Genomic DNA, 144,179 nt, shown 5'->3' on the forward strand with positions numbered 1-144,179 from the left:
CTCCAAAGTGCCCTCTCTGGAATGCAGGTGACTCTATCAGAAGTCTGTTGGAATTGCCTTGAATCACCTCATTGCTGAAGAGTTAAGGACAAACTTCTTAATGAAGAATATTGGTGTTAAAGAGATGAGCTTTTGTGACAGGCAAAAAGTAGTTTTCCAAATGAAATCAGCTCAATCTCCATGTATTCTTAATTCTAGGTCTAATTCACTATCTGCATTGCTGGTCTAAGGTACCAATGGACAAACTCAATAGGCTGTTCAAATATGTCAAAGTCTGGATAATGTGTATTTTTCATTGACTTTGTTTCTCCAATATAGATGACCAGACTAGTTTGTTTTATTGTTGTTGTTGTTGTTATTGCTGTTTTTGCTTTGCAATGTATTTCATTGAAAGATTTTATACTTCTGGGGCTTAGTATAAGTAATATATTAATTAGTCATCTGAAAATGGTAGCATTTGGGAAATCTTGCCATCAAGAAGCGCTATTTGTTTTCTCTGACACATGAAATGCAGCCCAAGAGCTTGTTTGGAGAGCTGGCTTCTGAATGGGACAGACATGTCTTCAAGTCCCACCTGTGATAAGTTCTGACAGTGAGACCTTACACAAGTCATTTAAATTCTCAGGACTTTAATCAGATCTCTAATATTATAATAAGTTGCAGGAAAGGCGCTAGTAGGAAGTGTCCCCTCTCCCCAGATTTTCCTCTAGAAGATGTTAAGTCCAAGTTTTATTCTTATCTATCTTCCATGACAATGACAAATGCTTTCAATGTACATGTTACATCTTCTTACATCCTTGTGAATCACTAAAGTTATCTCCTTTGTCATATGTACCATAAACATCATAATTTTGAAAAAACAAATTTTATTGATATCTTTTGTTTTTATCTTGTTTTGATTTCCCCCTGTATCTCTTTCTCTCTCTTTCTAAGGTAACCATCTCTTATAACAATTTTTTTGGAAAGTAAGGTGTTGTTTTTTTTTTTTTCAATAAAACTAAAAAACACATTAAAAAAGAACATACTCAATGTGGAACCTCTATTTCTTCAAAGGAGCAGAAAAAAGTATCTTCTCTCTTATTTGAGACTAAGCTTGATACTTTTGCAACATTTTTCAACTGTTTCATAGTGACTGTTCTTTCATTAAGAACATTGCAATCATTGCCTATATTGTTTTTTTTTTAATAACTCTGCTTGCTTCACTTTGTATCAGTTCATGAAAGTTTCTTCATGCTTCTCTGCTCAGCATTTTTTACAGCACAGTAATATGCTCGTATGTTCATGTATACAAGATTTTTTTTTTAGCCATTCCCCAATTTGCTCTCCCACAGCTCTTTGATATCACAGAAAACGTAACAAACACTTGGAAGTCAATGATACTTGAGTTCTCATCCTGACTCAGGCTCACAATTAATTGCATAAACCTGAATAAATCACCTAACCTTTATCAATCTGAAGTTTATTCAACTACAAAATGGGATCAGTACCTATAAATACCACATAATAGTTTTGAAATTTATACAAATGCTCTGCAAACTTTAAAACTCTAAATGCATGTCAGTTGTTTAATAAATATTGATTAGGATGGAAAGAACATCATTTGGCCTTATTTTTTACTTGTTTTATCTATTTTATGAACTGACATGCTTGGGTTTAGACTTGTCCCCTGATAATTTACCTAGGTGATGGAGTAGATAAAGCATCAGAAAGACTAGACTCATCTTCCCCAGTTCAAATGTGACACACTAATTGTGTGACCCCAGGCAAGTCACTTAATCCTGTTTGCCTCAGTTACCTTATCTGTAAAATGAGTTGGAGAAGAAAATGGCAAGCCACTCTAGTATCCTTGCCACGAAAACCACAGAGAATCAGACATGACTGAAAATGACTGAATGCTAACAGAAGTTTACAGTTGATATTCAAATAAAATAAAGCTCATAGGTCAGTCAACAATTCTCAAAGGAGATTTCTTCAGTCATAGCAGGAGGATATTCAGCAAGTCTAGGGATTGAGAACATCTTGAATTGATTTGCTGAGTAAAGCTCCCTTGGCCCAGTTGACAATCATGACATACTGATAAGCATTTGAGCTTGTCTGGAGATTATGGCAGAGTTCACGGTAGCTCTTTGATTCCCTGGAGACGAGGCAATGATGTAAACAACCCTTTGGTTCCTTGGGCCAACCAATGACTTTTATGGAAAAATTATCCTGATTTGCATTGGCTAGGGGTTAGAATATTGCTCCTACCATACCCTGACTAAAAGAAAAGTTCTTCATTACTTAGTCAAAAGCCTATTCGTATGTATAAATATGTTTACATATATTGGATTTAACATATTTTAACATGTGTAACATATATTGGGTTGCTTGCCATCTGGGCAGGGGGTGGAGGGAAGGAGGGGAAATCTGAAACACAAGGCTACGCAAGGGTCAATGTTGAAAAATTATCCATGCATATGTTTTGAAAATAAAGCTTAAAAAAAAAAGCCTATTCATAGTTAGCTAGATTGGTCCAAAGACAAAAGACATCATCACCGTTGGTAGTAGTTAGGAGCCAGCAAGCCCTAGAATCAAATTTCACTAGTTGGAATGTTCATGATTTTGGTTTATAAGTTTTCTCTGACAATGCTTTTCTTCCTCTTTCTTCAAATGAGCCACCTTCTAGCTTGGTAGAGTAGACCAAAGTTTGTGTTTCCCTGGTACAGATTTCTAGAACTCAGTATCCATGGAAGGAAGCAAGGATGATGTGTGAGCCCTGCAAGATTTAGAGGGGATGGAAATGGGGGAATTGCGGGAGTTTTCTCTCCCTGACTAAAATCAACCCTTGAACAATTAAAAGTAGAGCTTACCAACATGCCACTGGTTAGTTAGTCCTCAGTCAGCTACTTCTTTGGAAATTTAAGACTTTGGCTAGATCAATAAGTGCTGTTTGATTCCATATCCCTAAAGCATTCACATTCATAAAGCACAAAGACCTGGTGAACATATAACACATATCATTTAAAACATTTTGCTGAGTAGAGCAACATGATCACTAAAGCCAATGTAAATCCCTCAGAAATGAACGTTTTAAAAAATGATTGCCTTCCACTTAGCCAAAATGAGATAAATTATTTTAAATACAATGAGAGCTGCTAGGTAGCGCCATCTTGCATGGAGTATTTGATCCAGATCAGGAAGATTCACTCCCTTAGTTCAAATCTGACCTCAGATACTTACTAGTTGGTGCCTCTGGGTGACAATTCTAATATGGTATTTCTCACCCCCCCCTTTTTTTTTTATTTTGGCCTCAAATGGGAAATACTTACCTTTATTTGTTTAGTTGAAAAGAAATAACATTAATGTGGATGCAAAAGTTGCATCATATTGACAGACTGCATAATAGGAAATCCTTCCATACTAGAAGAAGATGCTGAGACTAATTGGAACTTGGAAATATATAAGAATGCTACTTCACAATTTACATCTGGCCATTTAGCCCCCAAATTGCCCTGTGATTTTGACATAGTCCTAGAGTAGTTGCTTCTTACTATTTTTCAGGTTAATCTGGTTCTTAATGCTATCAAAATTACAAAAGCAAAATCCCAACATATGCCTTCCTACCCATTTGTAGCCAGAAAACACCAGAGTTTATGTCACCTGGAGGTAGATAGTCCCAAGGATAATCACTCTTAATTATGGAAATGTTTAGGGAAAGGATGTGTTAGAATACCTCCAGAGATGGAGGAGCTACAGACTTTTTGAAAGTCCCTTTCCCTTTACTAGGCAATGTTTAAGACAATTAAAGCCTTCCCTGGAGCTCTTTAAATCCCCTTCTCCCCATTTTACTTCCTCCACTTTCCCTTTTAATTTGCATTATACCTGTAGGCAAAATTTTGGTCTTTTGTCATGTAAATTTTCTTACATCCTTTTCCAGTGATGTTCCTATATCCCAGAAATATTATTTCTATGCATAATTCTAGGAGAAATGAAATATCCTACTGGGGGCAACAAATATATCAGAAGTTCCTTAGATAGCAACTAATATGCTTTGCAAGCCTTAAAGCAATGTTGATTATTATTACTACTACTACCACCACCATTACTACTACTACTGAAAGCTAGGTGATGCAGTAGATGGTATGCCAGCCTGTAGTCCAGAAGCCTGACTTCAAATGCACATTGGGCACTTGGTATCTATGTGACCCTGAGCAAGTCACTTAACTGCCTCATTTTCCTCATCTATAAAATCACGCTGGAGTGTATTTGCCAAGATAACCCTAAGTGCAATCACAAAAAGTCAGATAGGATTGAAACTAAATACTACTACTACTACTACTAGAAGTACTACTCCCCATACAACTCACTAGTAAATAGTTGCTTTTCTTTTTTTTAATACTACTGCTATTATTACTGCTGCTGTCTACTACTCCTCTGCACACATGGATCATATTAATACTGTCCACGGCTTGACTACTAAGAGTAGTGTATTCTGACTACCTCTATTTCTGCTCATAGTATTTTTTGGTCTTTTGAAATCTGGATTCTTGTAGTACCATTCTACTGAAACAACTCTTTAGTCATTAATATTATTGGACTTGTGGCTGATTTAGAAATTAGGAGTAGTAGAAGGCACCAAGCATTTTCAAACCCAGACTTCCTAACATCCACAAATAATAACAATTTTGAACTATAGCAAAAGCAGTATCATCAATAATAATAAATTCTATTTTTCCCTAAGATTGGCTTATCAAATATTTTTCTTTTTTACTATAATCATTGCTTGACATACATAGCATATACATGAACCCTTTCTTGTAGCAAATAAAAACAGATTGAAAAAAAAAAGATTGGCTTATCAAAATTTTTTAAATTTGGTCTAATGTTTAAAAAAAACTTTAAAAAAAGAGATGACCTTTAAGACTAAAATGACAGGAAAAAATAATAATAAATATTGGAGTAGAAGTGGAAAAACTGGGACACTAATGCATTGTTGGTGGAATTGTGAATGGATGTAACCAACCATTCTGGACAGTAATTTGAAACTATGCCCAAAGGGCTATCAAACTGGGTCTGTATCCCAAAGAAATCATAAAAAAAGGAAAAGGAAGCCACATGTGCAAAAATGTTTGTAGTAGCCCTTTTTGTGGTGGCAAGAAAGTAGATGCCCATCAATTGGGGGATGGCTGCATAAGTATGGTATATGAAAGTAATATTATTGTTCTATAAGAAATGATTTCAGACTGATTTCAGAAACGTCTGGAACTGATTCTGAATAAGGTAAGCAGAACCAAGAGAACATTGTACACAATACCAGCAAAATTATGTGCTGATCAATTCTGAGAGACTTCACTCTTCTCAGAAAGGCAATGAGCCAACACAATTTCAATAAACTTTGGAATGAAAATGCCATCTGCATCCAGAGAGAGAACTATAGAGATTAAATGCAGATCAAAAGGCAGGATCACTTTTTTTTCTTTCTCGTGTTTTTCTCTTTTGCTCTGACTTTTCTCTTCCAAAGTAACTCATATAGAAATATATTAAAAATGAATGTACAATAAATATTTTTTAAAAAAGATGATCTTTAAAATCCCACCCAGCTTTAAATCTATGAGAATTTTATAATCCTATGATTGTTAATGCATATGATATCCCTGATTCTATCTTAGTAAATGAATCCATGTCCCCTAAAGTGCTCAAGACAGAAAAAAAGACGAGTTCAAAGAATCCACCTTCTACTTCTCCCCTTCCCAAATTCATCCTTGCCCCTTTCTTTTCTGAAGGAGCAAGTCAAGAATTCGGATCATTTAAGCAACTAAGAAGGAATGAATGAATTGTTTTCATATTACACTTAGCCAGAAGGGGGAATCTCCTTGACCAGGAACATTTGCAACATTACAGTATCCACTCTGGGTCATAGGATCCATGATTTTGAGCCCCCCTCCCCCCCCAAACCTCATAGATCATGTAGTTCCATTCCATTACTTAATGGATGAGGAACTTAATACATACTTGTTGTACTGAAAGGAATTATGTCTGGGATGTACTCCAGATTCACCTTAAATAGCTCCCTTTATGGCTCAGCTCAACTAAGGCTCCATCCCCATAGATATACAGATAGCCTCAACCATAACCCTAGTTTCTTCTCTCATGACCTGTGATTAGATTTTTTTTTCAGTCATGTTTGATTTTTCTTGACCCTTTTTGAGATTTTCTTGGCAAAGTTACTAGAATGGTTCACCATTTCCATCTCTAGTTCATTTTTCAGATGAGGAAACTGAGGGAGAGTTAAGGGAGTTGCCCGAGTTCACACAGTTGGCAAGTGTCTAAGGCCATATTTGAACTCAGATCTTCCTTATTTCAAATTGGCCACTCTATTCACTGAGCCATCTAGCTGCCTCTTAATTGTAAATGTATGTTAGTATAAGCTCTTTAAAATCAATCACTGACTGTTTAAAAGAAAAAGATTTCTTTATGTGACTCCTTTAAACCTGCTATTTTGGTTTATATTGGTTTATACTTAATTAAAAAAAAATATTGAATTGATTCTGCCAAATGAGAAGTCAACATAGTGGATGCATTACTCAAATCCAAATTTGAAGAGCTGAATTCTAGCCTCAGCTCTAGTACTTATAATACTGTTAATTATGCAAGTTAATTAATTTTTCTACACCTCAAGTTTCCTTTTCTGTCTAATAAGGACATCGATCTCTGCCTTCTATATTTTCAGGACTGCTGTAAGCTTTACAAGTGCTCTCTAAAATTAAATAAAAAGGTGAGGATATGTAAGAAAAGACAAATAGGAAGTAGTAGGTGTCCTCCTTTTCAAATAGTGGCAAATGTTCCAGGCCTAAGGGGTAAAGATGGAGACCAGAGACAGGACTCCAAAGGGTGAAGCTTTTCTGGCGCGATTGTATCTTGCTACATCCGATTCAGACCTAATTTGTTCCTTTCCGGAATAAGGCTTTGAATTTCTGACTTGCATATGAAAAAGTCTATGGCCATAGACTTTTTCATATGCAAGTCAGAAATCCCAAGATCTACATCTTGGAAATTCAGATCATCTTATGATGAAGTGTCTCACCTGAGGGAAACCAGAAGTAAACTGGGGAGAGGAATCAAAGGAAATTTCATTTCCCGCCTACCCCAAAGAGATAACAAGGTTAGGGAACCTGGGGAGGAAGGCTTTAAAGCATTTACTTAGGGCATGCTAAACACAAGGTACTTTATAAGTATAGCCTTTGATCGTCAAAACAACCCTGGGAGGTTATTATCCCCATTTTATAGCTGAAGAAACTAAGGCAAAGAGAGGTCTTGCCCTGGGTGACACAGCTAGGAATTATCTGAGGTTTTCCTCTAGGTTCAGTGTTCTATCCATTAAACACACTATCATCTAGCTGATTAAGAGGGTTCTTACTTTTCTCTAAAGATCTCAACTCTTTTTGAAAGAGCATAGGGAGCAGTGAGATGGTACAGTGGATAGAGCGCTGGTTCTGGAGTCAGGAGGACCAGAGTTCAAATGTGAACTCAGACTTTTACCAGCTGTGTGACCTTGGGCAAGTCACAACCTCAATTGCCCTGTCTTCCTAATACCCTCTTTCTCAAATCATATGGAAGCCAGATATCGAACCTTTGTATGTGGCTCCTTTTTTCCCCATTTTGGGGCTCTCTCTGACTGTTTTCTATAGACTTTCAGGACTCTATTCTAGCCCATTAGACCACTAATTTCCTTTATCCTCATTAACTTTGAATGTCCCACTTGACTCGGCTCTGAATGCTTTTCTGCTTTCCCTTGGGTAACCCATTAGCTCCCATGGATTCAATTATTCTCTCTATAGTGATGTATCTCAGATCTCCTATCCAGCCCTAACCTCTTCTGACTTGATATCCTGGAACCATCTTACACTCAAAATGTACAAAGCTGAATTAATTTTTTTTCTCCCCAAACTCTCTGTTCCATCCAGCTTTCAAACTTCCCTATTACTGTTGAGGCAATAGCATTCTCTCAGTTCCCTAAACTCACAATATGTCTTGACTCTTTTTTTTTTTTTCTTTTTTTACTGAGGCTATTGGGCTTAAGTGACTTGCCCAGGGTCACACGGCTAGGAAGTGTTAGGTGTCTGAGGTCAAATTTGAACTCAGGTCCTCCTGATTTGAGGGCTGGTACTCTATCCATTGCGCCACCTAGTTGCCCTTATGTCTTTACTCTTTACTATCTCTCATCCACCATCCCCAAATCAAACCTATTGTCCAAGTCTACTGATTTCACCTTTACAATGTCTCTTGAATGACTCATTCCTTTCTCTTCTCTGATACTGCCATCACTCCAATTCAGACCCCAGTCTATACTTGGACTATTGCAGTAGTCAACTGATATGTCTGCCTGACGCAAATCTCTTTCCACTCCAGACCATCCTCCATTCTACAACCAAAGTCATTGTCCTAAAAAGCAAATCCAGACCAAGTCACCTTCCTATTCAATGAATTCCAGTGGCTCCCTATCACCTTCAGGATCAAATACAAAATCCTTTGGCATTCAAAGCCTTTCATAACCTAGTCCTCCTCCAACCTCTTCCCTTGCGGTCTTTATACACCTTACATCCCACTAGAGAATTCTCTCCAGTGCAGATGGCCCCTTTGCTCTTGCTGAAAAAAGACACTTGCCTCTAAGATCTGGCCATTTTCTCTGGCTGTCCCCTATGCTTGAAATGTTCTCTCTCCTCATTTCTGTCTTTTTTTTTTTTTACTTCACCTGAAGCATAGTAGATTCTGCTCCAGCCTATTACCTTTATTCTGTATGTACCGCCCTGCTTCAGTGTGTTTCCTGTAAATAACATATTTATTGTAGGATTCTGGCTTTTAATCCAGTCTGCTAACCGCTTCCTCTTTATGGGGGAGTTTACCCCATTCACATTTATGGTTAAAATGACCAATTCTGTATTACTTGCCATTTTGTTAACCCCTGTTTATGCTTGTCTCCTTTCCTTCCCCCTTACTCCCCTCCCCAGTATTAAACTTATGAGTACCACTTGCTCATTTCTACCTTTTTTCAAGTCTCAACTAAAATCCCATCCTCTAGAAGAAGCCTTTCCCAAATCTCTTAATTATAGTGCTTTCTCTTTGTTGATTATTTACTATTTTCAGTATCTATATATACTATACTATATAAGCATATATAGATTTTGTATATATATACATATATGTTGTATTATATGTATGTATACATATATACAATATATGTATATTGTATATATATGTATTGTACACTATATATATTATACTGTATATATAAAAACATATATGCTATTTTTCAATATCTATAAACAATTATAGATTGTACTTAGCTGTTTTCGTATTGTCTCTCCCATTAGATTTCAACTCAAGGAAGCTCCCACGCTCAAAATATCTTTTGCCATTCTTTGTATGCCCAGTGCTTACTACAGTATCTGGCAAGTAGTAGGCTTTTTAAAAATACTACTTGATTGACTGAACATTCACAACTCCACCAACAATTTAGTAATGTTATATTTTTCTGAAATCTGTTCTAGATCTGTCAAATTCCTTGTTTGTCATCTTTATCGATCTGATCAGTGGAAGGCAGAATCCTGTATATGTGATTTATTGTATATTTCTCTAATTATTAAAGATTTGGAATGCTCCCCTCCTTCCCTACTATGAGGATATAGTAGTTGATCATTTGGATTTCTTTCTCTGAAAACTGCCTGTTCACATCCTTTGACAATTTATCTATTCAGGGTTAACTCTTCTTTCTTACTACTAGAATGAGATCCTTAGGAATCTTGGAATACAACTTTTATCAGAATTTTCACTCCCTAGTTAGTTTAAATCAATTTAATTCAATTCAAAAGTGGTCTCCTATATACAAAGGATTGTGCTAGTTTCTAGGAATACAAAGGTACAAAACTGTCCCTGCCCATGAGGAGATTATATTTTACTGTGAAGTTTAACATTTAAATAGAAGTAAAACACAAGATCGTTTGAAAAAGGTGTGGGCGTGAACAATTCTAGATATTGAATGATATGACAACAGCGTCAGGACCAAGTGAGGACAAATATACAGAATGAGACATTTTTGGATAAGGGTGCTAGGGGAATTTGTTTTTGCTTGATTGTACTTAGTGAAAGATCTGTTTGATCATTGAAAATATATAATTGAGAAATAAAACACTTGGAAAAATCCCTCCAGAAGTGAAAACCAATATGATCATGGTTGGATTCAATTAGGGTTGGAAATGTAGGTATTAAATGAATGTATTCATTTAAAATTTTGAAGTCTTGTAAATGTGAAATCATGTGATTTCAATTCTAAAGATCAGGGGGAAATTATTTTTGTGCAGGCTCAATTTTAGATATCCTTACCCATAAAAATGAGTGAAATTCTTAATTATATTGTCATATTACAAAGGAAAATAATCAACATTTATTTAATAGAAAACTTTTTGTTGTTTACAGAATCAGCAGCATCTGAAGGCCAAATACTGAGAGATTTCTTTAAGTGGATTTTTCTAGGAGTAGTATTTTCCTTTATTAGATTTTCCAAAGTTCTAGGAGAATAGAATTGAACTAGTCAAGTCCACACACACACACACACACACACACACACACACACACACACATTTAAAGGAAGGAATGAAAGACTTTGTTTGGCTACTTTGGAAAATCCTCTTTTCTGATTAAATACAGTTAAGGTTAAAAGAAATTGTAGAAAAATAGGTATAGGAATTCCTGTTGATAAAACTGTGAATTGGTCCCACCATTCTGTGAAAATAATTTGCAATTATAATAAGAAAGTGACTAAGATTCTGAGATTCCACTGTTCTCTTTAAGGAGATCAAAGATAAAAAGGGGCCTATATATGTAAAAAATATTTGTAGTAGCACTTTCTGTAGTAGCCAAGAATTGTAAACAAAGTAGTTGCCCATAAATTGGGGCCAATTATGGCAGATCAGTGTAATGGAATATTACTGTGATGTGAGAAACAGTGTATATGATGGATAGACAGAGGCATGGAAAGAATTTCTATAAATTGAAACAAAATAAAGAAAGTAAAAGCAAGAAACAATGATTAAAGCAATGTAAATGGGAAGAACAACCACAAAATAATGAAAAGAATGTTGAAAAATAACAAAGAACAAGCCTGCCCCAAAGAAGAGGCATAAGAAGAAACTTCTTTTTACTCCTCTGCAGAAGTCTGGAGCTATGGCTATGCAATATTGCATATGTTGTCAGATTTGTTCCAATAGAATAATGGTTTTGCTGATTTTCTTCTTCCTTCCTTCTTTTCTTTTCTTTCTTTTTTCTTCCTTCCCTCCATCCTTCTTCCTTCCTTCCTTTCTTCCTTTCTTTTTCTTTCTTCCCTCCCTCTCTCCTTCCTTCCTTGATTTTTCTTTCCTCCCTTCTTTCTTTTCTTCTTTCCTTTTTTCTTTCTTCCTTTCTTTGTTTTTCTTCCTTTTTTTCCTTCCTTCTCTCCTTTCTTTTTCTTTCTTTCTCTCCCTTCTTTTTTCCTTCCTTCTCTCCCTTCCTTCCTTCCTTCCTTCCTTCCTTCCTTTCTTTCTTTCCTTTCTCCCTCCTTCCTTCCTTCCTTTTCCTTTCCTCTCTTCTTCCCTTCTTTCCTCCCTCCTTCCTTGCTTCTTTTTCCTTCTCCTCTTCTCCCTCCTCCTCTTTCTTTTTAAGAAATTCTTTGTTATGAAAGATTACTCTTGGTTGGAGTCAGGTAGGTATACAAGAGGAAATTTATGGGATGTAAAAGTAAAGCTCTCAATAAAATTTTATTGTTTAAAAAAAATTGGACAAAAAGTAGATGCCCATAAATTGGGGGAGACAAGTTATGGTTCATTAATGTAATGGAATATTATTATGCTATGAGAGAAGATGAATATCAGAATATAGAGAAACACAGGGAGACATGTGGATGGAAAGTGAAGCAAGAAAAATGAAGAAAATTATATATATACTGATTATAGCAACATAAGTAGAAAAAAAGAAAACAAAACCATCAAAACTATACTGGGAAATTACAATGATTGAGCTTGTCCCCCAAAAGAGATATGAAAAGAGAACTCCTGACCTTCTTTGCAGAGATGAAAGAGGGAGGGAAGTTCCATGGGCTGGAATACTGTATATAAAAGCTTTTTCAATACGTTGCTTGATTTTGTTGAACTGTTTTTTTTTATTTCTTCTTTTTTTTATTATTTGTTATGTGATGCCTAGAAAGGAAAGGGAGGAAAGATATACCGGAATATGAAAAAGTGTTATATAACCAAAAAATAGAAAAACTTCATATTTCTTAAAGGAAAAAGAAAGAAAGAAATTTCAGAATGTGCATGATATGATATTGATACCTTTTCAGGCCTCAAGCCAAGCCAATGTGAGCTTTACTTAAGTTTTTATCATCTGTATTGCTGCTTTGCAGGCCTTCTTGGGAGCTTGACTGAACCCCAAGACTAACCTGACAATTCACTTCTGCTCTACGCCGTGTGAAGAATGAATGAAGATGGAACTGGACATTTGTGGGCAACCATCCTGAATCCCTTAAGAGATGCTACAACTCAACTCCACGACTTAGTTGGCCCTTATGTTTTGAATTGAAGATGATTCAAGACTGGGTAAGCCCTTTCATGGTTTGCCCTTGGCTGAAAGAGACTGATTCCACCCCAAATCTGAGTCAAGTTGACATGGAACTAGAGTAGCAGAAGGAAAGAAGGAAGAGAGCAGGCTGACTTAGTCTGGGAGCCAGTTCACTTAGACCAATCGGGCTTCATGCACAAATAGCCTTTTAGTGGACTTAAATTCTGTGCTGGAGTCGAGAGCCCTCTAGTGGTCTCCACATCACTAAAGTGCATTTTGTGTTGGATCTAAGTAGACAAACTATTTCCCCAGGATCCACCATTTGCTTTCTAATCTATACTGTGAAATGAATTTGTAAATAAACAAGTGGACAGAATGTATAAACAAGAGAGAACCAGATTAGAAAGATCGTGAAGGATGGGGTGCCTTTTGTTCTTTAATCTGGATTCCAAAATATAATCATCATCATAATGCTCAGTATTTGTTTCTCTTTAGTAAATGCTTATTGGCTGACAGATGATTGAAAATATTTCTGATCATTAGCAAATAGCCTCATGATTTCGAGATGCATCCACCAGTTGAGTCCAAGGTGCTACTAAATCCTACTCTCTCTAAAGGATATTATTTCTCCTCCCCTCCCCCCACTCCCATTATGGATCCAGAGACAGCAGAACTGAATATTTCTTGGGAGGCAAAAGGTTTTCTTGATCCCCAACTTTCCTAAGATATCCTGAAGCTATTTCTTTATTGTGATTGGACATTTGCCTGGCGTTAGGTGTGTTAAATCATCTAACCAGTTAGTAGTCCAATATTAGATGCTATTAATCTCTTTCAAATATAATAAACACCAGAAATTTTTGTGGGAAATGGATGCCGTGATCATTGTTATTAATATTAATATCACTCTATCAAGGCAGTCTGGTGGTAATGAGTCTAGATGATGCAATGGATAGAGTGCCAGACGCGGAGTCAAGAAGACTCATCTTCCTGAGTTCAAATCCAGCTTCAGACACTTACAGATTGGGCAAGTCACTTCACCCTGTTTGCCTCAATTTCCTTATCTGTAAAGTGAACTGGAGAAGGAAATGGCAAACCATTCCAGTTTCTTTTTCAGGAAAATCCCAATTCGGTCACAAAGAGTAGGGAAGGATTGAACAAAAAGAAGTTGATAATAGTTGGTATCTGAAAGATCCAGCTTTTGACATTGTGTGACCCTGGGCATATCACTTAATCTTTATACATTTACAACTCCTTAGAATTTATCTACTAATCCTAGAATTGTGACCATTTGCATAGGTGGAGGGAGCCCTACTCTGAGGAAATCAGAGTTCACTCGCCTTTTATCTTGTCAGTTTTTTTTTTTTTTTTTTTTTTCTGGGCTAACAATAGGATTTAGTCTTTGCCCCTCAAAAACACGTCATCCTAGCAGTTAAATGCTGAGTAAAGTTCTTTTGCAGGCTGCCCGAGTGGTTGGCTGAGGGAGACCTAAAGGGAGCTATAGGAATCTCTGACTTAATCTTTTAAAGACCTAAGTGAATCAAGCAGGAATCACTTTTTCCTTGTCACTTGAAGTTGCATTACCACATTGTTGGCTGGGGAAAAGCTCGCCTCCATCCATAGACTAATTTACAAAGAATAGTCAATTTGATTTTAACTGTCTCAAAATTTACATAGAAATCTTTTCACCTTGGGGAAGAGAAGTGGGATAGGGCAGAAGAGAAATTACAATAAACTGGAGGATTTATAGTTTGGAAAAGAGAGGAAAGAACCTTCTTTTAAAATATTAAAAACCCAAATTACAGCATAAAATCTTAATGCTCTAGTGGATGGCAAAGGAAGAGGCCAAATTTAAAAGATGGAAAATAGCCCAGTATAATAGTGTAATAATGAGTGAAATAAAAGGACCTGGAGAGATTGGGGAAGACAAGTAACAGTTAACTTCTTTTGTCTTCTGCAAATCTTTTCCTCCTCTAGGCAAAGCCAAATTAAATCGAACATGCAGAATGACTGAACCTGGAGCTATTAAAAAAAGGAAAAAAAAAAAAGACAGAAAAATATAGAGACAAAAATCTCTTAGAGGGAGGGGCATGATGATCCAAGGATGAGCCAATCTTAGGATGCTTAGAGACTATCCAGCTGCTCTCTACCCAGCTTTTCTCTGGACAATTCTAATTTTCTGGGGTGGATTGTTGTGTTTGTAGTTTTGAGAATATAAATACCAAACTCCACTTCAGTCTCTAGCATAGGAGTTCTTTTAAAATATAAAAATAGCTTTTTCATTTTCAAAATACATGCAATGATAGTTTTCAGCATTCATCCTTGCAAAACCTTGTGTTCCAATTTTTTCTCCCTCCCTCTCCCTTCCTCCAGCAAGTAACCCAATAGAGGTTAAACATGTGCAGTTCTTCTAAACATATTTCCACATTGATCATGCTGCACAAGAAAACTCAGAACAAAAAGCGAAAAAATGAGAAAGAAAAAAACAGGCAAGCAACAACAATAACAAAGATGAAATTACTATAGCATAGGGGTTCTTAACCTCAGGGCAGGGACTTAATATTTTTATAATTGCATTTCACTAAAGTGAGTTTCCTTTACAATCCTATGTATTTTACTGTGTGTATTTCAAAGCATTTTTTTTTCTGAAAAAAAAAGGTTAATATTGTTTGATGTTAGGTGTGTTAACGCATCTGCCAGTTATTAGTCCTATATTAGATGATATTAATCTCTTTTAAATATGGTAAATAACAGAAATATTTGCAGGAGTATATTTTCAATATTAAAAAAAAAGATATCAGTGATACAAAGGTTAGGAATGGAACCTTAAGTTTAGGAGATGATGGGGGACGAGGGGTAGAATGATGGGCATCCACCCTTGCCAAGGGCTTCTTTGGTCTGCCACTATTCTTGATTTGGAATTTAATCTTAATTCAGTGAATCAATATTTACTGGAGCATTTAGTAAGCCCCCACATATACCAGGTACTGTGCTAGGTTTGAAGATTCATAGACAAAATTGAAAGTTTCTGTCCTGGAGAAGCTTATATTTAATTGGAATGAAACAAAGATATGATGGGGCAGCAATTCTCAAGGTGTTAGGGCTCAGAACTCCTTTATACTCTTAAAAATTACTCAGACCTCCTTTTGTTTTGTTTAAAGAGTTTTGTTTATGTAAATATCTATCGATGTTTACCATATTTGAAATTAAAAAGTTTTAGTCTTCTTATGAACATAGTTTTGACTTTATGGACCCCTGCAGGATCTCAAGAATCTCCAGACCACACTTCGAGAACCTTTGTGATAGAGGTTAAAGACTTGGCCTGTGATTCCATCATCATTGGAAGCCCCTGGGTAACCCCTGTCTGGTATATAGGTATATGAATACAAAATACATTTTCAGGGAGGAGAGCAATGATTGCTGGTTCAGTAAAGGTCTCTTCTAAGAAGTGGCAGCAGATAGAATACCAGCCCTAGAGTCAGGAGCATCTGAGTTACCATCCTTGGACACTTACCACTTACTAGCTGTGTGACTCTGAGCAAGTCACTCAACCTCAATTGCCTCAGACAAAAAGAAAAAAGTGGCATTTAAAGTGAACCCTTCTAGGATTCAGAAATGGAAAGAGAGAGACAGATTCAGACAAAGACAGAGAAAAAGAGAGACAGAGAGATAGAGGGAGACAGAAACAGAGTGGGGGAGGAAAAAAGGGAAGGAGAGAGAGAGAGAAGGGGAAAGAGGGGGAAAGAAAAAGACAGAGCTCTGGAGACACAGAGACAAAGAAGAAAAAGACAGAGATGATGAATGAATGAATAAATAAGATATTTATAAGTGCTCCCCAGTAACCTTTAACCCTTCAAGCCCATTGTTTCTGCCTGTCTTCTTGAAAAGGATTGAAATTTGGTGACAGAGACAGAGACACACGGAGACAGAGATTTGCAATTGATTACAAATAAAGGATGAAAGGGAAAAGACTTGAGGATATCTCCAAAGCTCTGAAAGTGACTGAAAAGATGGTGATGTTCTTGACAGTGTTGGAAGAAGAGAGGAGGGAAGAGAAGATAACGAATTACATGCTGAATATGTTGAGTCTGAGATGCCAGTAATCTATTTAGGAGAAAGTATCCAGCAGTTATTTGGTGATGGAGTTCAGAAGGGACATGAAGACTGGGTTTTGTAGATTTAGGAGTCACCAGGATACTAAGTGAACCCCCCATGAGAGTTTAGTGAGAAGAAGGTCCTGAAAAGAGCTCTGGGTTTCACTTTGGTATGGGAGGAAGAACATGGGTGATGATGTAGCAAAGGAGACAATGAAGTGATCAGAATGACAAAATCCCAAAGTGGAGGGAATATCCCAAATACTTCACCAAACTACCTCTCGATAATTAAAAAATTCATTCTACATGCTTTTGTTTTCTTCCTCAGTAGAGTGCAAGGTCTTTGAGAACAGAAAAACTGTATTTTGTTTTGTTTTGGATCTTTTTATCTCTGATACCTAGCATAGAGTCTGGTATAGAAAAGGTGCTAAATAAATGCTTGTTGATTGATTGGTGTGAAGAAGGTATACAGTGACCAATATGGTCAACAGGTCAAGAAAGATGAAGCCTGAGAAACAGTTATTGGGTTTAGCAATTCAGGCTTCCTCAGAAAGCTTAGAGAGCAAAGTTTCAGAGAAGAGGTGTTGTTAGTAGCTAGATTTCAGTTTTCAAGGGCAAATGAACTGGTGTAAGGAGAACAATAAAAGCTCTACATGTCTTCTTTGTGGATAGACTCCATTTCTTTCTGCACTAACCCACCATTGCCAGTTGTACAGTAACTACTGGTGCTAGGGTTTTAGATACTATTTTCATTACCCCATATGAAAAGAAACACAGCTATACTGTATCTAACTAGATATTGGGAAGCTCAAACAAGAACATGTATATAAGGAATCAGCAAACCGTACATGATATTTATTATTACTAATAACAACAATAATACTTATTTGGGAATGGGAAGAAGGTCTTGCTTAGAATTAGGAAGGCCTGGGTTCAAGTTTCAGTTCTGACATATGGGTTTCTCATCTGAGGAGGAGGTAACAATGGATTAATTCACTCAAATTCTGTGCCCTTCTAAGACTAGAAATCACAGCAGAGTTTCAATCTATATATTATCCTTTTTTTTTTTTTTTTTACACTTGACATTGATGAAATTGTAGGTCCAAATATACTTCCCCTTTAGGCCTAGGTCTTAAGACCTAGTCTCTGATTATAAACTCCTTGAGGGTAGATAGAATTTCCTTAAATTTTTATATGATTTCACAGGATCATGAATTTAAGACTAGTAGTGATTTTTGAGGTCAACTAATCATTTCCTCAATTCACAGGTAAGGGAAGCTGAGTTTCAAGGAGGTAGTGATTTGCTCCAGGGTTTTCCAATTAGTAAATGTCTCAGGTCTTTAGGATTCTAAATCCAGCATCCTATATAGCACAATATGCTTCCTCTCTACCCTGCTTGCTGCTGCATACCTAGCATAGTGCTGGAATTCATTCAGCATAGTTCTCTTCTGCCCATAGGGGATATTCCAAGTGTATATAATTCAGTAAATTTGGGGGTGTTCTTTATGAACTTTGATTCTCCCTACGAACTAAGATAATGTCTTTTTCTTTTTAAAATCATGATTTAATTGCTTTTTATTTTTTCAAAATACATGCAAAGATAGTTTTCAACATTCACCCTTGCAAAACTTGTGTTCCTAATTTTTCTCCCTCCCTCTCCACTCCCTTCCTTCCCTAGACAGCAAGTAATCCAATATAGGTTAAACATGTGCAATTCTTCTAAGCATATTTTCACATTTATTATATTGTGCAAGAAAAATCAGTTCAAAAAGGGGAGAAAATTAGAAAGAAAAAAATTGAGAATAAACAACAATCAAAAAAGTGAAAAATACTATGCTGTGATCCACATTCAATCTCCAGTCTTCTGTCTAGATGCAGATGGCTCTTTCCATGCCAAGTCTATGGGAATTGCCTTGAATCACCTTGTTGAAAGGAGCCAAGTTCATCACAATTGATCATCATATAATCTTGTTGCTGTGTACAATGTTCTCTTGGTTTTGCTTACTTCGCTTACTCTCAGTTCATGAAAGCTTTCCAGACTTTTCTAAATTTCATCATGATAATGCCTTATTTAATGTCTAATGTTTGATACTGGGCACTGTAAATATTGGAAAAAAATTCTTTACAATTCTTCTCATTGAGTTATAGATTCAATGGATAGATACACTGCTCCTGCTCCAGGCGCTTAAAACACATTTGTATCAAGTCAAGATATATAAGGATACATATGCAAATCAGATAATGTAGCTTCCTTGAGTTCCAGCTCATTCTTGCCCAAGGATACTTCATTGCTCACAACCAGATCTGCTTAAGACTACAGACTGGCTGTAAGTGACCCAACCCATATATATTATTACATCTCTATTCCTTTTTCTTCTAGACTAAACACAGCTGGGGCAGCTAGGTGGTGCAGTGGATAAAGCACCAGCCCTAAAGTCAGAAGGATCTGAATTCAAATTTGACCTCAGACCACTTGACACTTTCTAGCTGTGTGACCCTAGCCAAGTCACTTAACCCCAATTGCCTCAGGAGAAAAAAGACTAAACAGTCTCTGAGTGGGCTTAACAAAAACAAAATCTAGAGAAAGAAAAGTGTAGCTGTTTATAATTAGACCAATTTTAACTGAGATTAAATTATAAATCGATTTGAGCAGCTATAATTTCTCTAGTTCCTATTGATTGTAGCTTATGAATCCACCAGTTACTCCATATGCTTTTATTATGTACATTGCCTCCTATGGAGGGTTGAGAGGGAGACTAAGTTTGCTCAGGCAGCATCAATAGCTCACTATGTTCTCTGGATTTAGCCATCATGACTCAGCAGCTTCCAAGAATCTCCATTATAGAGAAGGGAACAGATCAACTGTCCCTTATTCTCTAACTTAGTCATCATACTCCCCCTTACCTCCTATTTTCCTCCTCCCCCTTTACTTTTCAGCTCCTTTTTTATGTGTTGTTTTCCTCCATTCAAGTGTAAACTATTCAAGGGCACCGTCTTTCTGTATGAATTTGTATTTTCAGGGCTTAGTGCTCTGCCTGGCACATAGCAAGTACTTAATAAATGGGTTTTTTTGATTGTTGATTGACTAAAGGGGCAACCCGGTATAGGGAAATAAGGTTTAATTTGGAGTTGGGACACTCCCAAGAGTGCAAATCAAATTAAAATGTAATCGAGATATTTAACAGAATAAAAAGACAATAAAACATAGATAACATTACATTTTAAAACTAAATCAATCTTGGCCCACAGGGATCTTTGTGTCCAGATAAGTGGCCCTGGTTGCTATTCGAGTCTGATGGCTCGAAATTAGGAGACATTGGGGTTTGAACTTGAGACTGGCCAAATCAACCTATCTGGGCATCAACTTCCTATCTGTAGAATGAGTGAGGCTAGCATAACCTTTTATGGCTGTGAGAATCAAATAAAATAATGTATGTTTAAATACAATACAGTATACCTATATAAATACAGTATGCCTATATAAATATTTGTTATTTTATTAACGATAAAGTTGATGGGAGACTCTAGTAATTAAAGGAACAATAAAAGGTCTTTGTTTTGTTTTTGTTTTGGGGGGGAAGGAAGGAGTTAAGCTGAAAGTGTGGTGTGCAGGGAAATCTTTCCCCAGTTACTTCCTGTTCACAATTCCTTTAAACTTTAGTATCTCTTTATCACTACTAAGCTATGTAAATATCTTTCTTGACCAAGTTTCAAACTGGCTGTTTTCTTTACACTTTCTTAGCGACTCTGCATTGGGTGGAATCAGGCATAATTTCTGATGTAAAGGTACCGTCTCAGGCATTTCACTTTCTCCTACCTCTGCCACTTACTTCCAGTGTGACCTCTCTGGGTCTCAGTTATTTCGTTTGGGAAAAGATGGACTTGAACTAGAAGGCTTCTGAGATCACTTCCAATTCTAATTCAGTTTATGTAGTTCTCCTTGCACAAGGTTTTGTTAGGACTCTGGCAGATGGGTGGGCAAACAGCTGGGTAAATAAGGGGGGGTCCCCCTTCTTTTAGTTGTTTTTGTTTGGTGTGGTTTTAATTATAAACTTAGCAACCATCAACAAGCTCAAACACTAAGAGGCGCAACTCAAAACAAAACCCAAAACATATTGTACATGAAAGTGTGGGCTCTGATGAGCAGTGTTTATGATCTGAATTTGATTTGCATGAACTCAAGAGAATATGAAGTGGAAACTACCTGCTTAACCAAAGGGAAGCCCATTGTTAGAAATACATATGATAGTCTCTGCCTGAGAAAGGGAAAAAAAAAAAAAAAAAAAAAAAAAAAGGATGAAAAAGTTCTTTTTCTGCCTGAGCCCTCCTCCACCATGGGACCTTCCAGAGACTAAGGCCCTTCCTGTCCTCTCCACTCCACCAGACCCTGCTCTCCTCCCAAGTCACTGCTGGGAGTCTGAAAGCTGAGTCCACTGTAATAAAGAGCAGGCCTCCTAAACCCATCGGCCTTTCCCCCCACCCCACCTCCCCTTCCAGAGGTTTTCAAATTAAAAGCAGTTCATGGAGTGGGAAAGAACAAGACCCAGGATTTTCTCTGGGTTTAGGGTTGGCTATACCTGACAGAAAGGGAATACCAAATATTCCCCAGTCCACTGGTCGTTTCTATGCAGGAGATCTGAAGCCAGTTCTGAACCACAACAGCAGTCTTCGGCTATTTATTATTTAAGCTGCTGGCTCATTAATAAAATACTCTATGCCCCAAATCGCAAGCTCGAAGCCAGATTAATCATGGTGTCTTTGACCTTCGTGGGGCACATGGAACAAATCGCCTCCCTGCCCGCCCCGAGATGCATCCCGGAGGCTCGGGAGGTGGACTTGTACCTCCCGAGTCCCCAAGCTTCCTTCCCCTTGGAGCGGGAGGCGCAAGGAGGGGTCCCTAAGGAAGTCTCTGCAGATATCTCGGAGGGGTGACTTTTGGCCCCTCGCTAGCCAAAGTCAGTCTCTCCAGAAACGCATTTGTCTTGAGCTTTCCCCTCTCTTGAGCACGGGCTTCAAGCGCAGGGTGACCCATGCAGCTCAAAGCTTTGGGAGCCTCGGGCTCCCAGGGCCCGACGGCTTGAGGCAGGGGCGGATCCTCGTGCACCCCCTCCTCTCGGCCCCACTTCTCTCCCCCAGAGCTGAGAACAGCACATCTGTGCGCCACATCCGCACAGCCTCCGAAGAGTTTTCCCAGCAAAAGCTCCCCTCCCCACCCCCGACTCTCCTCCCCCATCCCAGCCCTGCAGGGAAACAACTGGGTTGCGCTGCGTGCAGAAGGGGGCCTGGTTTGGTTGGGAGTGGGAGAAGGGGGCGGGGGGAGAGGGCTGGAGTGACATTTCATTTGTAATCTCACCAAACGGTTTTTTGGTTTTCGAAACCTGAACCAACAAAGGAAAAGTGTTCTCCCTACAAATCCCTTCTCCTCACCTCCATCCCAACCCCCAACGATCGGCCCGATCGAGCTTTTAAATTATTGGCATTTGTTCGGATGATTCCGTAGCCATCGTTCGGGCTTTTTCTCGGTCATTTGCTCAAGGAACTTTGTGGATGTCACAGACGAAGCTCCCTTTGGTGGGACTGAGGAGTGAGCAGAAGAGAAAGAATGAAGGGAAAGGGGAAAGGAAGAAGGGGGGGGGACCTCAAATAGTCATCTCTCGATCAGAACTGAAAAGTTCTAAGCAGTGTGGGGCTCTGCTTTTAATTCTTTGTTGTAAAATCAAACTTGGGCTGGAGTAGTTTATGGGGATGATGAATGAACGACTTCTCCCCTCCCCCTCCGTCTTTACCTCCCTCCCTCTCTCCGTCTCTCTCTTTCTTCCCGCTTCTCCCTCCCTTCCCCCTCTCTGTCTCTGTTTCTCTTCCCTCAGTCTCTCTCCTCTCCCTCCCTCCCCCCTCTCTCTTCTTCTCTCCTTCTCTCTTTCCCTCTCTGTCTCCCCCCTCCCTCTCTGGCTGTCTCTCCCTCCCTTTCTGACTCTCTGTCTCTCCCTCCCTCTCTGTCTCCCTTCCCCCTCTTTCTTTTTTCCCCCTTCCACTTTCCATTTATTTATCTAATTTGCTTCCTCACTTCACTAGCCGCAGAAGCTCTGAAGGTCTGGCCCGCGAGTTCAGCACTCTTGCACTCTCCTGGAGCATCGGAGAGATGTAGCACACACTTTATCAGACCCCCCCCCCCAAGTCCCTCAGTCGAAAAACCTCATTCTTAACCCCTTACCCTATACCGCCCACCCTTCTCAAAAAAGTAAGGGGGAAAAAAAACCAAGCTAAGACGGGCGGGGGTGGGACCTTCACAGGCACCCGGGCCTAGAAAGGGCAGTAGGGACGGGACCTGGCCAGGGCAGGTCACTCTCCCTCGGGGCACATATGGCGAGTGCGTGGCACGTCGGGGGTTTCGATCGGCCAGGTCCCCATTTAAGAAACAAATAAACAGCAGCCAGCCTCGTCCAGGAGGAGGCTCGTCGCCTCGCTCCCGGGCCGCAGCGGACCACACAGGCCACCGGGCCACGTCGAGGGAGCAATCTCGGAGAATCTTAGAACAACACTGGGGGAAAGGGCCAGCCTGGCCCTCTCCAGCCCGCGGCGAGCCACCCAAGCTGATTGACAGGCGTAGCCCGAGGTCGCCCCTGAAATCTAATCTGGGGACCGCAGGGGGGCGAGAGAAGCCGAAGCTTGGGATCCCAAGCCGTGGAAAATGGCCGTCTCTCGGGCAGGCCTCCTTCCAGGCTGGAGCAGAGGGCCCGGCCGCCAGGTCTTCGCGCGTTCGTTATATTTTACTCCGGGAGCGAAGGGAAGGGCATCGCGGACGTCCTCCCGTCTTCTGCCAGCCTCCCTCTGCAAGCGGCCGTCCTGGAAACAAGCGCCCTTCCATTTGCTCTGTCCCCTTCCTCCTGACCCCCTACCTTAGCGTTATCGCCAGCCAACCTTCTGAGAATGTCACACATGGAAACCTTTAGCAAACGTTTGTTAATGATCATAACAAAGACATCATTCAAATTAGGCAGGTAATTACAAACAGAAGGACAACTGGGTGCTGGCTCGCTCATCCATTTTCCTTTTTCTTGAAAGGGAGGCTCCCGCCGGACCCTGCCGCCTGGGTCTCCATTTACTGGAATAAAACCAGGGCTCAATAAAGCGACTCTGAAATGAACTGTGAAGTTACCATTTGTGGGCGGGCGGCGTTGGGGCCCTCAACTCGAGAGGAAGGAGCGACTGTTTGGCTGAGGCAGAGCAGAGCCCCGACCCCTGATTGATTGGGCTCTCGCTCCTTTTCCTGATTTTCAACCTTGTTTATAGACAAAAAGTACAAATGGCACCACCTAGCATCGTGGATTGGGGTTTGTTTGTGTTTTTTTTCCCCTTTAATGGTCCCTGTCTTTTGGAGGATGGAGTGGAGAAGGTCAGAGTCTCTCTGGTTCTTCATCTCCAAGCATTACGGTATCCTGTTAGCATTTCGAACAAGGGACTGTTCATCTATTTGCCTCCAATGATTTCCTGAAGGAACATGTGGAAGCAATAGTGGGCTTGTGCAGTCCCCCAAGCTGAAGATGCGGGAGAAGGGAATATGCAGAAAGGACTCGAGGCTCAGCCCAAGGGTGGTCCCCCTCCTCTCATCTCTGGGGGGGGGGGGCTCCCCGCAACCCCCTAAACTTCGCACGCCAAGCTGAACTTCGAACGGCAGCTCTCCCCCCTACTCCCCATTAAAAAAAAAAAGCAAGCTGCGATGAATCTATTCCCCTTCTCCCTACGCTTCAGCAGGGAGATGGGGGAAGGGAAAGTGGCCAATCTCTTGCTTTGGGTTGGGGGAGAAAAGAGCCCGTATGAGACGCCCCTCGAACAACACTCTCTGGAAAGAGGGAGTGCAACATTGTTCGAAATACATTCGCGACACCTTCCCCTCCCCCAGCGCAGGGTGTACATACACACACTCACTCGCACACTCACTCCACGCTCCGGGTCCCGAGAGAGGGAGGCCTGTTTTCTAGAGCGGCAGTGCCCCCTGGCTCCCAGAAACAGGATGACACCTCTGCAGGGACCCTCGTGCGGAGCTCGCTTCTCTAGAGAAGGCTGCAGATGGCCCTCAGCTTTCCTCCCTGGAGCCCGAGGTGGGGAAATAGGAAAGATGCCCTCCCCCCAATCTGTTCTTGCAGAAGGGAGCGCGGGGGGAGGGGGAAAGGGCTCCTTCCCTCATGCCCCTTTTCAAAATGCTCTCCCACCTCCATCCAAATCTCAGCCGTCTTGTAGGAGCCAGAAGCCCGCATCAGTCTCTCTCCCAGATCACCCTCAAAGACAAAGATGCCTGATGTAAAGACTCCTACATTTCCTCCCTAGTCGTTCTGTTCCCCGCACACCCATCAGCCTGGCCCTGTAAACAGCCATGGCTGCAGAGAGCACCAAAAACACTTTGTACGTTGGTTCTCCCGAAGACTCGGGGTCAAAATCTCCCAGCCACTGTGCGCACCCCATCTTTACCACCCCCCACCCCGCTAAAAGTTCCTCCCAAACGTGTTTTCTTTTCTGTGGAGGCTCTAGCCACAAAGGAACGTTTTAAAAACTTCTCCCTCCCCTAAAAAATACATTTGAGAAAAGTTCCAAAAGTGTGCCGAGCTCATTCATGAAATTGGGAGCAGTTTGGGTTTTAAGGAAACTTTTCTCCCCGCAGAGCAAGACTATCAAAATACATTCCCCACACCCTGCACCCCATATGGCCAACTCGTCCCTCCCCCCGACCCCCAGTTGTTGATAAAGACTGGAGGCTGGAGGTGGACCCCCTGTCTGAGTAAAAGCGACAGGGAACACCCAAAGCTGGAAGGCAGAGCGCCTCCAAAGTCCTAATGTGCGAGGGAGACTCTTATTTTGAAGAGGGTTGGAGGGGGGCTTCATTCCTGTCAGCTATTTACTTAAAGCAGATGATTAGTTTTAGGATAGACTTTAACATTGACTCGATTACAAAAAGCGGGTTTTGAGCGCCTGACGGTTTCAGCTAAGAGAGAAAGAAACGAGAGGAGGAGACGGGAGGGGGAAAGTTCCTCGAGATAGGGACATAGATGTATACATATATCTGACTGTGTATGACTTTCTTTGCGGAGTCACGTAGAGATAAGGTAAGGGGAGGACAAGTTTGTGAATTTCCACTTTGTTTTCCTTTCGGGGGAAGTCAGGGCTCGAGGCTGGAAGAAATGCGGTAATTTTACAAACCTTGGCGACGGGGGAAAAGGCTGCATTCAGAGAGTAATTTATCCTAAGTAAACCTGAACAAGTCGGGAAGCAAAATAACTTGGGAGCAAGAGAAAGACGGAGGATTTTTTTTTTTTTAATTAGTTTTTTTTTTTTTTCTGGGCTCCTTTTCTGCACTCTCTGCCCCTTAAAAATCTGAAGTTATTAAAACTACATTTTGAAAAGGGGAGAGGACATCATTTAAGAAAGCGGAAAGCACTGAAGAGCTTTAAGCTGCTATTTTGCGCTTTTGTGTATGTGGGGGGGTGGGGGTGGGGGGGAGGTAGATTGGGAAGGAATATAGCGCTTTTTGCCTTGCTCCTAGTGACCATTACCGGGAAATGGCAAGGTTATAATGGGGCTTTTAAGTCTTTTCGGGGGGTTGGTGGACCCAGGCTGCCCGCTCTGTCGAGGAGGTCCGGAGTAGTTGTGGGAGAGTCGGAGAAGGGGGTGATCTGGGGAGAAGGGCGATAAAGGGAGTGGCGTGACTGGGTGAGAAAGGCTTTGCTGGAGAGATCCTGGGACCTCGGATATTCGGAGGACGGGGGACGCCAGGGATGCGTTCGTAATTACTGGACGGCGCTCAACAAGGCTACGAGGGATTAAGACCTGGGGGAAAAGCGGCGGCCGCCAGGCGCTTCGGGGCCGTCTGCGGAGGGCCGGGTGGGGGGGGGGGGGTGGAGTTGGGGGCGGGGGGGCGCTCCGCCGCCTGGTAGCGGGGGACTCTCCCGAGGCGTCAAAGCAAAAGGTCCCAGCTCGGCGGTGCTACAGGGCTCTCGGCTCCGAGGACTGGTGGGATGGCCGACGGATCTGGTGTGGAAGAGGCGGCATTGGCCGGCCGGCCGACTGGCGGGGGGAAGGAGTTCTGGCATTAATGACAAACACATTTGGAAGGGCGAGCAGAAGCCGTCGGCGCACGGCATTCCACAGACCTAGGACTGGAGGAATTTCGAGCCGCGTCCCGGCTCCCGTCCAGAGTCAGCGTTATTATTATTATCATTGTGAGTGGATTTGGAAAAACATTTGCTCCTGGAATATTGCCGCTCTCTCGGATCCTCTGGCAAACCGCGGCAACAGGAAGGAAAGTAGGAAAATCGCCAGAAAAGTGCCGGATCGCCTCTCCAAGCAACACATGTGGGGAGTTGAGGGGAGGACTGAGAGCTGAGAAACTTTTTGCGCAAGGTAAGCGATGGGCGGTGGGCCTCTGCCTGCGCTCTCCACAACCCCTTCAAAAGCCCAACCTAACGGGGCCCCGGGCCCCGGGCCTGGGCCCCCGCGCGCGCCTCTGCTCTCCTCGGACTCGTGGCAGCCTCTGCCCGAGCGTCCCCGGCCTACCCCGCTCCTTTCCTTTCCCCTCCCGCCGGCGTCCATCCCCGGGCTCCCCGGAGCCCCGCTTTTGGCTACTCCGCCGGCGCGCTTCCTTTTTCCTCGTAGTCGATCCCCATGTAAATCGGCTTTTACACGTGAGTTGAAGTTCTTGCGGAGCGCCGGGGCGCGGGCGCGGCTTTCGGCTTTCGGAAACGATTGGCTTCAGCTTTTCCTTTGGAGAGCCTCGTAGGCAGCGCCCGGGGAGGGACGAGGGGACGGCAATAAACCTGTGGATCTGTGGGCGCCCCGCACTGAGGGGGCCAAGTTTCTGGGCTGGTCAGGCTCTGGTCTCCGGGAGCCTTGTCTACGTGACCACTCGAAAACCTCTCATTCCCTCTGTTTTGGGGAGAACTAGGAAAATTCCCCGAAACATCCGTAAGGAGAGCTTGGCAGCCTCGCATTTTGGAGTTATGGGGGAAAGGAGGAGGGCAGAAGGGGGTGGGAGTCGGGATTCCGACCCCCCTCTTTGGGACCAAAGCATCCCCGGGGTGGAGCAAAACGGAGCCCCCACTGTTGAGGTGGAGGCCTGGGAAATGGGACTTTGGGCCCTTCGGCCAGTGGATTGCTCAATTTTTTTGGACCGAATAGCCTCTGGTCCGTGATGACCCCAGACTAGAATTCAGCAGCAATTTGGACCGAGCGGAAAGGGATACGAGGAATAACGGAGAGGTTTCAGTCCCCAGTTTTTCGCTACCCAAGTCCCTCCCTGTGCCTCAGGGAAGGAGTAACGGGGAGTCTTGAAGTAGGGGGGAGGTTCTGGGGTGATCACAAACATCAGCGGCCTTATTTCCCCCTCCCCCCGTCCTAGTAACTGGCTGCCTTATATTCAGACCTCTGAAATGCTAGATTCCCCCCAGGCTTCCCTCCACCCCACCCGCTGTCCCACATTCAAATGCAGCCTCCTTCCAGATTGCCGCGATATTCCTTTTCCTCCTTCAGTGCCTTCAAAAGTCGAGGTAGCCTAACCTCCGCTCTGCCTCTGTGTCCAGACCCAGCTTCCTGCTGGCTCTTGCTTCTAAAACACTGTTTAATTTGGACTCTGAGAATAGTGAAGGGAAAAAAGGGACAATTTGAACGTCTGATTCTCCCCCCTCCCCCCCCCGCCCCCCAGGTCAGGACCCTTCTGGCCTTGGAAGGACTAGACTCAGTTTCTTTGCTGAGCGGATCAAAACCCCGGGCCTCCCCCCGCCCAACGCCCAAACCACTGAGGCTCTGAGCCGCGTCCAGCTGTGGGACCCGAGGCAGGGAGGGGAAGGGAGGAGTAAGGAATTGAGTTTCTAGTTTGGGAACGCCACTGGCGCCGAATGGGGTGGAGAAGTGCGCCCCCTGGGGCCCACCGGCTGGTAGGGCCGTGGCCAGAGCGGGGTCCTTTCTTTCCAGACCCAGCATAAAGAAGCCTCCTTTCTGTCCTCTGTATTTGTTGGTGATGGGCAATCACGGGCTTTGAGGAAAGAAAATCTAACACCCCAGGGTGAGACTGGCTCTGGCCCGGCCGGAGCACAGGAGGCAGCGGCTGGAGGAGGCTTTGGTCCTGTGCACTGGGCCAGCAGAGCATCTAAGCAGGCAACGTCGGGGTCCCACAGGCTTTCTTCTCCGCCCCTCTCCTCGGACGCGGGGGCAGGGGGAGGGGCGCCCCGTTTCTTCTTAAACTTTCTTGACTCTTACTCTTTAAAGTCTTGAAGCTCTGGGTCTGCCCTATTCCTAGAGGCTACTTAGAACCGGATGGTGATTAAATTTAATTGAATCTCCCCCTTTTGTCTCAAGTTAATCAATGACCCCGCTGGGTCTCTAAGGAAGGGGGGCTGGAGGTTTGGAAGTGTGAATGCTAAACGGTTCCCTTTGGCCAAAATACGCCAGACTAGCCGCGTGAAACCCGAAAATGTGCGCCGTGGGGGATGGACGGGCGGGCAACTAACGTTAAGAGCCTTCTGTGTGCCAGGCTCTGTGCTAAATATTGGGGATACAAAGAGGGGCGAGCAACACCAAACGATCCCCCCTCTCCGTTTGGGGTGGGAGGGGTCCAGGGGGGAGAGGACACAGAGCAGGAGCTTAATGGATGCTTGTTGGATGGATGGAGGGTACTTGGAAGAGAAAACGGACTTCTCACGGAGAGATCCGTCTTGTCTTTCTTCTAGGCTTAACTCGGCGCTCCCCCGGGGTCTCCAACGGGATTTCTCTCGCAGGCCCCCTCACCCCCATTCCTATTGCTGTAAGGTCTACAGGAGGCGCTTGTGTACCGAGGTGTAACCCTAAACTCGACCGCCCCCCTCCGCCGTCCAATCTCCTTTCTCCGAGGTCTCGGCATAAGACAATGCGCGCTGCACACATCCTGCCTGAGGCGCGGCGGCAGAAGCGCTGAGACGGCTGCTCCGAGCCGGGGGCCTGGCTGTGCAGGAGGCGGCCCGGGGGGCTGTGCGGGGGTGACCGTGGAGCCAGCCTAATTGAGCCCCACCGCAGGAGGCAAGAGGGCGGCGCGGGGGGGTCGGGGGGGAGAGGGCAGGCCTGGGAGGGGGCGCTTTGGAGAAATGCGGCGGGGCTGGGGGCGGGGGCGGGACCGCGGCTGGTGCCCGGCTGATGTGGCGCGGCCGGACGGTGCCAGCGTGTGATTTCCCCTGGGAAGGGCAGCCCGCGGACTTGGTGGCCAGTCCCTCGCTGTCGAGGACTGGCCAGCTCCCCAGCGAGCCTGGGTTGGGGTCCGCGGTCTCGCGGCGCCCTCTAGCGTTGGTCCGGCGAGTACTCGTTTCTTTGGGAGAAGGCAGTCCCCTGGTCCCAGATTTGGGTCTGAGACGCTCGTTTTCCGCTCTTGGTGAAGTGGACTGGATTGAATAAAAAGTCAGAACTGGGGTTTCCCTGCTTCCCCTCGTCTGCGAGACCCAGAATCCGGTTCCTGGAGCCAGGTGTGCTGGTTTGAGCCGGGATGGAGCGAAGGCAAGGGGTGGGGGGCGCAGAGGAAAAGGCGGGGGTGGGGGACTGTCGGGGTGGTGCTGGCAATGCTGGGAGGGGAAGGGGTAAAGGAGGTCCTGGGTTTGGGACGCCGGCGACCACCATCTTTTTCTTTTCCACTATTGTTTTCAAATCCCTTCCAATTCTTCCCCTCTCCGTCCGCCTGTTCCTTTTTAACGAGCCTACATTATTGTGCAACGGGAACAGTCGTTTCCAATCAGCCAGCGGTTTTTGGAGTCGGCCAGCGCGGCCTGTCCCGTCTCCCGCCGCGCAGTTTTATTACGGTTTACAATGGTGTGTAAACCAGATTGGGTAACTCCCGGGCTCCGGGGAAGCGGCGGCTCGCAGTTGTTTTGTTGCAACAACAACAACAACAACAACACATCCCCGGCCCCCAGACTTTCCCAGTCGGGGCCCCTTGCGATCCCCCAGCTGAGTGGGAATATGCAAGCGTTCCCCTTCCTTTGCTCTTTCAAGCTGCTGAGGCGGAACCAAGGTGTGTAGGTGAGGGTTAAAACGGAACTAGATCCCCCCCAATTAAATATCAGGTGGTTTTTTCTGGGGGGGGGAGATGGGGCGCGCGGAGGGGCGGAGGGAGCCCCTTCTGTTCTGGGGCTTAGACGAGGATGCTATTGGAGTGGGAGGGACGGGATGGCAGTCAGTGGTTTCCAATGAAGGAAGAACGCTTCGACGCGACTAGCTCTCAGTCTGGGGGTGCTTTCCCCTTCCCTGTCCCTCCACCGACGACGGTCCGAGAGGAGTTCTCCCGAGTCACCGGGGATCCCAGAATCCCCAGGGAGTCCACGCTCGCTGCGTTCATGGAGAGCCCGGGACCGTCTGGCCAGCTTCGGAACGGCCTGTGGGCCCCTCCCTTAGGGTAACCCCCTGTAACCCCCCCCGCGCATTGTCTACAAAAAGGCGAACTGGAGAAAACCACGCAATTAACATTCCTTTCGCCTCTACCTGGAGTTGCGACAACGCCTTCCTGCGCTGGCCCCCCATCTGCGGCCCGATTCGTGATTCAATACTGCCATCAGGTGGTCGTTTGCGCGAACGGCCGGAGAACCGTTTCGGGGGAGAAATGACCAGCTCAGAAAAACAATTTGACCTTGAATGATGAGGGGAGTTTCATTTTACTTGATCCTAGAGGGAAAAAAAGGCATTACGTCTTCTCCGTTATATAGACTGACCCCGAGGGGTTAATTATCCCCCTAAGTTGCTAATAACCAATTTTTCTGTGGGGGTTCAGAGTTGATTCAGTCCAAAAGAAGCACTCTAGTTTCTTAGTCCGAAATGCTTGGAGTGACAGCACAGAGGATTCAAGCTTTGAGATTTCCCCCAAACTGCTTCAGCATAAAAAATACAGGACCCACCCCACCCCTGCCCATCACTGGAATGTCTAACGAGCTCGGTGAGAGCAAAACAAAACAAAAACCAAAAAACATGCCAGGAGATGAATGTGGACGGCTGACCTAAGTAGAGCTAAAAGCTTGGCTAGGAAAAAAGAAAGATCAGAGAGAGCAGCTAATCTAGGCTGCTGCCTGGTGTGCGTTTTCTCAAACTGCCTCAGATTGAGCAGACCACTTGGATGGAAAACCCAACAAAAACAGAACAAAACAGCCCCCCTATAATTTTCACATTTAGAATTAGCTCAGGAGAACTGAAATTAGAGGAACCTTTGGGAATCTGGATCTCGATGAAGTCATTGTTTAAAGAAATCATAGTTTCACTTGGAATTTAATGGCCCTTGTCAGGAGTGATGAGGTTGGGGGTGGGGGTGCTGAAAGTCAATATTCCTTAGTCCCTGTATTCTTACTGTTTAGTTAGTTATTGATTTGGAATTATACAAAGCGCAGTCTCTATCTTTCCCGACAATACAATTCTTATAAGCTATGTCTCTTAATTGCTTTTTTTTGTGGTTTGAGATTTTGGTTGTGCTTTTAGCTGGATTTTTTCTGGAGTTTGTTTATTTGTTTTGGGGGAAGGTGATTGACTACCTTGACAAGTTAGAGAGCTTAATGGCAGAGAAGTGTCAAGCACATTTGTTTCCATGTCTGTTTTCCATTGAGGGTCTGTGAAAGGCTCACCTTTTTTGTTCTTGTTGTTGAGTCCTTTTAAGTCATGTCTAACTCTATATGATTCCATTTTGGGGTTTCCTTGGCAAAAATACTGGCTTGCTTTGCCATTTCTTTCTCCAGCTCATTTTACAGATGAGGAAATTGAGGGAAACAAGGTTAAGTAACTTGCCCAAGATTACATAGCTACCAAATGTCTGAAGTCAGACTGGAACCCATGAAGATGAGTTTTCCTCATTTTAATCCCAGTGCATCTATCCACTTCATTAGTTGTATTCTTTTATTGCTCATTTCAGGCCTGGACATGACAATGTTTATGATTGTGTACATCTGTATAGCCCTGAAAACTATAAGCATCACATTTGATCCTCACCTCAGCCTAGTCAGAGCTGGTTTCATGATTTGGATTTTACAAATATCATTAAGAGGAGTTTTAGTACCCTGCCAGGAGCCCCTCAGCAGACAACTGGGAGGGCTGGGTGAGAGCTCTTCTGATGTCTAGTCCAAGCTCCTTTCTCTGAGGAAGAAAGTGAGAAGGAAGAGAGAAATGGGGATGGGGGAGGGGGGAAGACAAAGACCAAGGAGCTTAATGATGACAGAAATCTAACTCTCTTCCCAGATGTTGTTACCTCTTAGTCACTGACACCTCAAGAAGGAATCTTCTGACTTTTCTATAGCATATCTTGCAGGGAGTCCAGCATGTGGCCGACACTAGAGAAACTATCGAACTTTTTAAAACGAAATTCCCATGGTGATTCTGCTTTCTGAGACAGGATTTTACATGCCAGACAAATCTGTAGAATTTACTCTTCTGCCTTTATGATTGCTTGTATTTTATGCATCTTCCTTTTGAGTGAGCAACGTAATAGAAGCATTTATAAAGGAAGATTCAGGGCAGCTCTATAGAATAATCGAACATTGTCTTATCCTCATCTCAGAAAGTATCTAATTCTCCAGAGAGTTCTATTATCAACTGGTCCGTGGTTTAATTTAATGTCTCAGCTATTGATTTTCATTGGCCTTGGGGAAAACCAGGAGTGTGTTCTAGTAATGTTTACCTCTGAGGCACACATCTGGGAATGCGAGGTATTTATAATGTGCTTAGAATTCTATGGTGGCTATCAGTTCTATGGGAGAAACAAGTTTTAACTAAACGTATGTTGTTGTTAAGCATTCAGAACATTATCTTCCCCCCCCCCCTTCAATAGGGTCTGTTTCTTTGCTTCATTTTCAGTGTTTTTGTATAACATACTCAGGGCACCAGAATTTCTCAATCTGAAAAAAGCAGAAGGAAATCTGGCAGAGTCTGGAAGAGTAAATCTATCTTCAGAACAGAGCCCCGTGAGCAATCAGTTGCTGCTTTAAATCTGGGAATGCTTTAAAGATGCATAGTGGCTAAGTCTATCTAAAGAAATACGGGATCCAAATGTGATAAAACCAAGAAAGGAGGCTGGTTCTGGAGGAGCTCTTTGAAGTTCCCTAAGTCTATTATCAGTGGGAGGTTGATATATAAACACATAGGCCATTACTGCTAATTGTAGTAAATAAGACTAGCCAGGCTCAGCTTGGCTGGCATGCTGTGCTGGCCATGGTGTGGAAGCCCCATTGCTCAGAGGATTGTCAGCATCCCAGTGCATTGCCAGCCAGCCAACACTGTGTGACTGCATTGTGTTTTGTCCCCCTGTTGTGAAGGGAAGAGAGAGAGAGGATCACAATTTATATTAGGAAATAGGGTGGGCTATTGCTGAAATATGTAGATGATCGTTCACACATTTTCTGCTCGAAATAAACAAGAGGACCCTTCTATTTTATACTTAGGAACCATTCTCCCCTAACCCACCCCCTAGCTCCCAATATGAGCAGAAAGACCTTTTTTTTTTTTTTTTTTTTTTTTTCCTTAATGGAAATCAGCCAATTAGAAATCTGGCTTCAACAACTATATGGCTATAATGGGAGGGGGAGGAAGGTGATCAGGCTTCAGCAGGGATATATTAAAGCTATTATCTGCTTGATATATCAAATGGCTAACTCAATAGAAAAAACCAGTTCAAAATCTGTTGAGCACTATGGGGTCTATGTAGTATTTATGAATTGTCTAAAATAATCCAATTATATCACAGTTTATCCATGTTTGGGAGTTGGGTGACAGTAGATAGAATAATAAGCTTAGAGTCAGGAAAACTCATCTTCCTGACTTCCAGTCAGCCCTCGGATACTTACTTAGTAGGTATGTGACCTTGGGCAGGTCACTTAACCCCGTTTGCCTCAGTTTTCTCATCTGTAAAATGAACTGGAGAAGGAAATGGCAAACCACTCCAGTATCTTTGCCAAGAAAACCCCAAATGGATCATGAAGAGTAGGCAGGACTGAAATGACTCAAGAACAAAAACAACATAGCCATTATTGTTGCTAATTTTCTGTGTCTTCTTAGCTAGATGTAAGATACTGCATTTGAAGATGCTATAAATCTGTGAAGGGATACAGTTAATCCTCACTTGATAAATTCTTCCATTACCCCAGCACCTTGGACTATGCCCAGTAATTTACAGCCATTTAAATAAATGTTGAATTGGATTAAGTTGAATTTCCCATTCTTGTATGAAAAATGAGCCATGGACATCACAGGGATACTGGGTAGTATTGGAGCCAGATGGTCTGGGTTTAAATCCTCTGTATATTCACTCTCTGTGTGACTTTGGACAAATCATTTTATCTCTCCGGAATACTGTTTCCTCGTCTGTAATAGGTGATGGACTAGTTGGCCCCTAAGGTCCCTTCTATGATTCTAGAATTCAGAAAAGTCTTCTTTTCAGAGTTAATTTCTCCAAAGTCAGGTACACACTGGGCTCCATGTAGGCTAGAATACCAACATATCTCAACATCAGGACCAATGGTTGACTTTTTGTCAGAACTTTAAAACTCAAAGATCTCCTTATTTTGCTTTTTATTGCTTTTATGCGTTGAATTAAGAATTCAGCACAGAAGGAAAGAGGTGGAAGTCAGTGAAATGAAAAGAGAAGGATCACAAAATTAAAGGGGAAAATGAAGGGTTAGAGATTTTATAGAGTTCCTAAGAATAGGGGTAAAAAAGCTATAGTGACTCTCTCTCATTACCATTTGGCCACTCCATTCATTTTTCTTTCTTTGTCTCTCTCCCTCTTCTGTTCTACCGGCTTCCTCTGCTGCTTTTCTGTCTTCTGCCTTAGGGTATAATCCAAACTGCCTCCTTGGCTTCCTGTGGCAAAAGTCGTATTCATTTATTGTTTAGGACTCAGGATATAGAGTTCCTGGCTAAAATGTTGACAGAATGTGCTAGAAGTTCTCCTCTGAGGTCCTAAATGTACCTGGAACATATAAGAACATTTTGTGTCCCAGTAGTCTTTAAGGAGCACTTACTTGCTTAGGGCTTTCCTGATTTATGTGTTTGTGAAATTTTCAACAAATCTGGACACTGGCAGCAAAACTTTTGGTTAATTCCAAGAAAACTTTCCCAATGTTACTAAGAAATAGATTCCCCCTTTTAAGTGACACTCCCAAAGCAAATTTAGAATATTGAAAAAAAGTCTTCATTAAAGCATGTCAAGAAATCCCACATTGCACATTTGGATGTAATCTATGACAACAGACATGGAAATTTTTAGTCCCCAAATTTGGAGATTTAGAAATCTATGAGCAACAAAAACTGAGATTGTTAAGAAAACTTAAAACAAAATTCAATTGTAGTGTTTTTCACCCCACCCCCCCATCACATATCAGAAGGCTGCCAGATTAAATTTATACCTAATTCTGATCATGTTCCTTCTACTGAGAATGTTTCACTAGCTTCCCTTTGCATTCTAAAATTTGCACCCACCTAGTATTATTGCATACATCTTTTGAATACAGAATGTCCCAAAAAGTGTTAGTGCAGTTTTATGCTTTAATAGTTTCAAGATGTTTGGAACACCCTATATTCTATCTACCCTACAGTTAAATTGGAGTCTACGCCATTTTACATAGTATCTGCTTTTGTTTCAATGTCTTTCCTGGTGCTGTTTCCTAGGATTAGAAGACCTTCCCCACAATTCCTACTAGTTGAGATTATGGCTGATCTTTTAGATTCAGCTCAGATGTCTCGAGGTCTTTGACCAGGTCTCTTGTGATTCCTCACCCCCAGTTCAGACCTCATTTGTATATTGATTTTGTATTGATATCTATTATCATGTGCTGTATCTTTCTCCTATCACTTCCCTGGAAAGCAGGGACAGTGAAGGAACTTGTTTTTATTACAATTTGTATCCCTACTAGTGTGTGCTCTAGAGGTACTTAATAAATTTTTTAAGTTAACTTGGTTGTTTATGCTCTTTATGTACATTCTTCATGAACCTGTACATCTTAATGTTTCCATAGCCACCTATGGGCTAAAAAAGTATTCACATTTATTTGGATTAAAATCTAAAAGTGTAAAGTGTAGAAACAAATCATTTCCATCTGTTTTCCTATTATGGTGCCAGGGAATTCAGGTTTTTTAAAAATAGATTTTGATGAATAACTAGTGTTTTGACATCACCTAGATTTTTCTCATAGTCTTTCTATCCCCTCCCAGAAAATAATTCCTTATAACAAAATAATTTTTAAAAAGAAAAGGGAAGAGAAAAAAGATCATTAAAATCCACTAACAAATTGGAAAAGCTTGACATTACATGCAGTATTCTGTACTTTATGGACCCCAAACTCTGCAGAGGAGTGGAGGGGAGAAAATGGCCTCTTAGCTCTTCTTTGGGGTGCTGATAATTTCACAAAACTTAGTCTCAGTTACTTCATACTGATTTTTTCCATTCCATTGTTGTCATTGGCTTGTTGTATATATGACTTTTCTTGCTCCACTTACTTCATATTGCACTTTTAGGAAGAATTTGGAATGGTCAAGGAACTTAGTGTTTAATAGAATACACTACATGCAATGGGCAAATTAAACATCTTACTTAGTTGCTGAAGATTAAAACTTGAAAACCAGAACATTATGTAGTTTTAGTTTTCGAGGAGACCAAATCATTTGAGTTAGTCATCAGCATATCAAGATTCTAATAAGTTTGTTGGGAGTCAGTGTGGTGCTGCGGGATGAACCCAGGACATGTAGTCTAGTCAGGGGGGAACATGGGATTGAATTTCCTGATGCTCAATAGTTATGTAATCTCAAAGAAGCCATTCGATCTTGAGACTCAGTATTTTTTTGGTGTGTAAAATGGGAATGATGATACCTGGATATAGATATTTATTATAATTAAAAATATAAAAAGACTTCAGTGCAGTACTTTTATTCGTAGAATATAAGATTCAGCTTTAGACATATTCAGTTTTGTTCTTCCTTCTAGCTTGATTAAATATCAAGAAAGCTAATTTCCCTGGACAAAAGAAATGGTGGGATGGGAAAGAATCTCTTGAATTTTTCCTGGGTTCACCTCTTTTAGAGGTCTTTATCAGAGTTCTAGCATCCTTCCAGATAACAGAACTAGGGGAAAACCATTGAACAAAAGGTTTATGGACATCACTCTGGGTTCTAAAAATTAACTGTATTTTTGCTTGGTCTTTTGTTATTTCAGTTTTCCATAACTATGGGTGCTTCCCCATGGGCGTTCCTGGGCTTGGGATGTCTCCTCACAGGTAAGGATGCCAATTTTATCTTGTCTAAGTGTTTTATTGTGAGGCTTGGCTGAGACTGAGGCTTTTCAGATATTTTCATTTTTTCATATAGGCAAAAATAAAACACAGATTTAAATGCTGATCCAGGGATTGCAGGGAAATATGAATAGGATAGTCTAAAACTCAGTCTTTTAGCCTCCATTTCTCCTTACATATGAACTTTTTCCCCTTCCTGAATTTTCTAGGTAATTATTTCTGATATTTAATTCATTTTGCTTGTTATGATAGAGATGTATCTTCTAATTTCTATTTCAAAGGCCATCAAAATGCAGTTTTATTAAATGTATGACCAGAACATTTTAAGTTCAAATGAGATTTAATAGTCCAACTTCTAATTGTTCCCGTCCTTTCTTTGCATCAGATCTGTTAAAGGCAGCTCATGAGGCTTGCTAGGATACCCATGGTAGATAGATGATGAAAAAAATTTAGTTCAAAAATCATCATCATCATCATCATCATCTCTGGCAATTATATCTTAACTTTTTGTAAAAGGAAGATTCTTAAAACTGCTTCAGAATCCCTGATTTTCACCAATACCTTCATGATAAATTGGTGGAGGAAAATGAGGGACTTGCAGAGGAATGCCATTTCGACTAAACGTCTGGATAATTGACATTTTCCCCCCTACCCAGATGTTTGCTCTTTGTGAATGTAATGGCCACAGCATTGAACGTTCCGTTTTCCCCGGAGCCTGAAAGAATTAGAGCCCCTAGCTTCTCTCTGGTGGACGACGCCTTGGGCCTTGTCCATAAGGTAGAATTGAGTAGGAGAAAGATTGAGTAGCTGTGGTTTATTGCACCTCATCAGCTGTGCTTGCCTGAGTTTGGGGCTGCTTGTAAACATACTCTTACAGTCACTTACAGCAATCACCAAATCCTTCATTGGGGTGTAATTCCATCTGCAGACTTCAGGGAGACAGACAAAACCAATTCGGGTTTTAAAAACGCTTCTTCATATCAGTTCTGTAGTTAGGACAAGAGAGACTAGAAGCAGAGACAGAAAATTGGATTTGAGAATAGAACCCAGGTGTTTTAGGCTCCCCTTCAGACGAATAGTAGGACCACACAATTGAAGGACCTATCACCCGGCACTATTTTCTTGAATTAATTGGAGCGGGGCAGGCTTGCCAAAGTTAGTTGTAACGAGTATAATGTGTGTAATCTGCGAACACAAATGAAGCTTGTTCAGTTGGTGTCCATCAGGTCCAATTCTCTTCCCATGTGACCCTGGGATTCTCTTTAACAGCATTCCATCATAATGAGCCCATAAATTCTTGATCCTATTATTTTATCGGTCATTCCTCAATAGCATAACACACTATTAAAAATCAAATGCTAACATTTAATTTATACAAATGTGCACAGAAAATTTGGAGGGGGCCTGAATCTGGGAAGTTTCGTGGGAATTGGAAGGAGGGGAATCTCTGCGACATTTTAATGAGCCCTTCTTGCAGATGCTGTGACTGCTATAGTTCGATTCTGTGTAGGGTTCCATGTTAACGAACTTTACATAGAAGGGGTCCCTGTCGGGATAAGCTGCTCCTTTTGCTTCCCACAGTCTCCCTCAGTGAGACCGTCCTTTCTTGAAGCATCCCATTCAGAAAGGGTTTCCTTTCACAGGGCCGTGGCTCACATTTTGCCAGCTTCCATTACCCACTGTCTTTCCGAATGAGGATGAAAAGGTTGTGCAGCTGCATTCATCTTTTACCCTAAGATGCTCTGGGGACAGTGAAGTGAGCTGGCAGTACCCCATGAAGGATGAAGAGGACCAAAAAATAGAAGTCAGAAACGAGGAGAACAACAGTGGCCTTTTTGTGACGGTCCTGGAAGTGGTCAATGCCTCAGCTGTACACACAGGACTGTACACTTGTTATTACAACCACACTCAGACAGAGGAGACTGAGATCGAAGGCAGAGACATCTACATCTATGTGCCAGGTGAGTGCTCGGCATCTGACCACTTTTAGTGTTTCCCTGTCTCATAGGTTGACTCAAGTTGAATTACAGGAAGCACATTGACACGGGGCAACCCGTCAGCACTTGAAGATAAAAATTGGGGCTTAGAATACAACCATCCCAACATCTTTGTCTCCATAGTATTTTCCAACTTAATCAACATAAAGAGCATAGCTAATCATTCTCTTAGACTTTACAGTTGGAGCCAAAGACAAAGCTTTGTTATTATTATTATTATTATTACTACCATTGTGGTTGTTTTGTACTTATGAAATCAGGGATTAGTAGGAGAAAAGCTCCTATCTGCTAACCCAGTTTTGGAAGGGCGTTTGAGTACATTTAGACTGCTTCTTCCCTACATTTACCATACCCATCCCACTACCAGAAAAGAAAAAACAACCACAAAAGTGAAAATGGCATGCTTTGATCTGAATTCAGACTCCATTGTTCTTTTTCTCTGAATGTGGAAAGCATTTTCCATCATGGGTCCTTTGGAATTGTCTTTTATTACTGTCTTGCTGAGAAGAGCTAAGTCTATCTTGGTTGATCATTGCCCAGTGTTGCTATTACTGTGTACAGTGTTCTTCTGGTTCTGTTCACTTTACTCTGCATCAGTTCACATAAGTCTTTCCAGGTTTTTCTGAAAACCACCTGCTCATTTTTTCTTTTCTTTTCTTTTCTTTTCCTTTCTTTTCTCTCTCTCTCTCTCTCTCTCTCTCTCTCTCTCTCTCTCTCTCTCTTTCTCTCTCTCTCCCTTCTTTCTTTCTTTCCTTCCTTCCTTCCTTCCTTCCTTCCTTCCTTCCTTCCTTCCTTCCTTCCTTCTTTCCTTCCTTCCTTCCTTTCTCTGTCTCTCTCTCTCTCTGTGTCTCTCTCTCTCTCTCTCCTTCCTTCCTTCCTTCCTTCCTTCCTTCCTTCCTTCCTTCCTTCCTTCCTTCCTTCCTGAGGCAATTGCAATTAAATGACTTGCCCAGATCACACAGCTAGGAAGTGTTAAGTGTCTGAGACCAGATTTGAACTCGGGTCTCCCTGACTTCAGGGCTGGTGCTCTATCCACTGTGCCACCTATTCCATTACATTCATATACCACAACTTGTTCAGTCCTCCCCCAATTGATGGGCATCCCCTCAATTTCCAATTCTTTGCCCCTACAAAAAGAGCAGCTATAAATATTTTAGAATATGTGGGTCTTTTTCCCATAAACTGTTTAGAATCAAGAGATAGCAATACTGACAGAGGTAGACCATCATCTCAATTAATTGTCACTAAGTCCATATGGAGTAGAATAGAATTGAATACATCTTTCCAGGAGGTACATCATGAGTACTAAAATACATTATCTTTAACTTGCACAACTTGAAAAAAGACTAGGCTGGGTGATGTGGTGGAAAGAGCACTGGATTTGGAACAAGAAGGCAGACCTTAGGAACTGAAGCCCTCCTGGTTCAAGCACTTAGGAGCTTTCCCAAGAAAAGTCATTGGAAGGGCAGCTTGGTGGTACGTTGGATAGAGCACCAGCCCTGAAATTTGGTCTCAGATACTTAACACTTCCTAACTGTGTGACCCTGGGCAAGTCACTTAATCCCAATTGCCTCAGGGGAAAAAAAAAGAAAAGAAAAAAGTCATTGAGTAGCTGAGCCTTGGCTGCCTCATCTGTAAAATCAGATACTTGCCTTATCTATCTCACAGGTTAGCATCAAATAATAGGTATGAAAATGCTTTATACATTTCTTAGAACACAAACTATTATTATGAAATATGACATCTTTGTGGAAAAGTAATGTCCGTGTCATGCAGAAAAAGGGGGAGACTCTGGGAGGAAAGTAGTTAAGATACTTTGCTTAAAGAACAAAATACTATAAATCTCTACCCTTAAATCTTGAGCATTCCAGCTCAAGTAAAGAGTATCAATGTAGGCAATGTCCATATAATTTAGTGCCTAGAGGCTGAAGAGCCCCTAGAGACCAACCTGGATGGCACAGAATAGGGAGCACTTGGCTAGAAGAAGGCTTCTACTAATTTCATAGCTGTCATTCAGCCAGGGATACTTTGAGTTTTATTATCTATATGTTGTATTTCCATCCATTGCTCACTTTAGCTCCTATATGCTTAGGGAGGCTTCCTTTGCTGCAGATCAGTGTGATAAGGGTTAATTACTCATTGGGATTTTGTCTGCATGGGGAAAAGATCAAAATCCTCCTTTTCTCTCCTTGGGGCAAAAGCACCACCCAAGAAGACTTTTCTCAACACAGAGAGCTAGAGATTTGTTTTATTTTGTCATTAATAAAGGGCAGACAAGCTCTTTCCTGGCCTTTTTGCTCAAAGGTCCAAAATTTCTAGCTGTGACCATGGTAGATTAAATTAAGTAAATGGTTTTCTTTTGAAAAGAAAATACCCACTGACTGTACTGTGTTAGCCACTTGGTGGTATGCTAGCCAAGACTTTATTTAATATTGGTCTGAGTGTTATAAATCCTATTTACCACTTGAAATTTTATTTAAAAAATACAAATATTTGTACTTATTTCAATAGATCTGGCTACAGGCAACTGAGGTTTCAAGACAAAACAGATTTTTATTATGCTTTTTTTTCGGTTAGGATTTTGCAGGGTTCAAAGGCAGTTTAACTGGGTTTTTTCCTAGGGAGTTTTTTAGGTTGGTTCATACTTTAATTCTAATCATAACTGGGAGCTGAAAGAAATCTCAAATCAGCTACTTCAACCTCTCATCTCACACATTAGAAAACCAGATTAAATGACAATCTTGCAAAGCATATAATACATGCTTATTGCCCTGTTTTGAAGATCTGGAAATAGTGGCAAAGAACAGTAATTGACCCATGGTCCTGCAGCTAGAAAATGATAGCATCAAGATTCCAACTCTGAATTCAGAGTCCTTCATTTTTCAAAGACTTCTTTAGTCTTTGTTCACCTTCTCTTTCCTCCTGGATGATCTGTTCTGTGGCTCTCCCTTAGCCCTTCTCCAGTCTCCTTGACCATTCCTTCTTAATCTCTTTGACTAGTTTTTCATCCATGAGCTGCTCTCTCATTATGGTTTTTCTGAAAGCTCTGTCCTAAGTTCTCTTCTCTTCTTCCTCTATCTCTCTTGGTCATCTCATCATTTCCTGTAAGTTTGATTATCATTTCTCCTGGGAGCAGGTCTAGTTCTATATATTTATTATTCAGTCTCTCTACTGAACTACTGCTCCATAATACCACTCGCCTTTGGGACTCCTCAAACCAAATACACTGTCCTCAAATTCAACCTGTCTACAATAGAATTTATTGTCTTTCCCTCTTAAACCATTCCCCCTTCCCAGTTTCCCTATAACTGCTGAGGCTATCCCCATCTTTCCAATTTTAACCCTTTACTATGATTAATGTATGACATAATTTACTCAAATAGCAGCCTTGACCACTTCCCTGGTATTAGTCAGGGAAGTCACATCTCAACTAATCAAAACTTAACCTCTCTACCCTCACTGTCCCTGCATGTTCAATCCATTGCCAAATCATTCTCACAATCCCATCGGTACCACTTATTTAGCTCCTTAGCGCCTCTCGCCAGGGCTATTGTAATACTTCCTAGTGAGTGTTCCTGCTTTAAGTCTCTCCCCTCTTCGACCAATTTCCTATGAGTCTGACCGTGTTGTCTTTCATGGTTGCTCCTAGTTACCTCTAGTACCAAATATAAAGTCCTGTTGGTCCTGTGATTCATATCCTAACCATATTCTACCTTTCCAGGCCTTTTATTTTCCTCCTTCTATTCTGGCCATCCTGATTGATGCTGTTCCTTCTATCTCTATCTCCCATCTCTTTGCTTTGTACTGCTTTTCAAAGCCTTAGATGCAACCTTGACTCAGGTCTTTTTAGTCTGTTAAATCCTTCTATGCTTCTGTTGGAGACCCCTGTATTTCCTAAGATGAAGACAGAACATATAATACTTATTTTGAGGATGAGTAGTGAATTTCTGGCTAATATATGTGTGCATCGTCAGTATTTTTAGATTATAAGTAGATTGGTATAATTTATGATTGACAGTTGACTGCAATTCCCCTTATTTGTGAGCCTTTAAACCACATCTTCTGGATGCTTGTGCAGCAATTAAGACTAATATTTTGTGTTGTTGTTTACAACAGATCCAGATGTTCCTTTCGTACCTTCAGCCATGGTTGATCATTTAATTTTTGCGGAGGAACATGATTCTGTCACTATTCCATGTCGCACAACTGATCCTCAAGCTCAAGTGATTCTACTCAACAGTGAAGAAAAAGTGGTCCATGCTTTCTATGATAGCAGACAAGGTTTTATTGGAGACTTTGCCATGGGACAATTCAAATGTGAAACAGTTATCAAAGGGAAACAATTCCAAACAATTCCTTTCAACATTTATACGATAACGGGTAGGTTTTCGCCTTCTTCCTTCTCCTCTGTCCTTTTTCCTTCTCACATATATGTCTCTCATATTCCTCACCCCCTTTCTCTTTTTTCCTCCCTCTTCCTGCCCTTATCTCTCCCTCCAAAAAACCCTGTAAGTAGCTTTTATTCTTAAACTAAATCTTTTATATGGAAAATTTGGAAGGGTATTTATCTCCATATCTTACATCTGTGATACAAAAATATAATTAATCTGGGGTACATAAACGTAATTAATTGAATCATCTCTTTTGTTGGGTTTTGATTAGTTGAGATATGACTTCCCTGATACTAGTGGTCAAAGCTGTCATTTTAGTAGATCATGTCATATGTTAAGCATAGTAAAGGATTAAGACTTGTATCAATTTCACCTAGACTGATCAGATTCAGGTCTTGATATAGCAGAATCCCGTTCATTTAAAAAACAATTACCGTTGAATAATAAATTTGCTTTTCCCCCTTCAAGCTCAGCAAATTATTCCATGCAAGAAAAGAAAGAGCCTTACACCTCTTTTCTAAACTTATCTCTTGCTCTTGTTTGAAGCTTACAGTCTCTTTGGATGACTGTACCAAATGTGCCATGTACAAAATAAAGTCAGAGTATTCTTATGGGGCCAGCTATAAATTTTATATGTGTACCAAGCCAGAAAAGTTCGTTTCAAGAGCTTTTTTTGCCATGACAAAATCATTTGCAGAGATATATGTATTTATATGTGTATATTATATATGTATATACCTTTGTATCCACACATATAATTATTTATGTATTTGCCCAAAAGGTAATGAATTGAATATTACTTAACTATTTTAAATAATAATAAAAGCAATTAAATTTGGATTGAAAAATCTTTAAAACTAAAGGAGACCTTAAACTTCAGCTAATGATAGTAACTTGTTAGTTACTCATTCAGGATTCCCTTTGTTTATTCTATTCTATCTGTCTATATACAATATCTATATATTGCATTGTATCCATCTTTCTGTAATTTATTTTTTCCCTCTAGCTACTCCAGAGCTTGAAGTTGAGATAGAGGCAATGAAAACTGTTTACAAAACAGGAGAGACTCTTGTTGTAACTTGTGCTGTCTTGCACAATGAAGTGGTTGACCTTCAGTGGAATTATCCAGGAAAAGTGGTATGTATCATTCAGGTCGTCATTCAACATAATTCCATGTGGGTGAAACAGATCCTAGGGAGCTATCTGTTCTTTGATTACCAATTAAGTTTTTTGAGTCTGATAGGTCAAAAGTACTCTTTCCATTTCTTGGAGATAGACAATTTTAAGGCAATTTCCCTTTCTTTATGATATAGAAAAACAAAGGCATTTTGAAAGTTGATGAGATCAAAGTTCCATCTCTCAAGTTGGTGTACACGCTGACGGTCCCTAAGGTGACAGTGAAAGATAGTGGAGACTATGAATGTGCTGCCCGTCATGCTACCAAGGAAACTAAGGAAATTAAGAAAGTCACCATTTCTGTTCATGGTACGATTTGACCCTTTCTGTCTGTAAGTCTCACCCAGCAATGACACCCCCTGTACTTTGTGGCAATTCTTAATTAATGGGAACCTTTCCATTTATAGAGAAGGGATTTATTGAGCTCAAACCCAACTTCAGTCAGATGGAAACCATTAACTTGCATGAAGTCCGCCATTTTGTAGTGGATGTGCAAGCGTATCCACCACCAAAGATATTCTGGCTTAAGGACAATATGACCGTAATTGAGAATCTGACCGAAATCATCACTGGCTTAGATAAGATCCAGGAAATAAGGTAAAGAGAGACCTTTCCCAAGTAAGTCTTTCCTCGTGCCCATTGCCTCTGTTTTTATGTGTGTTCCTAGTAAGGGAATTGTACATGTCTTATGACCCAGACTAGAAATGAAATCAGTTCAAAGAGCCATAAGCTGGGTTATGAAGCATAAAAGACAAGATTCCTTTGCCTCAAACCTTTTAATAAGTTAATGGCACCCTGGTAAGTATTTAATGATTACATTAGAAAGAGCCATAAGTTGTAAAAACCTCTCCTCCAGTTGAAAACAGATGGCCAGATCCAGCTGTCTGGTGGAATTTTGGCCCGGAGAAGGGCAGCAGGATTGGAGCCACTTGGATTTAACATATTGTCGAAGAGCCTACAGCCCTGCATGGTATATGGCACCTCTGCATTGCTAATGAATAATTAAGAAGACTTCACTGGCTCAGTTAATATGAGGCAACATGGTTTGGTAGAATAGCAAAAGAGGCAGGACATCTGGATTCCGTTTCCCTCTCTGCTACGCAAGTAGTTGTGGGCCCTTAACTTCTTACCTCCTTACTTTCTGTGTGTTATCTGTAAACTAGGGAATAACAATAAGTTATTAGTCTAAAAGTAATAAGAATAGCAATAATACTAATAGCCAGCACTAAGTTTATAAAATACTTTACAAATGTTATTTCATTTAACTCTCACAACAACCCTGAGATATAAATGTTGTTATCCACATTTTACAGATGAGGAAACTGAGGCAAACAATTTAAGTGACTTGCTCAGGTCCCATAGCTAGCAAATATCTGAGTTTAGATTTCGGTTTGACTCCCAAGGCCAGCTTTCTCTCTACTGTACCCTTACCTGTCTGGGAAAATACTATATAGTCTTTTTTGAGGGCTTTTCTAGGATCTCTAAAATTAGAATAATAAATGCTAGGATAAAAGGTATTTTTTAAAGGCCAGCTAGTCCAGACCCTTGTATCTAGTCAAGATCACAATCCATTCTAGAGAGAGGTAGAAATAAATCTCAGTAGCAAAGCTCTCTGGAAAAAGAGCCCTTTTTGATATCTAACAAATTTCATGCTCAAGATGTGACATATTTTTCTCTGCCTGAAAAAAATTCCTTCTGCAGTTTATGAGGAGAAACACTTTTGGCCGTGAGCTCCTAGGATTCATAGAAAATATCTGAATTGTCTTGCCCAGGCAGGATAGTGATTGACAAATCTCAGGATGTCTTTTAGGAGATTGAAGAACAGAGGACAGAATTCTTATATTCTAAATTTATCATCTCTGTATCAAAACTGTAACTAAGGAGGGGTGGAAAATGTTCAGTTTTATTCCTAGGTGAGAGGCCTTGGAAATTTTCTTGATACCGCATCTGAAAAATTAAATATGATGTGAGAACCAAAATTAACGCTGAATGTAAAACAGACTCACCAAACCCAGGTGAGAGAAGGGAGTCAAAGAATCCTCCAGTATAGAAAGGATAGTAAGCTTGACGGCTGGGCGTGTTTGGGGAGCACATGATAGCAGGATCTCTTAGGTTTAGATCAGCATGTTATACTATATTGCATGATCTGTTTTAAGTAGAAAATCTTGGATTGTAGAATTATGAAATTATGAGGGCTTTTAAGAGTCAGGGAAGAATATCATAACAGCTCATTCTATGAAATCACTGGAAGAGAAACACATTTTTTGAAGAAAGGAGGGAACTAAGGTAAAAGTTTGATATGGTTCCTTATGTAACCTTGTGAGATAGGTAGTTCAAGTATTATTTACTCCTTTCTGTACGGAAGAGGGCATAGATTCAGGATTGAAAGGGACCTCAGAGGGATCTCAATTCAGCCCTCTCATTTCTTTCCTTTTTTTTTTTTTTTTTTAAACAGCTTTTTATTTACAAAACATATGCATGGGTCATTTTTCAACATTGACCCTTGCAAAACCTGTTCCAACTTTTCCCCTCCTTTCCCTCACCCCCTCCCCTAGATGGCAGGGCGTCCCATACATGTTAAATATGTTAAAGTATATGTTAAATACAATATATGTGTACATATTTAGACAGTTATCTTGTTGCACAAGAAAAACCAGATTTAGAAAGAAGGTAAAAATAACCGGCAGCCCTCTCATTTCATAGATTCATAAACCCAGAGAGCTTAAATAACTTGTCCAGTGTCAGCTAGTCAATAGCAGAGCTGCAGTGCAAAGTAAAATTCTCTGACTGTAAAGCCAGCACTCTTTCCATTGCTCCATGGTAGCTCAGAGGAGAACAAGCCTCAGAAGGCTCAATCCATTGTCCCTCATCTTACATGTTGCCGAGGTAGAATGTGAATGTGTCTGCTTTCCCCTGATGTTCTATCTGTGGTCATTTCCCAGAGTTCCATATATATCATTCGTTTCTGGTCTTTTGAGTATCAGCAAACTGGGAATTTTGGAAAAGAGATGTTGTGAGCACAAAAACATGAGCTGGTCTCCACACAATACATATTTCAAATCATTTATTCATTGAAATCTGTAACTGTTATTACTTTCATAAAGATGATTGAGCTTTAAAAAATCAAAAAAAGATGATGGGGATTTATTTTTCTAATGTTTGAAGTAGAAATGAATCTTTAAAAAATCCCTTTCTTTACAGATATCAAAGCAAATTAAAACTGATTCGTGCTAAGGAAGAAGATAGTGGATATTATACAATTATGGCTCAAAATGAGGATGATATTAAGAACTATACTTTTGAACTTACAATTCAGGGTAAGTCAAGTAAATGATTTGGGGTTGATATGGCATAAGAATAATGACATTTAATCTCAAGGAATGTTTGGCTTCTTGCCTTTTTTCTCCCAGGTAGAGAAGATCAGAGCCACTGATGGCCAACCCCCAAGTGGCACCAGGGACTAGTGACACCATTGGGCTAGGAGATGTCTGCCAGGTCTTCTTGACCCGGGTGGCTTTGGGAGTCCAGAGCCACTCTGAGACAGGGTTTCAGTACCAATGCAATCCTAAAATAGCTGCCAGTCTCTGCCTCTAGAGCCTACCAACTAGAGGAATGGGCAGCAGAGTCCCTCATCCTCCAATGGATATGTATAGCTCTCTGGGGAATGGTTTTGAATTCAGAAAAGAGCCTGGTACTAGCCTTTCCTGTGTCTCCTACGATCTGTGGCTGAAACACAAATGGACATTCTACAGTGGTTATTGACCAGAATGATCCTACTCCCAAACTAAATCTGACCCTCACAAATCTCATAAAAGGACATTGGAACTTTGCTGAGATGCCAGAGTGTGGGTCACATATAGAGACCACCAGCTCTTTCAGAATTACACAAGGTGATCTACCAAACTGGGCATAATATAGAGCCCAAGTGGTCCATTTTCCTCTGATGAACTAACATTTTTCAATCTTGGGAATTTCCAGATGGGCAAAGAATGAATTATTTTGGTAACTGAAGATTAATGCTACACTTAAAGGCTCTTTGAAAATTATCTTCTCAGAATTATTCAGCTCTTATAGCTGCATTGAAAGTCACGGAACCATAGAATTGCACAGTTGCGAGGGACTTCAGTGGACATACAGAATCATCTTGGAGAATAGTTTAGTTGAGCACCATGATATAAATTAAATTGAAAAAAGATTTGTTTTTCCCATTCCCACTTCATGTTTAATAATCCCAGGTCCTCTAAGTTTTTGCTCTTTCTAGAAGAGAATTATGGGCCATATTCTGAAACTTTCTCTGGAGCTGGGTTTGTTTGCACTGATAAGTAGTTAAGTTAGTACTCCCATTTCACTGATGAGTAGTTAGCACTCCCATCTTTTCTCCTATGAGGGTATCACATTTGAACCTATGAGCTCTGAACATTTATTTTCTCTTGTTCTCATCAACTACCTGTGCCATGAGAAGCAATGGGTTGATGTCTTTCAACCTTGTCTTTTAGTTCCTGCTTCTATTCTGGACCTGGAGGATGACAACCATGGCTCTGCAGGTGGTCAGATGGTCAAATGTGTAGCAGAAGGGACTCCAATTCCAAATGTGGAATGGATGATTTGCAAGGATATTACAAAGTAAGAAGCCACTTACTCCTTTCTCTTTTCATCCAGTACCCACCACATTTACTTATGAGTTTTTCTCTCGTGTGTGACTTCTGGGAAGCCTCAGAATCACACTGTCTGTGATTGAAGAAGGTCTTATTGACCCAATTCATCTTTATTTGAACTCTTGCTTAAAGAGGAAATTATTACTGGAAATTATGATTGGTTTATCTTGTGGGTAAGAAGGGATAAAAAAGAGCATCTCTGCAGTCAGCAGAGAGAAAACACCAGCCATCTGATGTGATTTTAGGGGATCAGTCTTTGCATCTGGTTTATTGCTTCCCTCCTAATCTTGTCTAGATTGGTTTTCTTTGTACAAAACCTTTTAAACTTAATATAATTTAAATGATCTATTTTGTATTCATTAATGTACTCCAGTCTCTTCTCTGGCCTGACAAATTCATCTGGAAAATGGGTGTCTAGGAACAGCGTGGCCATTGTATCGTTGGAGAGGAAAGTAATCAAAAGGCTTTCTTCAAAGGGGTGGGAAATATTTGAATTACAAGATTTTGAATGAGTAGTATTTTTAAAAAAATTTTGCTCTCAGTATTATTAGCTCTCATTTGTTTATATGGCTCTCTAATCTATAAATTCCTGAGTAATAGTATCTCTTGGTCAAAGGATGGGTACAGTTTATGATGCTAGCATGTCAATCACTTTAACATTTTGCTTCTTAAACTTCCCATTGATAAATAGAGTTTTAATAATAATGTTAACAATATTGGTATTTAGAAATGTTAATAGTACTACTAATAATTATATAGCAATTTCATATCATCTTAAACTTATTTCCACTTTGGGAGATAGATTGGAGGGTTGTAAACCCCACTTTAGAGATGAGCAACTGATTCGTGCTAAGGAAGAAGTAAATTTCCAGCTAATAATTACCCAGCAGAACTCGATTCAGGACAGCTTCCTTCTCAGTGCTCATAGGAGCTTAAACTTAGAGTTGGAAGGCACAATTGGATGGCAGCTATTTAACTTCCTTTTACGGATGAGAAATCCAAGACCCAGAGAGGTTGACATGTCCAGGTTCAAACAGGTAGAGAGACTATATGGCTAATGTCCGACTCAAATACAACTGCTTCCATTATATTTTGTGTATGTGTGTGTGGCCAATTCAGGTTAAGTGACTTGCTTAGGGTTACACACCTAGTGAGTGCCTGAGGTCAGATTTTAAATCGCATCCTCCTGACTCAGAACTAGTGCTCTATCCACTGCCTCACCTAACTGCCCCTCGTTATACTTAGCATAAACTAAGATAATCATATGACTCCCAGAAAGTCCTTCTGTGGGCAAAGGAACCATTTTTCTGGATTATCTGCTCCACTGGCCTTAATGACTCAAATTCAACTATGTATATTCTTCTTCTCTTGTGCAGGTGTAATAATGAAACTTCATGGACACTCTTGGCCAGCAACATGTCCGATATAATCACACAGAAACACGATAGTAGCGTGGTGAAGAGCCAAGTGACCTTCGACAAAATTGAAGACACCATGGCCGTACGATGCCTAGCGAAGAACTCGCTTGGGACAGTGAGCCGGGAACTGAAGCTCGTGGCTCCTGGTGAGTTAGGTGGCGCTCGGTTAGTGGAAACATGAATAGCCTCGAGCAGCCCACTCTTCTTCTCTAATGAATCTTATGGAATTGGGGGAAGGAGGGTTATTGGCTGGAGTCTCAGCTTTCATCTCCCATTCCCAAGCATTCCCTGAGTTGACAAAGCTTTTTTCCTGGCAGTGTAGTAGGGTTTATGGGTAATAGTTCCATCTGAGAAAATGGAGATCCAAGGCGGCCAAATGACTTGTATGATTTGTAAAGCCAATTGGTGTCAGAGCTTGGTTTGCAAGGCCAGTTTTGTACCTTTTGTTGCCACCTGAATGCAGCTTGAAAATTTTGTGAAATATTTTAGTCACTTCTTTCATTTTTGATGATTTCTTTGCCACTGGCAGAATTAAAATTTTTTGGAATTCTTATTTAAAAAATGCTCAAGACTTAAAGACACAGGTCTCTACCACATATACACATAGCTTTGCAACAGCACAGAGATTAAAAGTAACCAGGGTCAAGATTATTAGGAAAAACTCTAAACTAATAGCATGATCAAGTGGCAGTTTTATTGGATACTTGGTACAGAGCAGGAATTCAAGCTAATTTAAAATGAGCTGAGGAGTATGCAAAAGGGTTATCTCCTTTTCTTTCTCTTTTCCTTTTTTTTCTCCTCCTCTTTTTCCTTCTTCCTCTCTTTTCCTCACTTTCTCTCCTCTCTTTTCCTCTCCCCTTCCTCTCTTTTTCTCTTTCTTCTCTCTTTAAGGGTTAGGGGAAGAGCAAAAGGCACTATAAAATCATGCACTTTCTGGATTTGTGTTGTGGGAACTCCACAAGAGGGACTTGTTCCTTGAAGTGTCTCTGTTGGAAGAACCCTGAAAGAAGAACCTTATGGGAGCCTAATGAATAAAATCTGACTCCTTCCAACTTTGGTTTCTTATTGTCAATCCATGATGTTCCTACCTTATTAGGATAAAGGGTTGGAGGGGAGGATGGGATGATGGAGAGTATTACAATAGGAAGAACTTCATAAAGAGGCTGAAGGTTGAAGAATGTGGGTTCTTGTTTATTTCTTACATATGGGAAATGAGCAAAAAAATAAAATGGGTGGACAAAAACCTTTTGGCTTCCTTCTATAGCTTACATAAGCAGGAAGTCAAGGGATCTTCCAAAAAAGAAGTGACAAAGGTCCATGAGGAAATTCTAAGTAAATTTCTCCTTATTCTTCAGCTATTCGTTCAGAATTGACAGTGGCTGCCTCGGTCCTTGTGTTACTAGTGATTGTCATCTTTTCCCTCATTATCCTGATTGTCATATGGAAACAGGTGAGTATCAGTAACAGAACAGCCCAGCTAATGATGCTACATATAAATATAAATATTCTTTTCTACTAATCTACCAACTTCTAAAGTGGTTCTCCCTTTCAATTGCAGAAACCGAGGTATGAAATTCGATGGAGAGTTATTGAGTCCATTAGCCCTGATGGCCACGAGTACATTTATGTGGATCCAATGCAACTGCCTTATGATTCAAGATGGGAGTTTCCTAGAGATGGGCTAGTCCTTGGTATGTGTTTTCTTTGCCTGACATCTTAACATTCCTGGGATTGAGAAAGAGCTTTGATATTTCATGGGGTCATAGATCAAGACATGGAAAGGAAACTAGTCTAAACCTTTCCCTTTACACTTGAAAAGATAAAGACCCAAGAGATAAATAAATTGACCAATGTGTCTCACAGGTAGTAATCAGAAGAGGAGGTATGTTTTGATTTTAGACTTTATAGGATTTTCCACTATATTCCTTGAAGCTATGAGGGGAAGTAAGTCCTCCTAGGCAAGATACGGGAAAAGCCTGGCTGGATACTGCTGTGGAAATTTGCTTTCAGAAAGATCCATGTTATTGAATCACAGCAGTAATTTTTTTTTTCATCATGTTGCCAAGCAAATTATAGTTAAAGAAATTCAGACAAAGGAAAAAGACTCTGTGGAGGCCTGGCAAAACATCTATCCGATGGCTTTTCATTGGGAATAACAGAAAATGAAGCAAAATATATTTCTGTAACTAAAACGGAACAGATGATATACAAATGAAGGCAACCACTAAAGATATTTTGATCCAATACATTCTGAACATTTTTATGTTCCTTCTGTCAAAAAAAAATTATGGGATTTTTCTAAGTAAGAAAAATTAAAACAGCCAATATGAAAGCTAAAACTCATTACCAACTTTCCATTTCAAACTTGTGATTAGATGAAGTAAAAACACTTTAATCCAGGGAGAATATGTTTTTATCAAATTGTGAATGAAAGAATGTAGAACGTCAGAAAGCCTCACTGTGAAAGCTATTGGTGCTACCATCAGTATTTGGCTAGTACTTAATGTGAAGATACTAAATGAATCTTGTACATTGATCTTGTTTGCAACATTTATGAATCACATGCTGAATTTAATTTTGACCCTCCATAGCTGCTTGATCCAATCTTAAATACTGCATTCTAAGTGGTCCCATCTTCAAACAAAGCTCTCAGGAAACAAATTCTCTCTATAGATGGATGGATGGACGGATGGATGCTTGGATGAATGGATGGATGATAGATAAATAGAATGACAGATAAGCACAGCACAATAATTAGGTAATTTTGTGCCCATGGCAAAGAAGATAAAAACTGCACCTCCTTATTCTTATTTGAATATTTGTTAGATCACCTTTATATATATTTATCCACATCAGGCATGTTCTGATTGAGAGAGTGGAGTTGCATTTTCTGTTCCCTCATCTTTGTGCATCAAAGGAAAATATATCACTTTCTTCACCTTTGTTATAATTCTGATTGAGGAAGTTGAAAATTAATGAAAATATGGGGAAAAAATGAATTTAAATTCACAGAAGTAAAATGCTGATTGAGTTTGTAGCAACCCCAATAACATGGGTAATTATGCTGATGCCAGTTCAATTAAGCATTGATATGTAGCTTTATTCAGATAATTTTCCAATTTAAAACTTCCCTCTACAGAAATTTGGGTTCAAAATCTTTTCTATATAAAATCTAAGTTGAATTGGAGCTAATTATTCATAACAATGCTGGAATTGCAACTGTTAGAACTGAACATACTATTAAAGTTAATGGCTAAAGATAGTACTGTGTTTCAATAAAGGAATCCCTTAGATTCCATTATTCTAAGACAGGCGAGGGGCTAATGGATCACCTTAATCATTCTGGGATTGGGGGTCCCTTGTTCATTCTTCTTTGGTTCTTTCAATGAGACTAACTCGGGGGCTTGATAGATAGATGGATGTCTTAATACACTCTAATTTCTTTTTCCCCCATTTCCCCCATATTTTCTCTGCTAGCCTAATTCTCCTATGTAGAGTATTCATCTGACTCCTCCTTTTAAATTTCAACTTCCAATCGACCTCAGTAGGGATTTTATTTACCAAGGAAAAAGAGTTAAGAACAAAAAGCAGATATAGAGTTTTTTATTATTATTATTATTATAGTAACTTTTTATTGACAGAACCCATGCCAGGGTAATTTTTTTTTTACAACATTATCCCTTGCACTCACTTCTGTTCCGATTTTTCCCTCCCACCCTCCACCCCCTCCCCTAGATGGCAAGCAGTCCTATATATGTTGAATATGTCCTAGTATATCCTAGATACAATGTATGTGTGCAGATCCAAACAGTTTTCTTGTTGCACAGGGAGAATTGGATTCAGAAGGTAGAAATAACCCGGGAAGAAAAACAAAAATGCAAACAGTTTACATTCATTTCCCAGTGTTTTTTCTTTGCGTGTAGCTGCTTCTGTCCATCATTGATCAATTCAAACTGAATTAGGTCTCTTTGTCAAAGAAATCCACTTCCGTCAGAATACATCTTCATACAGTATTGTAGTTGACGTATATAATGATCTCTTGGTTAAAAGCAGATATAGAGTTACTGAAAGCTCATATATTAACCGATCAGTCAAAGCTGGCCAACATTGAACTTCCTAAGCGAGTCCTGTGTTTTTCATACTACCAGATCTTTGTAACTCCATGATCTTTGACATTTCAGGAACCCGCATTTCCTAAATCTCTAAAGAATTTCCTTCTTTTAGGAAACTTTGCCCCTATACTGACCTAGTATCAGAAGTTAGATCATAACTCATTTTTTCTAATTGTGAGCAGACTACCATGAATATTTGTCAACAATTCTTCCAAAGTTTACAAAGAAGACCATTTTTTACACTCTATTAATCTACATTTTATTTTTGTGAATTTAAATTCTTGGCATTAATTTAGATGTGGGGAGGGGAAAGGGTGGATAGATTACTGCCTGATGGTCATATCCATATGTTTCCATGGTCTTTTGAGCTAGTAATGGTTTTTACATTTTAAAATACAATAGCAATATAGGTTGTAGTTTGCTTAATTCCTGTCTGGAATAATAAGATATTACTCTATTAAATCTATAAGAATTTAAATAGCCACTAGAGAATCATAGATGCAGATAGTTTTAGGTCCAATATATTTTAAAATGTCAATTTATCAACTAGGTAAATATGAGATGTCAAGTACTGTGAAGGTGCTTTTTTCTTAAAGGCAAAAATATATGACAACTCCTGTCCTCAAGCAGCTAACCATATCACAAACACTCAGAGAACAAGACAGCATGTGATAAAGTGCTAAGTAGATAAGATTATTCACATTTATAAACAGATTCTTTTTTATTGGATTTGTTTAAATAGCAAGTTCTGCAGGCATTTAAAATGCAATTGATGATGGATGGAGAGAGAGAGAAAGAGAGAGAGAGATGGATGAATATGTCATCCATCTCTCTATCTATATATCTATCTGTCTATCTTAGTACAAATACATCTTTATGTAAAGCAAAGTACACTTGACCAGAAGCCCTTGAATGCCTATTGATCTTTTCACCATTGGAAACTTCCCTTTTAGCCTATAAGCTCTTCCAGGGTGTGGAAATCACCCCTTTCACTTTTCTCCATGGTGATTAGCATAATCCTATATACATCCTGTGAAGTGGGTGGGGAGTGGATGCATATATTGGAGGAAGTCAGTGTCTTCTTGAAATTGTGCATGAATATTTATTAAAAATGAATAGGATTTTTTGAGGGGAATTGTTATTAAAGAAAAAGGTGGGGAAATTTAGAGAAACAGAAAACATAGACTCTCTTGACAGTAAGAGTATAAGTAAGATCACTATTATATTTTTGTGAAGAAAAACAGGTGTAGGGAGAACTAGAGAACTTTTTGAAGGATGCACATGAAGGTGCTTGATGAATGAGAAGTAGCTAAGGTCGGTCTATGGAAGCTTGACTCGATGAGATAACTTGTAGAGCTATAACTGGATATTTTCCCTTGGGACAAAAATTGTTCATCAGGGAGGCAGTGGATGAGAAAAGGGACACTCTGATACTTGTCCCCTTGTATTTGGGAAAGAACTTGCCATCTAAGAGGAATACCATGTCAGTAGGACCTTGAATAATTTCCCTGAATGGGGTTTCAGCCTGGTGATGAGTTGAAATGGGAGGTGACAGTCACCACAGGGAGCATAGTTTCAGCATTCTGAGGAAAAGCCCCATTTGTCCCAGCCAGTCACAGCTCTTATGCTGTAATGCCGTCGGTAATGACTGTAGTCTCATTTCTCTCTGTTGTCTTTTCCTTGCTAATGCCATATGATTAAAGTAATTATTCTAATGCTTTTCTCTAAGGCCTCCGTTCTGTTTTTGACATAAGATGTTGGAGGAATAATTATGTTCACTCACATCACTTACACATTTGGGAACGCTGAAGGGTAGTAAATAAAGCTAAGGTGATGTGTCTGTAACACTTGACTGAACCAATTATTTATGTTTCCTTTAGGCCGAATCCTGGGCTCAGGTGCGTTTGGAAAAGTGGTCGAAGGGACTGCATACGGATTAAGCCGTTCCCAGCCTGTGATGAAGGTGGCCGTGAAAATGCTAAAACGTAAATATGGCAGCATTAAAAAATATATATACTTTTAGCTTGCTTCCAACATCATGAAAATAATATAGGAAAATTTAATCATTAAATCAGTCTGAACATTATAGTAGTTACTTCCAAATCTCAGGAGTCTTTTTTTTCCTCAGAGCATTCCTTTTTTGGCAAATTTATCAACATTTTGAAGCCAGTGTTTCATAAAAATAAAAGAAAACATTGCTGTACATCGTACATTTTAAGGAAACTTATTTTATTTAGATGAGTATATTGTAGTACTGATCATTGATTCACCATATCTTAGTTGGAAAAGTATTAATTTTCTCTTTTTTAACCATTCTTTTTTATTTTTTGGATATTTTATATCTTATATTCACTAAGGTGATCAGAGAAAATCAATGAAATGAAATTTGAATATATTAATTTTTCTATTATTATACTTGTTAAAAGTTGAGGAAGGAAGATAAAAAGTTTTAATGTCTTCTAATACCCCAATGGTTCTATGAGTTCATCAATTTTCTTATTCCCTCTAATGAAGCAGATTGTAATACATCCTTGTTTGTCCTTCCTCTGTGTCCTCCTATACATTTGCCTCAGGGGAACCACCTAGGGCATGCTGGGAACCTGGGACCAGAAGATCACATCATATTTATTATTTTTAATGTATTTCGTTTATTTTGGTTGTCTTCTTCCTCCTTTACTTCATCTCCATCAATATCATGAAACATCAGGAGTTTATTTAAATGATTTCTCTTTACCACAAAGGTTAGGGATTGGATACCTAGCTTCCCTCTCCCTCCAAAGACATCCTTAAATTGAACTTTTGTCCAGTCCCTCTCTAGACAGCGTATAAATAAAACAGTGCAAGATGACAGGATTAATGCATTTTTTGACTTTAATGATATAGTATGGGTCTTTTGCAAGCAGAGAAGATTATAGTTCAACCTAAATGATGTGCTTTACTTCTCAACAGCCACAGCCAGATCCAGTGAAAAACAGGCCCTCATGTCAGAACTCAAGATTATGACTCACCTGGGACCTCATTTAAATATTGTAAATCTTCTAGGAGCCTGTACCAAGTCAGGTAGGCTTGAGGATCTGGGAGCAAATATTTTGTCTGTGATTTTGAAAGCGATCAAATGTGGCAATCCCCTCCCCACCTCCCTTCTCTCCCTCTTCCCCCCAACTTACACACACATACACATACACACACTCTCTCTCTCTCTCTCTCTCTCTCTCTCTCTCTCTCTCTGTCTCTCTCTCTGTCTCTCTCTCTCACACACACATACCCTATACACATACATATACCAACATGCGCACACACACGCAGCACAGTCACACAATGCACGCACACATACATACACCCCCCATTAAATGAGTGTTTCTTTATGGGTTGAAAGAAGTCTTATAAGATATGTTAAAGTTCTACTGTCTTGGAGCAAAAACCAGAGTATTGCCTCAAGAAATCATTATTTGGTACTTTTTTTTGGTTCTAAAAATTGTTCTTCATTGTTAATCATTCTCAACTTCTCTCTTGTTCTTCTAGGTCCCATTTATATCATCACTGAATATTGCTTCTATGGGGATTTGGTCAACTATCTGCATAAGAACAGAGACAATTTCCTGAGCCACCATCCAGAGAAGGCAAAGAAAGAGCTAGATATCTTTGGGATGAATTCAGCTGATGAAAGCACAAGGAGGTGAGGGATGACAAAGAGTATTAAATGCTCACCGATTTGTAAGTCTTTTCAGATTGAGAGTATAGATACCATTATTAGCTTATCTGCCAACAAAATTTGGATCACGGATCCATGACTGTTCCAAGCTAGTCTGTCCAGTTGGAATGGACCGATCCTTCCAAGTCATGTGTCGATCATGGCATCATACGGAAAACTTTGACTGATTTGAATAGACTTTATAGCTAGAATGTTTCTTGGAGCCACTTGACTATTGCCACTTAAAGATGACTTAAGTTCTGTCAAATGTAGTGTGGCTAAGGAAGCACAACAGAAGCTAGTTATAACTTGGGGTGTCGAGTTCCACGGCCAGCTGTTACTGGATTTCCTTGCCAGGGACATTTAGTCTCTTTGTGCCTTCGAGTCTACAGTGGGGCCAAGAGAAGTGATGCTCTTTGTAGAAGCATAGATCCATGACCAGATGTGAAGTGCCCTGAAATGCCAAGTGAGGGTTCATTGAGTCCTCTCTGTACTTAAGAATATCCTTTTAGTGGACAGCTGTGTGTAGGATGCTAAATGTTGTTTTCATCAACAACATGATAGAGAGTTTTTGTCACTGACCTGTTGGAGGGGATGATTGGGTCACATTTACTTTTATGTTTTTACAGCTATGTCATTTTATCCTTCGAAAACAATGGGGATTATATGGACATGAAGCAAGCCGATACCACACAGTATGTTCCCATGCTGGAAAGGAAACAGGGCTCGAAATATTCAGATATTCAAAGATCGATGTATGACCGACCAGCATCATACAAAAAGAAATCTGTGTCAGGTAAATGGGAAAAGGGCCTTCTGCAGTTACTTTGAATATAGTAATCTTCCCATATATAAATGGCAGCTTTCTGGATAAATGATCACCCTGGTTAGTAGTGATGATTAGCTTTCATTATTTGATCTTAACTGAATTGGACCTTAGTTTTCCCATCCATTAAAATAGATAATACAAAAAAAAATGAATAATACAATACTGACATACCCCAGAGAATTTTAAACATGATAATAAAAAAACACTCAGGATTTTTAGCTGTTATGGTATAATAATAAATATTACTTATTTTATATATTTATATAACATTTAAAAGCTTACAAAATGCTTTACATGCATCTCTTTATTTGAGTCTCATGTAGAAGTCTATATTTGTAAAATTTGCAAGACAAAATACCCACATAATATTTTCTATTTCTCCACTTTCACAAACTTGACTTCTGGATGCCAAATGATTGAATTTATAACCCCCTCTTAAAAATGATTCTAGGATAATGATGGAGGCCAGCACTTCCTTCTCTATGCTTCCAAGGCAGAGCTGGTAGTCCTGGCTCTAAGTGTTAGGAGAACCTGAGTCACTCTAAATCCTAGACTAAGTTGGCAGTGAGAGGCTGCTTTTACAGACTTCAGTTCGCCAGCAGAAATCAGTACATGGCTGGAGTTTTCTTTTCTCATTCCTGAAAAATTTCAATGGAGGATTAGGAACTGTTGACACAGTTCTTTCTCCTTCTTCCTTGAAAATTCTTAGAATATTCCAAGTCATACTAGCTGGAAAAAAATGGATAAATTTCAACCACACCAAAACTTAACACAGATTTGAGGATTGCTATCATTTCTAAATTGATATTTAATTTTTTTTTTTTTACAAAATATGGAAAGAGGAAGATATGAACCAAATACCATGAAAATAGCACTTTTAGTTTGTAGTGTTTTTTTTGGCCTGGAAACTTGTCTTCATTGGGGTAATTGTATATTTCCTTTCTGTCTTCTTTGGGGGGTAAGAGTAATTGGGAAGTATTTCATAACCAAGACTGAAGAAGAAATTTGAGAATTGGATGGATATTAAATGTTTGTAGAATATTAACTTAATTTCTTTTTTTTTTTTTTTTTTGCTGAGGCAATTGGGGTTAAGTGACTTGTCCAGAGTCACACAGCTAGGAAATGTTAAGTGTCTAAGACCAGATTTGAACTCAGGTCCTCCTGACTTCAGGACTGGTGCTCTACCCACTGCACTACCTACTTGCCCAGTAACTTAGCCTTTCTTAAGAGGAACTTTAGATTGACCCTAGTAACTAGGAGACATTTTTGTAATGACTTTCTCTGGAGAGGGAATCTAAATATTCTTTCTGTAGGAAGAATGTCTTCCTTCATCTCTGTTACTTAGCCTATTTAGTCATTGAAATTGTCCCTAATAATTTCACTTATATCATGACAGATCCAGAAGTCAAAAACCTCCTTTCAGATGACGGCTCCGAAGGTCTCAGTCTCTTGGATCTGTTGAGCTTCACTTACCAAGTTGCCCGAGGAATGGAGTTTTTGGCTTCAAAAAATGTAAGTATTTTCAAGAGAACAGGGTACATACGATGAGTATCCAGTCTTGAGCTGGGGATAGAGGTGAGCCTTTAGGGGAAGGGCAAAGAGAATCCAGATAAAAGAAGTTAATTTATTTTTCCTATAGAGAGAAAGTTACTATACAGATCAAGGTACAGGTAGAAAGGGAATTCTTGATCTGTTCATCTCCCATTAATTTTTATAGCTATCTCACTCATCCCCATTGACCTTAGTATCTATCATGAAAACCATAGTAAGTTGAGGCTCTTCTGCTTTCTTTGACATAGTAGATAGTCTTTTTTTTTTTTTTCCTGAGGCAATTGGGGTTAAGTGACTTCCCACAGTCACATATCTCGGAAGTGTTAAGTGTCTGAGACCAGATTTGAACTCGGGTCCCCCTGACTTCAGGACTAGTGCTCTATCCACTGCACCATCTTGCTGCCCTAGCCCTTTTTGAAGTTAGGGGCATGGTTAGAATTGAGAATAAAGTAGTAATATTCTTAGCTCATTTCATGAACCAAACCTTCATGGTGAACCTGTTTTTACAGTGTGTTCACCGTGACCTGGCTGCTCGCAATGTGCTTCTGGCTCAAGGAAAAATCGTGAAGATCTGTGACTTTGGCCTGGCCAGAGACATCATGCATGATTCCAACTATGTGTCCAAGGGCAGTGTAAGTATCTGGTCCATTAAATTGGTCTCTCCCTTTCTCTTTAGAAATTGCCAGAATACAGACCCCAGCTCTTCAGGACAACTAAAGATAGTGATTTCATGTTGGAAATAGAGTTCCCCTGGGCCCAGCAGAATGGATTAAGACATGACTTTATGCCATGATCTGTTCATTTCTGTCATGTTCACAAATGACTTCATTCTTATAGCTAAGTAGGCTCTCTGGCAATTCACGTGGGTGGTGCTATGCCAAAAACCATGGATAGAGGATGTCATTTTGTTTCTGCAGCCATATATTATCTATTCAAGTAGAATAGAGAAAGTCCTTGGCTAAAACAGATGCCTTGCAAATTAATTCTTTTTGAAGAGGAATTAACATGTTACATGGGGAAAAGTTCTCAGCTGCATGTCAGAAGTTCTGAGTTTACATCATAACTTTTAATAGTACCCATGTTATTTTGGGCAAGCCCAGTTTGCGTCTTGGTTTTCTCATCCTTGAAAGGATAAATTGTACTAGATGATTTCTGAGGTTCTCTCCAATTTGTGACTATTTTAGGGTTAGGGTATATGTCTGAAGAGAGCACATAACATTTGGCACAGTGACTCAATGTAATTTGGTTTTCTGGTGGAACAGTCTGGACACTACAATTCCAACTTTGATTTTGGATAAGTCACTTGACTTTTGTAGAGTTTATATTTTTCTTGTGATCTAATAAAAATAATTATCTATGTCGTTAAACCCTCCTCCCCCCAGCAACATTAACGAGAATTAGTAAGATAACATAGAAACTTTGATGTCTTTAGTGGGATCTATTCAGGAGACCAGATCATTCCTCTACAATTAGGCTCTCATATTACCAAGAGTCCTCAATGCTCCCTCTGACCCTTCTCTAAAAGTACAAAAGTAAGCCTGGTATATGAATGCACCTACAATCTCTGCTATTTGAGACTGAGGCTGGTGGATTTCTTGAGCTAAAGAGTTGTGCTACAATGGGCTAAATCAGTTGGTTGATATTTACCCAAAAGTCCTTGGGTACATTGCCAGTTGCTCAGTTTTCTCATTTTAGGCTCAAATATGCCATTGGGGATTTTTTTCCTTTGGAGAAAGGGGTTAAGGGTGAAGATTAGATATAGTATACCCCAAGATCCAGACCTTTTTTTTGATGTTTGATCATTTTTACAGAAAATTTTTTAATATAAAAAAATTATTAGAAGAAATGAAGTCCTGGGAGGATAAAAGGAGAGGAGTATATAGGTATAAAAGCAAAAAACAAAAATCCCCCTCCCAAAAAAACTCCCAAACCCTAGCAACTTAAAAAAAGGGAAATGAAAGTTGGGGGAATTAAGTATTCTTCAAAATGAATTCTTTGTAGCAGAAAGTACATTTTTCAGAGTCCTAACTGGTTATAGGAGAGGATTAGTTTAAAAATTCTCAAAATACCTAACAAAAAAGAAATCTCATTTCTATTATTGCCCTTTATCTCATCTCAGGTAGTAAAAACATTGTATTGTCTTGTGATTTGATTTGATTTTTTTTAATATGCATACATCTCTTCTCTTTGTCTTTCTTTGATACAGACTTTTCTGCCAGTGAAGTGGATGGCTCCTGAAAGTATCTTTGACAATCTGTATACCACGCTGAGCGACGTCTGGTCTTATGGCATCCTGCTGTGGGAGATTTTTTCTCTTGGTATGTGCCTGAAACAACTCATTAATGAACTTGTACTTGCAAGTATTCCTTCTGTCCTTGAGGCAGTTCAGCAGGGAAATGTCAGGGTGTTACAAATACAAGATGGCAGATCATGATAAATCAGAACAAAGATTGTCTTCTGAGGCCATTTCACAAGGAGTGGGTCCACAGGTTCATCCATCAGAAAAAGAAGCGACTTATTCCTCCGCATGCCCTCAGATCATTAAAGACACCAGATAGATTCTCATTTTCGTACGCTGTGTTTCTGAGATAGTGGCTCCTAATCAGATTTGTAGGAGACTGTTTTTAGCAATAATGTGTGGAAAGATGCCCCCATTTTCCCCCTAATTTTCCCCCTTTTGTGGTATACACTGACCATATCTATTCACCGCTTACCTTTTGGCTCTTGATTTTTGAGTTAAATGAGGATCTCATAGGGATAATGATTTCTTCCTCTCTTTATAAGACACTGAAACAGTTCTAGAGCTGAAATGGAACCCCAGAGGTCACATAGTTTAGTCTTCTTATTTTATAGATGAGGAAACAGTTCCAGACAGTGCCCATGGTCACCCAGTGAGCGATTAGAACTTAAGTCTTTTGATCCCTAGCCAATTCTGGAATAGCAGGGAAATGGAGAATGAAGGTTCTGATTCACTTTCCTCTTCAATATTTTGCAGTAAATGCTTCTCAGTCAGTCAATACAGAATTTTTGTCACGAACCCAGAACTGCACGGTGCCATGTATCATGTTCCTTGACCACAAAGAGATACAATTTAGATAAGACTAAGCCGCATGAAAGAAATATTTAAGAGGCTAATGCTACACTCAATGATACAATAAACATTAAGTACTTACTGTGTGTTAGACTCTGTGTTCAGTGCTTGAGCTACTAAGGCAGAAATAAATAGTCTTTGTTCTTGCTTTCTGTCAGTGATTTAAAAGGATTTCAGAAAGAAAGAAATGTAGATTGAAATAATCAGTCATAGACCATTTGAACTGGCCCCTTGAAAGGCAAGTGGTGTAAAAAGGTAGAATTTCTTACAGATTCCCTTGTTGTTCTAATAGAATGGTGAAAAAAAAGTTTTCTTTTCCCTTAATTGCCCAAATTTCCCTTCTTCTCTTATATAATACATGGTAGCATCTCACAATGCCAGTTTATCTTGGATAATCTGGGAAGCACAGTTGTGTCTACACACAAAAATGGACTGAGGCAGTATTGAAACCTTTCAAAGCTTAAATCCCAGTTTTTCTTCCAAGTATTTTAAGGTTTTAGGTGAAAATGTTTTTTTTCCCCTTTTCATTTATTTAAATTATTTTCTTAGTTCTCTGATTCTATAAATGTAAAACACACAATTCAACAATGTTGGGGTTTCTTTCAAAATGGTTACCATTAGAACTCTTTGCCTGCAGACATGATGTTCTTTTTGCCTTCTCTTTTTCAGGTTTCAGGTTTTTCAGGTTTCAAGTTTAACTCTTAAACTTTCAGGTTTAAGTTTCAGGTTTCAAGTCAGAATGCTTATAGTCATTATGAGTTACAAAGTGGGCATCAGTAATCATGTGGACTGATATTATCAGAACTCTCTTTCCAGGCTAGTTCAGACAAGATGGAGAGGACCAGAGCCCTCTTGGTGTCTTTCTTATTCATTCTTTCCTATCTGAAAAGTCAAATGTTATTTTTCTCCCTTTCCTTACATACTTTTCTGGTCAGTAGAGGGAGCCATTACCAGGTCTTGTGGGATGAAATCCAGGCCTCATTGGCAATCCCAAGGGATTGCCAAACCCAAATGGGACATCATTTGATTTACTGTCCAATCAGTCAGCAGCAACTTAGAAAACCTTTAGGATCATTCCTATTGGCCAGGTCACTAAAGCTATTTTCTGTTGTTTCTGTTCACAAGTGAGCTTTTTATTTAGAAATATGAATGGTGTTCAAGTTATGGTACAGGAACACATTACTTCAATTAGGATTTTTTTTAAGAGTGGGGATTTGAATTAATTCCAAATAGTTTAGAATTTGATCAGTTATATTCCCAATATAGACCTAGCACCACCAGTGTGATAAATTGTGTAAGTACCACTGTTTCCTACAGTGCTTAAACAAATACCCTTCGTCCTTGTTTGGTAATGTTATTTTGGGGATGTTTTTGTGTTTAGGAGGCACACCCTATCCTGGAATGATGGTGGATTCTACTTTCTATAATAAAATCAAAAGTGGATACCGCATGGCCAAACCCGACCACGCCACCAGTGAAGTGTAAGCTTTCTCTGAATCTGTGGTTGGGCGTCTCTTGCCTTTGGGGCTGCAACTAGGGTGGGGACTGGCTCTGTTTCTCCTTTTCACACTGGTTTCCATTCCTTCTTTAGTTACGAGATCATGGTGAAGTGCTGGAATAGTGAGCCCGAGAAGAGACCTTCCTTCTACCACCTGAGTGAGATTGTGGAAAACCTGCTTCCTGGCCAGTATAAGAAGGTTTGTCTCTCAGCAATCTGGGCAGGCTACGAATGGGTCTCCTCGGGGATTGGGGAAGGAGAGAAATTCAAGCAAGCACAATAATAACTGACATTTTAGGCTATTTTAAGGTTTGTAAAGCCCCTCAGCTATATTGTCTCATTTGGCCTTCCTAACCACAGTGGGAAAAGTGGAAGATAACAGGGTCACAGAACCTGGCTTTAAATCACTTATAACCTTGGTGACCTTGGGAAAAACTTTGAACCCATCTCTAAGCTTTTGATTCCTCATCTGAAAATAAGGGAGTTTCAATAGGATCTGGATTTCTTAAATTTTTTCCACTCGTGATCCTTTTTTCTCCCTTTTTAAATTAAAGCTTTTTATTTTCAGAATATATACATGGATGATTTTCAACATTCACCCTTACAAATTCTTGTGTTCTAAATTTTTCCCTCCCTTCCTCTCACCCCTTTCTCAGATGGCAAGTAATCCAATACATGTTAAACATGTGCAATTCTTCTATACATATTTCCATAAATATTATGATTTTTTTTATTAAAGCTTTTTATTTTCAAAACATATGCATGGATAATTTTTCAACATTGATCCTTGCATAGCCTTGTGTTCCAAATTTTTCCCTCCTTCCCCTCACTTCTTCCCCTAGATGGCAAGTAATCCAATACATGTTAAACATGTTAAAATATATGTTAAATCCAATATGTGTATACATATTTATACAGTTATCTGCACAAGAAAAATCAGATCAAAAAGAAAAAAAAGAGAAAGAAAATAAAATGCAAGTGAACAACAACAAAAAGAGTGAGAATGTTACGTTGTGGTCCACACTCAGTTCCCACTATCCTCTCTGGGTGTAGATGGCTCTCTTCATCACGAGATTATTGGAACTGGCCTCAATCATCTCATTGCTGGAAAGAGTCACATCCATCAGAATTTAGATGATCCTTTTTTTAACTGAGAAATTTTTACATGACTCTGGGTATATATGTATATAAAATAGGTAAACAAATCAAACATTTACTGATAACATCATAATTTCATGATCCCCACGTTCAGTTACATGACTCAATGAGGTCATGATCCAAGTTTAAGATTATAGATGATTTCTTAGAAAGTCCCTTCCAGCTATAGACCCACAATTCTTGGAACTAAATATCATAGGTGCTATTTTCCCCATTTAATTCATGAGGACAGCTAAGACTCAATGGTTTGTCCATGGTCATACAGCCAGCAAGCATCTGAGGTATATTGAACTCCAGTTCTTCCTGACTTCCAAATCCAATTTTCTAATCACTACACTGTTAGACCTTACATTTTAAAAGTGATTATTATGTATAAAGTTTGAAGGGCAGAAATGTAGGGGAGAGTCCAATGGTACGGTTCCTACTGGTGTGATATTAAAATAAATGGTGACAAGGGAAGAAATGTCTGGATTCAGAGGATACTCCGCAGGGCTCAGGTAGAAAGCAGAATTTCCCATTTCCTGCAGGATTCCTCTCATCTTTTCTCCTTCTGTTAGCAACACCTGTAAGTGCTTTATTCCCCAGATGTTTTGTGAGTATTTGAAATGACAATGTTGTTAGCCATCTCGGAGCAGCCACACTTCATTAAATGGCTAAGCTGAATTCACTTAAATCTATGTAAAACTGGTTTTTACCAAATGTCTTGGAGGATACTATTCATGGCTTGCTGTTAGCACACCTGATTCTCTATATTATAGGCAGCTTTGTCCAAAATAGCAAATGCAAATTGCATGGAAGAGTCTGATTCTTCATACTCTTTGTCCTTTGACCCCGTTTCCTAGCCATTCATGTACTCAAAATTACAGTCACCTTTAAACAAGCCCTTTTGCCATGTCCGTGCTGATCAGAATTTCCATTGGAGGATGATTTAGGGGATCAAGAAAGGGGAGAACCTAGGATAGGTCTGTACTACTATTGGCTGTTAGTTCAACTAAAACTATGATGAGGTCAGAAGTTGAAACTGTTGTCCAGAAGGAACCCTTACTTAGCCAGGGAATTTGGGACAATTTCCTGATAGAATTCTGCTTTTGACATCCCTGAAAATTTAGAAGTGATTGCCAGAAGGAGGATTTTGGAGGAGCTAAGAGCATAAAGAAGTACCATCACTTTTCATTTCTATTGGGAATTCCCAAGTCATGGAGAGGAGTCATTGTCTTTGTAGAAGACATTCTCCCCATAACATTAGGGACCCTCAGTGAAGAAAAGTGAGGGTGGGTGGTAGGAAGTTATCAAGATCTACCAATGAAGATATCATAATCCAGTAGATAGAAGCCTTTTTTTTTTAACTCTGCATTTTAGGGGTACTTTGTTTCTTTCTGATCTATACTCTATATCATTAATCTGATTCTACCTTATGAATCATCAGTGACAAATGAATTTGAAAGATTGTTTTTTTAAGTTTATTTATTCTTGATTCTATTTTATTTCTACCTGGGTAGAAATACCCAGAAATACATGCAGTGAGTAGAACATTGGACCTGGAGTTAGGAAGACCTAAATCCAAATAAGACCAAAGACACTTTCTTGCCAGCTGATTCTAGGCAGATCACTTAACTTTTGTCTGCCTGTTATCTCAACTTTAAAATGGGAATCACTCACAAGGTTGTTCTCAGGATTAGAGGAGATAATATTTTTCATAGGGTTAGCACATAGTAGGTGCTTCATAAATGAACATTTCCTTCCTTATTTCCCCTTTTTGCAGTTAGGTCAGCAGCATCTGAGTAATGATATGCAATTGTTGTTTGCAGAGTTATGAGAAAATCCACCTGGACTTCCTGAAGAGTGACCATCCTGCTGTTGCTCGCATGAGAGTGGAGTGTGACAATACTTACATTGGTGTCACCTACAAAAATGAGGATAAGATGAAGGACTGGGAAGGCAGCTATGATGAACAACGGTTGAGTGCTGACAGTGGCTATATCATCCCTCTGCCTGATATTGACCCTATCCCAGAAGATGACCTAGGCAAGAGAAACAGACACAGGTAAGTGTCCCTCCATGGACCATATTATATATGGTTGGATTTTGACTTGAGGAGGATGGAAGAAGATAAGAGACAGAGGCCATTTCTTCCAACCCATTCATTTTACAGATGAAGAAACTGAGGCCCAGAGGAAGGAAGTGGCTTATCCAGTCATATTCTACATACCTAATCACTTAGAGATTGATGATTTTTGTCTCTAGCTTCATTATTATTATTATTTCAGAGGAGGAAGGTATTGGTAAATCAGGGATGTGCAGCACATTTATAGCGAGTCATTGGGGAGTCCCAGTGATTGGAGTGGATTGGAGTGGATGGGGAATGGAGTGGAGTGGAGTGGAGTGATCACCAACTGTTGGGCCCCAGTGCTCTTCCTTCTTATTGTCTTCCTCTGGGATGGACCAATTCTCATTTTCATTTCTACCAGAGCTAAGCAGGGTAGTTGGAGAATTTACTGAAATGGATCGATCACCATGGCAACTTGTTTAGAAGCCATGAAGAAAAGTTTAGAAAGAAGAAGTAAATACAATGTGTAAAATGACTTTGGAGATTGCCTGTCACTTCATTTATTTGTATAATCCCTATTCTTAATCATTACATCATGATATGTAATTAGCAGTTTATTATGCTTTTTGATAAATGCTAATCCAACTGGGCAGCCAGTGAGTAATAACAAATTTTGGAAGGGTATACCCTATATAACCATAACTCAGAAGGTTTGAATATAAGCCTCAGTTTTCCTTATTCTTGGTCTTCCCCAGTTCCCAGACATCTGAGGAAAGTGCCATTGAGACAGGTTCCAGCAGTTCCACCTTCATCAAGAGAGAGGATGAAACCATTGAGGACATCGACATGATGGATGACATTGGGATAGACTCCTCAGACTTGGTTGAAGACAGCTTCCTGTAATGGTCAAGGATCTAATGGATGTATTCCATTTCTGGAAAGAGAGGTACTCACCATTCGGTCTAAAGACTTGAACACCCTTCAGAAAACCACTTTATTGCAATGCAAATGATGCAAGGAGATTCAATTTTTTTTTTTAAAAAAAGGAGAACCTCCCAGTAAAGAGCCCAGGGACCATCGTGAATATGAATGTGTGAGCTATATTGGAATGGACCTTTTTAGTGTTGCTCCTTGCAATACTTTGATAGCATCTCAGTATTGATTGCCGAGTTTTTTCTTTTTACCAGATGGATGGGCAAAAAGGAAAGGCCATGCAACACCAACTTTGTGATTCAAGGGCATTTGATGACTCTGATGAACAGAATTTTCATCGCATCACGATGCCATCCTTGTAATTATGTAAATAAATATCTGAGGATGTGTTTAGATTTGTATTGAATATATTCTCTGGACTTCAGAAGAGACCACTTAAAAACATTTGTGTACTTCCTCCTTGACAACATCCTGTGTCAGTTGCTGTTGGGCTATCGTGGAAGTACGTGCAAAACCACTTTTGAAACTTAAAGGAAACCGGTACTATAGCATGTTACCTTTGTTTTTTAACGTTGAATAATAAAGAAGAAAGATAATCATTAACAAACCTTCTTTTGATAGAACTGGGCTGTTTAGAAGCCTAAGAAGTCTTTTACATATTTCTAACTATGTTAATAATAATACGACTACTGTCATCAGTAATTCTAAACATGTAATTTAGAACACATTTCCCTTCAGAGAAAGCACAATTCGGAGACATCAAGAGAAATCCAACAATGAGAATCATCAGCTGTATTAAATAGGTAATGAATTTATTGAGTTTGGGGCATTTATATTGAATAACCTCTGGCTATATAAAATAATAGCAGTAGCAGATTAAAGTTAGTTAAACATAGAAGAAAAAACTATGTAGCATCACCCAGGCAGTTTCAAGTTCTGGGTTTTTGTTCTTTGTAAAATCATGTACTGAAGAGATTATCTAATCAATTGTACTAAAAAAAATAACCCCTTGAAGTAATGAAACTTGTAAAGCAGTAAATGTTCCCCCTGTGTAAATCTATGCTTGGCCAGCCTTTTAATGGAATATACAATCACCAGTAACAAAGATTCTGACTGCTGTCATTCTGACATCCCCAGAATCAAAATGTTAATCAGATGAAGTCTTAAAGCCCTGAACAGAACTGGAAATGATCTAAAACCCCTCAGCCTTCTATAGCATTACTGGTTGAGGGGACTGTGGTATGCATCAGATTATAGAAAGATGATTTAAGGGTGAATGTGAGCTTCTTTAGAACAGAAGTGTGTGTGTGTGTGTGTGTGTGTATCCCCAGTGTCTAGCACAATGCACTGCACATAGTAGGTGCTAATAAATGTTAAACTGAATTGAATTGAAGAATGGGAGAAAAAAACAAAAACATGAAATTTGACTATTAGCCAAATAAAAGGGCTGACTTTGGAAGTTTTAATTTCTGATTATCATACCGAGTATCTGACAAATTGGATAGTTCTTCTGTATTAGCTGATATCAAGAAAATTAACTTTAGGGTTTTCCCCAAAGTTTCCAGTGGTCTATTTACTTCTTCCTTCTATAGCAGTTACTGTGATTAGGCCTCAGGTTAACAAAGACATGGTAAAGTGAAGCCATTTATAGTCTCTTGACATGGATAAACCAATTCAACATTTTAAATATGATGGTCGGTTCTATTTTTTAAAGTCATTTTGGAATAAGTAGGTTCTTTTTTTGTTACAAAAAAAAGTTAATCTGTTTAAACTATTTGAAGCAGTTGTGTGTATTGGCTGAAACCATATGAAGGAAACATAGCATGTAGTGATTTGGTGACAAGTTATATAAGCAGCAGCTAGGTACCTGATTGATGTCTACTGTCACCATCAGCCCTTCCCTTCTTGGATACTTTTGAATCCTGAGCCCATGCAGGCCTGCTAAAAAGGACAAAATAATTGGAGTTTCTAGAACCAGTCTGACTTGAAATGCATTTGTGTTTCCAGAATCACAGTTCAAGCCTTCTCTGTTAAGCAACCAGTCACTCATTCTCATGTAGCCTTCTTCCAATGATGCTTTTCTGTTTTTGCTCTGCACCTACAATCATGTCTTCTGGCAAAATATATTGAGCTCTTAGACCGGTAGCCCCTGGTCCCATTTGTCAAAAGCTTAGCCCGTGGGCTACGATTTCCAATTTGTGGCTTGGAACAATATTTTGTTGCGTGTGTTTTCAAAGTATTGCAAGTTTGTATGTTTGTTTTGTTATGGCTTCCTTGTGAGAAGCTACCAGAAGGAAAATCGCCAATCCTATCAGCTCTCCGTTTGTATGATGACAATCAAAAGCTAGCCTAAGAAATGCGACTTGTGAGTCTTTAAAGGTCAATGATTTCCTTAAAATGTGGTCTGACAACTTGTACAAAATGGTCCTGTTTTGTGAAGAGGGACGTAAGATAAGGTGATGTTATACATCCATATGTATATATGTATTTCTATATAGACGGAGAATACTGCCAAAACATTTATGACAAGCTGTATCACTGCCTTTGTTTATATTTTTTGACTGTGATATATCCCACAGGCACGTTAACTGTTGCACTTTTGAATGTCCAAAAATTATATTTTAGAATAATAAAAAAAAGTTCTTTCCAAAAGAATGGTGTGGTGTATTATGTGAGGAGGGCAAACTTGATTAGGAGAAACTACCGGTATAAGATGCAATACGAATGCCCCATTTTTATTGTTTTAAAATGTACAAATTCAGATCTTTATATTTCAATAAATGATATATAATTTAAAGCTATGCTGAAAGTCTAGCTTCATTTTTCTAAAGCAAACCACATAAATTATAAAATAATGCATTAAACTTTAGAGGCAATGGGATTGTTCAGATTGGTGCTGGACTTGGAGTTAAGAATCAATCAACAAACACTTATTAAGTGTCCGTTGTGTACCAGGCACTGTGCTAGGTATAATAAATGAAATAGCTTCTATGTGAAAGACCCTGACAAGGAGACCTGTGTTCAAATCCCACCTCTAACATTTATTAGCTATGATCACTGACCAAATCACTTAATGTCTAGGACTTGTAAATGGTTAATCTATCATCTTTTGCATATATTAATATTAGTATTAAAAAAAAGAAGCTCAATTTTAACTAGGCTCTAAAATAGTTTTTCCAAAATTGAACAGAAAACTATTCAGCTATATGAATTTAAAGTTAGATTAAAGTTAGATGGTTTGAGTGATTAAAGACTGTAAAGATTTTTCTCTCAGCTTAGAGTTTCAGGTTTCTGATATTTGGGGGTGGACTTCCCCAAATGTGAATTGAGCCATTTCCAAAAAAACAGTTTGGCCTAAAAATCATATACAATTTAGCTTTCCTAAGAAGAGTTTCTCATCTTGATGAAAACTCCATTTCAGGCATCTCTTTAGGGATAGCAAAATGTTAGAAATAACTTACTATCATAAGACAGCAGAATTAGTGCGATCAAAAGACTGTTGGACTTAGCAGTCAAGACTTGGAGCTTCAGGTTAAAATCCTAGCTCCTCTGGGTACTATCACTAAACCAACTGCCCCTATAAAATAGGGCCAGTACTTGGATGGCCTACCTATTTCAGAGCTGTGAAGGGAGAGCTGAAGCTTTGAAGTACTCTATAAATCTGAATTATATGAAATTCTCCATTACTTATGAGTAGATTTCTTGTTTTATGTTTAGGGCATTTCCCCAGCTGCAAGACCCACAACTGACCAAGAAGATGATTATGTGAAAATCTAGACATGGATCTGGGTGTCCTACAATATTCTAAAATCAAATAACAAATGATTTGGATTATATGAGGTTTTTAAATTATATATGCCTCATCTAGTTTCCTACATATGTGACTAAATGAGACATGACCATATTGTTCATCAAATCCAAAAGCCCTTCATTTCTGTAACAAGACTTGTTCTACAAATAGAATAAATAGCCTGTGGGTCAGATCCTGCCCTTTACAGCCAGGAAGATCCCAACAGTAGAAGTTTGCGGAAACAGAAGATGAAGTGATTAGGAACCCTGTAAAGAAGTCTCATTGGCTCATTATAGGCAGAAATAATAGCTCATTTACATTCGTAAGATTGTTGATCCAGGGCTGGAAAGTACCTTTGAGGATAGTCTAGTCCAACTGCCTTATAGATGAGCCAGTAAGACCCAGAGAAATTAATTGTCTTCCTGAGGTCCCCCAGGGATTGGGATCTCTAAGCCTGACTATAAACCTTGCTTTCTTTCTACTCAAGCAGTACTGAATGAGCTTCAGCTCCTGCCAACTTAGTTTTCCAGGAATTTTCAGCGAGATTCTTGTGGCTCAATTCAGATGCCTACCTGCTCCTCTTGGACTGACACTTTGGTAACATGTTTTCCAGTCCACTGATCGCAATACCTCAAGCTTTTATACTTCATTTAACTCCCTCAGACAGATTTCACATCAATTAGCACATTAAATCCTTCAAGGAGGACCATCTCCAGTCGTGCTGATCTATATCTTGCCACTGGATCCAGATGGCTCTGGAGGAAAAAGTGAGGCTGGTGAGTTTGCACACTTAATCCCATTCCCTTGCATGTCATGGCACCATAAATCCAATTCACTTGCGCGTCATGGCATTTTCCTAATGTCCTGGTCCTTTTAGAGAACAAAGGATAAAGAACAACAAAGAATCCTTCAGGACAGATAGGGTGGGTCTTGTACAGATGAAGAAACTGAGACATAGACATGTTAAGTCAGTTGCCATTGGGATGCTACTAATAGAACTGAATTAGAATTGAAATCTTCTGATTCAGGACTGTAATTAATAATTTGGCACCTGTGGCAAACAGAAGGGAGGAGACACTTGAGAGGGTTGCTCCTTGGGCCTCAGAAAACAAAGTTCTGGGTATCTGTTGCTGTGGGAGAGATCCCAGAACTTATTAGGACCAATGTTGAGAAGACCACTAGGGCAACAGCTGGACAGTCTCACCCATTTAAGTGTAGTCATGGGGCAGCAAAGGATGGCCCATTCCTAGACATTTTTTAAAAAAATTATTATTATAGCTTTTTATTTACAAGATATATGCATGGGTAATTTTTCAGCATTGACTCTTGCAAAACCTTCTGTTCCAACTTTTTCCCTCCTTCCTTCCCCCCCCCCCCCCCGAATGGCAGGTAGTCTCATACATGTTAAATATGTTAAAGTATATGTTAAATATAACATCTGTATACATATTTATACAGTTATCTTGTTGCACAAGAAAAATCATTCCTATGATTTCAGAAAGGCCTGGAGAGACTTACACGAACTGATGCTAAGTGAAATGAGCAGGACCAGGAGATCATTATATACTTCAACAACAATACTAGATGATGACCAGTCCTGATGGATCAGGCCATCCTCAGCAACGAGATCAACCAAATCATTTCTAATGGAGCAGTAATGAACTGAACTAGCTATACCCAGAAAAAGAACTCTGGGAGATGACTAAAAACCATTACATTGAATTCCCAGTCCCTATATTTATGCACACCTGCATCTTTGATTTCCTTCACAAGCTAATTGTACAATAATTCAGAGTCTGATTCTTTTTGTACAGCAAAATAATGTTTTGGTCATGTATACTTATTGTGTATCTAAGTTATATTTTAATATATTTAACATCTACTGGTCATCCTGCCATTTAGGGGAGAGGGTGGGGGGGGTAAGAGGTGAAAAATTGGAACAAGAGGTTTGGCAATTGTTAATGCTGTAAAGTTACCCATGTATATATCCTGTAAATTAAAGGCTATTAAAAAAAATCATTCCTAGACCTTTTTAATGCCATAGACCTTTTAGGCACTCTGGTGAAGCCCATAGACCCATTCTCAGGATTGAAAGAAATGATAAATTTCAATTAGAATTTAGAAAAGATGTGACTGTGGACCATGATGGCAAATTAAGAACCTCTGACCTCAAGAGCAATCTTGAAATTCCTCAGACTTCACCTTTTGGAAGGTGAGAGCCATGGGGTGGAGGTCAGGAGGAGGTCATGGAAATGGTGGTGATTTTGACCCCACCAAGTAGCTAGATCATGGCTGCCTTGTGATTTGTTGACCACCCGTCCAGGAGAGCAACTTGTGCATTGATGATAGTAGCTCTGGGTAAAGGTGAAGGAGGAACTGATCACCCCTAATGATTGCTCTGTCATGAAGTCTATTTGCTGCCCAGTAACTTGTGACTTGTCCAGAGTCATGAAGCTACTTGTTCAGCTGAGGTGTAATTAGAAGCCACATCTTGATTCCATGTCCAGCTTTCTATCCATTAAGGGGCTATAATGATATACATTGCTCAAAAGGAAGTTGCTTTGCTTATCGATTTATTCCCCAAGTAGGAAGCAATCGGCCAGTCTGCCTGAAGAGGATTCAACATTTCTGTAATGAGAACCTTTGCTTTTCAGTATAATAACAATAGTCACAATCACAGGCTTTATTACTTTAATAGCTATATGCTCCATAAAGTACAGCTCAAGGAAATGGCTTAAAATATGTGAACTCATCACAAGCCAGACAATTTTCCCCAGGATAATCAGTGTAATAGAAATGCTTCATCTCATTCACCCAAGATAAAATCCAGCCACATTGTTACAGCAAAATTAATATATTGTGTTCATAACGGATACATTTATTTTTTTTCACAAACACAGAATAAGTGAAAATACATATGTGGTCTTAATTAGCGAACTATAACATTCTGTTCCACCCATAAATAGCACCCATGCGCTGATGAATAATGAATACATTATCCAAAATGTATTCTTAAATTGCTAACGTTTCCGTCACCAACAGTTTCGCTTACATATAAAGTTGATAGAGATATTAAGAATATGTGGTCTCACATGGCACGGGGAGCTGATTTGCTTCATGTTTCTGGTTTGTGGGCTAATTGGACTTTTTAAAAAATTCTCCACATTATCCTAGCAGATGGTATTTTGCTATATCATTATTCATGGATATTAATGACTTCCCTCTGCAGCATGTGGATGCTGTCTATTTTGAATTTCATTACATTTCATGCCGACTGTTCCAAGTAGAATTGGTTCCAGGATTCTGTCTGGTGCCTAGGCTGAGAATTGGCTGGTTGGTCAAGTGTTATACATCTGCATTAGTTAATTCTTTGAGGGGGGAAGGGCTTCCTTTTTTCTTTGTCTTAGGTGCCATATTGGTTGAATAATGTACTTTGTAAATTTCATTAGGTTAGGTAAACCTGCCTGTAATCTTTGTTGATGTGCCAATAATCTCTAGGATCTTAAATTCTTAATTTGTGCTCTTTTTCTCCTTTGCTTATTTGTGATATACTGGTGGAGACTGGGAGGATGAGGAGTTCACTCTCCAGGTTAAAAACACAGAAGTATAATAGGTAGTGATTTAGTCAGAGGAAAATGATTGTTTAACAAAAACTTGGTGCTCAATGGCTTTCCTATGGTTTCAGAATGTCTCTAGAATTCTTAATATTATATTAATATTATATAATTATATATTATATTATATATATAATATAATAATGATAGGAATCTAAAGGATTCTTCTGGTCAACCAGTCATGTGATATTGAAATCTACACTGTATTGCTGAGGTCAAGAATAAAGTCATGGAATTTTGTGGTCCAGTGTTATTTTTTCCCCCCAATCCTAACTTCTCACAGTCAGCCAAAAATAAAAGGTATTAAAAGAGAATGTAAGTTTTCCCTGAAGTAACTGGGAAGCTTTCTGATTAAATTAGGATTTTATGTAACCAGAGAAAAGAAAATCGAGAGAAAGTTGCACAGTGTCCACTTCTACCTCAGTTAGCAGTAAGGATGCTTAGAAAGGGTTTGGCCTTGGTCATCAGAAAGCACCATAGTTGTTCCTGATTTCATATACATACTCACAAAGCACTCTTCAGATCTGTGGTCTGGTGCTTTGAGATGAAACTTGGATTATGGAAAGGTGGCAGAAACTGTAATTCCTTATCCAATTGCCAGCCTACTCTTTGTTACAACAGTAGCAAAGATGGACTTGTTAGGTGGGAATAGTTTGCTCAAGAGCGACATAATCTGAAATTCTGAGGGCATCAAGCAAGATCTGTAAAGATCTTGCTGCTCCAGTCCATAACTATCAAAACTACCTTCAATATTTACCTGGAGAATGAAATCCCTCTTATGGGCTTTTAAATTTTTTTTTATTATAACTTTTTATTGACAGAACCTATACCTGGGTAATTTTTTTACAACATTATCCCTTGCACTCACTTCTGTGCTGACTTTTCCCCTCCTTTCCTCCACCCCCCTCCCCTAGATGGCAAGCAGTCCTATATATGTTAAATATGTCATAGTATATCCTAGATATAATATATGTGTGCAGAACCGAACACTTCTCTTGTTGCACAGGGAGAATTGGATTCAGAAGGTAAAAGTGACCTGGGAAGAAAAAGAAAAATGCAAGCAGTTTACATTCATTTCCCAGTGTTCCTTCTCTGGGTGTAGCTGCTTCTGTCCCATCACTGATCAAATTGAAACTGAGTTAGATCTTCTCTTTGTTGAAGAAATCCACGTCCATCAGAATACATCCTCACACAGTATCGTTGTTGAAGTATATAATGATCTCCTGGTTCTGCTCATTTCACTTAGCATCAGTTCATGTCAGCCTCTCCAAGCCTCTCTGTATTCATCCTGCTGGTCATTTCTTACAGAACAATAATATTCTTATGCACTTAAAAAAAAAAGTTTTATTGATGGTTTGTTTTTACTTCACAATCCACTCCCAATATACTCCTGATCCCAACTGATCTCTATCTTGTAAGACTGAAAACATAGTTAAATAAAACCAATCAGCACAGTGACCATATTTGACAGTATAAGCAATATTCCATGTTGATAGTCTCCTAGTCCTCTGCTAAGAGGAGGGAAGTATGTTTTATTACCTGGCATTATAATGGGCCAACATTTAGCTACCTTTAATGTTATTAATTTTTTTTACCTGTTCTTTTTTAAAATAAATTTTATTCATATCTTGGTTGCTGGTTTTTTTTGGCACCTGCATTTCCTACAATATTCCCTTCTCTCACTCTCAGAAAACTATCCCTGATAATAAGGTATGAAGGAAGACTAAAAAGAAACTTAATAAAAGCTAAACAACATATATTTAAAACTTTTGATGCTATATTCAGTATCCCATAATCATGATCTGCAATTTCTGTAAAGAAACAGGTGTGGGAAGTGATGTGTGTGTGTGTGTGTGTGTGTGTGTGTGTGTGTGTGTTACAGTGTGATGGGAAACATTTTACAATTCTCCTTGAGGGTAAAACTTGATTATTAGAATTCTCAGGATTTACTTTCAATTGTTTTCTTCTTGTTTCCTTTTGAATTATCAGTCATAGTGTATATTGTTTCCTGGTTCTTTTTATTTCACTTTGCAGCAATTAATATACTATTCTCCTTTGAGTTTCTTCTATTTGTCATTTTTTACCTCACAATGATATTCATTAAACACAACTCGTTAAAGCCAATTCCCCAACTGATGGCTTTCCATTTGTTTCCAGTTTATAGTTTCTTCAAAAACCTGCTGCTTCAAAATATCGGGGTATGTATTCAAATCTTTTCTGTTCCATCCTTGATTTCTTTGGAGATATATTTTATCCAATAGTGAGATCACAATCACTTAATTGCAAAATGTTTCTTCTGGACTCCTATACTTAATTCAAAATTGTTTCTCAAAATGGTTCTCTTGGGCTTTTGTACATGGCATAAAGACTACTGGGACAGCTATGATATCTCTGACATCTGGTTCTGGACAAACTAAAGCTTTGGTTTTTTTCTCTCTGTCATCATGGATGCCCTTACTTTTTGCTATTTCTCAGTCAGACAAAGCTCAGTCTTCTTTTCTTTCTCTAGTCCTACAAGAAGCCCTGGCAACAGGGGCTTCACAACCCTTCTGCTGTGGAAAAGAGAAAGCTGTTCCTTACTACCCCAAGTAGCAGGGGTAGGAAAAAGTTTGCTGTTGCCAGGACTGCCCCCATCCCATGCCATCTCACCACCCACTGCACTTCTTCTGTCTGAATGAAGTGATGGCAGAGTTAGCAGCAAGAAAGAGAATAACAATGTCACTTTCCTATAGCACTTTAAGATTTATCAAGCACTTTCCTTAAATTCTAGGAAGATTAGTTCAAGTATAATCATCTCTTTTGTATCTGAGGAAATTGAGACTGGAAGGGTTAAGCCACCTCTCCAAGGTCACATCATCATTGTTATTCAGTCACATCTATGTGACCCCATGGACATTGTCTATGGGATTTTCTTGGCAAAGATACTAAAATAGTTTGCCATTTCCTTTTTCCGATGTGTTCCCATTTTATTGATGCAGAACTGAGGCAATCTACAAGGAAGCAAAGAAAAGAGGGACAGTTCTGAATATAATACGTGGTATACATTATATATGCCTTCTATCATTATTATTATTATTATAGCTTTTTATTGACAAAACATAGGCATGGGTAATTTTTCAACATTGACCCTTGAAAAAATTTCTGTCCAATTTTTCTCCTCCTTCCCCCCATCCCCTCTCCTAGATGGCAGGTAGTCCCATACATGTTAAACATGTTAAAGTTTATATATGTATTCTTGAAATGGAAATTTATTGTTCCATATTTTGAATCCTCTCGTATTCTATTACATACATGACATTTCCCCCTATTTTTTTCTTTTTCTATTTTGTATTTAAGTTCTAAATAAATATATTTTTAAAATAAAGTAAAATGCATTAGACCAAAAAAAAAACCCCAAAAAAGAAAATAGGGGCTAAATGTCCAGGATGTGTGTGAGTATGCATGTATATGTGTATAATATATGTGTGTGTGTGTATATATACACAATGATTTGACACAAATTTAATATAAAAACTTTTTTCACATCTGACAACTTCCCTTCTTATTCTAGTTGCATTAGTATGATCTGTAAAGGAGCTTTTTGATCTTAAATTCCCTCTTCTGCTGCAGACACATTTTTATGTTCATTCAATTACTTTAATCTTTTTTTAAGGTGGTTTTTTCCCCCACTGGCTCTCTTCTTTTCACCCTCCCTCCCATCTTTTCTTCTCATTTGATAATTCCTCTTTCTTCTCCTCTCCTTCAGCTAGTCCTGTTCAATAGTTTTAAAATTCATTTTGTACCCCTTTCTAAAAAGCATTTATGCTCTTCTTTTCATTAGTCAGCTTCTATTTCTTGACACTCTTCTCTGACACTCTACTCTTCTAGACCCATTTTTTATTTCTACTCTAGACCTTCATTTTTTGATTCATGAATGCTATAATTATATGGTGTGAAGATGGAGTTAGCACCCTGGATACTTTAGAATCAGCTGGAATCAGGATAAGCAAAAGTCCTTCTTGATCTTTAGGGTAGAAGTGAAGGGAATGGACACAGGATTTCCACGACCTTCCTTTTCCACCTCCATTGCCCAACTGACTCTGGCTTGTCTTATTCTACCCCCTAATCCTTCCCACAATTCTCTGTATATACCAAAAGATCAAGCCAGCACAGAATAGTGAGAAGGGCCATTTTCCAAGGATAGGCTAACAGAGTTTTGTCCAATTGGTAGTTAGCCTTAAGTGCTTGGTTGTTCGACCTCAGTGCATCAATTCAAGAATTCCAGCCCTCTACATCTCCTACTTTCTTTTGTTTTAGAACAAAGGTGGTCACGCCATCCCTGACTTCTCAGGGAGGTGAGAGCCCCTAAAAGGAGGTGATCATGCCCTCCCTGACTTCTCAGGAAAGGAGGTGAAAACACCAAAAAGGAGGTGATCACAAGCCCCCCCCCCCAACTTCTCAGGAAATGAGGTGAAAGCACTAAAAAGGAGATAATAACTCCCTCCCTGACATCTCAGGAAGGAGATAAAAAGCACCAAAGGGAAGTGGGAATTGCTAGCAGGTTTCTGGGCCAAGGGTCTTATTAGAAACAGGTATGCACAAACCCATCAGCATGGGAGGTATTACACAAGCACATAGCAATAACACACAGGCTATAAGTGATGACTCTCCTCACAGCCAGTGCAGGCTCAATATGGTGTAACAAATATGAATTGTACATGCAAGTAGCAGTATAACAAACAATATAAATCAACATGGTGTTGTAAAAGATTTCCAGAAGTCCTAGAAGGGGGTATGTAAACAACAGTCACACATACACCTTCTTCAGCAGCCAAGAGATAGTCCAAAACCAATCTATTGTCCATTGCTTCACGTGCCAGGGAATCCAATAATCCCTGGAAGTTTTTGAAGTCCTGCAACAGTCTTTTTATGTAATAGGGAATCCAATGATTCCAGCAGATTTTGAAGTCCTGCAATAGTCTTTTTATATGTTAGGGAATCCAATGATTCCTGCAGATTTTGAAGTCCTGCAACGGTCTTATCATTTCTCAGAAAATCCAATGATTCCTGAGGGCTTTCAAGTTCTACAACAGTCTTATCATGTCTCAGAGAATCTAATGATTCCTGAGGGTTTTGAAGTCTTACAACAATCTTATCATGTCTCAGAGAATCCAATGATTCCTGAGGGTTTTGAAGTCCAACAATTTTTGATGTCCATGAGTGAAATGCCATAACTGCCATGCTTGTTCAGTGGTTGGCAGTCAGTGATGGAACCAACTGATGTTTCTTGAGTATTCTCCTTTGTTTCAAGGGTCTGCTCTGTCTCTCTCTGATGGACAAGGCGAAAATGGTTCTTTGGCACCCATCTGATTTTTTCTTCATCTGTGGAGATAGAAGCAAACCCTCTCCCCCAAGCAGCTAACTTATCTGGTCCCTTCCATTCACCACTTTTTGGGTCTCTCCACATCACCTGGCAATTATCTAAAGATAGTGGAGCTGCTTGCACTGGACACTGTCCTTCCGGTGAGTTATAAAACCTGTCTGCTGGAGCCAGTGCATCTTTGTCAAAAATCAAGAAGTTAATAGTTTAAAGAGCTGGATTTAGAAGTTCTCTAGGCTTACCTATGGCTCCCCCCTTTCTTTTGTTTTTGGAGGAGCATCTTAATGTCTCTGTTTCTTCTCTCTAATATTGCCTGTCCTTGAGGATTAAAGGTGTCAGTGGTGTGTAAAATCTTATACTGTGCACAAAAGTGTGCAAAATGTTTAGAAGTATATGCAGGCCCATTATCTGATTTTATTGCTTGTGGCAAACCCATAACTGCAAATGTTTGTATAAGGAATTCAGTGACCACTTGGGCTGTCTCTTTTGCTGCTGGTATTGCAAAACTGAATCCTGAAAAAGGGTCTACCACAATATAGATAAAAGACAGATGACCAAAAGATTTATAATAGGTCACATCCATTTGCCAAATTTCATTGGGTCTCAAACCATGAGAGTTCTTCCCTGGAGGCAGTGTAGGAGCATGGAAAGAAAGGCTTTTACTATGCTCCTAGCTTCCTCTCTTGTTATTCCAAATTGTAAACATAAAGCTCAAGCACCTTGATGATATTTAAAATGAGATCCTTGGGATTCTTGAAATAAAGGAGCATTGGCCAGCATAGTTAGAAGGCTATATGCCTTTGAATTACCATTAAAAATAGGGCCTTGAAGTCCACTATGAGAGTGGACATGCAAGATATAAATCTTACCTGGATGCTTTCTCACTTGCTCTTGAAGTTCCTTAAAGAGCTGATATATATTAGAGGCTACAAATTTTATTTGGTTGTGGCAATTTTTTGTACCACACCTATTGAATAGGTCGAATCAGATATTATATTTACATCTCCTGGATAATAAGTAAGAGCTAGAATAATTGCATACAATTCATTCTGCTGAGTGGACTGAAAAGGAGTTCTGACTACTCTCTTTATAGTTAAGCCACAAGAGTATACAGTGCAAATATTATGTTTGGATGCATCTGTAAAGATAGTTGGTCCTTTAAGAGGAACTTTAGAAACTTTTTCTTCAAGAATCCATTGCCAATTATGGAATAGTCTGGTTATCTTTAATGGAGACCCGTGTGTAAAATTTGGAGCCAGGGCTAATAAAATTTGGCACTCTCAGGGTGGTTTCACAGTATACATTAATTTGTGCATTAGTATAAAAGGTGTATATCTCGTCAGGTCTTATCCTAGATAATTGTACTGCTTGTTTAATGGCCTTTAATAAAATTCTAGCCACACGCACTGGATAAGGAGTAAAGCTTTGTTCTGGTTGTGCCGGGAGGTTCACCCACTCTATCATACTATCTCCTTGATGAAGGACCACTGTGGGTGCCTCTTGTGTAGCAAAAACTGATATTTCCAAGGGTTTTTGAGTGACTCTTTCAACCACATTGGATAAAGCCAGTTCAACTTCTCTCAAAGCCTCTTGAACTTCTTTTATAAGCTAGCATGATGAGTTAAAAACACTGTCTCCCCTTAAAATGTCATATAATGGTTGCAACTGATAGGTAGTCAAGCCTAACACTGGACGCATCCATTGAATATCGCCTATCAATTTCTGAAAGTCATTTAAGGTGTTTAGCTTCTCTGTTCTTAAGTACAGTTTTTGTACTGTCAGCACTTTAGGGTATACTTCATATACTAAATATTGAAAAGGAACATGTCTTTGAATTTTTTCTGGAGCTATAAGCAATTTGTAGTTCCTTAGTGTTTCTATGGCATTTTGTAGACATGCTTTTAACATTTGTTCCTCAGGTGCACATCCCAGTATATCATCCATGTAATGTAATAACATTACTTTTGGAAATGCTTTTCTTACTGGAGTAAGAGCAGCAGCAACATACATTTGACACATAGTAGGGCTATTTTTCATTCCCTGTGGTAAAACTGTTCATTCATATCTTTTATAAGGCTAAGCTAAGTTAACTCTGGGCACTGAAAAGGCAAATCTTTTCATATCCTCCTTATCCAGAGGGATAGAATAGAAACAATCCTTAATGTCTATAACCCACAGAGGCCATTCTCTACGCAACTGAGTAGGAGATGGAAGCCCAGGCTGAAGAGTTCCCATAGTTTCCATCTGTTATTTTACCTTTCTTAAATCAGTCAACATCTTCCATTTTCCAGATTTCTTTCTTACAACAAATACTAGGGAATTCCAAGGACTTAGAGAAGGTTATAAGTGTCCTTGGTCAAGTTCCTCCTGTATTATATCTAATAAGGCCTGAATTTTATCACTCCCTAAGGGCCACTGTTCTATCCTCATAGTTTTCCATTGGATAGGAACAGGTGAAAGTGTTGGCAGGGCTTCAACAGCAGCCCTGCCTAAAAAACCGAGGTACTCATTTTTAATCCTAATTGTTGATGGGGATTTTTTTCAACTATAAAAGGAGTAAAAACTCCTGTTTCACCTTCAAATATCCATCTTATAGGGGCAGCACTAACTTCAGCTGCTATTGATCCTCCTACGCCAGACATGTAGGTGTCTGCTTTAATCTTTGGTCATTGACTGGGCCAATTGGCACCTCTAATAACTGTATGATCTGCATTAGTATCTACCAATCCTTCTCGTGGTAGGCCATTTATATAGATTGTGAGAATAGGTTGGTCAGCCATTACAGCTGCTGCCCAGTATATTCCTGGATTTTGTTGCTTGGAGTCAGAATCTGGGTGAATATCATCAGATTGCTTATTAGGAGTCTGTATCAGTAAACCTGATGCTACTACTTCTCCTGGTTGATAAGTCATACATTGTCTACTTGTATTAGTGACTGGGATATTATCTACACATTTTCCAGTTTCCCATATCAGTGTGTGGATGGACACTGTTTTGTACGTACTCTCAGGAGGTGAAATGGTCAAGCCTATTGTGCTTGGAGGCAAGAGATCCATAGACTGGAGAGGAACAGATTTCACCTTCCCAGGGGGCATCTCAGTAGCAGTTGCATACAGCTCTATTCTCTCCAATTGTAATCCCTTTCTCCCATCAGATGGCTTCCTGGCTGATTGGTCATGTCTGGGTACTGATCTTCTAGGCAATCTCTGGATGTAGCATTGTCTGCCATCATGCCCCAAGTGTTTTTTGCTTCGGGCCCTGGGGCTGGACACCCCCCTCCCATTCTGTTTCTCTGAATCAGTCTACATTCTGATGCCCAATGGAAGCCTATGTTGCATTTTGGACATGCGGTATTGGGTCTTATTCTCCTACCCTGTTTTCTCATTCTGTCTCTATGCCAACATTGAGCCTTCAGATGCCCTACTTTACCACACTAAAAGCATTGATGAGTCTCTCTGGAAGTCCCTTGCCAAAAGGGACCCTGTCTTCCCATGTTCAGATCTTGGGAAGTCTGCATCATAGCCTGGCTATAAAAGGCATTTGTGCCTACTGTGGCACAGCGTCTTATGATCTCCTCTAAAGGAGCATCCTTGCACAGTCCTAGTATAATTCTTCTGCAAACCTCATTAGAATTTTCTTTAGCAAGTTGCCTTATCATAATGTCTATTACTGCATTTTCACCATTAGTTCATATGATAGCTGTCTGCAAACATCCCACAAAGTCAGCAAAGGGCTCATTTGGCCCTTGTGCAATTTTTGTGAAGGCCTCACCTTTGTCGTTTTCACCTGGTAGAAAAGCCCATGCTTTGATAGCAGCAGCAGCAATTTGCTCATATGCTGCTATGGGGTAATTAATCTGTACTGAAATGTCTGCATAGGAACCTATACCTGTTAGTTGGTCACAGGTGATTGGAGGATTAAATCTACTATGACTATTTTGTTGGGATTGTATCCTATAGAGCTCACTATATTCAGAAAGCCATAACAAGTTTTGTCCAGGTTCTAGCATGTCCTTGCTATAGATTTCCAGTCCCTAGGGATTAAGACTTCATAAGCCAAATTCTGTAATAACATCTTAATTTAAGCTGATGTAGCCTCATAAAAAGTGCAAGCCTTTTTCAGGTCTTTGAGGATTTCTATATCAAAAGGAATGTATCTTCTACTTTCTTGACTTGAAGAGATGAACTGTTAATCACAGGACACATTCCTATTTTCAAATCAGCTAAATCCTGCCCTTCCTCTGTGGCTTTAAGTACTGCCTTTTGCAATCTACTCATAGGAGGGGGTGATTGCTGGGGGGAGGTGCTGGTGATATCACTGCCCCTCCCACTACTCCTCCTCCCTCCATCCTGGAAGGTGGAGTTGATGGGGACATGTCAATAATCTGCTCTGTAGGCAGGATTGAAGCTGCCTTGTGAGAGAATCACCACACCCTTCATCCTCACTTAACTCCTCATGCCCTCTGGCGATATCGCTATTAATCTGTTCTTTGTCTTCCTTTTTTTCCTCACACTTCCTCATCTGGCTGTTCTTAAAAATTTTCTTTTTTCCATAACTTGCAGGATTCTTTAAGGCCAATTGTATTATGTTGTATATATAGAATGTTTCCTTGGAAATTGAATGAGGACCTTTATCATTGTAGTATTCACATCGTTGATCTCCTACTGGTTTCCAGTTATCTGGCCCTATTTCTTCTTCCTTTAAGAACCAAGGGGACGTGTATTCTAATGTACCCAAGAGTCTAGCGATTTGCGACCAAGTTATAATTAAGTGTTTTCCCTGGATCAACTTAAGTATCCTTTCTATAGCCTCCCGCCGGGGCAGGGGTGGGCATGGGGCTGGGGCTGGGGGATAATCTTTTCCTAATATCTGCCCCATTTCAGCTAGAAAACGTTACTAGTTTAGCCCTTAACAAAGTAAGTTCCCTGTTTGTCTATTAAAATACTCTCCCTATTTCCTGGTCACTGGGGACTTCTTCAGTGAAATTAGGGTCCTTGGTCCACATGTTGGGCACCAAATGTGAAGAACGAGTTAGCACCCTGGATACCTTAGAATCAGACAGAGTCACGATAAGCAAAAGTCCTTGGTCTTTATTCTTGGTCTTTAGGGGTAGAAGTGAAGGGAATGGACACGGGATCTTCACGACCTCCTTCTTCCTCGTCTACCACCAAAGTGATCCTGGCTTGTCTTATTCCACCCCCCTAATCCTTCCCACAATTCTCTATATACACCAAAAGATTGAACCAGCACAGAATAGTTGGAAGGGCCATTTTCTAAACATATGCTAATAGAGTATTGTCCAATCGGTAATTAGCCCTAAATGCTCGTTGTCCGACCTCAGTGCATCAACTCAAGAGTTTCGGCCCTTTACAATATAATCTGTCTGCCTCTTTTCTCTGTATTCTTCATGCAATCCAAACTTCCAAGCTATCTATTCTAGCTTTCCCCTAAAGCTGCTTTCTACCACAGAGTCATATACCTTGTTCCATGGATTCCCCATTTTGTCTTACTTCCAGAACATTGTTAATTATTGAAGGTGTCAAAGAAGACTCTGTCCCATAGTACAGTGGGCCCCTTCCAGATGAGGTTCCTAATTAGACAGCCCAATACACTCATCTATACTCTATCCTATTGTCCTTTCCCCTATATTTGCCTGGAATCTTACCGTGTTTATATTCTCTCACCATTTCAGGTGCCTGCAGGGTTTCCAAATACCCAACCCACCCACTCATCCCATGACCAAGACTTTTCAAACATCCTGGTGACTTCTGTCACCTCTGTCCCTCTGTCCCTCTGTTCTCTGGCCCGGTACCCAGAGTTCAAAGGCTGTACTAGCAGTTCAGAAAAGTTCTGAAGCTTGGAACCAGGCCTGTATAACAAGGGAAAGGGGGATGAATGACTCAGGAGGGGTGAGTTTTGATATAAGCATGTGTTGTATCCTTGGGTCTGTTTGTGCAAGCTTGATGCTGGTAACATAGAAGGTGAAAGGAAGGGACTGAGTGAGGTCAGAGTCAGTGAGTGTCAGTTCCTGGAGGTTTATAAAACTTTAAAAAAATATTATTTTGTGTATCCTGAATCAAGAAGACAGCTGAAGTTGCTTCATCTTTGGTGCATAATTTTTATTTTGGAAATATTTGAGAAACTGTAGGGATTGGCAAGAATGTCTAGTTTGAGAGGCAGCTAGGTGGTGCAGTGGATAGAGTACCAGCCTTGAAGTCAGGAGGACTGAGTTCAAATGTGACCTCAGACACTTAAGACTGCCTAGCTATGTGACCCTAGGCAAGTCACTTAACCCCAATTGCTTCAGCAAAAAAATTATAAAATGTCTAGTCCATTTCTTTTCTATTATTATTAAGAGGAAAGCATTTTTCACCATCAGTCTTCTCACATTGAGATTAATCATTGCGATGATCTGAATTCTAATTTTTTTAATGTTGTCTTCTTTTACATTAGTGTAGTCATTATATATATTGTTCTCTTGGTCTTTATGCCGATTCATACAAATCTTGCCAAATTCTTCAAATAGATAATTTCTTATGGTGCCATAACATATCATTATGTCCAAATGCCTCAAATGACAGGTACCTATTTTGTTTCCAGTTTATTGTCACCACAAAACAAAAGTTTTAAAACTTAAAAAAGCTATTATTTTGTGTATCCCGAACCAGGAAGACAGCTGAAGTTGCTTCATCTTTGGTGCAGTAAATAATTGCTTTTTATGGGATGACTGTCCTCAGTCTTTTACTTTGGGGAGGAGGTATAATTTTCCAAGGAGGAATATGTCTAGATCCAGGATCAAATCCCTTTCTCTTACAAAATAAGTACATACGCCTTTAATTACTACAATGCTTAGATAACTAACACCTTACCTTATGAAAGATAAGACCTGAGCACAGTAATGCTGATGAAACCCTAAGGAATCATGGCGCTGTCATCATTTGGCTTCTGAGGTTGTAGATTTGCTTCGTGGCCAACTGCCATGTCCAATAAAAGTGGGATTGACTCAATATTGAGTCAAAGGAGAGAATGCCATTTGCACAATCACCAATAATATTTCCTGCTGATCTTCCTCCCTCTCCATCTCTCTCCCAAGTACTTGTAGCTTGAGAGACTGAAGAGAATAAAAGAATAATGCAGTTCAAGTGAGAGCAGCTGTGGCAGTGGGCTAGCAGCTGCTGCTGAAGGTATTTATTGTGTCTCAGTTGGGTCGCTGTAGCTTAAATGGTGGTTTTGTCTTTAGTATATCCTCTAGTGCCTTTCATAATGAATGTTTGTTCATTGGAAGGCCATTTAGGGTCATTTATTTATTAACATTTACTCCCTGGGGAGTATCTCACATCTACAAGTGTTAGAACTTCCTAGAACTTAACTTATTTTTTTCTTTACCAGGATGGATAATATATACTCACCGAACTAGAAACATTTCATAGCTGGAAACATCTGTAGAATACTGATCTCCATTCCAGTGGGAGAGGCTCCAAATTAATCAATATTGCTAGAGTTGTTAATAAATTGAGGTAGCCATATTTCATTCTCAACTGATTTTCAGTAAGTAACCCCAATGTTTATCCTTTGGAAACAACAACAATAATAATTTAGATAAGGCTGTATACATCCTACTCCATTTGAATGGAGAGACTATAGGCATGAAGTAATACAGGAACGCCAAACTAAATCCCCGGTATAGTACTCGATTTCAAATGCAATTGGGAAAAAAAGTTATCAAAATAAATAAAAATACAACACAACATAAATAATGTTCATTTGTGGTTTCCTAAGTTGATATGCAGCCCAAAGGGATTTGATTCTATTTGAGTTTGACTCAATTAATTTAGTGGATAGAAAGGAAAGAAGAAAGAGAAGAAAAGAGAAAAATAAATAAGTGAGATCTTTAAAATAGAGTAGCTATTTTTGTTCTGTTATTTAATTTGTAGTTATATATTATGAATGTAGGTGAGTATTTATATATATGCCTATATGCATGCATCCCTAGGAGCAGTAAGGAATAATGGCTGGGATGCTGGTCTTGGGAACAGGAAAACTTGGATTCAAACATGGTACCCAGCACCAAATAGCTGTATAATATTGGGCAAGCCATTTAAACTCTATATGCTCTCTAGCCCTTAAATGGAAAATCCTAGATGCTTTGTAATTAGTGTTGGTGGAGGGATTTTGCACATCTCCCACACTATCTTTGTTTCACTATTGTCTTGAAATGACTTTCCTCTGAAACTGTCTTCTGCCTCTTAAAAAAATGAGTCTATTTCTCCAATTAAAAGGGCTATTTCCATTCTGTTTCTTTTTCCTTTTCAAAACATAGTTTATCCCACTTTTATAGCAGAACTGTTGCTTTGGGGAAAAAATCAAGAATTAAGAGCCTGGTTGGAAATATATATGTAATGCATAGCCTGTATCATGCCCAGAAGACTATTTTGAGCCTTGAATTCATATAAACTTGGTTCAGTCTTTTTTTTTTCATTTTTTATTAACATTTTTTTATTTTCGAAACTTATGCACAGATAATTTTCAACATTTGCCCTTGCAAAACCTTGTGTTCCAGATTCTCTCCCTTCCCCCCCTCCCCTAGACGGCAAGTAATCCAATATATGTTAAACATGTGCAATTCCTCTATACATAATTCCACAAATATTATGCTGCACAAGAAGAATCAGATCAAAAAGGGAGAAATATGAATAAGAAAACAAAAAGCAAATAAACAATAACAAAAATGAGTGAAAATGCTATGTTGTGTTCCGCACTCAGTTCCCACAATCCTCTCTCTGGGTGCAGATGGCTCTCTCCAGCACAAGATTATTGGAACTGGACTGAATCACCTTGCTGTGGAAAAGAGCCACATCCACCAGAATTGATCATCATATTATCTTGTTCCTATGTACAATCTTCTCTTGGTTTTATTCATTTCCCTCAGCATCAGTTCATGTAAATCTCTCCAGGTCTCTCTGAAATCATCCTGCTGGTCGTTTCTTATAGAACAATAATATTCCATTACATTCATATACCATAACATATTCAGCCTTTCCCCAGCTGATGGTCATTCACTCATTTCCAGTCCCTTGCCACTAGAAAGAGGGCTGCCACAAACATTTTTGCACAAGTGGATCCCTTTCCCCCTTTATGATCTCTTTAGGATACAGACTCTGGTTCAGTCTTAAAGGTTTCCTAATAATAACTTGATGGGCTAATGCTCTTATTCATGGTCTTCCCTGGGAGCATCTGAAATTAGTGCATTTTTAGCTCTCCTCTAGGTGTCCTCAGTTCCTTTTGCAGGGGCCAAGATAGACGTTTATCATGGCCAGTCAAGAACTCAAAAAAGTCATAACTGAGACTCTTAAAAAAATTTATCCTTCTAGTGAGCCTCATTTCCCAGGGACTGGTTTCCAGTCCTTCAGATTTACAGTATGAATCAGGGTGAGGCTTCCTTTTTAAGGGGAACACAACAGGAGCTGACCAAAATTCCCAGAGATCTTTTATAGTAGATACTAATAAATATTTGTCGAATTAAGCTTGTTGAAGCTGCACAGTCCTCCAGACTTATAGTAATACCCCAGGTGGGGCCACCCTCTACAGAGAAAGAACTTAGGGGTTATTAAGGAGTCAGATAGTCTACAGTTCTCATGACTCACAGTCCCAGCAAAGGGAGATATTAGAGTTGCCCTTTCATTTAGTGGTTCTTTGCTGCAATGATCCTTCTGGCCATTCAAAATGGGCAGCTTCCCAATAGTCTATGTTTCTATCTCCTGATATTTCCTTTATACACATTTTCTTTAGGGCCCTGTTTGTGTGCAGACTTCTTTCTAAAGGAAACAAAAAGTTCCTTCTTCTCTGACTGACTGTCTCTATATTTCTTTCTGTTTCTGTCTCTGTCTCTGTCTCTGTCTCTCTCTCTCACATATTTGATTGTACTTTTTCTTTTACTAAAGGCCAAGAGTAACTATGCATTTACTAAGAAGTAACTATGAATTTGAATTAGTGCCAAATCAAAAGCCTGGGGCTGGGGGTGGGGGAGAGGAGGGGAAAAATGAAAATTTAGAGAGAGGTGAATCCATGCCTTATTAAAGAGACATGACAGTTTCCACCTGGGGCATGCTGGACGCAACCACTACATTTACAAAGTAGCAATTGGGCTTTACGGACAGCATAGAAATACTTTGGTAAAGATATTCCATGTCTATGATTGTCCAGGTCTAATCCTGACTTCTGGTCTAGGAATGATATTTATTTCAGACCCATTCTCAATAAAAGATTAGGAAAGAAAAAGATTCTCTGTCCTTCTCACTTCACTGTTGGCCCACAGAGCAAAAGGAGGGTTGGTGATTTAGGTAGCCTTGGGGAGATCATCTGGCCATTTCAGTTTGTATGTATGAAATACAGGTAAGTCTCATTCTATGTTAAATTGTGCATAAACAGAGCCACAGAAAATTCACCATTTCAAGTAATCTACAGCTCTTTTCTGTAAGGTGTCTTAAAGTACTTTCTAATTGATCGCTTTTATCCAGATTGTTTGATGTGAATCTCCCTCATCTGCCAACTACCATTTAGGATGGACAGATAGATAAAAGATAAAGCACTTACTAAACACTTATTAAGCATTGAGTATGTACCTGGCAGTGTGACAGATAAAAGTAAAAAGAAACAAAAACAGTCCCTGCCTCAAGAAGCGTGCATTCTAATGGCAAAAGACAATACATGAAGAGACTTAAAGGGAAGAGGAATGGATGGCGAGGCTGGGAATATTCAGGAATACAGTGGAGCAAGATAATGTTGGCCTGTCAGAACTCAGGGTGGCTTCAAGGGGATTAGGGTGATGGGAAGGGGAAGAAGACCATCTCAGCTGGGGAAGGAATTTGCTTGATATTGTAATTGTTACATAGAAAACATGGTCAGATTTTCTGGGAGCACACCAATAAACTACATGGTACCCCAAACAACTGGTTTTGCTCAAATGCTTCCATTTGCCTGCTTTGTCCATATGATTCAACTTATTCTCCAAAAGAACGGGGCTTTACTAGGATATGGGAAATGCCTTCCCTGTCCATTGTGCGTTCTTTGGTTAGTATGTCTTTTTTTCAGTTCCTAAATATTTTTTCCCTAAGCCATGCAAACAAGGAGCTGGTTTCCAGGCTGGAAGCTCTGTTGTTTTTATCCTGTTCATTATGCAGTTCAAATTTCCAAAATTCCAGGTTGTCTTTGAGAGGTTTTAAGAGCAAGACTAGCCTTGAGCTTCCTACTCCACAAGGGGATGCTAAAGAGCAACAGAAGTTAAAGACTTTTGCTAAATTTCTGCTCTTGGCTGCACTGTCATGCCCATGAATAATCCCTCTCTGTAGCCGGATAATGAATCTCTCTCCATCTCTTTGGTTTACTTTTCTACATATAAAACCTTGTTATGTAATCAGTCAGCTTCTCCTCTACAAGATAGACGTCAGTATGGCTTTAGTCAAATGCATCAATCCCTCTGAGCTTTTAATCTTCTTTGCTATTTCTTAGCCTCTTCTAATATTCCTAGTTATTCTAAGTTCCCAGACAGATGTGGCTTTCAAAGATAGGAATATAAATAAACCAGACCGGTCTCATCTCTTCTTTCCAACATCCCCAGGTACATATTACATTGTATGCTTCTCTTTTCCATCCTCACCCCAGATTTTCATAGATGTTAAAAATCTGAATTAAACTAGATTTGAGGAAAAAATTAGGCACAAATGGCAGCCTGATGGGGTTGGGAAGGGACCTTTGTTGCTATATCAATAGCCTCAGTATTGGGCAGGAGAAAGGAGGGACACCTGGTGATGGGAAAAAAACAACCAAGAAATTTCCATGTGTGTAGTCAAGGGCCCTGAATCCAGAGCCTCAGTCATTGCTCAGACATTTAATCCCATTAATTTTCCCAAAACAGGACCCAGATCACCCTATTTCCTCCATTTTAGTGATCCTTTGTTAATTTTCAGAATAAGAAAATTAGTTCCGGTCAGTAAGCAGAGAGTAAGGAATTTTTTTTAAAGGGATGGATGAGGAAAAGAGGGCAGAGATTTGTGTGTGGCTGTAGGAAATCTAGAAAAAGGTTCCCACCTCTACTGTCCGGTGAAATAAAACTCAAGAAAATCTGCATGACTCTGGTGCTGGCTGCTGGGAGCAAGATGGGCAGTGAAAGGGATTTACTTACCCTAACCCATAGATCAAGTGGACCAAGAGGGATTTCCAGCTGAGGAGAAAGAAAAGGGAGTCAAATAGCTAGTCATCCCGAGAGACTCTTGTGCTAGCTGGTTCCCACTGCGATATTGCCCCTTTCACAGAAGAATAAATGAGCAGAGACTGAATAGAGAATAGCTTGAGGCTTTTGTGAAAGTCCCACTGCTGTGTTTTAACTTTTCAAGGTGGTATCTTTGGGCGAACTCAAGAGCAGACTTAGTCACCCTACCCACCTAGCTGCTGACACCTGCATTTTATCCTAACCCGTCTGCAAAGGTAGAAACTTCACACAAGGATCCAATTATAGTGACAAGAGCTTAATCATAACAAGTGCTATTTCTGTGTTTCTTTCCAGTAAGCAGAATTAACATTCCCTTATGATGTTGAGATACTAAATTGTTAATAACCTCCCTAAGGGAAGCTACTTAAATTATCTATCTCTTGTATTATTGCCAGTTAAAAGATGGCTTACTGACACATTTTCATTGATTGAGTAAGACATGCTGAAATGTTGTTACTCTCTTTGGCTTTTTTGGGAATCAACCTAGTCTTCCTTCTTCCTTTTTTAGTTCCACCTTTTTCTCTTTGGAGGGTACTATTGTTTAATGTCAAATGAATGAGAATGTATTTCTCAGGTGACACATGATTAATAGATAGATTAGAAAGAAAGAAAAAAAAATTCAAGAGGAGTTACCCAACTGTCATGCAAAAAGCTATTATCTTAGCATGAAACTACAGAGGCTCCCTCTATCTCAACTTTCTCTCCCTAAGCTTCCGTAGACCAACAGGAAAAAAGATCAATGAATTTGGAATTAGGGGACCTGAATTTGACCCTATCTCTATTAGGGGATGATTTTTGTTTTATAAATTTGAATTACAGTTTGAATTTGTCAGCTGTGTTGAGTACCTTTTGGATACCCCTAACACTAGGCTGTATATCACAAGTGAGTTCCTCTCCTTCTCTGGGCCTCAGTTTCTCCATCTGTAAAGAGAAGAGGTTGGGTAAGCTTTTAAGGATTTTTCTCTTGCCATATTGATGATCCTCTAATCTCCACCTTAACTTTCAAACCTTTCTTTAAAACAATCGCCCTCTTAAAGTATAAATCAATTTGGAAAAAAATTTAGACAAATTATAAGATTATTAAAACAATTCAAGCAAGAGGTGGCATACATCTGGATTCCAGTTGTTATGGTATAATTATAGAGAAGGAAATCTAATTGGAAAGGTATCGAGGAGTTAGAATTGATATGACTTAGAAATTGCTTGACTTGAACAAAAACATCTATATCTGATCTTTTAGTGGTGGCTAAGAATTGGAAATTGAGGGGATGTCCATCAATCAGGGAATGGCTGAACAAATCATGGTGTATGATTGTGATGGAATACTATTGTGCTATAAAAAATGATAAATAGGATGATTTTGGAAAAACCTGGAAATTCTTATATAAACTTATGCAAAGTGAAGTGAGCAGAACTGAGGGAATGTTGTGCACTGTAATAGAAACATTGCATGATGAAGAATTGTGATGATTTAGCTATTTTCAACAACACAATGATCAAAATGCTATCTGTCTCCAGAGAAAGAACTGATATTGTCTGAATCCAGACTGAAGCAGACTATTTTCGTCTTTCTTCCTCTCTTCCTTTCTTCCAGGGATAAATAATAGTGATATAAAAGACAAAACAAAACCCCAATAACTTTTTAAAAGTAAAACTATGAAATGGAACAGGAGTCAGATGAAAAATCTACACTTTCCAGAGTGTTATGAAATAAAGCTTGCTCTATCACAATAGGAACTATATTTCCAAAGAGATCCCTTTTTGTCATTTTTCAGTTGTGTCCAATTCTCCATGACTCCATTTGGAGTTTTCCTGGCAGAGATACTGGAGCAGTTTGCCATTTCCTTCCTCAATTAATTTTATAGAAAAGGAAACAGAAGCAAACAAGGTTAAGTGACTTGCCCAAATTAATATAGCCAGTAAATGGTCAGATTTGAATTCAGGAAGATGAGTGCTTTATCCACTACAGCGTCACCCAGATTCCCTCCACTTGTTAACTAGTCAGGGGATGTCATCATGGAAAAGAGATGTTAAGAGGAATAAGTAGAAGCCATGTGGAGACAGAAAGAGATTTCAAATCATGAGGATAAGCAGGAACAAAGCTAGTTATGGGTTGAACAATTAGTCCATCAGCTGGAGCTGAGGACATGCTCTGAAACGAGGGGGCTTGAGGTGGCTAGCACCTTGATTTGCTTTCTTCTGCCTTCAGATATGTGTTGGGGGAAGCAGAGAAGGTGGAAGCAAGGCTGAAAAACTTTTAAAGGACAATAAGAATGTATTCATTTGGGGCGTGGTTACTGGAAAAGTTTCTCTCTTTTTTTTAATTTATTTATTTTATTATAGTTTTTTATTTACAAGATATGTGCATGGGTAATTTTTCAGCATTGACAATTGCAAAACCTTTTGTTCCAATTTTCCCCCTCAAAAGTTTCTTTTTTAAAAACTCTTTAAAACAATTTCATCTAAATATACTTGCTGACTAAACTGTTTGCTTGGGTTTCTGTTAGTGTGCTGATCACTGAGTATTTAACCATGAGTTAATTTTATCTGTTCCCAGTTTCACAGTGGTCTCAAGATATGGGGCTCACTCACTGGGGAAAATTGCACAAATTGAACCCAAATTCTCTGAGGGAACTAGTGCTGGCTTGTTTGTGGATAACATTCTTGTCATCACAAGAATTTTCTTATTCTTATTATGATACAGGTCAGTTTTTACTTCATTCCACAGAAAATGCAGAAAAAAGGACCTTCATAAGCACATATATTGAGACAGAGACACATAAGTTAAGGGAGCATCACTGATAAAGTGTTTCAGAATATCATCTAAAATCCCAGGTTTCTCTCAAAGGAATCACTCCCCATCATTTCAGACTGGTCAGTCACGAAAAATGAGTGATAAAAAGCATCTACTTGAGTAAGCCTTTTTGTCAGAGGGGAGGATGAAGAAAACAATTTATTCCATGGAAGTAACATTGTAAAGATAAACAACTTTGAAAGACTGAAGAACTCTTACCGTTGTGATGATCAACAGAGATTCTAGAGCCCCAATGATAAAACTTGCTACCCATCTCCTGACAGAGATGCAGGATGCAGAATGAGACATATATAGGATGTCATAAAAGCCTTACTGAAGTTTTAGGCTTCTTCTTACTGTTCTTTAATCAAGTGGGACTCCACAATGTCTCTGAGATTTTCTTGACCAAGCTCTGCCATTCTTTCTTCAGTGAATTAAGACAAACGAAGATTAAATTAAAGATTTGTATAACAAGTAAGTGTTGGAGGCCACTGCTAATCCAGTACTCTATCCACTGACCCATCTAGCTTCCTCAAAGTTTTAAGCTACTAAAGCTAAAAACTGCTCTAAGATTTTTAGTGTGCCCTGTATTTTTTGGATATGTCAATGAAGAAATCTGTTTTGCTTGACTATACATATTTGTTATAAGGATTTCTTTTTTCTCTTTCAATGTGGGAAGAACAGAGAGTGAGAGAAAATGGATTTTTAATTGAAAAAAAAATTTTTTTTTACAAATAAGATGGGGAAGGTATGTGCTTTTTGAACTACCTTGTGATTGTTTCTGGACACCAGCAATACAGATTGTGGTCAGGTCAGCCATGGAGATGAGAGTTCTGGAAACTTCCTTCTTCTTCCTTGGCAACTGATTTATGCTGGAATGAGTGGAGGTGCTAAGCAGATGCCAGCTCTTAATGGTTACCAGAGACTTAAGGATCCTCTCTCCCTTAGTTTTCTGTTTTTTTGTATTCAGAGGTTACTGTCAGCAAAGGAAAGTCTACTTTTCCTATTGTTAGTCCCACTGCCTCTTCTCTCTCCCTAATGTGTGACCCTGCACAATTTACTTAAACTGTTTACCTCAGTTTCCTCAATTGTAAAATGGGAATGATCATAGCATTCCCAGAGTTATTGTAAAGATCAAATGAACTAATATTTATAAAGTAATTAGGATAGAGCCTCATATAGTAGGTGCTTAGTAAGTGCTGATTTACTTCCTTCCTTCCTTGTTTCTCTTTGAAACTCTTGGAAACCTGGGCTCCCATCATGTGCTTTGGTCATTTATATCCCTTCCCCTACCTGAAGCAAGATGGGGAGGCCCAAATAGAAGAACATTTTACTTTCTGAGTCAGTACCATTTTTTTTATAATAATACCTTTTTATTTTTTTAAATACATGCAAAGATAGTTTAAACATTCACCCTTGCAAAACCTTGTGTTCCAAATTTTTCTTTCCACCTACCTCCTCCCCTAGATGGCAAGTAATCCAATATAAGTTAAACATGTGCAATTCTTCTAAACATGTTTCCATATTTATCATGCAGCACAAGAAAAAATCAGATCAAAAGGGAAACAAAACGAGAAAAAAAAGTCAGTAAACAACAAAGGTGAAAATATTATGCTGTGATCTACCTTCAGTCCCCATGGTCCTCTCTCTGGCGCAGATGACTCTCTCCATCACAAGAGCATTGGAACTGGCCTGAATCACTTCATTGTTGAAAAGACCCATATCCGTCACAATTGAGTCAGTACCAGTTTTGATCTGAGTTTTGTTGCCATTTAAAGTTGTCTTCAAAACAAAACAGAAAAATGCAAAGCAACAAAATGTTGTCATAATTGTGTAGGACAGGGAGGTATGCTAGTAAATAAGGCAGTCCATGGTTCAAGTTCTGCCTTTGATACCTATTGGCTGTGGAAGTCTGGAAAAGTCACTTATTCAAGGTAAGTTCTAAGGCTAAGAATGGAGAGACTGATCTGAATAGATAGAAGGAGTTTCCCTACTGGGAATTTCCTAGACCGACAAAATTATAGGTTCTTTTAGTTTACTTTATCCAATCTGTATCATGTCTTTCCATGGTTCTTAGAATTTTTCACATTTATTATTCCTTCTGATATAATAATATTCCATTGTATTAATATGCTATTATTTGGTTAGCATTTTCCCAATTATTGGGCACCCATTTTTTTTCCCAATTGTTTTTTGCTCTTACAAATAGCAATGCCATGAATATTTTCAAACAGATTGTTTTTAAAGAATAAACTCAATAGTGAGATTTTTGGGTCAGAAGGGATAAATAATTTGGTAATTCTTCTTGTATTATTCCAAATTGTTTTCTAAAACAAACTGCTCTACCAGCAGTGAATTAGTATACTCGTTTTCCCAAAAACCTGGCAAATGTTGCACTTTTCTATCTTTGCCAACTCGATGGGTAGGAGGTGTTACCTTCAACTTGTTGTAATTTGTAGTCAATATTTCATGCTACATATATGGAATTAAATCCTCTTGAATTCACTGGGCGATCCCATTCAAATATGCAAATGACCACATTTGAGTCCCTGAATTAACTAGAAAAACAATAACAATTTGCTTTGTTAGAATAGTTTCCCTGTTCTTGCCTTCCAGTTTTTGTTAATGTGCTCCGAATTCAAATTAGGAACTTTATCAGTGGTTTTCAGTGCCCTAAGTTGCCATATTTCCCCTTGGAAAATAAGCAGAAGGCTATAAATTGAGCTCTTTTTAGCAGCTGAGGAGGGCTTAACATTATCAGTCTTTTGAACGAATCTCCCAGAGGGTTAAAAAAAATAGTATTTCTGTACTCTTCAGTGCCCTACTTCCTCTCAAGAGATCCTCGACTCTGGGTCTAAACAAAAAAAAAAGAATCTGAAAGTTTGGGGTATCCAAAGTTTTTAAACAATCTTATCTTAAGGCATTGCAGGTGATACAGAACAAAAGTAAATTATAAGTCTCTAACCTCCAGAAGCTGATTAACTGAAGTCAAGGGCTATCTCCCTTTACAAGATGCTCTGATAGTTTCTAATCAGTAATTAATTTATGAATGCTCTATAAGGGCAGAGAAGGAGAAGATTAATGTGGAGTAGAATATGAAGACTGGTCTTCACGGAGGGGAATGACTTGAAGTTAGCCTGAAGAGAAAGGTAGCATTTTTAATGCTTGAGTGTGTGTGGGGGGAAGCAGACATTCGAGGCACAAGACAAGACTTTCAAGGTGGAAAATGAGCATGTTTGTGAGACATTAAATTGGATAGATAGAATGGGACCAGATTGTGGAATACCTACAGAGGAGTTAATTCTAATGTGATAGGAAATAAGAACTTTGGAAAGGTTTTTAACCCTGGGACTAGCATGATGAAAGCAACATTTGTGGACCATGACCATTCTATAAGAGAGCTTGGAAATAATTGGTATCACAGAAGAAATTAGACAGAAGTTTGTTGTGGTTGTTCGGGTACAAGGCAATAAACTGGGGTTCTGACTGTGAGTATAGAAAAGGAAAGACAAATAGGAAAGACATTTAGAAGAATCAACTGGATTTGTTGAATGACTAAATAGAGGATGAAGGAAAGGGATGAATCAAAGTTGGTTTTAGTTGGTACAGTGGAAAGAGCACCAGTCTTGAAGTCAGAGGACCTGAGTTCCAATCTGGCCTCAGACACTTAACACTTTCTAGCTGTGTGACCCCTGGGCAAGTTACTTAAACCCAATTGCCTCAGCCAAAAAAAATTGTTTAAAGAATCAAAGTTGGTTCTAAAATTTTTTGAAATCAAAAAGTGGCTAAAAGACTGAGAAAGGGCAAACAAAAAATGATAGCATCTTTCATAAAAATTCACCTCAAAACTAATTATGTAAATCATGTAAAAACCAATTATGCAATTATTCATTGCTTATTATAAAGCTGTCTAGGTAAACCCACCAAATGACATTTTTTTTTCCTTTTTTTGAACATTCAAGAGCATCCTTATTGTCACTGCATATTTATTTATCTCAGAGTTTTAGTCCCTCCATGGGCTCATCAATTGTATAACAGGGGAAATGTGGTTTCATGGCCACAGACTGGACTCTAAACCCCTTCAAATGGCCATCTGGGCAAATGTGCGTCACTTGTCCTAGGGGGGACTGTCACAGGATCATCAGTTCAGATCTGGAAGAAAGGTCAGCTCTTTCAGCTGTCTCATTTGACAGCAGAGGAAACTAAACCCAGCAAAATGAAGTGTTAAGCCGAGTTTATATCTGATGAGTGACTGTCCATCAGGGGAAATTCATTCTTCCATGTTTCATAAGAATTTTTGATTTCCTTTTATGAGTTTTTATTATTTGAGATCTCTGAAAAAATCTATGTTTTTCTACATTCATCTCAAAATAGGAAGATAAGGAATCAAGCCTTTATTGTGGGTACTATGTGTCAGACGCTGCCTCTAAGGCAGATGCTATAATTATTCCCATTTTACAGCTGAAGAAACTGAGAACTGACTTGCTCAGGGTCGTAAGCATTTAATATCTGAGGTTAAATTTGAACTCGTCTTCCTAAGTCCTCGTCCAGGATTCTATCAGAGAGTTGTAGCGGCTGTCCAGCTGACAGGTGGGTAGTTGTGTTCTCCCACAGGAAAGTTAATGTTTCTTTTCTCCCCAGGCTTTTCCCTCCCTTCATTTATTGATTTTTTTCAGCATTTGTTTCTGGTCAAATATTTATCTCAGAGTTAGTAAGGGAAAAGGGAGAGATTCCTGGCGAGGATTCAGGAGAAATGGATTCTATTCCTGGGAATTCCATTGTTCTCCCTTTGCCCCCCTTAACCTTTTAACATGTGCAATTCTGCTGTCCACTTCCTTTCCAGCAGGAAGGTAAGCATGAAGCCATCAGGGTTTCCCTTATAGCTTCTTTAATTAGGGCTGGGGGCTCTGGAGGGAGGAAATAACTCCTTAAAAACCCTAGAGTTACCTCTTTTCCAAGCTGATATGCGTCCGTTAGCCACCAGATGGAAGCATCACACAGAGATTATCGGTAAACCTTGACCTGCTCTTTGTTTTCCCTTTCATGGTCTGCCCTTAATCCCCAGAAGCTGGAGAGGAGCCATTTGAAGCAGTTGTGTGATGATGTATTTCCCTCACAAATTAGATTTCCAGAACAGGGAGCCGTGCAGCCACTCAGCATATAGTCAATAAGAATTGACAATGATGAGTAATAGGTACATCTGAATTTTGAATTTAAAGGTGGTTTTTAAAAGCACATTTCTAAAAGGGACAGAATTAATTCATATGAATTATGTACCAGACAAAGAAATCATTGGCAAGAAAAAAACAGTGTCTGCCTTCAAGGAGCTTACATTCTATCAGAGCAAATCACACAGATCTATGTAAATATATACAAAATAAATACAAGCAAATGGAGAGGGGGCTTGCAGCTGGGAGGAAGGGAAAGTTTGCCTGTTGAGGGTGAGTGTCTTGGAGGAGGCTTGAAGTTCTTAGAGGCAAAAGAGAAGAGGAAATGAGTTCCAAGCTTTTGCAAAGCTTTGGAGATAGGAGTTATGGACTCTAGCATTAAAAAATTTTATAATGATAAACATCGTACAATAATTAGCTTACTCCCCTTTTCTCTGAATTTGTCCTCTGCCCATTCCAACTCCCACAATGTGACTTTCTTTTCACTTTCACACTAATATAATTTCCTCCTAATTTTCTTCTCTTCTCTTGATATAGTGTTTGCAGTGCCTGATTAGTGAAACTGAAGGTCTTGGGGAATAGATAGATAGATAGTCAGGCAGATAAATGATAAACAGGCAAAACAGACAGGCAAGCAGGTGGGCAGACAGATAAATAATAGATGAGTCAGCCTCAGTGTATCTTGAAAAGGCCAAGGTCTCCCTCTGCATCCAGATCAGTCGTTCTGATCTCTGACTGGCCACTGGACCCAGGTGGCTCTGGAGAAGATGGAGGGCACAGCCCTCCATCACTTCAACCCAATTCACTTGCATATCATAGCATCAACTCCCTGATGTCATGGTCCTCTTGGAGAACAAAGGGCAAACAACGACAGATAGATGATTTAGCCCCAATGTATATTTAGCTCCAAATGGAATCTCAAGATAACCAGGATTCAACTCCATAAAAGGAAGCTAGAGCAGAAGAGAAAGAACAGCTGGAAACTAAAGAGAGTTTAGTCAGGAATATGAGTCTTTTTTTACTTCAGGACCAATACTCTGCCTACTGTACCACCTAGTTATAGATAGATAGGAAGAAAAGAAGAAAAAAAGAAAGGAAGGAAGGAAGGAAAGAAAAAGAAAGAAGGAAAGAAAAAGAAAGAAGGAAAGATGGAGGAAGGGAAGGAAGGGAGGAAGGGAGAAAGGGAGAAAGGGAAGGAAGGAAGGAAAGAGTACTATTCTGTATGATGGGTATAGGGCACTTGGCTCAAGATTAGCAAATTGACACTATGGTCAGAAAGGCTCCATTCTTTTATTGGAAAGAGCTCAAAACTGAGTTACCAAAGCTCATTCAGGTCCTTGAATATTTCCCTATCTCATAGGAGAAGCAGATGTCTATGCCATCTTTAGTCGACTCACTGAGCTGGTGATGGGAATTAACTTTTGAACTTTAGCCTGGCTTTCCTTGATGTTTGAAGGTTAGATCTGGCACCTGTTGTGCTGGAATGAACATCATAGGGAAAATGTTCAAGAAGAAAAAGAAAAAGAAAGTTGGCCATCCCAAAGATTTCATCCCTCATCCCTGGATAGTAAAAGCTAAAGAATGGCAGGAAAAGGAGCCACTAAAAACAGTTTTGAGGCAGTTGTATGTGGATGCATTTCCCTCCCATATTAGGGAAACTGGTCAGAGAGCCTAAGGGTTACATTTGTTATACCATAATAACAAATTATTTTTTCCTCATTTTTTATCAAAAATCCTGCAGTATTTTTTGGGGGGGAGAGGGGGGATGTTCAGCATAGAGATCTAATTCAATGGGATTCCAGTGCATAACTCGGCAAGTAGAGGGTCTTTTTGTCAAAGGAGAAGGAAAACAGAATCCCTGTTCAGGTTTGCCCCCACCCTCCCTCAATCTGATGACAATGAGCATCTTCTCTAACTGTTGAGAGCAGGGCTGAGTTGATGTGGATGGAAAATCTGGCAGTTTCAATTCGTGTAGTCTGGAGGTGGGCAGGGTGGGAGAAACGGAGCTCAGGGGATTGTTGTTGTTGTTTAGTCATTTCAGTCCTGCCTGACTAGGATTCCCTTTGGAGTTTTCTTGGTGAAGATACTGGACTCATTGGTCATTTCATTCTCCAGCTCATTTTGCAGATGAGGAAACTGAGATACACAGGATTAAGTGACTTACTTAGGATCACAGAGCTAGTAAGTATCTGAGGCTAGATTTGACCTGAGGTCTTCCTAAGAGTTGGTGCTCTGCCACCTAGCTGTCCTGGGATTAGATTCTATTCATTGGAACAAGAACTGGTTTTTGAGGTGGGGGAGTGAGAAGTACAATTCTTGATCTGACCCTGAAGGTAGAATTTTCTGATGATTCCTCTGCTGGAAAGGTCTATTGAAATTTCAGGACAGTTTCCAACTCAAGATCTGTTATCCTATATACTACTCTGAGAATTAAAGTATGACATTTATTTTTTAGTATTTTTACTATTTATTAATATAGAATTAATATACTATCTGAATATATATACTATCTAAATAGTATATATAATAATACATAAAGTATTATATTGCTTTGTCCTTTCTTCTCTCCTTCCCTTCTTTTTTCTTTCTCCATTCTTCCTTCCTTCTTTCTTTCATCCTTTCTTTTTCTCTTTCTTTATTACTTCTTCCCTTGCCATTCCTTCGTCTTCCTTTCTTTCTTCATTCTTTCTTCTTTCTTTTTTCTTTCTTCATCCTTCCCTTTCTATCTTTTTCATCCCTCCATTTTTTTTCTCTGTTCCTGCCTCATCACTCCTTTTTCCTTCCCTCTTCCTTTCTCATTTTCATTCCTTCATTTCTCTTTCTCTTTATTTCTTCCTTCCTTTGTTTTTCTTCCTTTTCCAAACCTCCATCTTTCCTCTTTTCTTTTTTTCTCTTTATTTTCTTCACCCCTATTTCTCCTCCTTTTCTTTCTTTTTTTTTTTAATATGACTGCCCAGGGTTGCACATTTAGTAAGTGTAACTTCAAGTAACTTCAAGGTCTGTGCTCTTTCCACTGTACTATCTAATTGCCCCTATTAATTACTATTTCAACATAGACCGTTTGTTTTTTTAAGGTTACTTCTTCCACCTCTGACACTATCTTTCCTTCTTTTTCCATTCTCCTTCCTTCCCTCCTTCCTTCTGTCCCTCTTTCCTTCTCTCCCTCCTTCCCTCTCTTCCTCTTTCCTTTCCTACCTCCTTCCTTCCTTCCTTCCTTCCTTCCCTCCTTCCTTCTTTTTTCTTTCTTTCTTTCCTCCCTCCCTTCCCTCTTTCTTTCTTCCCTTCGTCCCTCCCTCCCTTTGTCCCTCCTTCCCTCCTTCCCTCCTTCCCTTCTTCCTTCCTTCCTTCCTTCCTTCCTTCCTTCCTTCCTTCCTTCCTTCCTTCCTTCCTTCCTTCCTTCCCTCCCTTCCTCCCTCCCTCCCTTCCTTTCCTCCCTCCCTCCCTCCCTTTCTTTCTTTCTTTCTTCTTCCTATCTATTTCTAACTAGGTGGTGTAGTAGGCAGTTGTTTTGGTTCTGAAGTAAAAAAGAGTCATATTCCTGACTTCAATTTCCTCATCTATAAAATGAGTCGAAGAGGGAAATGGCAAACCACTCCAATATCTTTGTTGAGAAAATCCCAAATGGGGTCAGGAAGAATCACACATGATTGAAATGTCTCGCAACATCTATCTTTTATCTATCTTGCCTATTTTCCTAACTGCCTGCCTGTCCTGTTCATCTGTCATCCATATCTTTATCTAACTATCTGTCTATCTATCTAACTATCTATCTATTTATCCATTCATACATCCATTGTCTATCTACCCTGTCTGTCTGTCTATGTATGTGTTTCTATCTATCCATTCTTCTATATCATCTGTCTTTCTTTCTATCTATACATCCATCCATTCATCATCTTGTCTGTCTGTCTGTCTATCTATCCATCTATCCATCCACTTGCCTATCCAGAGAAGTCAAGAGCAGTCTCCTCAGTTCTTTCCCTCCAAAGGAAGGAACAGAAGTGCTATTCAGTGTTTGTGTGCATGAAAGAACCTGGTTCTTCCCAGCATCCCTCCCCTCCCCCCAACCTAAGGATCGGGGGACTGTTTGTGTGAATGAAAGCTCTGTGGACATCTGTTTGACGCTGTGCAAAAGAAGCAGTTGAGGAGCAGCCCCCACTACTAGTTCTGTCCTTCTGTCCTTGCTGAGCAGATTGCCTGGAATCTTAAAGAAGCCATTTTAATGAGAAAGAGAAGACAAAAACATTGGGGAGAGAGGTGGGAGAGAGGGAAAGGAAGGTGGAGCAAAAATCAGGGGACTTCTGTAGGGATAAAAAGCAATGACCAGAATTGTGTGTAACATGATTCCATAGAAATTCTTTCAAAAGTTTATAAATTATATTGATTGAAATGATTTTTTTTACTTCCAACAAATGGTTATTTTCCCGTAGAGGGAAGCAACAGGAAAGTCTTTGGAAATTTTCTTCTTTGGAAAATGTAGGATTTTGTACAAGGGGGAAGCTAAATGGTTCAGTGGTTAGAATGCTGAGTCTGGAGTCCTGAAGGCCTCAGTATAATCTGGCTTCAGACACTTATCCTGTGACTCTCTAAGTAACTTTGTCTCTTTTTACCTTAATTCACTGGAGAAGGAAAAGGCAAACTGTTCCAGGATCCTTGCCAAGAAAACCCCATGGATAGTGTGGTCTGTGGAATCAAAAAGAGATGGATATGACTGATCAAGAGAACGAGGATTTTGTAAGAATGGGTAGGCATTCGTAGCTGAGATATTTGAGGGAGAAAGTAGATGGTTAAGATTTCCCTCTCACTATCTCTGACCTGAAAATAGAAAGGGAAAATGAAAAAGACCCTGACATCTGAGTATCAAGGGGCATTTGAGACTTGGTAAAGTTACTTCATGATCTATCTTCATTCTAAAAAACATTAAACAAAAATGCCTGCTATGTTCAGAGAAGGCACTGTACCTGATCTTTCAAAGAAAAGGCAATAATTAACTGAATTCTTGATAATTCTTATGCTAGACTATGTCTTAAAACCTTGAGTGCTTCCTGCAAACTCATTAAAATGAAAAAAAGGGAAAATCCAATCATTAATACAGGTATTTCCAAATAACCCCAACAAAGGTAGCACTGACAATATTTTTTCTGGCCATGAATGCTTGTCTGAGTCTGAGAATCATAGTTCAGAATTTGTGGTTGAAAGCTCCATGACCTTTGTCCATTCCGATTGATATATAGTGTGTATATTTAGCAGGAGACCAAAACCAAACTGGTATTCCTACAAAGAAAAGACTCTTCTTAGAAAAGTGAAGAAGTACCATGTGAAAGACAGCTGGCCCCAGCAATCTCCCCAATCACTCAAAGGAATGATTTAGTAACATTCAGCCACAGGGAGTCTGGCTACATTGCCGAATGGAGGAAACTTTCATTTCCTATTTCCAATCTCTCATATACTTCAATTCCAAGGTTTTTAGACACACTCTAGTAAAAGAATTAGCAAGAATTCAAAGTTGAAGCTCAATTTTTTTTCCTTGAAGATCAAGGATAGTGCCCACATTAAAGCCTTGTTAAATACTTGCTGAATGAATGCTATTATATTTTTAAACAATATTTTTTCTAATTACACTTAAAGACAATTTTAAGACCCATTTCTTCATATTTAATTTATGAATTAAAGCAACCATTTCCATAATGTAGTACAATAAAATGATGATTGCATATGAAACTTCAAATCTACTGTGCACAACTTGCTATTACTTTCAAATATACCACAAAATTATCATGCATTTTTTTTCTTTTTTTCTTCCCTCCTCTCCACATGAACATTCATTTTTTTTAAAAATTGAATTCCAAAATTTTCTCTCTCCTCTCTTCACTCCCTAAAACACTCAACGATTTGATATAGGTTATATATGTGTAATCATGTAAAACATTTCCATATGAGTCATGTTGTGAATAAGGAAACAGACCAGAAAACGCACAAAAAATGTTTCAATCTGCATTCATATCCATCAGTTCTTTCTCCGGTGCTGGAGAGCATTTTCTATCATGAGTCCTTTGGAATTGTCTTGGCTCATTGTATTGCTGAAAATAGCTGTTATTCATAGTTGATCATCATATAATGGTGCTGTCAGTGTGTGCAATGTTCTGGTCCTGCTTATTTTACTTTGCATCAACTCAGGTAAATCTTTCCAGGTTTTTCTAAAATCTACCTGCTTGTCATTTCTTATAGAACAATAGTATTCCATCACATTTGTATACCGTGTCTTGTTCAGCCATTCCCCAATTGATGGGCAGCCCCTCAACTTCAAAATTTTTGCCACCACAAAAAGTATTGCTATCAATAATATTGCACCAGTTGGTCCTTTTTCCTTTTTTGATGATGTCTTTGGGATACAGAGCTAGGAGGGGTATCTTTTGGGTATAGTTCCAAATTGCTTCTCCTCCAAATGGATCAGTTTACAACTCTACCAACAATGTGAAAGCTAATATGTTAACTGCATTTATTGTCTCAGGAAACTCTTGTTTTCAGTCATTTTTAATTCTTTATGATCCCATATATTATCTCTTTTGATACTTACAATGACTCTGTAAGGTAAGTGCTAAAATCTTAATTTTGCTTAGGATAACAATTGACATTTTACAGAAAACTGAGGCTCAGAGGGAAGATTTGACCAAAGTTGCTTGATTTGTGTGTGAGATGGGACATGAACTCAAGGCTTCTTGATTCTCTCTCTCCAGTAAGCTCTTTGTTGAATGGTGATTCTAAAAGGGAGCCAGATTTTTCTTTTACATGTGAATAACTGTGCTGTTCCCCAGCAGTAACTTGCTGTCACAGGTGTTCTATTTTAAAACCTAGGCTATTGCTTCTATCTTCATCTAATTCAATAGACCTTTATTAAGCATTTACTATGTGTTTGGCCCTGTGGTAGGTCCTGGCAAACCAAAGATTAAAAAAAAGTCCCTACCCTCAAGCAGTTTATATTCTAGGGGGGGAGAGAAGGAGAGAAACAGCAGACACATAGATAAGTAAATGTAAAGTGAATACAAAATGAAGAGGCAAACGGCTAACACAGAAGAAGCCCGGGAGTTGTACTTTGAAAACAACTAGTGATTCTATGGAGGAGAGGTGAAAAGAATGAATATCCTAGAAATGAGAGATGGTCTGTACAAAGATAGAGAGGAAGGAGAAAGCATGTCAGATAGAGGGAACAGTAAGGGGGGCAGTTTGGTAGCTGTATAGAATTTAAAAGTGAAAGAAATTTGAAATGAATTGGAAAAGATATATTGGAACTAGAGTAGAAAGGATTTTAAAGGCTCTAGGACATAAAGGCTGGTTCTGAATTGAGAACAAATGGAGAAAAGGGAAAAAATCCAGGCACTCTTGCAAGCTTTTTTGTTGTTGTTTTTTGTTTGTTTGTTTTTTACCCTGGATAGCTAAGATAATACATCTAAATGAGTGTTTCTCTTAGAATCAATAGGCTTGAATTTGAGTTCAGACTCTTGAAGTAGTTGTGAGACTAATTACATACACTATTAAACTTCTCTCTGAGCCTCGGTTTTCTGTAAAATGTCAGTTGTTATCCTTAGTAAAATTAAGACATTAGCACTTACCTTACAAAGTCATTGTAAAGATCAAAAGTAATAATACATGGGATCGTGAAGAATTGGAAATGACTGAAAACAAGAAAGAGTTTCCTGAAAAAGGCAATAAATGCATTTAATATATCAGAATAAACATTGTTGGTAGAGTTGTAAACTAGTCCAACCATTCGGGGAGCAATATGGAACTCTGTCCAAAAGATTTTATACCCTTTGATCCAGCAATACCCCTAATAGGTCTGTATCCCAAAGACATCATATAAAAAGGAAAAAAGACCAACATGTACAATATTTATTTTCCATTTCTCTAAGCTGAGAACTATTTATGCCATATAACATCACCCAGATAATATCAGCCTTTAAAAAACGAGTAGACCTGTAATTATTAAAACTACAACACAGTTGTATAAATATGATCTGACCCAATATCTTCTTCTTCTTCCACTCTGAATTCTATGCATTATTCATCTTTAATGTCTGTCCAACAAAGATGGAGAACTACTAACCCTTACCAACTTTCCTCCAAACACACAAGGGATTGTCTTCTGATCTACTGATAACAACCTAAGAACCCCTTGGTCTTTCCTTTAGTCCTGCTGTGGAGCCCTTAGAACTTCAGGGGCCTTTATATTGGTCCTATAAATGGATTTTTTATTATGTTGTCTCTCCCAATTAGAGCGTGAGCTTCTAGGAACCAGTTACTATCTCATATTTTCTTTTTTTTCTTTTTGGATTTTCTTCTCCTTCCTCCCACCCTCTCCCCTAGATGTTAAAATATATGTTAGATCCAATATGTATAAACATATTTATACGATTCTTTTGCTGTATAAGAAAAATCAGATCAAAAAAAGAAAGTAAATGTATCTCTTTTTTAATAATATATGGCACGTAGTAAGCTTTTAATAAATACTTTTTCATTCATTTCAACAAAGAGATTGCATACTATATGGGAGACAACATGTGGTATTGAGGATATAAATATATTCCTCTTGAATATAATAGGGGGATGTAACATGCACTAAAAACAAAATTGGCCAGATCTTAATAGGAAAAGATTGGTGTACAGTGTGGCAGCCATTTTGGAATCAGTTGTATCCGTACAGCTAAATTTTTAGTGAGCAGACAATTGAGCAGAATCTTTTATTTACTCCTTGTTTTAGTTAACTATGGGTCTATTGAGGTATGTAGGCTGCTAAAAGAGAATCTGCATAAGCTTCATTGTTTCCTTTGCACATTCACTTTAAAGATACCCTCAAAGTATTCATTATCCAGTTAAGGGAATATGACATGTGCACACAAAAATCTAATCTGAACTAAGAAGTGATGGAGGCAAAGGAAGGATCTGGACAAAGTGTTTGAGGAATATTTGAGGAGAGAGAGATACTTTCAAAATAGACTCTTCTCATGAAGAGTTTATAGAGATGAGAAAGTAGGCAGATGGCTGGTAATTGCTGATGTTATCTTAGTTGCATTTTTTGGGAAGAGTGCCACCTCTGATCTTTTCCTATTCTTTAAAAAAATATCTTCTTTTCTTTACAATATTTTGAAAATTGGTTCCTAAGAGGCTTAGTGGCTTCTTACATGTATTTTTTTGTATGTTGTATTGATGATTTTTGGTTTCTTACATCACTATCACTTTCCAATAACTTTACCCCCTACCCCTACCTCATTTCCACTGAACCTTTGATTTTAGCAAAGACATATAACTAAATAGAACAAACCACCTTATTGACCATGTCTGACAATATTTGTTCCACATCACAGCCATAGTCCACCATCTCTTTGCACAGAAGAAGGATGTATATTTCACCTTCACTTCTTTAAAGTCAAGATTGACTACTGCATTGATAGAACATTGATTTTTGTTCATGGTTGTTTTACTTACCTTATTGTTGAATTTTTCTCCTAGGTCTCCATACTTCTCTTTGCATTGCATCATACATCCTTCCCAAGTTACTCTGAACTTTTCATATTTGTAATTTTTTTACAGCACAATAATATTACTTTATATTAATATGCCATAATTTGTTCAGCCATTTCCCAAATTATGGATACCCATTTTACTTCCAGTTATTTGCTATCTTTAAAAAGTACTGCTACACATATTTTTGTATAGATGGGACCTTTCTTTCTGTCTTTGATTTCTTTGGGCAAATTCCTAGTAATGGGGTTGGTAGATAAAGATATAGCTTAATGCCTTTTCTAATAAAATTAATTTTGTTTTCCAGGATGGTTGGAATAATTCACGGTTCCAGAAACAAAGTGTGTTCATCTTTCTATAAACCACTTCCAACATTCACCATTTTCATCTCTTGTTATTTTTGCCAGTGTGATGTTCTTGACCTCAGAGTGTTTTTGACTTGCATTTGGCATGCCCCATCCCACCCCAATTATGCTAATATTAGTGATTTGGAATACTTCATTTATATAGTGTTGATAGTTTTCATTTCTTATTCCCAATTTTAGGGGGCTATTGCTGTGTTCTTGCATAGATGGCTTCATCTAGAACCCAACTATTTGATTCCAAATTCTATGGTTCTAACACTGTTGTTGATGAGAACAAATCACTGAGGAATGGCCACATATTTATTCTTTTTCATATATTCCTAGTTTTATTTGCTTATGCTTTTGCAGTGCATTTAGCTGGGTGTTATGGTGAGCTCTCCACCAGATTGTTCTTTCCTAAATTCCTTATTTTTTTGCTGCTTTGTGAGGCAATATGATTTCTAAGCATTCATCATTTTGCTCTGCTTTTAAATGAGCTTTCACTTTATACTGGTGTTTCTAATGGCTGCCATATTTCTCTTCTTTTCTCTTCTAAATACATAGAGTGCTGGGCATGGAGTTAGGACTTATGAGCTATGCTGCCTGCCTCAGTTTCCTCAGCTGTAAAATGGAGATCATAAATGCTATCTACTCCCAGAATTGTTGTATCAAATAAGATATTTGTAAAAGCACTTTTCACATATAGGGCATTTAAAAATTCTTGTTTCTTTCCTTTCTTTCTTAGGAGGAAGATCCTATTTATTCACTAAGGCAGCTTCTGGACTCTTTGTTTCTCCTATTTGTAGCAACTGTTTATATTATTTAAACTTTCCTAGTAATAATGAAAGAGCCAATGTGTTTACTTTTCTATTTCCAGAACTGACAACTTATTTAAACATATCATTATGGGACTCTGTTGCAATTGTATCCATTGTCTTCTCATTTTATCCTTTCTGCTTATTTGGCATTGATCTTCGACTTTTTGGTGATTTAGATACTCACTGATGGCCAGTTCTGAAGTGCTTCTCACATTGGTAAATCATTTCTTTTAAAAATGTGACCAATTTTATTTTTCACGATGATCTTGGGTCTAGCTTTTTCTCTCTTATGGAAGAAAGTGTGCATAGTATATGGGCATAAAATTTTTGACATAATCTACACACTTTTGGCTTCTTTCATATTTTGACCTCAAACTGTATTTTCCAAAATATTTATTTTTTCCTGCATCCATCCTTGCATTGAAATCATAACACATTAAGCATTTTATTGGCAGAGTATAGTATTATAGTCCCCAAAACAGACTGTATTATTATCTAAAGAGAAGTCTTAAGTATCCAGAGGCTCACCACTGGAAATTTGTACACTAGTTGTTAAAAATTTTTGGCAAAAGGAACCAATAAAACCGATTCCTCAAGAGTCAAACAAACAAACTCAAGTAACCTATAGTCCTCTGTGGACTATCTCCAATCACTTCTATAGTGTTCATAGTAGACTAGCAGAGAAAAAAACAGAGAATACTAAGAATCACTGGTGGGGACACTCCCTTCAGTGATACAGATCACATCCATACCTTCTTATCCATTGTGATTCATTTATATCTTCCCATTATCTTCCATGTTGAGGGCTTCTTTTAGAACTTTTGACATTGTGGAGGAAGTTATGGAATATATGAACTGTTATCTTTCACTTTCACTATATGAACTGCTTACTGATGGTAAATGTTTAATTACCTTAATTTTGAATTGTTGTCTAGTATTCAATTTTAAGGTTAGCAAAACACTTTTTTTAAACAAAAAAAGGGAATATAGTATTGGAAGAATCAAACTGCATCTGTATTGACATTCTTGCTATAAATGTTGTTGTTTTGTTGTTTGTACTTCATTCTCCAAGAAAACCATGATATCAGGAAGGTGATACCATAACTTGGGAGTGAATTTGATTTAAGTCAGGCGGGGATGTACAAACTCACTCTCTCCTCCGGAGCCATCTGGGTCCAGTGGCAAGATATAGACCAGGATGGCTGGAGATAGCCCTGGATGCAGTGGGAGAACTCAGCCTTTGTTTATTTGCTATTCAACATCTCTTATAGAGAATGAAGAAAGAGAAAATTTTTATAAATAACTTGATCAAAGCCTAAAGACCAAATACATTTATTAGTTTACTAGTTCTTACAAGTAAGAAATTAAGTACATATATTAACTTTTGTTATTATAAAGGGCTGCTGCTTTAAGCAACTCTGTGAAAGTCCAAATTGACATGACATGTTGATGCTTTTATATTTGATGGTGCCATTATCTCACTAATATGAGTATTGCCTCATCAGTGGTATGAGTGTAGATTGTAATTTATCTATACCTTTTCATCTCAGGAGAGTCCCACTCATACCTCCCATAAATCTGTTGTGGATGTTCCACCTAATGGATTGGGGGCCTCTTCTAAGTCTGTTGGTATTATGGGAAAACCAACTGGGTATTATTATCCTTCCCCTAGTACTCATGATCACTATGGGGCAAGCCTATCTCCTTTTCTACTCATAGATTTCTTTGTTAGTAGCTTTTATGCTACTTTACATCCATAGCTCTTTGTCCATAATATGCGTCACCTACTTACACTCATCATGCACCTCTTCATTGTCCTTTGAGTAACTAGCAATTTATAATCTTTTGAGATTGGGGTGTTTTGTTACATGTTGGTAGCTAGGTAGCTCAGTGGATAGAGACAGCTGAACCTGAAACCGGGAAGATGAGTTCAGAACTGGCTCCAACCATTACTAGCTATGTGACCATGGATAAAACACTTGAATTTTGTCTGCCTCAGTTTCTTCATTTGTGAAATGGGCATAATAATGGTTAGTAATTAGCTCCTATTGATTGTAATAGTCAAGAATTTAGCTCTTCCTGTTGTGAGGAGGAAATGAAATAATCTGCAAACCTTCAAAGCACTCTGTAAATGCTGGCTACTATTTATAGCTAAGAAATTAATTGGGAAGAAAATCAGATACTTTATAAAAAGACACTGTTTTATGAAAAAATTCATAATAAGATTCTCTCCAGTTTTAAATATGATCATATTGTTTAAGAAATAGATTTGCAGGGGCAGCTAAGTGGTGTAGTGGATAAAGCACCAGCCTTGAAGTCAGGAGGACCAGAGTTCAAATGTGACCTCAGACACTTAATACTTCCTAGCTGTGTGACCCTGAGCAAGTCACTTGATCCCAATTGCCTCAGAAAAAAGAAATAGATTTGCATGCAACTTTTGAGGGAAATATGCCTCTTGCACAAAGTGTGACCCTGCATAAAATAATGTCCATAAGGAATAGAAAACTTTTGGGGATCCAACTAACTCTATAAATTATTTTAGGGAAAATGAGTAGTGCAAAGCTTTTCTTGTGTTTCTAGAGTGAAGATGCTTGGAATGACACACAAAGTTTTTCTTCTTTTAGCATCTTGTAGAAAACCAGTGTCATAACTGCTACTAAATTAACCCTAGAAGAGTCAAATGCATATTCTCTTTTGCAAAAAAAAAAAAAGAAGAAGAAGAAGAAGAAGAAGAAGAAACTGTAAGATGATGTTTCTTGTCTTTCCAGAAGAAACTGAAATCTCTGTGGGGAGAAAAAGGGTTGTGGGGGGGTGGGAAGGGAGAGGGCCAATTGGATCACTAGAAAATGTAGTCAGCTAGATTAAGGTTCTTTCTAGCTCCAAATTTAAGAGACATGTTAAAAAGTGGCAAGAGAAAGATTTACAGAAAAATCTAAGAAAAAGTGGCAAGGACTCCTAATCTAAAGAATTTATTGTAAAACTCAATTTGCCTTTTTTAAAAAACAGATTTTATTAACATTTAAAAAAAATTCTCATAGTTTTCTCCAGTATCCCATACCTTTCCTTTTCCAAGAAGCATTCCCATATAACAAATAGTATTTTCAATTGACTTTTCCTAAGTCTTCAGGTCAGGAACAATTTCCCCTCAATCTAAAACTAAATTACACCAGGTTTGTGATTTAGATTAAAAGTACCGAGTCTAACATTAGAAAATAAACTAAAACATGTTTTCTTTTAATGTCCAATTACTTTTAAGTTTTTTTTTTGTTTTGGTTTTTGCTATTATTAACAATAAAACTTCTTCACAGTTTAGGCATTTCTCTATTGTCTTCATACTTTAATTGTAGCATTTGTGTAAATGTTTGCATTTGTATTCATAACATAGCCTGTGTAACTGTGATTAGCCTTTAGTTATATTTTTTATGTATTCTGTCTGCATGGTTCTCCATGGGCCCCGAAGGCCTGTCAGCATTGGACATGTTTATAGAAAATTTACTAAGTAATGTTTTTCAAGATGAAGATAAAGTTATTTATTTAAAGAATGTTGTGGGGATTTGAGTAATCATCATCAAGGACTAGCTACCTTTCCAAGAGAATTCCCCATAGCTCTTCTGCTGCTTGGTGTCTGAATTTGTTTTTGGTCAACCTTAGTTGTTAGGATCATCACGAATTATGAAATGAGAATACAAAGCAGAATTTTTACAGTTTCAATGTTTCCATTATTGTCCTGGATCTTGGAAGTCATTTTTTCTCCCTACTCCCCTCTGTTCCACCTCCCCACCCCTGCCATTTGGCAACAAAGGAAACTGAGGTTCAGGGAAGTTCAATGACTTGCCCAGAGATAGTAAATAATTCAACAAAGTTCCAGTGCTTTGATACAACATAATTTATTCAGTCATTCTCTAGTCATTGGATATATGGGTTGCTTACAATGTTTCCTAGAGCTATAAATAAAACCATGGAGGATATTTTTGTATGGATCTTTTTTCTTTTTCAAAACTCTTTTAGGATATAAATTCTTATAGTTGGATTATTGTATCAAGGGTTTCAATAGATCTTGTATTGTGCTAAGCATACCGAGACCGAAAAATGAAACCAGCTCCATTTTCTAAGAGCTTAAATTCTGTCAGTGGAGATAACACGTGCATATTTAAGCATATTCAAAATAAATTTAAAAATAGTTGCAAGGTAGTTAAGATAAGCACTAAATAAATTAGAAGGATCAGAAAAGGCATCCTAGAGATGACAGGACATGAGCCACTATGTTGAAGAAGGGGAGAGAATCTATGAAGTGATGCTAAGAGTGACTGTATTCCAGCTTCAAAAGTCAAACAATGGAGTCTATATTTGATCCTGGAAGCAAGAGGGAGTCAATGGAGTTTCCTGAGTAAAGTCGGATTTGTGTTTAAGGAAAATCAGTTTGATGACTATATTGACTGGAGTGGGGAAAGAGTTAAGATAGGAGGAACAATGAAGAGATGATTGTAATAGCCAAGAAGAAGGTCCAAACTAAGATGGTGGCCATGTAAGTTAAGAAAGGCAGACAAAAGGCAATAAGCATTTATGAATGAATAATGTATGCCAGCCATTGTGCTAAAACTGAGGACATAAAGAAAGAGTAAAAACTAGTCTATGCTCTCAAGGAGTTCAGATTCTAATGGGAGAGTTAATGTGTAAACAACAATATAAAAACAAAGATTTATCCAGGGTAAGTTGGGGGTAGTGTCAGAGGGAAGGCACTAAGATTTTTTTTTCAGAGTTGAAGGTTTATTTAATCTGTTTGGGTTGTGATTCTTTGAATCAGATGGAGTACCTTCTCATCTTTATCCTCCCCCCTTAATTTTTTAATTATGATGACTTATAGATGATTCAACAGTTGATTCTGAAATGATTGATATATCTACAACTATTCATTTTCTGTCTTTTATAATATTGCCAATTTCATTTTTATTATATTTTTAAAAATTTATTTGTCTTTAATACACATGGCTTTATGAATCATGTTAGGAGAGAAAAATCAAAACAAAGGAAAAAACCATGGAGAGATACAAAAACAGAAAAAAGAAGTAAATATAGCATATGTTGATTTACATTCATTCTCCTTAGTTCTTTTTCTGGATACAGATGGCATTTTCTGTGCAGTCTATTGGGATTGCTTTGGAGCACTGAACTATTAAGAAGAACTAAGCCGTTCATAAGTGGTCATCGCACATTCTTGCTGTTATTGTGTATGATGTATTCCTGGTTCTGCTTGTTTTGCTCAGCATCAGTTCCTGTAAATCTAGGCCTGGAAGGCATTAATATTAAGGAGGACTTTCTTGTAGAAGGGGAAATTTCAGCTAAAAGATGAATGAATTCAGGGAGGTTAGGAGGCAGAGATAAGGAAGAAAAGAATATCACATGTGGTAGACAGTCGGTGAAAATGCTTGGAATCAGAAGATGGAGGAGTTTGTGTTCAAGGAACAGCAAGGAGACCAACGTCACTGGTTCACAGAGAATGTGAAAGGGAATAAGGAGAGCATAAGAAGACTGGAAATATAGGAAGAGGCTGGGTTGTGAAGAATTTTAAAAGCCAAGCAGAATAGAAAATTTGTTCCTAGAGGTAATAAGGAACTATTAGAATTTATTGATTTGGAACAAGGTCATACTTTTGACAGTCATAGCTAGGAACAGAAGAGGAATCGGGGGGAAGATAATGAGTTTCATTTTAGGACATGTTGTTTTAAATATCTGAAAGACCTCTGCTTCAAAGTGTCTAACAGGCAGATACAGATGTAAATACTGATTAGAAAGTTAGGACTGGACAAGGAGATCCGAGCATCTTCTGCACAGAAAAGTCAATTGAAATCATGGGAGCTGATGAGATCTTTAATACTTTAAAGAAGAAGAGAGCCTAGAGCAGAACCTTGGGGGAGCCCCATAGCTAGAAGGGGTTATGAACTTGGGAGACTGGAAAAAATGATGGTGACCCCAACAGAAGTGAGAAATTTGGTAGAGAGGAGTGTTTTAATGGAAAGAGAATGGGTTCTAAAGAACACTTTTCCTATCTTCTGAGCACAAGGACAAGCAGAGCTTTAATTCCAAAATTATCTGTCCTTTCTTTGGTAGGATTAGTGGAGGTAATTCCCTTGCTTCTTCCCTTACCTCTGCCTTTTTTGCAGGCAAAAAGGGGTCACAAGTGGAAAAAGTTTAAGAAGGCTTGCCTTATCAGATCTATAAGGTCTTTCTGATTTTCAAGTGGACATGAAGTTCAATGAGAAAAAGGAAAAAATCAAGGGCTTTTATTAATCAAGAAGATTCCTATAGAAAGGAATCTTAGAGAATAGTTGGTTAGGAAGGAATCATAGAGAACTGTTTTTTTAATCTCCTGATTTTGGAGGTAAGGAAACTGAGTGTAGATAGCGTGAATTGCCCAAGATTACTCCGTAGTAGGTAACAGGAAAATTCAAAGTTCATCAGTCAGTCAATAAACATTTGCTAAGAGTTTAATTCATTCCAATCACTGTGCTAAGTGCTGGACCTTTACCTTCCAATCTTCCAATTTTTGTGCTGGTTTTTATCATTATTGCTTCATTAACACTAAACCACTCTGTGTCTCAATTTCCGATTTCAGTAGTGGAATCATTAACAAGGTCATCTAAACATCTCTGATGGAAGGGATAACTTTCTCAAGAGCAGGGTCATCTACAATTTTAAAAGAATTTTTGAAAAACAAATATGTATGTATTCATCTGTATGGACAATAGCTTCCCTCATGCTCATTACCCAATGCTCTCCCTCTAGAATTCCAAACAATCTTAAATAGGAATAAGCTTTTTAATAAGAGGAGATACTTTATCTGAATACAGTATCACACATAGCAAACCCTGTTATAAAGTGTCTTGTTATTACATGGATATGGAAGAATCCCAGGTCAAATCAAATTTCCTGAAACCTGATCACCTCTGGCAGCAAATAGCTGTCATAATTCGGTTTTCCTATATAGAAACACTATCTATTGAAAGAATTCTTGAAAGCTCTGATGTGAAAAATGTAATAAAATGAAGAGAGTGAAAATTGTATCACATACAATCGTAGATTGGCAGGGGAGAGGGGAAGTCTATGGAGAATGGGGATGTGACTGATTTGAAATCTAATTTTTTGACATTTTTTATATCATCTTTATTTTCAAATATAACCTTTTTCCTTCTCTTCCCTAGCAGGTCCCCCTCATAAAAAAAGGCTTAAAACAAAAAGAAAAAAAAGAATTTATTTTTTTCAATCTCAGTATTTTATTGTTCTAAAGAGATATAGTTTTCAACATTCATTTTTGTAAGACTTTGTGTTCCAAATTTTTCTCCTTCCCTCCCCCCCTCCCCAAGACAGCAAGATTTAGATTAAATATGTGTAATTTAAGCGAACAAAACCTACCTATTCTGTCTAATAGTATATTTGATATTCCACAGTCGAATCCCTCCACCTTTGCAGAGAAGGAAGAAGGTACATTTTCTCAAATCTTTTCTGACACTGAACTTGGCCTATATAGTTGTAATTATGTAGTATTCATTTACTTTTTATTGGGGGGAATATTTTCATTTATATTAGACGACACTTTCGATAAGACTGAAATAAAAGCCTCATTCAAAATATTGTTACTTAAATAGATATACAGTAAAGATCATGGTAGCTCATGGGCAATCTGAATTCTCATCTCAGTTACACTTGGAAATGAGCCCAAAGGATATTCAAGTTCTATTTGGCCAAATTGGGTGAAAATACCCATCAGAATGGTAATCCTTTATTGTTCTACCAGTCACAAGATTTTGAACTAGAAGGTATCATTTGGTCCAACTTATCTCTTTTTAAATATAAAGAAACTGAGGCCCCAGAACTGAAATTACTTTTTCAAGGTCAGAAAGCTGGTAGCTGAACTGGGATTTGAAAGAGATCCTTGACCTTCAAACCCAGTGCTCTTTGCACCCTGCCAGGCTGTCGCTCGCATTTTCACTTCCAATTTGGATCCAAGTACCATCCGTCACAATTCATTTGACTTATCTCTTATCAGGTCCGATTTTTCCATTTTTCTTTCAGGGTATAATAAATTACATTCAAATGACAGTCACAGGAGAAACTTTCCTTTCCTTTCTAATCAACGAAGTTGATAGATGGCAAGTGAAGCCCTGGGGAAACAGCATCTGTTATAGATCAAGGATCCCCTTCCCACCAAAGAAAGATTTAAGAGACACAAAGTATTTTGCAATTTAACATTTGCTCAAGTCTAGCACTTGCACATCATTAGCAACTAGATGCAAGGAGAAAGTTCAGGAGGAAGGGGTGACTGTGATTAAAGGGGTATTTACTTATGAGGGAAATCAGGCTGGGTAGGTCAGATCCACAAGACTAATCTGAAACTGAAAGGTGAGCCAATGAGCTGGTCAATTTGGGGTATATAGACAGCCATTTGGGGTCATTGAGGCCAAAAATGTCTCACACTTTGGAATGAATTCACCCAACCAATGAGTTATCTTGCCTTATATTTAGTGGGTGATTGCTCAAAGCTTCTTTTGACCTAGTCCAAGTAGACAGAGCATATGATAACCATTCAATTCAATTCAGTTCCCAGTTTCGAATCCCTGCCCTGACACTTATTATTGACTTTAGTTGAGTAATTTCTTTTCAGTTTCCTTATCTATAAAATGAAGAACTTAGACCAGAATCTCTAAGATCATTTCTGGATTTTATAATTGTAGATTCAATGTACCAGGCCCTGGGCTAAGCACTGGGGATTAAAAAAAAAAGAGGCAAAGGACAGTCCCCCTTGCCCTCAAGGAGCTGACAATCTAATGGGGACACAACATAGAGACAAATATATACAAAGCAAAAAAGTAACAGAATAAATAGGAAATAATGAACAGAGGGAAAGTATTGGAATTAAGAGAGGCTGGAGCAAGCTTTCTGTAGAAAGTAGGATTTTACTTGGGAGTGGGCAGGTTGATGGCATAGTGTATAGAGTGCTGACATCTGGGAGACTCGTCCTTCTGAATTAAAATATGACTTCAGACACTAGTTGTGTGATCCTGGGCAACTCACTTAACCCTACTTATCTCAGGTGGTAAAATGAGCTTGAGAAAGAAATGTCAAATCACTCAGTATCTCTGCCAAGAAAACCCCAAATATGACCACAAAGAGTCAGACACAACCGACCAAATATAATATAAAAAATATCTGAGGCAGATCTGAATTCAGGGCTTCCAGACTCTAAATCTAGGGTTCTATTCAAAAGCCACCTAATTACCTCTAGGAATGTTCATGGACCCAGGTAAAGTAATGGTTGGGATCCAAGAGGCTAACTAGAGAATTTAAGGGAAAACTTCATGGAGGATATGGTTTTGGAGATGAACTCTCAAGAATGAGTGAAATTGCAAGATAACCGTGTGTGTGTGTGTGTGTGTGTGTGTGTGTGTGTGTGTAGGGGATAAGCTGTATGACATTTCAGGTATAGGGAACCAAAACACACAGGCACAGTGCTTTCCTGCTCATTTGGAAACTGTTGAGTAGTCTTATTTGATGAGTGATACAGTTAGGATAAAGTACAATATTTGCAGGGGAATAATATGAGATATAATTGGAAAGGAAGGATGACACTAGATTATAGGAGGTCTTCAATGCCAGGTTAGGGAGTCTGTATTTTATGTGCTAGGTAGACATTTTGTCTGTCCAAACAGTATATTACCTCTTCAGTTTTAATGTCATTGCTATACTATACCTTGGGAATCTAGGTGAGAAAGAGTTAGAAGAGTTTGTTGGAACTGAGGCTATGATCTTTGGGTTTTGTGATGAACCCTAAATCCATTTCATCCCCAGTTTCTAAAGGGACAATTAATCTGTGAATAAATAATTCTTCTCCTGGGTATACCCAGCATACTCATACCCATCAAAGCCTCAGTTTTAGCAGAAGGCAGTTCAATCTCACTGATTACATTTCAGCAAATGCTTTCCCTTTCAGAATGGGTCAGCTCTGCTTCTCTGCCCGAAGTCTTGATCTGAACTTCTTCAGGGAAGTATCTTTGAATTGTAGTATCCTTTATCTTGGGGTGCATCAAAACAAGTCCCCTAAGGTTCTATTAACCTCCTCCATTCTTCTATTTCAATTTCTTATCATTTTTGCTTTACTTCTGTATTGTATCTTTAAGGGGATCCTTTTCAGGTGGGTGGAGATGCCCCCCTTGCAAAGTATCATCACTTTCAATATTGGGTCTTTGGTAAGTTCTCAGTCTTTATTCCATAACTAGCTGTTGCTTTTGGTTCACTGACTACTGAGGAAGAAAGCTAGATTCTGATTAGTGCGAATAATGAATCCCATAAAGTGGTTACATCATTTGAATTTACACAGCACATTGCCACTGAGCTGGAACCAATTACCATATTTTACATAATTATAACTTTGAATAGTTTGAATTCGAATACATATGACCACTTAACAGGGCTCATTATTCACACTAATTAGGACCTAGCTGGGCAATGGGTTAATGGTTGCTGAGAATAGTGATGGTGTTACTTCTTACATTATTTTCATTCTATCCTTTTCTCACCACAAAGGCTTTAAATTTCTTCACTAGCTACTGGTCAGCAGTAGGAATTTTTTTTCTTGTTCTCTCTTTTTTTAAAAAAAAATCTTATTTTTAGTTATATCTTTTTTTTTTTACATCACCCTCATTTCTGAATATATCTTTCCTCTTTCTCTTCCCAAGAGGATAGCTATCCCTCGCAATGAAGATTAAAAACAAAAGATTAAAAAAGCAGTTTAACAAAACCAACTAATGTCAGCCGCATCTTGCAGTGTATGTAATATTTGACTTTATACATGCCAGCTTCCTCACCTCTGCAAAGAGAGGAAGACAGTACATTGTCTTAACTCTTCTGGATCAAACTTGGTCATTACAATCACACAGAGCTTAGTTTCTCTTCTGATTCTTTATATTTTTGGTTTTATATATATATATATATATATATATATATATATATATAGTATTCTGCTTTAATTCATTAGTCTATCTATGCTTTTCTGAATTTATCATTTTCTTCGTTTCTTACAGGATAGTCATATTTTATTATATCAATTTATTGATCTTTTATCTATTATATCTATTTACCAGATAATCATTATATCTTATTTATCTATTTACCAGATAATCATTTCTTAACAAGTGAATATTTGTTTCCAGTTCTTTGTTCCTTCAAAAAAAATGCTGCTACAAATATTTTAGTGTATGTAGGGCTTCTCTATTATTGACTCCCTTAGAATAGATGCCTGGCAATGGAATCAAAGGATATGGGCATTTTTGTCATTAGTATAAATCCAAATTGCTTTCCACAAAGGTTAGACTCTTTTATAGTTCCACTAACAATGTATTACTGTCAAGTGAAGTCAATGAACATTTATTAAATACCTACTATTTGTAGTAGGGGGCTGGAGACACAAAGAAGGGCAAAAAATAGTCCCAGCTGTCAAGAAATTCATAGTCTAATGGAGTTGACGATGAAAACAACCGAGTGCCAAGAAGATACAAACGGGATAAATTGGAGGTAATCTCTGGAGGGAGGTACTAAGAAGTCACCCAAGGAAACTGGGAGACAGATGTAAAAGGACAGAGGTCCAGGCATAGGGGTCTAGCCTGTCTTTTCACATCCTTCCAACACTGCCTATTTCTGTCTTTGGTCATCTTTGCCAATTTGTTGGGTGTGAGGTTAAAAATTCCTTGTCACATTTCTCAAATTATTTCTGATTTGAAGGAATCTTTCCAGTGGTTATTAGCATATTTTTATTCTTTTCTTTTACTTGCTTAGTCACTGGAATGACTCTTGGTCTTCTATGCCTATCTTTTAATTTCCTCCATATTTTTAGTATTAGGCCCTTTTGAGAGATATTTAATGCACATATTTATCCTAGATGATATTTTCTGCTCTTGTCCTATGTCTGTTTCTTTTGTTTGTACAAAAGCTTTTCAGCTTCTGCAATCAAAATTATCTATTTTATTTTTATGATGAATTCTATGTATTTTTATGATGATTCTATTTTTATGATAAATTTTTGGTTAAAAAATTTCTCCTTTTCTTCCATTTCTGCAACAGTTATGTGATCTTGCTATTATTTTAAAAATAATTTAATCGTTCATATTCCATTTTATTTTCATATTTCATATTAATATTTCCATTTATTTTATATTCAATATATTATATTTTATATTCAAGTTATATATCATAGGATCACAGATATATAACCTTAGGACACATTTTGTGTAATCTTCCACTAAATAGATGAATAGACTGAGACCATGAGAAATCAAATGACTTGGCCATGATTAAAAAGATAGTAAATGAGAGAGACAAGATTTAAAGCTAAGTCTTCTAATTCCAAAATAGATATTCTTTGCTCATACCCTTGCTTCCTCTCCATTTTGAATTTACTGTGGTAGACGGTATAAGACAGCTGTAGGGATTTTACTTCCTAATTTTCAAGTAACCTTTTTGATGGTTCTCTCTCTGAGGATCTTGTAATGCCCTACAGTCTCTACCAGCTTACTTCAAATGTAGCTGCTTTATCTTCCTTCCAACTGAACTTTATCAGCACCTGGCACTATCCCAAAGTGCTCACGGCAAGGTATAATGACCTTTCAATATCATCATCATTGTGGCCAATAGGCACCCTTCAAAGGAAGTTGTCAAGTCCCATGAGGACTGGGTCCTGTGACCATGGAGCAGTTCTCCAAAATCTCATAGCCATTAGGACTTCAGCATTTCAAAGACCATTCAACAAAGTCATCTGAACACACTCAGTTATACAATACACTTCTCCACAGCTGTGCTCCATTCCACTTATTTTTTCACCAAATACAATGTGACTTTGGCATTATATGAATAAAAAAGTGTAATAGTACTAATGCACCTTGGTACAATAACTTTAATCAGCTCACCTCATGTGTGGTAGAGTTTGCACTGGAAATTAGCTATCATTTTATAGCCTTGACTTTGAGAAAATACAATAAAATAAGATACTCATTGTTACTAGTGTTAGCAGTTTAAGCAATGTAGTTTATGATTACTAGTATAAATAATTTATATTTTTAAAAATAATAGCTTTTTTTTTTCAAAATACATGCAAAGATAATTTTCAACATTCACCCCTGGAAAACTTTATGTTCCAACTTTTTTCCCTTCTTCCCTCTTTCCTTCCTCCTCAAGACAGCAAGTAATGCAATATAGGTTAAACATATGCAATTCTAAACAATTTCTAAACATCCTGCACAAGAGAAATCAGATCTAGGAGGGAAAAAAATGAGAAAGGAAAAAAAAAAGCAAGCAAACAACAAAAAAAGAAGTGAAAATGCTATGTTGTGATCCATACTCAGTCCCCCCAGTCCTCTCTCTGGATGCAGATGGCTCCCTCTATCACAAGTTTACTGAACTGGTCTGAATCATCTCATTTTTTAAAAGAGTTCATCACAGTTGATCATCACATAATCTTGTTTAAACAGTTTAGTATTGAAATTTCGATATATTGTCCCAACACGATTCATAAAGCAGTATGCATTAAAATTAATTAATTAACAAGAAACAAATGGAAAGGTTTACATAAAAGAACAAATAGTGAAATAAGCAGAACCAAGACAACATTGTATATAGTAATAGGATATTGTTTTAAAAATGACTTTAGGGGCAGCTAGATGGTGCAGTGGATAGAGCACCGGCCCTGAAGTCAGGAGGACCTAGTCTGCCCTCAGACACTTAACACTTCCTAGCTGTGTGATGCTGGGCAAGTCACTTAATTCCAATTGCCTCAGAAAAAAAAATGAATGAGTTTAAATGAATAAGTTATCTTGACTATTATAAACATCCAAAATAACAATAAGGGATATATTAAAAAATATTATGTACATTCAAAGAAAGAACTGATAAGTAAAAGTATGCATAGAATAATCATACATACACACAGCTAATTATGTCTAACGGCTATCTGTAGGGTGGGATGGGGAGGATGGAAGAATAAAAAAGGGGAAAAGTAATGTGCATATTAACTTTGTTGTAAATGTAAAAGGAATAACAAGTTGTACATAATAGATGTTCAGTTTTGTGTTAAATCATATTTTTAATCATATTATGGTTGTTTCATAAATTATAAATAAAATAATTCAATAAATAATTTCAATATAGCCTTTGCCACCTATCTCCCCTCCAAAATCACCAGTGAGCCTAATCATGCTAGATGAGGTAGCTTCAGATTGACTCAGTGTTACATAAGTAAACTTATTGATTTGTAATTATCTCAAATGAACCCTCATTAAATATAAACACTGGGCAACTGAAAACTCTAAGAAGAACTAAGGCCTCCACCACTCTTCCCCAGTTTTAATGTGTACTCCTGAGGATAATCAATTTAGCAAATTATGACTCAAGCTGCCATCAGTGAAATGCTCTCTACTGAGAGAATGAGTAAGTCATGAATCACGACTTAATTCATGAAGTCGTGAAGCAAAAACACTTAAGACATAATAATCGTAATAATAATTCACATACGTAAGTATATATATATGTGTGTGTGTATGAGAGTATATCTGAAATACGTGTATATATTTGTGTATGTATGTATGTATATGTATGTGTGTCTGTGTAGTGCTTATTATGTGCTTAGCATTGTACTAAGTGCTTTTACAATAACCAGGGCTAATAATTTATGATTATGATCTCATTGGATCCTTACAACAATCCTTAGAGGTAGGGCTCTTATTAACAGTGTCTTATGGAGAAAGAAGCTGAAACAACCAGAAGTGAAGTGACTTGTCCAGAGTCACACAGCTAGTAAGTGTCTGAGGCTGGCTTTGAACAGGGGTGATGCTGACTGCAAGCCCAGGGCTCTATCCATTGAGCCATATACCTGTCCCTTATATCTAACAAATAAGAAAGAACTGAGGAGTTGATTCTCAGCCCCTGGTACACAAATAGATCCAAACCCTTATACATTCTGAGGGAATTACAGTTTAAGCTTCCCTTAATCCCTGAGAATCTTTCATCACATCAGGAGAGGAACAAAATTACTGGAGAACTCAGTCTTGGAAGCCCCTTAATTTAGCTCCAAAGACATCAGAATCCCACCATGCAATGCAGTATCCTTTCTTGTTTCCTTTTCTTTCTCTTAGTCCCAAACCCACAACTGTGGGGAAGCCCACAGTGAAGGCCCAGCTTCCACCCACCCTGACTCTTTACTTCCAACACTTTCTCCCATTCCTTTTTCTTCCTTCTCCGAGTTCATACCTGGTAATCAAATCCCTCATTACTGCGTAGGTCTCCTGAAATTCTGGCTTCCTCCTATGAAGGGCAGCTTCACCATCATGAGCATCTGAAGTCTGGCTGAATTCTACAAGGCAAATTCCATTCAATTATACAATCTATTTGAGGAGACAAAATACACAGTAAAGTCAATACAAAATTATTAACCATAAAACGGCATTGTCTTTCCTGAAGTGAAATAGTGTTTCAGATAATAGAAGGATGGTGTGTGAGCTCTAAAGGCCACAGAAAACTTGCTGGAGGTGATGATCCAGGGCAGGTGAACTGCCCTGGAGGGACTGACAGGTTTTATATAGGAAGGAAGTAAGGAAGGGAATTCTTGGGGATGGAATAATATGAGCAAGGGCAGACATGTGAGAATGAATGTGGCTCAGTAAATGCAGAAGACCTGGAATAGATAGGCCTGATTTAAATGAAGAATGAATATTGGGCCCTACTGGAAAATGTGGGTGGGTTAATAGGACAGATGAGGACCAGTTTTTAGAGGAAGCTCTTTCCAAATAGTCTCAATACTTCAGTGTGAGGGGAGATCCTCATATGAATGGATTAGGGATTGGGGGATCGCAGAGGAGGCTTGACAAAGGATGAAAAGATCTGCAATGATAGCTTTGGTGATTGAGTGAGGGATTGATTAAGGAGATGTATAAAGATCACCTTGCTCCAGTGACAGCTCAGCTGAGATTATATAACATACATTTTTAGTAGCGCCAATCTCCACTGTTTGGGGACTTTCTCCAGCTTGGTTCGGTAGCAAATGAATAGGAGCGAAAGATGGTGCAAATAACCCAAAGATTGGGGTTTGACAAGGGACAATCAGTTCTAAGACAGGAGTCAAGAGATGCAGTGTGGAGGTAAAATTATTCAAGGGATTGAAATAGAGAAGGGAGAAGAGTAGACCCAGTGTAGGGGTGACAGCTTGGGAAAGAATTGAAGGGTGAATGGATTGGAGATCACAATTAGAATGGAGAATAGGATTAAAGGTCATGGAACAGAGTGAAAGATGGAAACATAAAAGGTTACTATCAGATAAAAGAAATTTCAGAATCTAAGAAAATAAAAATAGAACACTTGTAGGTCATGGCAAGATCAAAGGTAGGATCATTTCTGCTTGTAGCTGTAAGAGAATGGAGGACTGGGTTGTGAAAACTTAGTAGGTTGAGGAAATAGAAAATTTGAGGGCATATCAAGCAATATATATATATATATATACACACAAAAATACATACATATATGTATACACACACACACACACACACACACACACATATATATATATATATATATATATATATATATATATACATATGTTTTCTAATGTGAAGGCTGGAGTTGAAGAGGAGAGAAAGACAGTGATCCAGGCACTAAACTCCCTGAGGAAAGGAGGGGAATGGAGATAACAGCCACCAGGATCTGCTTTGGGTGATAGCTTTGGATAGTATACACTTCAAAGGAAGAACAATTGCTGAGCGATGGTGGGGGAGATAAGGATGGGGGTATGGAAGTAGTCATGGTAATCAAAGAGTATCATGATATCCCCAGTGAATTATAGGGTATGAGCAAAAGTGTAACCAGTTTTGGAAAGGGTAGGATTCATTGAATGCCAGAAGATGCACGGAGTGAGAAAGGAAAAGGTTTAAGATGATTTAAAATGAAGCAAATTAGTTTGTCAGTCATGGAGCAATTATTCCAATGGGCACTATGGAAGGAGAGGATAGATCTGGAGTGAGATATTTGAGAGGGCTGAGGGCAAGGGAATTGGCAGTGAGAGATAGGGAATGGGTTTATGCTCCAGCAGTCTGGGAGTTCAGAATCTCTAGGATGGGGAGAATATGAGGGAATGGGAACATGCTGCCCATTGAGGATTGAATCCAAGTAAACAATCAGTGATCAGAAAAGTCTACAGGAGGAAGTGAGAAATGAAACTGTTTAAGACCCTCCCTTGAGATCCAGCTTTGTAGTAGGCTGCCATTTTATTGTTTCTGAGGTTCATGAGATCTGCCTCTCAGTAGACTTACAAACTAAACTGGTAGTAGTTGTTAAGGAAGCTAATAAAGTCTTAAAGAAGACCAGTAGGAAGACTTTTAGCTCCCAAGCCACTACCTTGAATTGGCCGTTCTCAGGATCTGGAAGAGGAGGCATCCCACAGATGCTAATTGCAATATCTTAAATGAGTCTAAGCATTCTCCAGCATCTTCACCTACTATCTCTTTTTTTTTGGTCCTCACAGAGTCAGGACTTGAAAAAGGTTTTATTGCTTCAATTTTATAGTGGAACAAACAGCTCAGGAAATAAAATGACTTGCCAAAAGTCAACTAAGGCTAGTAAATGTCAAAGCCAGAATGTGAAATCTCCAGATTTCTAGTCCAGTACTCTGCTCAGTTTCAGCTACAGTCCAGGCTGCCTTTATCTTGAAAATTCGAGTCCTTGCCAAAGGACTTTTGATGGCTTCCTTTCCTCTCCAGCAGCCTGGGTCTTCTCTGCAATAAGTCAATGCAGAGCCGAAGAAAATTGCTTTGACTCCTGCCCCTTTCCAGCAAGGTAAAGAAACTCATTCACTCTCATTAAGTGCTCTATCTGCTCTGAAAATTCAAACAGCCAGTCATTCCCCTTTGCTGCAAGGGGGCTTGATCACACACTTATACTTACATATATATTTATGGAACATAAATATACATATATATTAATATGTATATTAAAATATACAAATTTCTATAAACACATATAAGAAATATAATGAATATGCATGATATTATATATAAGTATATGTGTGTGTATATGTGTGTATCTTTATCACTTCACTATCATAAATACTTTTACAGAAGGGAAGTAGGACAAGCAAAGCTGTTTTTACAACCAGTACAAACCTCCCTTTGGCCATTGTCCAAAAGGTCTTATTTTTACTCCTATATTTGGATCTGAATCAAAATTCTAAACTTCCCTGAAAAAGAAAAAAAAACAGCTAGCATTTATGTCATACTTTAAGGTTTCAAAAACACTTTATAAGTATTACCTCAAGAATCCTCACAATAATCCTGAGAGGTAGATGCTATTATATTCCCATTTTACAGATGAAGTAACAGTAGCAAAAGAGGTTAAGAGATTTGCTCTGGATTATACAGCTAATAAATGAGGCAGAATTAAAATTTAGGTCTTTTTCCACTCAAGATACAGCATTAGATCCCCTATATTTCCTGGTTATCTGAAGAAGTATTCCTGCTCTAATTACAAAGTTGCTGACATTGCCCCAGAGCAAGAGTTAAGGTCTCCAGTTTATTTTGTTTTGTTTTTTCCAGAAAATGTTCAAAAAGTTGTAGAGAATGGGACCACATCCTAGACACGAGATCCTTGGTCAATTTTACCCTGGAGGACCAGGAACTTGTTTACTTAATTCTGATGACTTTGTTTTCTATGATAAAGCACTCGAGGTATCCATGTCCCATTAAACTTGGAGTCAGAAGACCTTCTTTTCAAGTTTTAGCTCTGACATTTACTAGCTGTGAAATCCCACCCAAGTCACTTTGCTTCTCCAAATCTCAGTTTCCTCATCTGTAAAATGGACATGATAAAACTTGTCCTCCTACTTCACTGGCTTAATTACAATAAAAAAGTTGCTTTCTTGTTTTGTTTTTACAAAGTATTTTATTAATGTGGATCATTATTATTGTTGGTGTCGGAACTGTTATCTTTATAATAAAGTGTCTGATATTTAGATACCTGCAATGGAGAACTTTCAATAGTTTATTTTTTATTAAAGCTTTTTATTTTCAAAACACATGCATAGATAATTTTCAACATTCACCCTTGCAAAATCTTGTATTACAATTTTTTTCCTCCCTTCCCTCCCAACCCTCCCCCAGAAAGCAAGTAATCCAATATATGTTAAACATGTGCAAGTCTTTTATTCGTATTTCCACAATTTCCATGCTGCACAAGAAAAATCAGATCAAAAAGGAAAAAAAAGAGAAAGAAAACAAAATGCAAGCAAACAAACAAAAAGTAAAAATATTATATTTTGGTCCACACTTAGTTCCCACAATCCTCTTTCTGGATACAGATGGCTTTCTCTATCACAAGATCATTGGAACTGGCCTGAATCATCTCATTGTTGAAAAGAACCACATCCATCAGAACTGAATAGCATAAAATCTTGCTTCAATAGTTCATTAGAAAAGCAGCCTCCTAGACTATAGGAGGAGAGTACATGAAGAAATGGCTTTTCTTAGGTTATATTTTTATTTTTCTTTAAAAGTTTATTGTCATCTTTTGTTTTTAAGATCATTTTCATTTCCAAATGTGTCCTTCCCTCTTTCCCCTCCCAGAGAGCTTTTTCTTATGACAAAGAATTTTTAAAAGAAAAAAGATCACCCAGTTCCATCAAAACTAACCAGCACATGAACCAAGTTGTTTGTTTTCTTCTTCTTCCTTAGTAACACCTCTTTCTCCCCACCCCAATGGGTGTGGAGGTGCCAGGCATCTGGATGTCTGCCAAACATTTTCATATATCATATTCCCCCAGGTAGACTTGCTACTGGATGTTTTGTACACAGAGATTGCTGTCAGCACCTTTGATTATCCATCATTCTCAAGTCTGACAGATATAAGGGCCATGGCTGTTCCTCTTTTTTCCCAGGCTTTCTCTATTGAAGGGAAAGACAAACAGGATTGAGGGTGATGAACTAGAGAAACTTCTCCCAGCCAAGACAGACAGGGTGAGACTGAGCAAAGGATGAATTTTCTCATTAATTACTCAGAAAAGTTGTATTTTGAACTTTACCATGTCTCAGTGAGTTTTAGGGAAGAAGAGTTTCCAATCCTCACCAGTCTAGGAGAGCCGGGCAGGTGGATAAATGAGTTTCCTGGTCCTCTAGGAAGAGTCTGATAATGGTTATACTCTAGAGATTTTACTGTGGGGTATTTGACATCTCAGCTACTGGGAAGGCTGAGGCTAATGGATCTCTTGAGCTCAACATTTCTTATCTGCAGTGGGCTAAGGCAATCAGGTAAGTGAGCAGGAGCAGTGGCTGGTGGTGAAAATGAACTGGCTCAGGAATAAGTCAACCTTAATAACCAGGAGTGGGATCTGCCCTTGAGTAGACATTGCATTTCTAGCTCGAGTGAGTTAAGGAGGTCCAGTCTTTTAAAAAATGATAAGAACAAAATTGTAGGGAGAAAGAATAATGGAATAAGAGACTTGGTTTTATAGGGTGACTTAGCTACTTCTGCCTTTGTGAACTTTGTTCACCACCAAGAGTCTCATTTTCCTCTTTTGTAAAATATGGGAGGTTGCTTTAAATATCTTCTAGCTCCTTTCAGTTCTTGATCTTTGATTCTCTGATACTATGACTTAAAGACTTCAGAGAACCCTTACAGTTCTAGATTTGTATGGAGGTCAGCTATGGGCACTGTTTTATTTCCCTCCTGGACAGTTTTTTACAAAGTAGCTCAAATTCATGTTGCCTACGATGACTCCTGGACAAAACTCACATCTGGGAGCAGAACAGCTTGTGCTCCGAGGAGCCTCTGCCACTAGTTTCCTAGCTAGTGACAGGACAATAGGGTAGGGATTGTAAGGAGTTAGAGCTTTAAAAGGACATTAGTTATTAAACTATACCCTTTGACCTATTAATACTATAACCTGGTCAATTTCCAAAAATTATTAGAGAAAAAGGAAAAGAGCCCACATGTTCTAAAATATTGATAGCAATATTTTCTCCTTATGATGGAAAAGAATTAGAAACTACAGGGATGCCCACCAATTGGGGGATGGCTGAACAAGTTGTGATATATGATTGTAATAGAATATGATTGTGCTGTAAGAAATGATGAGCTCAGTGATTTTAGAAAAATATGGAAAAACAAATGAAATGACGAGTGAAATGAGCAGAACCAAGAGAATACTGTATACAGTAATAGCAATGTTGTTTTAAGAATGACTTTGAGTGAATAAGTCATTTTGTCTATTATAGGTACCCAAATTAACTATAAAGGATATATGAAGGAAGATGTTTTCTGCATCTAGAGAAAGAACTGATAAATAGAAGTATTTACAGAATAATATTACAGATATACATATATATATATGTGCCTATTTGTGTCTAGTGGTAGCCATCCCTAAGGTGGGGAGAAGGGAAAAAAAGAAATTTGCATGATATTTGAAAAGAATAGCAAATTGTGCAGACTAGATTTGCATTTTCATGTGCAATCACCTTTTTATTGTACTAAATTATGAAAATTCTTGTTTTATTCCATAAATCAAAAATAAATATTTTTTTCAAAAAAGAGAGAATAATACTGTTTCCTTTCCTTTATTTTTGGGGTTGGGATTGAGAACACCAACCACCTCCTTATTTTCTTTTTTACTCTCATCCACAGTTTTACTTACTCAGTCATTCTCCTCAAATTCTCTGTGGATGCAGGGGACATATTTAACTGAGGGTTAAGGCAGAAATGAGCCTTTGAAACTACAAAAAGATCTATCAAACATAGAAGCCTAAAAGTAGGAATAACGAAGCAATATCATAAACTGCTCAGGTGACAGGCTGTAGTTTGGGGAGGGAAGAAAGAAATCACACCTTTCTAATTATTATCTCACTCTGGGAGTCTGAACTTTTGTAGGAACAGATAAGATAATTAGCACAATCATACGAATGTCAAAGCTCGTGGGAAAGACAGTTTTCAGAGAAAAGGCAAGAGATTAATCATGGTGTTACTGGAGATAGTAATGAGAATGTAAGTCTTAGGGAAAAAAAATCTATGTCAAACTATTAAAGAATGAATGAAAGAGGGTGGGAAGAGGATAATGAAGGGTGTATAAATCCATTTATTCATTGAGATACTATGATGCACTATCTAGAGCTACTATCCACCTTCATTACCTGGATTTACAGAAGCACAGGACTTGATCCCTGTCCTCAAGAAGTTTACAATGTAATTGGAGAAGTCACAATGAACAAATGACAATAAAAGACTATGTATGATCCAGAAGAAAATGAGTGACATGATTATTTTTGTTCAATTGTGTCTGACTCTTTGTGACCTCGTTTGGGATTTTCTTGGCAAAAATCTCGGTGTGGTTTTCCATTTCCTTCTTCAGCTCATTTTTATGAGAAAACTGAGGAAACAGGGTTGTCCCAGGGTCACATAGATAGTAAGTATCTGAGGTTAGATTTGAACTCAGGAAAATGAGGCTGGATTTGAACTCAGGAAGCTGAGGTCCCACAATGTAGCTGCCCCGGTATCATGGTTACATGTTGTATATTGCAACTGAGTTTTTCTTACAATTCTGGAGCTAGGGATCAAAGGGTGGAAGGGACTTTTACAGACCCTGGGGGTGCCCCAGAACCCTTTTGGACTACTTGGTAAAACAGGGGTCAGAAATAATCTTCCTTTCAATGAGATAAAGGACCATTAGATCTTACCTGCTTCTATGAAGACCCCTGGCATTGTCAAATAACATATTGATGTAACTTGGGACTTCCAAGTCTTAACCATTCAGCCTCCTATTGAATTCTTAGAACTTAGGACATTTCCATTTGTCCTGCTCCTCAAATTTGCTTTTTTTAAAAATTAAAGCTTTTTATTTATGAAATAGATGCATGGATAATTTTTCCAACACTGACCCTTGCAAAACCTTGTGTTCCAAGTTTTCCCCTCCTTCCTCATCCCCCTCCTCTAGATGGCAGGTAGTCCAATACATGTTAAATATGTTAAAATATATGCTAAATCCAACATATGTATATGTATTTATACAGTTATTTTGCTGCACAAGAAAAATCGGATGAAGAAGGGAAAAAACTGAGAAAGAAAACAAAAAGCAAGCAAACAATAACAAAAGGAGTGAAAATGCTATGAGTGATCCCCACTCAGTTCCCACAGTCCTCTCTCTGAGTATAGATGGCTCTCTTCATCACAAGATCATTGGAACTGGCTTCAATCATCTCACTGTTAGAAAGAGCCACATCCATCAGAATTTATCATTGTATGGACTTGTTGCCATGTACAATGATCTCCTGGTCCTGCTCATTTCATTCAGCATCAGTTCATGTAAGTCTCTCCAAGCCTCTCTGTATTCAAACTGCTGGTCATTTCTTACAGAACAATAATATTCCATAACATTCATATACCATAATTTATTCAGCCATTCTCCAACTGATAGGCATCCACTCAGTTTCCAGTTTCTGGCCACTACAAAGAGAGCTGCCACAAACATTCTTGCACATGTGGGTCCCTTTCCTCCTTTAAGATCTCTTTGGGGTATAAGCCCAGTAGTATCATTGCTGGATCAGAGGGTATGCACAGTTTGATAACTTTTTGAGCATAGTTCCAAATCACTCTCCAGAATGGTTGGATCCATTCACAACTCCACCAACAATCAAACTTACTTTTTTATGTCCTTCAAGGATCAGCTGAAATCCTGCCCTCTTAAAAAAAAAGGCTTTTCTAGATCTCATTTCTAATGTCTTTCCTCTGAGATTATCTCCAGCTTATCCTGTTTATTTCTTTTTACTTTGTATGTTCTCATTTCTAATAGACAGGTGAGAGCAGGAATGGTTTTTATTTTTTTTTTAACCTTTCTTTGTATCTCTAGAATTTAGCACAGAGTAAGTACATAACTGCAGACTGTGTTTTTTAAGAAAAGGAATTGTCTCACTTTTTCTATTTGTATCTCTACTCTGTAGCACAGTGCTCGGCACATCGTAACTGCTTAATCAATGTTTTTCATTTATTCATTCATTTCAACACTCTCATTTTATAGAAGATAAAACTAATTATGGTGGCAGCTAGGATAAAGCACCAGCCCTGAAGTCAGGAAATCAAGTTCAAATTCAATCTTAGACACTTAACATTTCCTGGCTGTGTGACCTTAGGCAACTCATTTAACTCCAAATGCCTCAGCAAAAAAGAAAATAATTACTTAAAAAAAATTAATTATGAGTTAATGGTGAAAAGTTGTTTGTAGTTCATGTGTCATGAGTATTGATTTTGATGTCATGAATGCATTTTAGCACGTAGGTAAATTCGCAAATACGAAATTCACAAATATATCTATATGCATATATGTATACGTGTAAATCTGTGTGCATGTCTCTGCCTCTGTGTTTCTGTCTCTGTCTGTCTCTGCCTGTCTATCTCTCCTTCTGTCATTCCTTCCTCTCTCTCCCTTTCCCTCCCTCTCTCTGTCTCTCTCTCTGTGTCTCTGTCTGTGTCTGTCTGTTTCTGCCTGTCTATCTCTCCCTCTCTCCTCCCTTCCTCTCTCTCTCCTCCTTTCCCTCCCTCTCTCTGTCTCTGCTTGTCTCTGTCTGTCTGTCTCTCGCTCCCCCCGGTTGAGAGCAGCTCTTTCCTCAGCTTCCACTGGGTTTCTTTGCCTCTTAATCCCAAGGGCCCCATACCCAGAGTAGCTGAGGCTGTATTGGGTATGCTTGTGTTTGGTTACCTCACTGGCCTAAGAGTACAGTGCTAATGAGGTCATGGGTTTAATTCCCGTGAGGGCCGCTTCAGCTTGTCTGCAACCCATGGTCATTTTTTCTTACAGGTAAATAGACTGATACAGAGAGAGCCCGGTGAGAGAATCTGGATCTCGGTCAGTCCAGGAGATCCTCCCAGAAATCAGAGTACCTGCTTCCCAGCCAGGGTCAGTACCCACACCTTCCACATGAAGACGACACAGCTGATAAAGGTTACTCAAACTGTTCCTGAAAAGGCATTTGAAGTACAAATCCATCCAGTCTGAATTCTAATTTCTCAGTTCCAAGAGCCTACAGATTTTGAAAAGAAAAAATTCTAATTTATGGACTTAAATTGGAAAGGGAAAGGGGAGGATGAGGGAACTGGGCCCAATAAAGAAGGAACTGTGAGAAGGGAAGTGGGCATTGTGGGGAACACGAAGGGACGAGGACCAGTTCCCTTAAAGATGAAAAGCACCATTTGGTGCAACAGGTAGGTTCAGACAGCATTGTGGTAACGCCCCAGAACAGGAGGATTTTCCTGCCCCAAGTTAACCTCAAGTTAGATTCAGTTGGAGAACTGCCGGGTAAAATGACAATATTTTATTTGAGCAGCCCAGGGGACAAGGAATGGGAGGTGTCAAGGTGAACCCATTTCTTGTAGCTGGTACTGGGAAGAGTTCATATATGTTAGATGAAGGAAAAAAGCAGAGGAGGAAGAGAGGATAAAGCGAGGGTAGGGGAGGAGAAGAGAGAGAAAAAGAAAAAGAGAGAAGCAAATTTCAAGGGTCATGACTAACATTAAGTCTGGCTTCCTTTGAATTTTTTGAGCTGTATGTCATAGATCCACATCAACCCTCCAGGGCCTGCTCCCCCATTAATTAAAAGCCACTGGCCAATTTTCAAGGAGGGAGGACAGACAATAATCTCCTCTGAAGACATTCATTTCAATCAAATCAAGTGTTCACCATGATAGGAGATCACAGATCAAAATATTTAGAATTGGATGAGAACTTCACTATCGAGTCAATTCCTTCATTTTGTGAGTGAGGAAAATGAAGATCAGAAAGATGATGTTACTTGCCTAAGGAGAAACTGGGATTTGAACCCAAGTTCTAACTCCAAATTCAATATTCTTGAGAGGCTGTTTCTCAGAAAGAAGCCACAATCCTAACCTTCAAGAAGTTTACAATTTAGTAGAGAGGTAAGATGTGTACACCAATGATTAATAAGGACATTCGTCATTATCTTTTCCTGTCATCTTAGCCAATCTGACAGGTGTGTAGCGGTATCTCAGACTTGTTTCAATTTGCATTTCTCTGATCAATAGTGATTTAGAGCATTTTTTCCCATATAATTATAGATGACTTTAATTTCTTTATTTGAAAATTGTTCATACAGGATCATAAATTTAGATTTAGAAGGGACTATTTTTGCCTCCTTTTGTATCCTTAGCACTTACACAGTGCCTGATACTTAACAAATGTTTACTGATTGATTGAAAAGATCTTGGAATCCATTTAGTCCAACCCAATCACTTTACAAAGAATTAGGAAAACTCAGAAAATTGAAGATCAGCTTAAATGATTTGTTCAAAATCATGTAGTTTTATGTGAAAGGCACCATTTGAATCCAGATTTTCCTAACTTCAAATCCCACATATTACCTACCACACCACACTACTTCTCAAGATCTGAGACCATGCTATCTAAAGCATACAAACCCCAATCATTTGATTGGAAAATTGAAACCAGCACATGGAGGGCCTTCAAAATCAGACTAAAAAGATTATAATTCTGTATGTACTTAGGAATTATTGGAAGTTTATTTTGTATACCCAAAACACTTAAAGAATAAATGAACTTTTTGTTTGTTTTCATTTTAATGTAAGACAATGTTTATTATTTCAATGGTATTGGGAATTCTCAAAGAAGAAAACTCCTTTACCAGTGCAGATGGTAACTTGTAGTCTTAGAGAATTTCTTGAGGTTGAATAATTTACCCAATTTCCCACAGCCAGTATAAGTCAGAAACCTGACTAGAACACAGGACTTCCTAATTTCAATGTTGAACCTGTCTCTTTATTCACTGTCCCCTGGCTGCCTCTGAAGGACATAATAATGCTTGTTGAATTGGATTGGATTTCCCCAGAGCATTCGTTTTGATTAATTGGGTTCAAGCCTGTCCAATAATTATCCTTAAAGAAACATAGATGCTTAAAGTTGGAAAGAGACCATAGAGATGAGATGCCTCTCTTGTACTTTGTGTTTTCAAGACCTAGTATAGCATGTACTAAGACATACTCACTGAAGGGCTCATAGAATGAGAGAATTCCAGAGAAATGCCAAGAACTTATTAGTGGGAAGTATTTAGGGAGCTTTTGCTGATCCACAGAATTAGTTTAACAAGAGAGACTCGAGTATTTATCAAGCACTTTTGAGTTATGGTGGTTTCTACTAATTCTCTTGACGTTTTTCCCTAGCTCTCTGACGATTCTGAGTATAAATGCTTACTTTTTTTTCCTTTGAGAAAAGAGGACATTAGCAATATAAGAGATGTAATGGGCCAGAAAAAATAGAGATGCAGGTTGTGGAAAATAGGAATATTCCATCATCAATTATGAATGGAGAATATCGAGATCGGTGTTGGCAGCAGGCAAACCTTTCAGGATGTCTCCAGTGGGCCTTTGCTAAGATCATTGCTTAAAAATGGTATTGAGGAAAAAAAGGACACAACACTGCCTCCTTAGCACCTTTCCTGAAGTCCCTTGAAGCTGGATGACTCTTCCACATTGTTCGATCAATGACCTTTCTTCCTGTCCATTCTCAATTGGGTCCAATGATTAACATGAGACCTGTTCATCTAGGATGTGCTTATTAAATGCTCTTTGATTAACTAATGGTATTTTCTTTCTTTCTTTCTTTTTGATAAGACAATTAGGGTTAAGTGATTTTACTCAGCATCATACAGCTAGTAAATGTTAAATGTCGGAGGTCAGATTTGAACTCAGGGCCTCCTGACTTCAGAGCCAGTGCTCTATCTACTGCACCACCTAGCTGCCTCGTTAGTAATGTTTTCTAACCATGGTCTTTAGCAAATTTTCACTGGTCTATAAAGCTGTTATTACTAAAAATCCTTACTTCCTAAAATATATAAACTTTTTTTTTTAAATCTTCTTTTTTTCCCCTTTTTTCCCCCCGAGATCCAACCTTCTCCCAAATTCTCCATTCCTACCCTTTGAGTTGAAAGTGACATTGTAGTATTCTACAGAGAATTTAGATATTTCGCTATTCCAAAATTTAATTTGGGTTGAAAAATACTGTTTCATAGTCTATTAACCAGTTTTCCTAATCTCAGTACCTGTCTTTTCAGCACCTATAGCTCTTCAAATGCTTTTCAATGTGGTTAGCTAATTGAAATTACAATAGAGTGAAGATGAATTTACTTATCTGATTAATATTGATCAGGGATGGCAATTCCTAACCCAGTGAGGTAAGATTAATATTGTTACCATTTTATGGATGCAGAAATTGAAGCTCACAGAGTTTGAGCTTTGTCTGTCATCTCTGAGCTATAGAAAACCTTGCTATTACAAATCTCTCTAGCCCATTTCAGCATCCTTCTTTGGATGGTTTGGTAGCTAGATAGAACATTCGATCTGGAGTCAAGAAGACCCAAGTTCAAATATAGCCTTGGAGACTTTTGCAAATAAGGTTGCAGCCTCTTAGACAAGTCCTTTAATTTCTCCCTGCCTCAGTTTTTTCATTTGTAAAAAAGGAAATAATAATAGCGCCAACCTTCCAGGGTTGTTATAAGGATCAGCTGAGATCATACTTTGCGACCTTAAAGCACAAGATAATGATAGTTATTTTTTAGGCCAAAATATCCATATAGAATTAAACCAGAGGCTACAAGCCAGACTTCAGCACTTCTTAGCTTTTATTTTATTTTAAATTGCTTACTGTTTTATGTTTATCTTAATTATTCAAGACTCGGTGCTACCCTGTTCAAGATTTTAAGCCACAAAAGAGGAAGGAATGGTTTGGAGAAAAGCCTAGAACTGGAGTCTCTTCAATGCCTTATATGCTGTTAAACCCCAAAGAATTGTCTGTTCCTGGGTCTGCAGAAAATCCATTGTGCTTTACCCAGAATTCTTGGGATACAGCCCCAGCCAAAAAGCATTTCACTCAAGTTCATACATATAAACGTTTCATCAGTCTGAAGCCATAAACAATCTCAGGAAGTTTGGAATATGTTATTAAGTCTATTCTCCTGGTTTCCTTGTCATATGCTCTTGACTTGGTGCAAAAGACTTATTTTTTTAATGCTATTATTTGATATTCGGTTTTAAGTGCTCTTCCTTTCCTAACCTTTCTTGGGGAAGCTCTTTGTTTCATATTATGGTTTTAAAGAAGGATTGAAAAAAACAAAACAAAAACAAAACCTCCCCAAGAAATCACATTGTGTTATTTCAACAGAACTTGGTCTACTTATGTTTGTGAAGCATCACTAATTCAGGCAGGAAAAGGTCAGCTGGGACAGGACACAGTCCTTCTGAGGTAATTAAAAATCTGAACTTTTCAAAATGAAGTTAGAAGAATTTCAAGAAAATATAGGAGCTTGAACTTCACTAACAAAAGCACTTGTTAAAGAGAAGTGTTCCTGAAAAAGGAAATACAATCCCCACATCCATTATTTACATGTAAACAGGATGCTGATAAAGTGGTTTAAAAAGTACTAAAAAGATGATTTTTTTTAAATGGGGGTGCATTATTTACTTGAGTAAATTCATTTTTTCAAAGAATATATAATACATCAATACTGTACTAGTACAATATTTGAACTATCAATAGTAAGAAGCCCATAGTTCAACCATGACTAAATGATCAGGAGTCTTGAAGCCATGGGTTTAGATTAATGACTTCTGTTTGTACTTTTATCTTTTCCTTGCTCCTGTATTCCAATCTAATCGTCCATCCTAAAGAGAGAATGACTGGGTGGTTCATAGTTTGTCCCCATCCTGTTCAATTTCGTGAATTAAGTCTCCATACCATTTTCCTTCTCTGCTTTTTTAGCTGTGCAAACAAAACCATAGAAAACGATTCTCTTCTTGCTCTGTGATAGGACCCAGAGAGATTAGTTTTTTTTTTCTAAAAGGCAACAAAACTTCCTGGTGGCCCTTCAACATGGTGGATGTCTAAAGATTTCTCCAATCATCACAACCTGAGAAATCTTAGGATTTCTCTATGAGGATAAGGAAAGCCAAGTACTACAGTATC

The 144,179-nt window shown here is 38.7% G+C and overlaps 1 protein-coding gene across 4 annotated transcripts; it reads left to right on the forward strand.

Annotated features, from left to right (window-relative positions):
* Nucleotides 1-25,584: 25,584 nt before the first annotated feature.
* Nucleotides 25,585-71,446, forward strand: PDGFRA (platelet derived growth factor receptor alpha). 4 transcript variants are annotated; one of them, XM_023506004.2, is made up of 23 exons: nt 25,585-25,756; nt 37,837-37,897; nt 39,556-39,873; nt 44,026-44,289; nt 45,307-45,437; nt 45,614-45,785; nt 45,884-46,073; nt 48,678-48,793; nt 49,973-50,099; nt 51,508-51,695; nt 52,905-52,999; nt 53,108-53,240; nt 57,542-57,646; nt 58,611-58,721; nt 59,184-59,337; nt 59,982-60,148; nt 61,578-61,693; nt 62,242-62,364; nt 63,939-64,050; nt 66,205-66,304; nt 66,415-66,520; nt 69,288-69,523; nt 70,282-71,446. In XM_023506004.2, exons 1-23 carry the CDS (start codon nt 25,724-25,726, stop codon nt 70,427-70,429), a joined length of 3,306 nt encoding a protein of 1,101 aa, XP_023361772.1. In that variant the 5' UTR covers nt 25,585-25,723; the 3' UTR covers nt 70,430-71,446. The 4 variants fall into 4 exon arrangements, with proteins under 4 accessions (XP_023361772.1, XP_003773296.1, XP_031798470.1 ...); XM_003773248.3 differs by lacking the exon at nt 25,585-25,756 and adding an exon at nt 26,682-27,050; XM_031942610.1 differs by lacking the exon at nt 25,585-25,756 and adding an exon at nt 29,273-29,696.
* The last annotated feature ends 72,733 nt before the right edge of the window (nt 71,447-144,179 follow it).

Source organism: Sarcophilus harrisii, chromosome 6 (genome assembly GCF_902635505.1).
Source record: "Sarcophilus harrisii chromosome 6, mSarHar1.11, whole genome shotgun sequence".
Lineage (NCBI taxonomy): Eukaryota > Metazoa > Chordata > Mammalia > Dasyuromorphia > Dasyuridae > Sarcophilus > Sarcophilus harrisii.

Bases quoted from the DNA above. Each gene is read 5' to 3' on its own strand.
- PDGFRA (XM_023506004.2), top strand. From the start codon at position 25,724: ATGACTTTCTTTGCGGAGTCACGTAGAGATAAG. The intron at 44,290-45,306 runs GTAGGTTTTCGC...TTTTCCCTCTAG, and splicing joins CAACATTTATACGATAACGG to CTACTCCAGAGCTTGAAGTT. The intron at 59,338-59,981 runs GTGAGGGATGAC...ATGTTTTTACAG, and splicing joins GCTGATGAAAGCACAAGGAG to CTATGTCATTTTATCCTTCG.